This window comes from Dunckerocampus dactyliophorus, chromosome 6 (genome assembly GCF_027744805.1).
Source record: "Dunckerocampus dactyliophorus isolate RoL2022-P2 chromosome 6, RoL_Ddac_1.1, whole genome shotgun sequence".
Lineage (NCBI taxonomy): Eukaryota > Metazoa > Chordata > Actinopteri > Syngnathiformes > Syngnathidae > Dunckerocampus > Dunckerocampus dactyliophorus.
Window position 1 is genome coordinate 30952863 of NC_072824.1, and position 142268 is coordinate 31095130.

The 142268-nt window shown below is 41.3% G+C and overlaps 7 protein-coding genes and 1 long non-coding RNA gene across 23 annotated transcripts; 2 read left to right on the forward strand and 6 right to left on the reverse strand.

Moving 5' to 3' along the window:
- Positions 1-12995: 12995 nt before the first annotated feature.
- On the reverse strand, positions 12996-24137 carry unc93b1 (unc-93 homolog B1, TLR signaling regulator). 3 transcript variants are annotated; one of them, XM_054778058.1, is made up of 13 exons: positions 23991-24137; positions 20742-20858; positions 20484-20625; positions 20262-20415; positions 20014-20175; positions 18332-18461; positions 17986-18079; positions 17474-17598; positions 16651-16833; positions 16296-16569; positions 16092-16213; positions 14867-14989; positions 12996-14700 (listed from the first exon to the last, which is right to left on the reverse strand). In XM_054778058.1, exons 2-13 carry the CDS (start codon positions 20856-20858, stop codon positions 14440-14442), a joined length of 1887 nt encoding a protein of 628 aa, XP_054634033.1. In that variant the 5' UTR covers positions 23991-24137; the 3' UTR covers positions 12996-14439. The 3 variants fall into 3 exon arrangements, with proteins under 3 accessions (XP_054634033.1, XP_054634032.1, XP_054634031.1); XM_054778057.1 differs by lacking the exon at positions 23991-24137 and adding an exon at positions 23550-23682; XM_054778056.1 differs by lacking the exon at positions 23991-24137 and adding an exon at positions 22921-23477.
- timm10 (translocase of inner mitochondrial membrane 10 homolog (yeast)) lies at positions 20742-25687 on the reverse strand. 2 transcript variants are annotated; one of them, XR_008570596.1, is made up of 3 exons: positions 25464-25687; positions 23991-24248; positions 20742-20858 (listed from the first exon to the last, which is right to left on the reverse strand). XR_008570596.1 is itself a non-coding variant. In XM_054778059.1 (2 exons), the coding sequence occupies exons 1-2, from the start codon at positions 25532-25534 to the stop codon at positions 24053-24055; spliced, it is 267 nt and encodes an 88-aa protein (XP_054634034.1). In that variant the 5' UTR covers positions 25535-25687; the 3' UTR covers positions 23638-24052. The 2 variants fall into 2 exon arrangements, 1 of the variants encoding a protein (XP_054634034.1); XM_054778059.1 differs by lacking the exon at positions 20742-20858 and having other exon boundaries at positions 23638-24248.
- Positions 25688-26107: 420 nt separating this feature from the next.
- LOC129182227 (BTB/POZ domain-containing protein 18-like) lies at positions 26108-37612 on the reverse strand. 5 transcript variants are annotated; one of them, XM_054778052.1, is made up of 8 exons: positions 37274-37612; positions 37030-37075; positions 36819-36935; positions 36078-36748; positions 32361-32465; positions 29664-30057; positions 27882-29147; positions 26133-26696 (listed from the first exon to the last, which is right to left on the reverse strand). In XM_054778052.1, exons 3-8 carry the CDS (start codon positions 36919-36921, stop codon positions 26410-26412), a joined length of 2826 nt encoding a protein of 941 aa, XP_054634027.1. In that variant the 5' UTR covers positions 36922-36935; positions 37030-37075; positions 37274-37612; the 3' UTR covers positions 26133-26409. The 5 variants fall into 5 exon arrangements, with proteins under 5 accessions (XP_054634030.1, XP_054634027.1, XP_054634028.1 ...); XM_054778053.1 differs by lacking the exon at positions 37030-37075; XM_054778051.1 differs by having other exon boundaries at positions 26134-26696; positions 36819-37612.
- A 436-nt stretch (positions 37613-38048) lies between these two features.
- Positions 38049-75600, reverse strand: ctnnd1 (catenin (cadherin-associated protein), delta 1). Of its 8 annotated transcripts, none has more exons than XM_054778043.1 (23): positions 75499-75600; positions 65103-65250; positions 58849-58923; positions 58634-58759; positions 58005-58297; positions 57843-57933; positions 56487-56677; positions 56157-56409; positions 55960-56031; positions 55253-55403; positions 54963-55161; positions 52196-52313; positions 51923-52079; positions 50600-50617; positions 47563-47628; positions 47327-47454; positions 45671-45821; positions 45357-45552; positions 45069-45262; positions 43622-43669; positions 43397-43479; positions 41630-41684; positions 38049-39921 (listed from the first exon to the last, which is right to left on the reverse strand). In XM_054778043.1, exons 2-23 carry the CDS (start codon positions 65241-65243, stop codon positions 39863-39865), a joined length of 2865 nt encoding a protein of 954 aa, XP_054634018.1. In that variant the 5' UTR covers positions 65244-65250; positions 75499-75600; the 3' UTR covers positions 38049-39862. The 8 variants fall into 8 exon arrangements, with proteins under 8 accessions (XP_054634018.1, XP_054634017.1, XP_054634019.1 ...); XM_054778042.1 differs by lacking the exon at positions 75499-75600 and adding an exon at positions 75235-75492; XM_054778044.1 differs by lacking the exon at positions 75499-75600 and adding an exon at positions 75078-75100.
- A 7281-nt stretch (positions 75601-82881) lies between these two features.
- On the forward strand, positions 82882-96072 carry slc43a3a (solute carrier family 43 member 3a). The gene is made up of 13 exons (XM_054780094.1): positions 82882-82941; positions 84718-85050; positions 86580-86709; positions 87360-87406; positions 87544-87620; positions 89307-89399; positions 89513-89652; positions 89722-89849; positions 90594-90743; positions 90831-90938; positions 93113-93299; positions 93386-93509; positions 95827-96072. Exons 2-13 carry the CDS (start codon positions 84861-84863, stop codon positions 95941-95943), a joined length of 1491 nt encoding a protein of 496 aa, XP_054636069.1. The 5' UTR covers positions 82882-82941; positions 84718-84860; the 3' UTR covers positions 95944-96072.
- On the reverse strand, positions 92973-96533 carry LOC129183165 (uncharacterized). Its single transcript, XR_008570752.1, has 3 exons — positions 96411-96533; positions 93357-93488; positions 92973-93266 (listed from the first exon to the last, which is right to left on the reverse strand). It is a non-coding gene; the product is annotated as an uncharacterized LOC129183165 (long non-coding RNA).
- A 1352-nt stretch (positions 96534-97885) lies between these two features.
- Positions 97886-106026, reverse strand: LOC129183163 (uncharacterized). The gene is made up of 7 exons (XM_054780092.1): positions 105710-106026; positions 104986-105299; positions 104839-104903; positions 104302-104459; positions 102895-103113; positions 100156-101555; positions 97886-98722 (listed from the first exon to the last, which is right to left on the reverse strand). The coding sequence occupies exons 1-7, from the start codon at positions 105951-105953 to the stop codon at positions 98132-98134; spliced, it is 2991 nt and encodes a 996-aa protein (XP_054636067.1). The 5' UTR covers positions 105954-106026; the 3' UTR covers positions 97886-98131.
- A 4397-nt stretch (positions 106027-110423) lies between these two features.
- On the forward strand, positions 110424-130474 carry LOC129182701 (multidrug and toxin extrusion protein 1-like). Of its 2 annotated transcripts, XM_054779126.1 has the most exons (16): positions 110424-110680; positions 113175-113276; positions 114697-114765; positions 114978-115126; positions 117037-117079; positions 117147-117191; positions 117279-117376; positions 118934-119031; positions 121509-121690; positions 122370-122478; positions 123471-123546; positions 125282-125351; positions 125428-125560; positions 128709-128803; positions 128872-128935; positions 129006-130474. In XM_054779126.1, the coding sequence occupies exons 1-16, from the start codon at positions 110516-110518 to the stop codon at positions 129239-129241; spliced, it is 1734 nt and encodes a 577-aa protein (XP_054635101.1). In that variant the 5' UTR covers positions 110424-110515; the 3' UTR covers positions 129242-130474. The 2 variants fall into 2 exon arrangements, with proteins under 2 accessions (XP_054635101.1, XP_054635102.1); XM_054779127.1 differs by lacking the exon at positions 114697-114765.
- Positions 130475-142268: the final 11794 nt, after the last annotated feature.

A 142268-nucleotide genomic window follows, 5' to 3' on the forward strand; every position in this document is an offset into this window, starting at 1 on the left:
GAAAGAGGACATGAACGTAGTTGGTGCGAGAGACGAGGATGCAGAAGACGGGGTTAGATTGATTCACTGTGGCGACCCCTGAAGGGAAAAGCTGAAAGGAAAAGAAGAAGAAGGAGACTGGCTTCCACGGTAGCCAGCGAATTGGTATGCCACCCATCTGGACGGAGACAAAACGGGACAGGAGAAGAAGTCAAATTTTGGTCAACCTGTCGGCAGGCATGGAACCAAGAACATTTCTAAATTCCATCCTTTATTTCACTTGAGTAAATACATGCTAGACACACATGTCATTACAGCTGCAGCTACGAATCAATGATTCATCGATTGTTCAATTAATCGACAACTATTTGGGATTTGAAATGCAAATATGCTCCGATTTCAGCCTCTCAAATGGGAAGATTTTTAACTTTCTTCGTCAGCCATGAAAGCAGACCTACAGTCATCCCTCCTTTATGGTTAATTGGTTCCAGACTCGTCATAAGTGGATTTCCACAAAGTAGGATTCCTTCTGTATGAATGGGATACTTTCAAAGTTAGGGCATAGAAAACCTGTTTTTTTTTTTTTTACATTATTAGAGCTGCAAAAACTACATTTCAAAGAAAGTAAAAAAGCTTGATTTTAAGCAACCACTTCTTTTTTTTTCCTAAAAAGAAAAAATATCTTGCCTAGAAATTTTCACATGAGAAAAATAATCTTATATTAAGGAAGCATAGCTACCCAATTCTTATGAAGATATTTTTTGCCAGAAATTACTTATTTTTTCTGATAACAAGCTAAAAACCTGATTTTGATGAAGAATATTTGACCTAAATGAAGAATAAAACTGGTTTCTAAACGTTCTTAATTTAAGAACTCACACACAGAAAATAAATGTAAAGATTTGCTGTTTTCGGACCAAAGTGAAGGCTGCACAGCAAATTTCATAGAGCGTACCAGGATTTATGAAATAAAATCTGTGTAAATGTGTCAAATTGTTATACTTGATTCAACTCTCTTTTGGTTTAGTTTATAAATGGAAAAAGGAGTGAGTTTACATGCAAATCCTGCCAAACAAGACTTGTGATCGTGTTTATGACAAGAGGTTTTCCTAAATGAATTGAATCTTAAATACAATCACACTCTTCGTAAATAAAACAGCTCCATCCATATAACTTGCCTCCTGCTTGTTGAGAAGAAGTAACCAACATAACTAGCGTGCCGATAGGTGAATACATTCTATGGAACAAATGTGCCAAGGTGCTGAAACCGATGCACAGAGTGAACTCTCGTCCTGCCTGTTTGGAGGCGGGAGACGAGGAAAACAAACCCGCATGCACATGAGATGTATTGAGGCCGGCAAAATTCATTTTCATTAATTGTGTGATTAATTAATTATTTATTTTTTGTCCCTGGGTTGATGCCCACAAGATTGTAATCTTGTTTTGATCACGCGAGATCTTGTGACGCCCTACTTCACCTTGATTTGGTCCGTCTAACGCCTATTCGGTTGCTCGGTTCAAGCTTCCGATGAATCAGCTGAGAAAATAATGAATAGTTGCATCCCTAGTATCACGTAAATACATGTGAAGTAATCTCTTGTTTTCATTATTCTGAATATGTGTGCAAAACATGAATATTTTTCCATACTTGACTTTCCATTTTCCTTTTTTTTCCAGACTAGGAAATGTATAAAATGAAGTTGCATTACCCTGCAAGAAGTGGAATGCCCTTTGCTTCCTCCATGCAGCACAAAGCATGAACGACACGCTCACAACACCAACACGCCAGGTGCTGACGTTCTTCACGCCCTCAAATTCACCTCCAACACCTGATCGTGCATCGTGCAGCTGTGTTTCACACTCGGAGAATGACGTCGTCAAAGTTCTGAAGTATATTATGTGCACAAGGAGCACAAGGAACGTGATTATTTCATCCAGGCAGGCTGCTCAGACGTGTCCGTTGGAAGCGTATCAGACACAGTTGGACACCGTGGAAGGAATCATCATCATGTTGCAAGTCCACCAGCTAGAAACTGAAGTTGGCATACGTGGTTGACCACTTTGGTCGACATAAAATGTGATGTCCATGAAAAATGGTCTGTTTTTAGGGGTGTCACAAGATCTCGCGAGATTAAAAGTCGTAAAAAAATGTCTCACGGGCACTAGGCCTGAGATGATAATCAATAAATGAATCACACAATAAATGAAAACGAACTTGGCCATTTTGCCGGCCTCAATATATCGCCGTGTGCATGTGCATCTGTTTTCCTCGTTTCCCCCCTCCAAGCAGGCAGGACGAGAGTTCACTCTGTGCATCGGTTTCAGCACTCTGGTGCGTTTGTTCCATCGAACAACGGCATGAACGGAGTGAGCCCTTTTGTCAATCATACAGTCTTTTTGTCTCGGTGGGTGGAGGTGGGGCCGCTAGCAGGGTGCTAACAGTCGATTGCAATATATTCTCATTGCTACAGTGGAATATACCGTGTTTAGTAAATTGCTGGTAGAACTAATGTGTGACCGTAATGTGGGAGTTCCAGGAGACCAAATAGTCCAAGCCCTTCTCCAGAATAAACATCTCCCCACAGAGGTTCTTCTGCTCGAAGCTGAAGAGGAAAGTTCAAGTTTCAGAGAACACGGCATTCATTCATTTTCAAAAAGAATATTGCTTTAACCGGTGAATTCATGACAATATAAATGAGTGAATGAGTGAATGCGTGACCCTCACAGCGTCGTCTGGAAGTATAAATTCCATCTGACGCAAATAAAATGTCGTTAACGGTTGGTCGCAGGAAAGAGATGCTCTGTGTTCGGATAGACGAGTGTGCGTGAGGCTGGTCTTGAGTCCGTCTTGTTTGCTGCTTACGGTCCACTGTCGACTCGCAGGGAGCGCACCTTGTCCAGTCCCATACCCGTTACGTTTAAACACGCTCCGGTGATCTCACTTACACACCTGGATGGCAACCCTAATTACAGTCAGTCCATACTGTCGCGTGGGTCCATTATTGCCTTGGATTTTACTCATATTAGTACACATTCATGTCACACTAGAGTCCTCCACATGCTTATCACCTGATGCAAGTAGCCTTGGATGTCCAGGCATGTGAGTCTGCCTTCATCGTCTCTGTCCCGCACAGGCAGAGGAGATCACCCCTCCCCTCCCCACATACAGCATGTGGCTTCTGAATGTATGTACAGCACACGCTATAAACTCGATCTTGTTTTTCCGCTTTTGCATTTGGTATCGTTGCCAACTCAGTGAGCAATAAGGATGAGCAGGTTGTGATGCACAGAAGGTAAAGTGTTGAGGTGTGACACAGATAGCAACACTTTCTTTGGTGCTGTTGCATGCGTGTTAGCAGCGTACCTTCTAAGGCATCACGGTCGTCCCAGTCATGTTGCTCTGAGCCACCTTCCCGTCAGTGTGAGACTTGCATCGTCTCCAGACATGATCTGAGAGAGAGAGAAGATGAGAATAGATCGTTATGGTATCCACACAAAACATTCAAGCTAACATCAAAAGCTAAAAATGTAAAAACTATACATAGACATAAAACATAATGGGATTTTTTTTTCCCCTGTCCCTCTGCACTGTAATTGTAAAAGACAAGCCAATCCCCACCCTGAATGAATAATGATGTACATGCTGCTCTGGCTTGAGACACAATAATCACAATCACGCTTGGCAGTGCTTGGTGCACATTTTATTGACAGCAGTTTGAGTCACAGCAGGGTTTAAGTTCCGTGGACTGCCAGCGAATGGCCCATAAAAATGTGCATTTTTGACACACGGCTCACGCCTCCCCCTCCAAAACCCACCTGCTAGCTTGACGTTGACGCTCTCTTCCAATATGGGGTCAACATTTTCAATAAAAGGGACTGTAGTAATTATTAGATGAGATTCCGTTACCCTCTCTTCTCTCTGCAATTGTCACGATGCGTTCAAGGACCGCCGAACAAAGTGCAAAATACCCCCATCATCACAGCGGGGACAGAGGGGTGCGAGTGGGGGGATGTGATGTAACAGATGGAAACAAGAGCGTCAGATATGTTTTGTCTATTTTCATCTAACATTTACAACACGCGGCCATTCATAAATTCATTCATGTCATTAACTAATTATTTAATTACATTTATGTATTATTATCTTTTTTAATTTGATTATATTACCTAATGTAATGACTCGCCTGCATGTTAGTCGTGTTGCTTACTTCCTCTCAACAAGCAGGAAGCAAATTAAACTTTATCTAAAAAGAGTGTGGTTGTATTTAAGGTCCACTTCATTTAGGAAAACCTGTTGTCATAAACACGATCACAATTCTTTTTTGTCATGATTTTCATGTCAATTCACTCCTTTTTACATTTATAAACTAGATTTGAAAAAAGAGTAATATTTTCTTGAATCAAGAATGAAGTAATAATTTGACACATTCACACAGATTTCATGAGGAGATTTAATTGAATAAATCTTGCTACGCTCTATGAAATTTGCTGTGCAGCCTCCACATTGGTCCGAAATCAGCAAATCTTTGCATTTGTTTTCTGTGTGTGAGTCCATTCTTACATTTAGAAAGTTTTATTCTTAATTTTAGACAAACATTCTTCATTTGTTGTTGAAGAATAATCAAAATAAGGTTTTTAGCTTGTTATCAGGAAAAAGAACACATTTCTGGCAAAAAAAAAATATGTTTATAAGAATTGGCTAGCTATGCTTTCTTAATATAAGACTATTTTTCTCAAGTGAAAATTGCAGTGTTGTTCCGAAATCAGCAAATCTTTGGATATATTTTCTGTGTGTGAGTCCGTTCTTAAATTTTGAAAGTTAGGTAATCTGTTTTTGCTGTTAAATCAAGGCAAATAAATATTCATCTATTGCTGAAGAATAATCCAAATGAAGTTTTTAGCTTTTTATTAGAAAAAAGAAGTAATTTCTGGCAAAAATAAATCTTCATAAGAAGCTATACTTAATAGAAGATTATTTTTCTCAAGTGAAAATTGCTATACAAGATATTTTTTCTTTTTAGGAAAAAAATAAGAAATGGTTGCTTAAAATGGGACTTTTTTTTTTTTTGACTTTCTTGAAATGGAGTTTTTGCAGTGTGTAAATGCAGCAAAAGAGAGTTGTGATAGTCAGAATATCCACTTACTGCTTTTCTTTGTCTTTATTTAGACCACACTTACAGCACATGCATGATGGAGATGTGCCCCCGAATGCACCTGGCCGTCGTCTTGCGACAATGAGTGTCGTTCCGAGGACGACTGGAGACGTGTTTGTGAGTTGGAGATACGTAAGTGGCGTTGGAATGTGTTTGGGTCAGAATAAAGTTATAAAAGAGCGTCAGACTCTGTGGGCCGCCATTATGCAGAGCGTGAATTACACAGAAACATGTCATGAAATAAAGTAGTTACCAGTTCATGCGCTATTTATGAGCGTTATTTGAAATGTATTTCTTTCTACACGTGTCATTTAATACAAAAGTCGGCTGCACTTCATGTGTTTATTGTTGCGTGTGCAGCACTGCATAGAATCAGCCACAAAAATATCAGACTGGTCTTGGCACTGGCTCTCACTCGCTTGCCCCCACCGCTCATCACGTTGCGGCAGTTGCAATTTCAAACAATTACCTTCAGCCTCTCTTCAAACAGCCGATCGTGTAATTGCTCGCTCCTGCGGTTCTGGCTTCACCAGGACAAACATTGAGAGGAAAAGCAATAAGCTACGAGAAGCAATAACACGGCTGCTCCGCCCCGGGAGGTTGGGGTTGTTTGAAGGAATCAGACAGCCGTTACGTTCGAGTCATCCGTCATTGTCGGGTGAAACGCTGCGGTGGGCCTTGCATGCGAGGGAGAGAAGAGAAGAGCAGTACCGACACACGGACCTTCATGCCATGCAAAGGTCAGGTCACATTCTAGGAGAACACCAAACTCATGAATACTGTTGTGTTTTGGGGTACAGCGCTCCCTCGTTTATCGCGCACAATAGATTCCCAAAATAACTCGCAGGAACTGAAATCCGTGAAGTAACACTTTACACAAAAGGTAAGGTAAGGTACAAAAAATGACAGTAGTTAATGAGGAACGAACCTACCTAACCCGAAAACTAAATACTACTCATTAGTTCCTCATTAGTTCTTCATTAGTTCCTCAGCAACTACGATGAATGTATGTGTCTTAGTCATTAGTTCCTCATTAGTTCTTCATTTGTTTCTCAGTAACTAGTCTAAATGTATGTGTCATTAGTTCCTCAGCAACTACTCTGAATGTATGTGTCTTAGTCGTTAGTTCCTCATTAGTTCTTCATTAGTTTCTCAGCAACTAGTCTAAATTTATGTCTTAGTCATTAGTTCCTCATTAGTTCTTCATTTGTTTCTCAGTAACTAGTCTAAATGTATGTGTCTTAGTCATTATTTCCTCATTAGTTCTTCATTAGTTCCTCAGCAACTACTCTGAATGTATGTGTCTTAGTCATTAGTTCCTCATTAGTTTTTCATTAGTTTCTCAGCAACTAGTCTAAATTTATGTCTTAGTCATTAGTCCCTCATTAGTTTTTCATTTGTTTCTCAGTAACTATTCTAAATGTATGTGCCTTAGTCATTAGTTCCTCAGTAACTCGTCTAACTTTATGTGCCTTAGTCATTAGTTCCTCATTAGTTCTTCATTAGTTCCTCAGTAACTAGTCTAAATTTCTGTGCCTTAGTCATTACTTCCTCATTAGTTCTTCATTCGTTTCTCAGTAACTAGTCTAAATGTATGTGCCTTAGTCATTAGTTCCTCATTAGTACGTCATTAGTGCCTCAGTAACTAGTCTAAATTTATGTGCCTTAGTCATTAGTTCCTCCTTAGTTCTTCATTAGTTCATCAGTAACTAGTCTAAATGTATGTGCGTTAGTCATTAGTTCCTCATTAGTTCTTCATTCGTTTCTCAGTAACTAGTCTAAATGTATGTGCCTTAATCATTACTTCCTCATTAAGTCTTCATTAGTTCTTCAGTAACTAGTCTAAATTTGTGCCTTAGTCATTAGTTCATCATTAATTCCTCCTTAGTTCTTTATTAGTTCCTCAGTAACTAGTCTAAATGCATGTGCCTTAGTCATTAGTTCCTCATTAGTTCCTCAGCAACTTGTCTAAATTTATGTGCCTTAGTCATTAGTTCCTCATTAGTTCTTCATTAGTTCCTCAGTAACTGCTGTATTTTTGTGCACCTTGTTGTAAAGTGTGACCTAAAAAACACTGCCTGTGTACAGCCTGTGGAATGTCTTTAATGTAAATTTGACGTCATCATGAAAAGCCAGCACTCTCTACTAAGTCAATCATTTCCAGGCACCTCCTCATTGGTTTTATGAATGATGCTCAGCTCTTCCGAGCTTTGCGGCAACGCGTTTGATCCAAGTGGATTTGAAAACAAAATTGTCTCCATCACCGTCCGGACCAAACCCCCCATTAACACTGTTTGTCTTATTTTGTGTTTATTTGTGAAATCACAGTAATAGAAGCATCGTGTGTTCATTCATGACACAACATCGTGACACGATATTAGTCTCATTAGGGAAGCTGCTGCCGATATCGACCGGTAATGAAGTGGTGGACAGTGACGGGTGTCTGCAAGAGAGTCGATATCGAGCATCTCTCGACGTGAGTGACTTGGCTTTCATTTCTCATGAAAGCGTGAGCTGATAGATTTGCTCAACTTCCTCACCTGACAGCTGAACGTCACATGAATGAAGCAAAAAAGGGAAGTGGCAAAGAATAAGAGGAAGTGATGAAAAGCACCACAGGACTCTCATCGGTCACAGCAGCGTTCACATTCGCCCGTGGATCGCGACATCGACGCCATGTCATTCACCCCAGTTGATTTAAAGGACACAAGCGCAACCAAACGTGTGACAGCGTTCCAGCCGCTAGATCAGGCGAGTCCAAAGTGCGGCACGCAGCTGTTTTTTTATACGAACAGTAGAATTGAACAAAAACACAACAACAGCAAACATGGAAAAAGTCAAAATATTAAGAACAAACAGTTGGAACCAAACCAAAAAAAAAAGTCTAAATTTGTCAAGAAACTGAATATTATGAGGAAAAATATCAGCATTTTAGAAGCATAAAATTGAAATATTAAAAAAATCTGTTTTTAATTATGAAAGCAAAAGTACAAATACAGTTGTCATTTTTGGAAAATAATGTGATGGCAATAAAGTCAAAATCACAAGAAGAAAATTTCCAAAAAGAAAGTTTCAATATTTGGAAAATTAACACATAAAACAACAGCAGACATGAAAAAGGAGCTGTAATTTTACAAGAATAAAGTCAAAATATCAACAGAAAAAAATCGTATTCTAACAATAAAAAAGTCTAAATTTTATGATAATAATCTTGTAATGTTAAGAGGAAAAATTCATGTCATTTTATGACAACAAAACTACAAATACAGTTGTCATTTTTAGAAAATTATGTTTAAAAAAATTAAAATGTGATGGGAATAAAGTCATAATTACGAGAAGAAAATTTACATCAAAGAAAGTTGAAATATTTGGAAAACACAAAAAAACCCAGCAGACATGAAAAAACAGCTGTAATTTTACGAGAAGTCAAAATATTACCAAAAAAAATCGTATTCTAACAAGAAAAAAGTCGCAAATTTACGAGAATAAATACGTATTATTAAGACAAAAAATTAGGTAATTTTAGTAGCATGGAGTTGATATGTTAAAGGAAAGGGTGGGGCACACTCGTTTTTAAAGTCGTGAAATGACAAACAAAACAAAATAGAGTTGTAATTTTTGGAAAAAGAGGTTGGGGGGAAAGTTCTAATATTATGGGAATAAAGTCATAATAGTACAAGAAGAAAATGCACAAATATTACTTAGCAAGAAAGTTGAAATATTTGGAAGAAACGGCAAAAATGGGGGAAAACCGAGCAAAGACTGAGGTTGATACTAAAAATAGGCTACATCACAAAGCTTTTCAATATGTGGCCCTTGCTGGACACCCCTGCTCTGGATGGAATGAAAGAAGAAAGCTGCAGAAGCTTTTTAGTCATCATGGCTGCCGCACTTGAGAATTTGGGGAAAATGAGCCTCTGAGCACATAATGATGCAGCGACTGTGCAGCAGCCACAGACAAAGTGAACAGTGGGAAGGCGGTGCTTCTGAAACGATGTCGCTAACATCCCATTTCACAGTTCAAGCCCGTGTTCACATTAGCTTCTTCCAACGGGACTGGTCAACTCTCAGATCAAGCAAACACGCATGGTTTGGGCTGAACCCACGCAAGCACCGTGCTGAGCTGACACGGGACACACTTTAGCGTGCCAATCAAAGTGAAGCCAGCGTGTCAGATGCAGATCTTCAGCCTCCGTGGTGATTTTTTTAACACTAAAGTGAGACTTTGACTCTGTGAGGGGAGGCGGGGCCACTGGCATACACACAGCAAAAGAATGTTGTCTAAGCCATGACTTTTTTCACTGCCAAAGCTGCTTGCGGCTCCCTCCGGTGGACACAGGCCGTCACTGCAGCTGAATGGGAAGCAATTCATGATGGGAAGCAGTTAAGATAGTTGTTTTTTATTCCACACTCGTATTGGTACTTGTATCGTATATTTCTGACGTATACCTTTGTATACCTTAAGTTGTATACCGTAAGTTGCTGTGTGACGATTTTTGCTTTCTTTTCTTCGATGACGCCGTGAGTCGGACTGTTATGTTGAGTGTTGACCTCCTGCCATTTTCGATGGGTTGATAAGCTTGTTGTGAGTTTCTGCGTAGCTCATGATTGGCTCCTGGAGCTTCCTGGTCCTCACCGACTCGTGTGTGCCACAGTGTGCCAATTTATGATGTGGACATGGACATGTTTGTATATTATTCATATTTAATATTTCAACTCTATGCTACTAATATTACATCATTTTTCCTCACAATATTACAAGTTTATTCTTCTAAAATTTCATTTTTTTCTTGTTAGAATACGACTTTATTCTCATCAAATGACGGCTTTTTTTCATTTCTGCTGCTGTTGTTTGTTTTTTTTTTTTACATCCCAACCATTTCAACTTTCTTCTCGCAAATACGACTTCATTCTGGTCACATTGCAACTTTTTCCACAGCATAACTTTGCAAAAATGACAACTTTATTTGTAGTTTTGCGTGTTTTCCATAGTATTACCACTTTTTAAAAAGTCTTTCTTTAATATTTCAACTTGATGCTCCTAAAACAGCATCGTTTCCCTCACATTTCGAGTTTGTTCTCGTTAGAATGTGACTTTATTCTCATAAAATTATAGTTTTTTCATTTGTGCTGTTTTTGGGTTTTTTTTATTTCCAGCGATTTCAACTTTTTGTCAATTTTATTCTCGTAATTATGACTTTATTCCCGTAATATTTGCACTTTATTTTCTTACCATTATAGCTTGTTTGGCAACCTAATTTTCCAAAAATTGAAACTTTATTTGTAGTGTTGTTTTTCATAATGTCACAACTTCATCAACTCAAACGTTCTAAAAATAATGCAAAATTCTCCACATGTTAGGGTTAGGGTTGGGGGGGGGACTTGTGATCTGTCCCGTATTTATTTGTTATTTATTGTCCTCGTGTCTTGACTTGGTTGTTTTACTTTACTTTGTGATGACGTTCATTACGACGTCTTTGCAGAGCTGCTGGGAATGTGAACATCTCTTCCAGATCAATAAAGCATCGATCATTTCCATCGATGCGACTAAAATGACAACATTTGTCCTCATAACGTTACGCTTCTCGAAAGAATTGTGACTTTTTCTTGCTAATTTACAACCTTTTCTTTTATTTCTAATTTATTTTTGTAAAATGACTGCTGATTTTTCCACTTTTGCTGATGTTCTTTTCTTTTGAAATTATATTTTTGCCGGCCAATAAAAAAAAACAAGTGCGGGCTGCGAAAGGTCCCCGCCCCGCACTGTTTAGCTGCGGCCATTGTTGACCCACAGTACTCGTGTACGTTGGCACTGCTGGCTTATGCAACAACACAAGCCAGCAGTCGCTGTCCTGCACCTTAAATGACCTGCTGAGTCAACACAATGGCAGCGGCTCAACCACTGATACAATGCTGTGTGTGTGTGTGTGTGTGTGTGTGTGCGTGTGTGTGCGTGTGTGTGCGTGTGTGTCAGACACAGAGAGAGATTGTGCACCATATCATGTGGACCGCAAAGTAAAAGTCTGTGTCCTACGTCCTTGGTAAGTCTTTGGCAGCTGAAATTGACTCCTCAACTCCTCCTCAACTCCTCTGAGGTTCCTGCATGCCAGCGTTGCCAAATGACTTCTGACTTTGCGTGGATTTTACTGACCTAAGCTGAAAAAACACTTTCTTTTCAATACTTTCCAAGCGTTGTGTCACGAGCGGCTTTCTGTTCCGGCGCCCGTGTTTGGTCTTCCTGGGGGCGGAGCCCGATGGCACGCGAGAAGGACTTCCCTTTACGCGTGGAGCGGGTCTGGAACCATGCTTCTTACACTCGTACGCGCCTGGCAGTTGGTCCTCCAGAGAAACTGGAGTGTTCTAAAACTTTTGAGCGGTAGCGTACAAGCAAGCACTGGCTCTGTGGGGTGGCCATCTGCCACGAGCAGTTTGGCAGAGTGGAGGGGCAGAGGGTGGATAGAGAGGGGAAATAGAAGGGGTTTAGCGACCAGGGCAGGGATGAGAGAACGACGCAACGGCGAAAGCGGTTCACCAACAACAACGAGCAGATGAACGTGAAGGTGCAATGGTGCCCTTGTCGACTGCTTCTCCGGGGGCTGGGGGCACCAACCACTGGGGAGAGAGTCAAAGGGTTCGTCAGGTTGCCAGATTCACAGCAAAAGTCAACTTCACCAAACCGTACACGAGTAAAAACAACAGCACTTTAACTCTTCCACCCTCCGTACAAAAGAACATCTCAAAGACGCGTAAAACAGTCAAAAGGGATCATTTTAACTCCAGCAAAGCATGCTGGGAAATGCGTAACCTGCCCACTCCACAGCTGCAAACTCCTCCGGGTTCCACGGAAAGTAGAAATTTCAAGCAAGAATGAACGGACACGAAAAAAATGCACATTTCTGCCTCCTGGCTGAAAAAGAAAGACATAATTAAAAGAAATAGAGACGCCATATCTCTAAATCAAAAGAAATAATTATTGTTTTAAAAGATATAAAATTATCATTATGAGGAGAAAATTTACGAGAGGAAAGTTGAAATGAAATAGTTGAAAAAAAAAATGGGAAAAAAAATCATAATGGAATGAAGAACAAAAGTCGCAATTTTCCAAGAATAAACTCATATTATTATGGAAAAAAGTCGATTTTCGTAGCATTTCGGCCCGATTGCAAGGCTGGAATGCAGTTCTTTCTTGGGCTCCATATAGCGTCTTAGCTCAATATCACAGTGGCCCCTGCATCCTTTCATTTTTCAGTAGGTGGCCCTCGCTGGAAAAAGTTTGGACACCCCTGTGTGAGACTAATTGCCGAAACAGTTCTACCGATACTGTACTTATGTTAGGACGCCCAACAATAATTCAATCAACAGACATCACTTGTAACCGTTGCAAACTGTGTCTAACTGCAACCTTTAAAACGGAACCCGTGTGTGACGTGATCGAAATGACGGAAGCTAAGATATTTAACGCTGCCTGATTTATTCCATACTGACAATTTTGCTGAGCCCAAATTCAGGGCAGTTGAACGTCCGGTATTTGCATCCATCCAGCCGAGGTGACGGACAACATGCAAACAAAAAGACAAACACATTCCAAACCCATCCCTGGTGGGGTCATCAAGGATTATTAAGACCCCTTAACAAGCCACATTTAGGGACACGCTAGAACGCCATCCAGTTGTGGTGATGACACGAAGGTCAGTGACCTCCACGAATGCGGGCTAATGCATAAGTCGGACATGCACATGGCTTCACAAAAGAGCCCAATCGTTACATTGTTGGCAATTTGGAGTTGCTATGGCAACATGAGATTTAGCAATTTGGAATTTTGTACAGCTCCTCTTGAGATGAAGACACATTGACCCAACACTCTTATTCTTATTCTCTCTGACGCCTTTGTGACAGATACGTCATTTATTGCCAAGCTTGTACAAAATTCTAAAAACCCAATGCAACATGCCAAGAAACGGAAATCAGCTGTGGTCTGCAAGCGGCCCCTGAACCACACTTTGGACACCCCTGGTCCGAATCCCCAATCAGGCCAACTTTGGACTTTTCTTTAACGTGCCGCTTGGAACCGGATATCATCTTCTTACAAACGACGGCTCTGCCTCTCACATGCGAAACACGCATGATTTTGGATGTAAGGGTAACCCGAAGAGGACACACACGAGCCAAGTCACGTCTCACACACGCACGCACACACACGCACGCACACACACACGCACGCACACACACACGCACGCACACGAGAGTTCACATTTTTTACATAACCAAGATCTTAAAAGTCCAGCATGTAATGACAAACCTCTCTTCCAGTACCTGGACTGCATTTGAAAGCATTTTCCCACCATGTTGTCGTTAAATGCCAGCAGGATTCAATATTCCTGGCATCGCTCACCGTGTGTCATAGTCGCAATATAGCGCCGTGCCAACATTAGCACGTAGCATCGCGTCAAAGCTGCTAGTTCCATCAAAGCCACATGAGTGCATACTTTGGAACAGGGGTGTCTAAAATGTGGCCGAGGGGTCATTTGAGGCCCCCAGTCCATTTTTTTCTTGGCCTGCATGACACATTCTAAAAAAAAAAAATTGAGGGGGGGATGCGAAAATACAAAAAGTTGAAATGTCGATGCAAGTAGCATACAGTATATAGAACTTTGTGGTCACAAAATTAAAAACATCCAAATGGCCCCCTTAGCATCCTTTTTGTGGTGAAACTCTTTTGGACAGAACGACTCTGAGCCCAATCATGAAATGTGTTTGGAGACACTTTGTCATTCATTAACATGAGAAAGTGTCTCCAAACTTTTTAACGTGATCAGAAAGTGTCTCCAAACTTATGAATGACTCTTACTGCTGACAGTCAAAAGTTAGGAGACGCTTTCTCCTGTTAGTGAATGAAAAAGTGTCTCCAAATTTATGAATGACTCTTACTGCTCACAGTCAAAAGTTGGTAGACACTTTCTCACCACGTTCAAAAGTTTGGAGACGCTTTCTCATATTAGTGAATGACAAAGTGTCTCCAAACTTATGAATGTTACTGCTGACAGTCAAAGGTTTGGAGACACTTTCTCACGTTAGTGAGAAAGTGTCTCCAAACTCATGACTCTTACTGCTCACAGTCAAAAGTTCGTCCATTAAAATGCCCTCTTGATACAACAGCTGCCATATTTGGTGAATTCCCTGTCCCCTTTCATCTGAATCCCTGCTGTGAAGCTAATTTTGGCTTTAAAAACAGCCTAATTATGATCCCAAATTTTATGAAGGATGCAAGGCGATACTGTTCACCCGCTTTCTCTTATTTGAATTTCCGTCACCCTCTCTGGGCCTCCATCACGTGGTCGTCCTCCTCTCTGCGCTGCTGACCCTCTGCCCTCTTCCTCCTGGCCCTGAGTGAGTCAGCTCCTGCAGCCCCGCCATCCTGGCGCTCGTCCTCCATGTCCTCCGCTCCCATCTCGTTCGCCAACTGCTCCTCTTCCTCGATGTGCTCCACATCCTTTTCGTCATCCTCCTCGCTTTTCTCCGAGTCTGACTCATCCGAATTGCCTTCTTCCAGGTAGCGATAGCCTTTCACCTGCGGACACAAATGACATCATTCCTGCAGGGCGGGAAGGGACGTGGCGTATGATAACGTGCTACAACCTCAACCTGCAAAAAAAAAAAGCATTTTTTGACGCTTTGAACATTTAACAAGGCACCACAACCTCAATCACTCAGATGTTTCATGTCAGTCTGGTCACCTTGTGCCTCGGTCGAGGGATGCGGGGCAGTCTGTGGCGCACTTTCTTCGCCAGGCGGCGTTCCATCACCCAGTAGCAGTAGCAAGCTAGCAGTAAAGTTGCCAACAGGATGGCAAGTTTGGCCTTGGCATTTTTTTGAGAGAAGAAAGGAAAGATGGCTGTTTATTTACTACAGATCATGTATCTTTGTTCATCTATCTCGTGACAGCCACACGCAAAACAATTCGGTGCTCTTCCACTAGATGGCAGAAGTTGGACACCCTGATGGCAAGGCTCTGTTTGAAATGATCATTATTCGATTTTACAGCATTTGACGTCAATATCGCAGGTCACTATGAACAGGGGTTGTCGTCTGTGAAACAACGGAACATATTCTCTTAAGGGTGTTTGGTGGTGTAGGGGGCGGACCCGGACAGACCTGGGAGACCCAAACGTATGCTGTTTATTCACAGATGACGTGGTCCTGATGGCCTCATCAGCCTGTGACCTTCAGCGTTCACTGGGGAGGTTCACAGCTGAGTGTGAAGCATCTGGGAAGCATCAGACCTCCAAATCTGAGGCCATGGTTACGTTCCTACCCTCCCCTATGGTCATGAGCTTGGGTAGTGACTGAAAGAACGATATCGCGGGCACAAGCGGCGGAAGGGAGGCGCTCGGAGTAAAGCATCAAGAGGAGCCAGTTGAGGTGGCCCTGGCATCGAGTCCAGATGCCTACTAGACGCCTCCTTGGTGAGGTGTTTGGGCCATGCCCAGCTGGGAGGAGGTCCCCAGGTAGACCGAGGAGGGATCATGTCTCACACCTGCTCTTGGATTGCCTCAATGTCCCCTCGAAGGAACTGGAGTAGTTTGGGCTTCCCTGCTGCTGCCCTGCGACACGGACCCAGGTAAGAGGAAGGAAACGGATGTGTGGATGGATAATTAAAATTAATATTCATTTTTTTGTATTGTATTGTAATATCTATATTATTGCATATATTTTTATCAATGAATCAATAATTCAACTAAGCTTTTTGGTCTGTATTATATGTGTACATTATGCACACACTTTAGGGACATACTGTACATTTAGTATGAAATTCGGCAGCTTTCTTTCTCCAGATGTGCTACGTTTTTCGCATATTTCGTGTGGATTTAAGCCACACGCTTCCACTGTGTGACATTAAAAAAAGATATGGCGTCTCTAAACACTCAAGCACACAGCCGCACATACACCAGCGTCACGTACCCTCATCGGCAGCTCTGACCAGAGGTACACTATGAAGATGGCAATGGCCTGCAACCAGTGATAGATGGTGTAGACAAAGTCCAGGCGTTCTTTCTCCTCAGCATACAAAATACCAAGCACGACTGGCACAAAAAACACACACACATTAAAAAAAGTGACTACGGTGCTGCACAGCACATCCACACAATCTCATTTGCGACTTACTGCTGACTCCAGTCTTGTTCAGGGCAGTGCCGAGCCCCCACAGGATGGAGATCACCAGCAGAGGGCCCTCGTACATCAGGTTTTGAGGCGTTGGGGAAAAAACCATGAGGACCAGCAGCAGCACAAAATGCACGGCGGCGCCTGCCGTCAGACACGTCCATCGCGGGAGGCGCAGAAGGCTGAGGGAGAGGGACGAGAAAACGGAGCAAGAAAATCCATAGACGGCGATGAGGAGCCACAGCTTTTTTAGACCCAGGGTGCAGACGCCGTAGGACTGCAAGGCAGGAAATAAGGAATCCTAGTATGACTCTGACACGGTGGGAAATTCACATGGAATTTCGAAGACAGCACTCACCAAAGACAGTCCGGTGATGGCAAAGAGGATTTCGAGTCCGCTGTAGATGAAGAAAGGGCAGAGCAGCCGTAGGCGGTAGTCCCTGAGGTGCTTGAAAGGAAGCTGGAAGATATTTCCCCAGCCGATACTGCGGAGGTCAATCTCCTCTGTCGGGCGGTGGGCAGCGCCACACAGCACGAGGAACTGAATTAATGGCGGAAAAAAGGTGAAAAGCTAACACCTACGCTGCAATGCCCTCCGCTGGTACCAAGCTACATTATGTCAAATCAGCATCCTTGACTGGGGAAACATGGGTTCGTAATAGTTGACCTACAGGTTTTAGTCCAGTCCTCATGGGCTTCCATACTCTTTTGGATTGATTTGGAAGAATGGAATGATGATACAGTCATCCCTCCCACTGGAAGCAAATGTTATGTATTTTTGTCTAAATTAAGCATTTGTTGGAAATGTGCTACTATATCAATACATTTGACCTTGAACTTGACCTTGACATGATAGCTCATGATTGGCTCCTGTCAAATGAAAAGCTGACTGGTCGTCACGGACTCGTGCGCGCCGTAATACGCCATTTTATAACGTGGACACGTGGCTGATACGCCCGTGCAGCTCATGCACTGGAATTCACGCTATAGTGGCTGCTTCCTGGCGTTGGACACTTTCGGACACTCTGACATAAAAACCCTTACAGCTCTTCTCAACAAGCAACGGGTGCTGCTGTGAACCCCCTGCCTCTTAAAAATGACGTGCACGTGCGTCGCTGCCAGTTATGCCAATCAGACCACGGCGCCACAAGTAGAATGCAGGTCCGTGTCGGAGCACTTACAATGATCATGGAAAGGAAGGCGAAGCCCATGAGAACGCTCTCCACTTTGATCAGCAGCATGGAGCTTGGGAGATTTCTCAGCACGGTGGTATTAAATCCAGGAATCACACCTCGGATTGTGGCTCCTGGTGGGACACACAACACCACGTTCAATTCCAGCCTAGGCAGGCTAGAGAGCGACCACTGCTAGCACACCGTTATTCCTCTGAAAGTGTAACAATCTACTGTTAAGGTGGATACATAAGGATTTCCATAAGCGGCACCAGAACACGCCAGGCCGCAGGTCTACGATCCACTTGGTAGTCACATCGTTAGACCTTTCATGGACAAACAGGCGAAGGGTGTCAACTGACAAGTAGGCCTGGCAGACCCAAACCAATAGTGAGGGCGCGCTGGGGACGTCTGGCAGAGTCTCCCGTTCGGCATTTCTTATGTCATGTTTATCTCATTTTACAGCGAGGCTTCCATTGTGTCGGGTACGCCGTGTTTCAGAGGACCAAGGGTGACTTTACCACATTTATGGACGTTGCAGAGAACGTGGTCGCTGTCTTGCAGGTAGCCGTTGAGGGTGAAGCACATGGGGAACTCCGCAAAGATGAAGCTCAGCTGGTGGGAAAGACAGAAGAGCCACAGAAATAAAGAGTTTTTGTGTCTTGTCCATCAGTGACGGCATATTGTTCATGAATGTGGGGAATTAGCGCCCCCCTGTGGCACAGCCCACTTTATTATCACTCGACAGTCTTGTCTAATCAAACCAACAAAACAATGAATGTGGTATGCTCACAATGAGATCATTGAGGCCTTTCAAATTACTTGTTTTTGTCTGCTGTAAGAATATGTTGCATTTTTTTTACTCACATGGAAGATGAGACTGAAGACTGAGTGGAAGATGATGATGTATTTGTGGCACGCCCCTTTTGGGATCTTCTTCTGGTCCTGCACATGCTCTTCCTTGTAGTTGACGTATTCGTAGTACTGCTGTGCCATCCTGCGTGTGTGACGGCAGGACATGACTGCAGCAAACCTTACTGGCGAAGCGTCAGCATCATTCCAAAACAACGGAATTCTCGTCAAATTAAAGCTGTTTTTTCCCCAAATTATTTCAACATTTTCTTCTCGTAGTTATGACTTTGTTCCCATAATATTTTGACTTTATTCCTGTAATATTCTAACTTTTTCCCCAGCCAAATTTTTGCCAAAATTACAACTTTAAATAAATTAAAAAACACCTTTTTTCTTGAATATTTCAACCTCATGCTACTAAATTTATTACATTATTTTTCCTTGTAATCTTGTAAAATTATGACCTGTTTTCGTTAGATTTTTCTCTAAATATTCTCTTCATATTTAGACATTTTTTGGGGGGGAGGTTGTGTCTTTTTTTGCTTGTTTAATTTATTTTATTTAATAGCTCTTGACATTCCAATTATAATGTTAAATCCTCCTGAGATATTAAAGTTTATTGCTTTTGATATGATGTACTCGCATATAATTCATGAAAAAAGTGGTCTCAAAAATTTTGCCAATAATATCGATTATCAACAATAATTATACTTTGTAGGACAATTATAGTCCAGCAAAATGTGTTATCGTGACAGGCCTACTAAGACATTATACACAGTATAGTTCAAGAAAACACTGCATTTCAGCTTTGTGATTGGTGAAAGGCTACTAAATTACATATTATTTTTACCTATAGTATTACGGGTGTATTCTTGTAAAATTGTGACTTTTTTCTCATTCAATTAGTTGTTTTCTCTTAATATTTTGACTTTATTCTCTTAAAATTAAAGCTGTTTTTTTCCCCATTTTTTGCTGTTTTTTCCCAATTATTTAAACTTGCTATTTGTAAATTTTTATGACTTTATTCCGATAATATTTTGACTTTATTTCGGTTATAGTCCAACTTTTTCCCCAACCTTCTTTGTTTTGTTTGTTTCTCATAACATTATGACTCTAAATTTAAAAAAAATTATTGAATATTTCAACCTCATGCTACTAAATGTACTACTACATTATTTTTCCTTATATTATTGTAAAATTACAACTTTTTTCGTTAGATTTTTCTCTAAATATTCTCTTCATATTTAGACTTTTTTTTTTTAATTTAGCCATATTTTGACTTTTTTGGTGGTGGCTATAGGGGTGTTATTTCATGTCTCAAGGGCTCTAATAATGTTAAAAACCATATTTAAAAACAGGTTTTCTATGATCAAACTCGCAAACTATTCTATTTATAAATAAGGAATCCTACTTCCACTCATCACGATCGGGTCTGGAAGCAATTAATTACTATAATGGTGCACGGCATCGCCAATACAGGCTATATCATTATTTGGTATCGGATCCATAACAAAATTTTGCAGTATCGGCCGCCCCTGGGCGGAGACGTAAGCTCCTTGCAGATCCTCATGTAGCGAGCACACCTCGCTATATTCCACGTTCTGCTCGTCAGTCCTGAAAGTTTAACTCCAGTCTCGTGGAACTTCTCCCACAGCCCTCGAACGTCCAGGACGATGCCTGTTTTTCACCTTTCTCACCTCGTGATGTAGTTTCCGAGGGAGGCCCACAAAGGCACGATGGCCACACCGATGGCGACGGCGGAGGGAACCAAAGTGTAGTAGCGCTCCCAGTAATTGGTGGAGACGAAAAAGGCGTAGATTCCTGAAGCCAGGAACATCATCCACTTTGTTCCGAGAAACCTGAGATGAAGGTTTACACACATTAGCAGGGGTCTGACTTAAATGTGTGTGTGTGTGTGTGTGTGTGTGTGTGTGTGTGTGTGTACCTGATGAGAACAGGTGTATAAAGCAGGCCTACTACGGGTGTGACGTTGATGCCCCTCTGCATCATCCGATCAATGTTCTCCAGACCCAGGTTGCTGTACTTGACTTCCCGATAGGTCATGTCATAATGGAGGATCAGCTGCATCTGCAGCAACCCTGGAGGACGCACATCGCCGATGTGGAACGTGCACGCTCACCTCCCTCAAGCAAACACAAGTACTCACCCATGTACACGCTGTACACCATCATGGCTCCAATACTGGCTGCAACCACATTTTTGATGACTCCTAATCTCTTCCGTCTGTAGTATTTTCTCTCCTCCTCTTCCTCGTTGTATTCCGCCTGCGGGCCCAGAAACTCCTCCATCTTTGGCAAACAGAAACAGAATTTTTAAATATTATTAAAAGCAGCAAATGATATTTTAAAATGAATGACATTTTTTAAATCATTGGAAAGCGGAATGATCACATCAGAATTGTCACCTGGCCCTGCATGTTCTCTTCCTGCCCCACATCCAGCATTTCATTCAGGGGTCCATTGGGAAGCTCTATAATCTGATCAGCATCTTGAAACTCCTGCTGGACGTCCATTGCTGACATCTGGTGGACGAAAAGCAGTATTACACACACCGTGGAACCTTGGCTAGCGTCGTTAGAATTCGCTCCAGAAGGTTGGGCTCTAACCGAATCCATTTTCCCCATAAGAAATCTACGGCGGAGTATTAGGGCCACATTGAAAAAAAAAACAAAAAACTTTGAGCTTTCGGGAAAAAAGCCGTAAATTCACGAGAATAAAGTTGTCAATTTACAAGAATAAAGTTGGAAAATTACGAGGAAAAGAAGTCATACATTCACGAGAAAAAAGTTGTCAATTTACAAGACTGAAGTCGTAAATTTACAAGAATAAAATCATAAATTTACAAGAATAAAGTCATAAATTTACAAGAATAAAGACGGAAAATTATGAGGAAAAAAGTCATAAATTGACGAGAAAAAAGTTGTAAATTTACAAGAATAAAGTTATAAATTAGGACAGAAATAAGTACAATTTCCTTAAGTATGCATTTTTTATTTTACTAATAATAAAACTAATAATAAAACAGTGATAATTTAGTAATTCATTAATTTTTTGGGGGAAAAATGCAATATAGCGAGGGGTTACTGTACAGCAGTGATCACCAACATTTTTCAGACCAAGATCCCTGGTCTTGGCCGGCCGCAAACATGTGCAAGATCTATCTATCTATCTATCTATCTATCTATCTATCTGTCTATCTATCTATCTATATATACACAGTATATATATATATGCAGTATATATGTATATTGGTGCTGTCAAATGATTAATTGAAGTGATGTCTGAAATATGCCCATATTTTACTGTATTTTATTGAAAGAAAGATAAATTACATATTTGCATGTATTAACAGCTCCAAATGAACTGAAAATAGATAGAATGACAAAAGATACCACACGTCTTAAAAAATCCATTTACCTATCTAATTTAACACTAGTTTCTTTAATAGTAGCAGAACACTTGAACAACACTTTAACGTGTTTCCCCAATGTAGTGCTCTTTGCATTCCTCATCTTTACAGTGGATGGAATAGACCACATTGCTTTGTTTCTGGTTTGGAGCCTTGTCTTTAGGATGCACTAGTTTTTGTCTCAGGGTATTTACTGGTTTGAAATAGGTAGGAATTTTGTGTTGCCATAAGATCCTCTGGAGTTTTTCGGAGACCCACGCTACATAAGGGACTACCACTCTTCTCCTTTTTGCTTCTGTGGGCTTTTGGGTTTCTTTCCCTACGCTCTTCTTTTGACATTTGTTAAAATGTAAGGAACTAATAGAAGGAGGGTGTTGGCACACCAATTCTGCCCACTCTTACTGTATTTAAGGCCTAGGCTACCAGCACTTATTAGTTCGCTGACAAAGCTCTTCGGATGAGGAGCGAAACGTCCGACACCTTCTTCACAGAAGTACAGATGACGTCTCAAGAAGCCTTTTCCTCAGTGAGATGTGGCATTAATTAGGCTGACACCTGCGGTTGGCAGTTTTGGGGACTGGGCTCCTGAGCTTGCGGGTTGTGTGCCTGGAGGGCGGCGAGGCATACGGGCGTGTTGAGTGGTCAAAATGTGCCTGTTGGTCGCTCTCCGGGAGGGGAGGGCACAGATGCAACACATTTTCCCCCAATATTGAAAGTCCCAAAGCTCGACGGGTTGGTGACCCTTGCTGTACAGTAATCTGACAATGCGTTCAGGGAATGTGCTTTTACTGCCATCTAGTGTCTACTTGTCAGTTAGGTTTTGTTACTGTGTGAAACATGAATGTCCCTCATCTTCAGGTAAATTTCCACTTTTTTTCCTCAAATGCAAATACCGACAGATAAACAAACACGAACACTTGTGAAAAATAAACACTCTAGACCTGGAAAATTCGATCGTTTCCTCTTTAGTATCGATCCAATACTGATACAGCCACTGGTATCAATGAATAGTTGATGTAGATAGATTTAAATGAAATGATGAAATTGTGATCTCACACTAAAAGTTTATTTCCACCAATCATACTTTCCTACACACAGGTACTTTGTAACCTCCGTTAATGAAGAACGTTGAATCATCCATATTAGCAAATAAGGCTAGCGTTACAGCGACTTACCGTGTCCGTCGTGGGACAAACAGTGTCCTAGCTTGTCCACGTGAAATAAACAAGCAGTACTAAAACCCTGATTAACCAGACTTCCCTTTTCCATGTAGAAGAGCAGGTATCATTAAAGTACTTTCACGGGGAACCGAAAGTGACTTTTTTCACTTCCTCCCCATCTGCCGTTCGTGTTTGTCTTAAAGGTACACGGACACCTTTGTTATCGGCAACAACCGCTTTAATTTCCGCTACAGATTACGACTATCACTCATATTACATCTGGTGTGATGAAAATCTTTATTCGTTTAACACGGGAGCACTGCAGTCGAGTGCAGTTTGGCTAAAAGACACAAACAGTCCAAAAAACATGAGAACGACACAAGAATGACAAACGAGTAAAGTCGACGTTGAAGGAAATCATGTACTGTATAAACTCCTCACTTGTCTCATTGTGTACAACACAATACAACGTTATCTGCAGTGATGAGAAAATGACTTGTAAGAAGTAATTAGTAATAGTAACCTTCTCCTACAAGTAATAACGTAATTACTTTACAAAAAGTTCTTTTTTTTAAGAATAACCTTAAAATATCTTAAGTATACCTTGAGAGCTTACCATATCAGTGCATGTGCACGTCAAATACCTGCTCGTGTTTCCTGCTGTCCCTGAACGCATCTCACGTGTGATTGGTGGAGATTGAGGAAGCGTTGTGTGGGTGCGGAGAGCATGAAAAAAAAAAAAAAAAAAAAAATAGACCGTTAGACTCAATAATAAGCCGCCACATTTCACTGTCTGTAAAGGTAACGGCGCTGTAACGTTTGAAACAGTATTTCATTCGATTCCCACGTATGTTACTCCCAACAGTCGGTTATATGTCTCAAACTAATCATTCCTCATTTGGCTTTCAAAACCAGGCAATGTTTCACATTTCAAGTCCTCTGAAAGTCAAATGAAACGAGGACACGTCCCGTGCTCCCTCCTCCCCCACAGGATCGGGTCAAGTTTAATATGAGTCCACTTTCTGATGGGTTTGGAAGGTCTCCTTGCATGTGCAAGTGCAGCCTACAACCTTCTCCAGCATCACCTTCAACTAACTTGTAGGAAACCACACTTGCTACTATTCCCCATCCCATTCCAGTCTTGTCTTTAGCCGCTGCCCACAGCCGCTTTCCTCATCATTTCCTCGTCCTGGACGGAGAGCTCTGTCAGCTTGCGGCCCAGCCTCTCGTGGAGGTCCAGGTACTTGGCCACGCAGCGGTCCAAGCACACACACTCGCCCTTGGTCAGATCCGCCTCTTTGTAAAGTGGGGGAACACACTTCCTGTGGCAGGCATTGGTCATGCTGGAAAGAATGGAGTACACTTGTTACAACAGAATTCAAGATTCAAGAGTTTTCAAGAATGCATTCAAGCATTCAGCATTCAAGAATGCCAGATGGCTTATATTGTAGATGGAAACGCCCATAAGTTCCACCATAATATGCACGAGCTCTTTTGGGGGTTTTGAGACGCGCGAAAGGGGGGAATTATATTGTAGAATGAGTCTTTCTGTGAATTCCAACTGCACTAAAGAAGAGGTCAACTTGACCTGAGGTTGTTTAACAGGTATAAAACAACATGTTCATAATACAATACTCCACGAAAGCTCCAACAGTTTGTTACATTAAATATAACCTGTACAGCAATGAAATGTTTTGGGATGCAGTGTTTACCACAGGACTGCAATCTATTTGGCAGTGGAGCATTAGCAAAAAAAAAAAAAAATGTGTAGAAGTACGAATGTACTTTCCTCTTTTGGTTCTTTTTGGCTATTTTTACTGTCACAGACGGTGTTTTTACATGACGAGACACGAGATTGGGTCTACAAGAACGGGCGAGATTTTAACATTACTTTTAAGAAAAGGACAATGGAAAAAAAACATGACAATATATTGCAATCTACTAATTGCATTTCTATTATGTAACCTTGCATTGCTCCTCACAAGGCTCCTCTTCTGCACTCTGTGTGTGCATGCTAAAGGCCCCGCCTTCACCCACAGAGACAAAGAGACTGTATGACTGATAAAAGAGCTCATTCTGTTCATGCCGTTGTTCTATGGAACAAAGGCACCAAGGTGTTGAAACTAATGCACTTCTCCTGCCTGTTTGGGGGTGGGAGACGAAAACAGACACACATGCACATTATATATATTGAAGTACTGAGCAAAAAGTAGTACAGTACTTGGATAAAATACACCAGAGGTGTCCAAAGCGCGGCACCACAGTTCGTGTTTATTGCAAAAATCTAATAAATTCGTTATTTTTGAGCTATATTCTTAGATATTGCGCTAATTTGCTTTGTCAGCTTTAACAGAAAGCTAAGATGTGGATGTTGTGTTGACAGTATCAGTTCATTCATTATCCAGAGCCATCTAAACAGCTTGCATACACATTGGCATTGATCATTCGACTTAAAAATACAATGTGCACTCATGTAACAGAGTAGTTTTAGATGGTTAGCTACAGCTAGCCTAGCGTGACCACTAAACCTAGCTAACGTTAGCTCGTTGGTACCTTACCGGTTGTACATATCAGCCATCATCTCCACCTCCAGCTCTGCTGCTAGCTGCTGCGCTTTCATGGGATCCATGGCAGTGTTGCAGTCCAGGTGCTCTTCAACTACAAACACAATGTCGCGGGGACCTTCTACGCTGAAAAACGACGAGGTTTCTCCCAGGTGTTTGTCTATAACCTTCAAATAAAGCGCACACACGTGCAGTCTGTTACCCTGCTACTTCCGGTGTCAATAAAGTTGGATTCAAGTGAGGCTCGGAGACAGAGCGCCCTCTGCTGTAATGTATATGTCGTGTTCAATTGGTGCCAACAATTGCAAAATAACGTACAAAAACCAAACCTGTTACCAGGAAACTACCGTATCTTGCCCTTCTTCCCCGTAGTTTAGCTTTCATGGAAAAAAAAGAATCCTCTCCAGTTCTGCCGGAGGAGCACAGCTTCCGGCCTGCTCGGTGACACTCGGGCAACATCGGTGTAACACTTCAGCCGGTAAAGTCCGGCCTTCAAAAAAAAAAAAACAAGCAAACAAAAAACGATTGCACCAGTTGGGTCTTTACGCTTCAGTTTCCCTTATTTTTCCAGTACATTTCCCTTATTTTATAATGCAAATGCTGACCAACACATTGTAGCCTAACTGATAGTAAATTATATAATTTTTTTATACAGACTTCAAATAAGACTTATTTTAACTTTTAGGATGCAAACATGCTCGGAATAATTATAATTCCAACAGCCAACACTTGTATAGACAACATGAAATACATTAAAACAAGGAACAACAAACAAGGAACAATAGAAACTGGAGGGAAAAAACAGCAAGGTAGATAAAAGTCTGTTTTTACAAAGGTTAACATATCGCATATCTGTGAATATTAAACTAAAACCTGGACAACAGAGAGAACATTCCGAGTGGAAATTTGTCACGCAACATGGGAAAAGTATCACATCCCATTATCCCGTCACATCGATCTCATCTTCCTCCTCTTCAGAGGTGCGGTCGGTGTGATGGAGCCAGCTAGAATCTTCACACTGCCCGATGAGAGGGGCTTTATCCGGAGAGAACCGCAGAACATCTACCTCGATTTCCTCGTCGGTTTGTTTGCGGGCGGGGCTCTCTGCTGACTCAGTGGCAGCAGATGGGCATGTAGCAGGGTTCTGAACATTCAAGCTGGCCTCCAGAGGCATTTTGTTGTGTGGACGTCCCTTGCCGTCACTGGGAGAGGAACCTTGCTTGTTGCCTGTGGAGCATAAAAGAAGCCCTCAGGCAAAGAAAAAATACATACACTTGTTTATGTTACAGGTGCATCTTAAAGCATAATTTATTTTAAACATGGAGCAGATTTGTGGCTACGATCGCGATACTTAGTGATGGTGGGGGTTCTGAGTGGCGTGGGTTACGGTCACAACAGTAGTCCGAGCTTGGGATGATTGTGCCTGTTGTGACATCATTCAAACCTGCAATAAAAGCCTGCTGTTCCGCCGATCAACATTACATTACAATAACATTACTGACACCTAGTGGCCAGTGTAGAATACTACACATCACATCTTTAAATGCATCTTCTGAATGCCTTATATTCTATTTTACTTCATTTAGCCATTTTTATGCTTGAAAATGCTTCATTTAGGCAAAACATATGTAAAATTTGATTAAATATGCTTATTTTTTGACGATTAGGCCCTATTCAACCACGATAAAGCATCATTTACTCATTCATATATTTTTGAAAAACAATAGAACAAAGCCGCGAAATTCAACGCAAAGATTAGAGATTAGACGCAGCTCCTCAACCCTCCCCATCTCTCTTCAATTTCCATTGTTCACTCGCGACCCAATGCAATGTTAAGCCCTAAATATGCCTCACGCACGCATTAAACACATTTAAAGTACTAGAGAAGCACTCGCAGAGCGCAGACCTCTTCCAAGTGCCATAGTTGCCCCCATATTGTGATTCACAACAAAGTACTGTAATAATCCTACATTTTTTGGATCAGTCTTTGATCATTTGTAGAACCTGTTGGAAATTTGTCATGTATTCCCCCCCCCTTACAACGATAATGTAAGCTGATGCATGAACACATGGAATTGGTGTGACGGTGTAGAAGTTATATACAACTGTTGAATACAACGTTCAAGAACCGAACTCTCCAAGGCTTAAGAAAAAATCATCATCAGTGAAGCATAAAGACATAAACATGTAAAAATCTTACCTGTATTATCACATATTTCTAAATTATTACCCACTTATGGAGAATGAGGTGTGTTTTCTGTAGGAAAAAACTGCCTACTATCAGAGAACAAAATAAAAATAATTACTTTTTCTCACCATAAATCTGTGAATCTGCAAACGTGCGGGGATGCACTTCATTTCAATTTTCATGACTGCATTGACGAGCATATGTACAATAAAGACATGCAGTACCCTGGTGGTGATTGTCAGGCTGGGAATGATCAGCAATCGTCTCAGCATTCGCACTCTTCTCCCGTAGAACGGGCATCGCCGCCGACGTTCGGCGCTTGCTTTTCGGGCACTTTCGCTTCCTTACACTGTTGTCGGGCTCCATCTTTAGCGATGCGTTTGGCTTCTCGGTTTGGCTCTTTGAAATAACTAGAGGGGCGGTGGGGGTTTTTGGCGGCCGCCCGCGTTTCCGCTTGAAGAGAGGGACTTGGTTGAGTGCGGCAGTACGTCTGTTGACCGCGGCTTTTGGATCAGAGAAGCTATCTGTGCCTTTGCAGCCTGGCGGCTCTCGAGTTCTTCTTCTTCTTCTTCCGACCCCCCTGGTCTTGATGCGAGTTTGGCTTGAGTTGGACAATTTTGAATGTCCAAGGCTCCTGTTTTGTGCTCTTGGGGAGGATATGTTTCTTTCCTTTGCGAGGATATTGTTTCGTGACAAACTAACGGAACAAAACTTCATGTCTTTCTCAACTTTGATTCCGTAATCGACTGAACCAGTGGCATCTGGTACATGATCAGTGCGCACCTTTCTCTTTTTAGGAGCTCGAGGACCAGAGCTCGAGGACAAAGTGACACTTTGTTCCTGTACTGCAGTTCTCTTCATCGTGGGAGGGTAAGATTTCCTTTCAGCGGCAGTTTGGCGCACGCGGTTTGTAGTACAAGGTCTGCTTTGCTGATGGTCCAAGCATCGCATCGGCCAGTACGCTTGACTTGGGTTCCATAAAGGTGGCCTTTTATCTTCCCCGTGTGCAAGAGGAAAATGTAGAAGTCCAGATCGCTCCGTGAGCCATGGGTTCGTACACCAAGACAACTGCTGCTTGATGTTAGTGACGGGCTGGTCGACTGCGAACGAGGTGAACGGGTCTATCGGAGAGAGGCACGGAGGAAGTCGCAAATCATCCAAGCAAGGCAAGGAAAGCAAAGACCAGGGCTGTTTGTCATTTGGATTTGACACTTGAGTCGATAAGAACTGCGGGTTCTGCGCAGGAGGCTTGTCCTGCAATGGCGGGTAGTGTTGATACTGCGCCCCATGATTGGTGCCTGGGACTAAAGATGGGTCTACGGCGGTTGTGTCAGAAAACAAATGGCTTTGACTGCCCTTGAGATGGCTCGATCCATCGTTTTCCCGCACTGATTGCACAGCCGAGAGATCCCGAATAAATCCTTGCTGCTGGATCATCAGGCCATCGGGATCAACGCGTGGAACCCTTTCACAGTTGAGTTGGTCCTGAGCTACAGAAACAACACACGTTTAGAACAAGCCAGGATTTTTTGTTTCATGTATACTCATGTTTATTTTATTTAAAAGCTCTAGACATTACAATTACAATGTTAAAAACTCTTATTAAACGTAAAATTTAACGTTTATTGCTTTTGATACGATGTACTTGATGTAATCTCAAAATAACGTTGACAATAATATCGTTTAACGGCCTTCATTTGTAGGTTATCGTGACAGGCCTGACCCAAAGATGGCTTGCCAACAAAGTGACTTTGTCGCTCTATTCGGCGAGTAATCAGACCTATCGAGAAACATTCATTCATTAATCTTCGATGCAGCTTGTCCTTACTAGGGTGACGGGGGTATGCCGGAGCCTATCCCTGACTTTGGGCGAGAGGCGGGGCACACCCTGGACCGGTCGCATGTAGAAAAACAACCATTCGCACTCACATTCACACCTATGGACAATTTAGAGTCTCCAATTAAACTAACATGCATATATAATGCAAATAAATACATGAAATCACCTGCGTGTGTTGATGGCTGCTCACTTTGAATCCCAACATTCTGCTCACACGGGAGTTCAGATGCCGGGACAGCAGCAAGAATCTTCTGTTGTCCTGCGTCATCCTCTGGAAGCCCCACGTTGGGCAGGATGTTCAGGCCCTTCATGATGTCCTCCAACATCTTCGCTAACTGATCTTCGAATTCTTCTGCGGGGCCGTCACATGCAAGCTGTTCATGCTGGTGTGGCGGCGTGCGACGGCTGCGGCATGATGGGTGAGGAGTGTTGTAGGGGTGAGCTGGAGGTGTGGCGGACTTGCTGCTTTCAGATGATGTATTGTGGGGTGGGTGGGCCATGGAGGGTGGCGGCTGGATGTTGGGCGGCTCTTTCTGTGTTTTTTTGTGGCTAGAGCCTTCCTATGGAGAGATAGTCACCATTCTCATGAACTCTTTCAATACCAAAGATGTATTTATACGTTTGTATAATCGCGAACGCCGTATTCACACGTCTTTTAAGGTTGTTTTTTTTGCGTGCGAGGAAAAGAGGTGATGACGCAACTGCACACTAATAGATGTCACTTTTAGAGCAGTTTTAAGCCATAAAAACGGCCACAAGGTGGCAGAAGCGCATTTGATAAGAGCTCAACATGGGAATTTGAATGGAAAAAAAAAACATACATGACAAAAAGGAAGTGGAAAAGCGTGGAGGAGTGTAGCCAGCAGGAGACTACGCATCGTATGGAAATTTTAACACGTGCACACGCAGTTCAGTTCCACATGTGAAAATTGTAAATAGATATTTGAGCTGTCAGAAAAGCAAAAAAATGTGTGTAAATTGTGAAATTGCTTTTCACAAAAAGCTGGTCATCCTACCTTATCACTTTCCTATGTATTTTAAACTAGTAAAGACTACATTTGGAATACAAAAAGTGAAAAAATGTATTCCAATTGATGCGAAACGGGTGGGGAGTAAGATTAATTAAGCTTTGCTTCTTCCTACTCCTTTTTGGACATGCAAAACTGTGAATTGTACAATGTGAAGTCTTTCTTTGTACGTCACGTCCCTAAAGGTTATTAGGTAAGGACTGTGATGTGATGCATCAATGTTTTGTGGTTCATGTGCACTATAATTCATATTCCTGATGCAATACTGCTTCTATTATACATATTATATTACAGTGAGCTTCATCGCACTCAAGCAATTGAAGAATAGTGGAGCGCGGTACTTGGCAGCAACCAGCAGAGGGTGCTATTGAAATGAATTAAACAAATTCATTGGAATGAAACAAGCAGCAACACTCAAGACTTAAACACCCCAATACTGCAAGTACCTACAAGCACATACAGAGGGAACATCAAGTGGGCTTCCCCAGGTATCAAAGTTAGTCTGGAAGCTGGCATCACTCAGCATTTTATTTACTACTACTTTACTACTACTATTTTGTTAGACCAGGGGTTCTCAAACGGTCTCGACTCGGGACCCACGTTTTCCAGTGGTCATTAAGTCGCGACCCACTTTTATAAAAGTTTTTATTTATGATTTGTTTTTTTTTTTAGTCATCACTTGACACAATACACAAAATGATATGACCGAAGTGCATTTTAAATGAATTCATTAATAAATGAGGAGGGACATGATAACTGCATGCAGACAAATAATGCATAAATCTAAATTGCTGTCAATAAGACCAAAAAAACAGACATTTCATTTTTAACTGTGCAAAGAGTATATACTTAATAAAAATCCTATACTGGCTAAAATTTTACTTCAAAACTAAAACAAATTAAAAATAAAAAAAAAATAAAAAAATCAGGCATCGGTAATACAGTAATCCCTTCTTCATGGCGGTTAATTGGTTCCAGACCCGACCAAGTAAATAGGATTCACTACAAATAAATACAATATTGTCATAGTTAGGGCATAGAAAACCTGTTTACATTCTTCTGTGTTGTCATTGAATAATATTTAAATTTGCTTGATGATCTGAAACATTTAAGTGTGACAAACATGCAAAAAAAAAAATTCAGTAAGGGGGCAAACACTTTTTCAAACCACTGTATACACACACACACACACACACACACACACGCACGCACAGTATTAAATAAACGTTAACATGATATTGTTCTCCGTGGACGCTAGCATGAGCCAGCCTTTACACAGCAAGTCTACAAAATCGCCATACGTACAAACACAATAAAAAAAAAGGCTCCAAAGAGCCCTTTAGCTCATTAAAAATCTAATTTAAAACAATAATCGAAGGATAAGCAACGCCAAGGTCATTTACACTCACAATCATCTCCATGTCTGTCATCGGACACCTCAGCATCAGACATAAAGTTGGCTTAATTCCATGTTCTCCAAGGCCTGTATTTCATCTCCAGATGTTTCTTCCTCCTCGAGAACTAATGACACATGGCTCAAATCTTTGCTCTAAGGATTGTAAACTCCTTCTATCTCGCCCATTCTCTCATCTTTGTTTACTCTGCCTGAGATGAGAGCTGCGCCTTCGCAGACGTCACTTGGGAAACGCCTCTTTTCTGACGACTGCCCACTAACACGGCCGCTGCCACGTACAAAAAATGTCATTTTGACTAATTTAACGTTCACTTTCAAAAACGCAAACAACATAGAACATAATTACAAAAAATATAGGACATATTTAAGCAAAGTTGAAAAATCATGTCAGTGACCCTTTAAGTGTGTTGGTTTCTCTTACCTGAGACAAGGACGAAAATGACGACATTGTCTGCTCATCTTCTTGTATGGACACCACCTCCCACGCGTGTCCTTTTGTCTTCCTCCTGCTCCTCCTCAGCTTCACCTAACGGGGAAATCCGAGACGAGAGCGTGATTACATGAGTGATCCAAAAACAGCCGTCCCTCAGCACTTCAAATTTCGCAGCTTCACTTTCACGGTTTTTCAAAAATCCATCCATCCATCTTCTTCAGCCTATCCGAGGTCGAGTCGCGGGGGCAGCAGCCTAAGCAGAGAAGCCCAGACCTTCCCCCTCCTTGGCTACTTCATCCAGCTTCTCCCAGGCCACTTGAGAGACATAGTGTCTCCAACGTGTGCTGGGTCTTCCCCGAGGCCTCCTACCGGTCGGACGTGCCCTGAACACCTCCCCAGGGAGGTGTCCGGGAGGCATCCTGACCTCATCTGGCTCCTCTCAATGCGGAGGAGCAGCGGTTCTACTCAGTTTCTCCCGGATGTCAGTGCTTCTCAGCAAAAATGTAAAAATCAGAATAAAGTCAAACTATTAGGAGAAAAAAATTGTAATCGGAATTTTAAGAGAAGAGCATCATAATTTGTGAGGAAAAATAACATAATTTTAGTAGCATAGGGTTGAAATATTAAAAAAACTAATTTAAGTCTTAATATTATGTGAAACCAACAAATAAAGTTGTATTTTTGGAAAATCAGGTTGCGGAAAAAGTTATGTTACAAGATATAGGAGAATAAAATTGACATGAAGGAAGCTGAAAGAGAATTCTAACAAGGAAAAAAGCAACATTTTAGTCGTATAGAGTTTAAGCCTTAAAGGGGGGGAAAAAAAAACATGACGTGATTTTTTTTCCCCCCTCAAAGCCCGAAGACAAAAAACAAACAAAACAAAAAAAGTTGTAATTTTTTAACAATTTAGTTTGGGGAAAAAGTTCTACTATAGTGGTATTAAAGTCAAAACATTATGCAAATAGTCATAATATTACAAAAAGAAAGATTATTTAAGACCAAAGTGGAAATAGTTGCAAAATACAAATAAAAAAAAAAAAACAGCAAAAATTGTGGGAAAGAAAGTTGGCCTTTTCACCAACAGTATAGCACAAAGCTGAGATGCAGTTTTTTTCTTGAAATATATATCACGTCTTAGCGGATTTTACAAAACATCAAAGTGGCAAAGTTGCATCCTTTCATTTTTCACAATGTGAGCCTCGCTGGAAAAAGTTTGGACACCCCTGGGCTCAGTGTTTGTGTCTATATTTAGCGAGTATTCACACCCCTCTACAGCCTGTTTCTCAAAATGTAGCCACTTTTTCCTGCTCATATTGGACATTTTCAGAGACCCTAACACCGGCCCGTCACAGTAACAAATTTGGCTGGACAAAAATTGTTCTACAAATTATTGGCGATAAATGATATTATTTTGAGACCATTTTTTTCATGAATGTAATGTATGGCATAATGTGAGGACGACGTATCAAAAGCAATAAACTTTCATTTCTAAAGAATATTTAACAATGTAATTTGAAGATCAAAAGCTTTTAAATAATTTTTAAAAAAGACAAAAACAATGAAAATAAGTATCTTAGCAAAAATTGCTTTAAAAAAAAACATTGTCACACTATTTCTGAGTTTGAATCGGTGTCACTTTTATTATGTCTGAATATAAAAAAACAACTGAGAAATTACTGAAGTTCACATTGTGTGTCAATGTGTCAAAAAGTGTTTGTACCCTTCCTGATTTCTTGGTTTTTTTTTGCATGTTTATCACACTTAAATGTTTCAGATCGTCAAATAAATGTAAATATTAGCCAATGACAACACACCTGCACACAAAATGCAGTTTTTAACTTTTTATTATTCAGGGAGAAAAAAAAATCTATATGGCCCGGTTTGGAAAAGTGATTGCCCCCCCCCCCCCCCCCGTTAAAACATAACTCAGATTAGTTGAGATCTATCAGTCTGGAAAAGGTCATAAAGCCATTTCTAAAGCTTTGGGACTCCAGCCAACCACAGTGAGAGTCATTATCCACAAATGGCCAAAACATGGAACAGTGGTGAACCTTCCCAGGAGTGGCCAACCAACCAAAATGACCCCAAGAGCACAGCAACGACTCATCCAAGAGGTCATAAAAGACCCCACAACAACATCCAAAGAACTGCAGGCTTCACTTGCCTCAGTTAAGGTCAGTGTTCATGACTCCACCAGAACAAACACACTGGGCAAAAACGGCCTGCATGGCAGAGTTCCAAGACCAAAACCACTGCTGAACAAAAACAAGATTATCTTGATGATCCTCAAGATCTTTGGGAAAATACTCCGTGGTAGGACGAGACAAAAGTTTTCAAAAAAAGAACATCATACCAACAGTAAAATATGGTGGTGGTAGTGTGATAGTCTGGGGTTGTTTTGCTGCTTCAGGACTTGGAAGACTTGCTGTGATAAATGCAACCATGAATTCTGCTGTCTACCAACAAATCCTGAAGGAGAATGTCCGGACATCTGTTGGTGACCTCAAACTGAAACCAACTTGGGTTCTGCAGCAGGACAATGATCCAAAACACACCAGCAAGTCCACCTCTGAATGGATGAAGACTTTGGAGTGGCCTATTCAAGGTCCTGACCTGAATTCTATTGAGATGCTGTGGCCTGACCTTAAAAAGGCGCTTCATGCTGGAAAAGCCTCCAATGTGGCTGAATGACAACAATTCTGCAAAATTCCTCCCCAGCGCTGTAAGAGATTCATTGCAAGTTATCGCAAATGCTTGATTGCAGTTGTTGCTGCTAAGGGGGGCCCAACCAGTTATTAGGTTCAAGGAGCAACAAGTTTTTCCACACAGGAACATGTAGGTTTGGATTTTTTTTCTCCCTTAATAAAAGGTTTCATTTAAAAACTGCATTTTATGTTCAGTTGTGTTGTCATTGACTAATTAAATTTGTTTGATGATCTCATCATTTAAGTGCGTAAAAACATGCCAAAAAATAAGACATCGGGAAGGGGGAAAAAACTTTTTCACACCACTGTACAGCTCTGTGTGGACTACACTGTTTACGTTTAATGAGGTGTAACATTTTGTGGTCAAAGTAGATGTTTTGGATGCAGCAAAATGCGTTTGGTGCACAATGAGGTGTTATCCGTGGGGAATCACGGCAGCTGAAATGTAAGTTCCAGCGTTTTGTTTGATTTATTTCATTGCCTTTGTCACAAACTTTTTCATGTCACAAAACGACGACGTTCAAACGGGCTGACATTGACATCGGATGGTGTTTTATACACAACAGGCACCAAGAAAGTATTCCACACTGTTTCCTCTGTTTAATATGTTTGCAGTGTATTTCCACATGGCTATGGCTTCAAATCACTGGAGTCTGTGCGTCGTGACCCTCGAAAGTCACTGCACCCTCGCTAGTACGCCTGTGAATGCTCTCATTCGCTGGTAGCCCTTTCAAGAGAATCATCCATTTGCGTTTGCTTGCTTGTTACTCCTCACGACACGCGCTAGCGCCAACAAACACGCATGCACATACGTCAATTTATCACGATCGGCAAAATTATCAAGTTTGTTTTTATTTATCGTGCGGTTAATTGATGTATCGGTTATGGTGACAGGCCTACCCTAACACGCATCGCTCCTCTCAACGAGCGCTGCTGTAAAAATGGCCCCAAAGCCACACTTTGGACACCCCAGCTACTTTTTCTTTCCTTTCCTCACCTTGACAGAAATCTGCTTCGTGTTCACCTGCTTCATCTTCGCCATGTTCTTCTTTGCGATACTGCCAGTGGATGACTGCCTCTGCGCCGAGTTGGCATTTTCATCTTGCGGCATCTTCGTGCCACCCGTCCCTTGTCCATCTTGAGTCAGCACATGGCCGGAATCAGCGGGTGCATCATTGGAGATGTCTGTATTTGAGGTGGGATTTGTTGTAGACTCGCACAAGTCTGGCAGGTTGTTTTGGGATGGAACGGGGACACGCTCTGGGGTTAGAGGTTGATTTTCTAATTGGGTCTCTGTAGATACACGCCTCTTCTTTTCCACAACATCTCTCATGCCGGTCACGTGGGCCTGCACTTGTGCATCTCGCATTGCACTCTCTCTGCGACAACCCCGGGGTTCCACCTCCTTTCTGGTCCCCAGTCTTTCCACAAAGGGTGTCATCCCAAACTTGTGGATAGCAGCCATCACGTCATTCTCATCCCTTTCGCTCACCTGCACTTCCCCTGAGTAGAGAAGACCGACCAGCTTCAGGAGGGTGTGGGTGTTCAGACCGTGAAGAGGGAGCTGGCGCTTCTGTCCGAATGGAGGGGAGGGGGTGGCTGCTAACTGCTGAGAAAAGTACGGGCTGAGTGCTGCTAGGACACAGCTGTGGACGGGTACAGAGATACCTAACAAAAGACAGGGGAAAAAATGCTTTACACTTCAAAGTGTTTTTTGTTGTGGTTTTTATGGGCTCACCTTCAGTTTGCAAAAGTGCATCGCAGAACTGTGCACTATTTTGCTGTCGCTGGAGCTCTTCAAGAAGCTTCACCTCGAACTCCCGCAACTGGTAGAACTGCATGTCTGCGCTGCAATCTTCATTGAAGCAAATCACAAGGCCAACACCTTGTCACGTTTCCAAGTTAACGCTAGCATGAAACGCCATCAATAAGCAGGTGCAAACGCTTACACAACGGCGTTCACGTCTGCACCACGTGACCTTGGGCTTAAGTTGCCTACATCAATTGGAAACATTTTTCTTTTTAAGCGACTGTTGGCCGTAGATTGTATCCATCCCAACCTGTAGCAACTAGTTCCGACTCATAAATAGTCCAAAAAAAGTAAATAAATTGGCATACTTTACACTGACGAAAACTTTCCAACGGTACTGCGCGGTCAACAAGGTGCTAACAGCTAGCAAAAACATTACTTACCGATATTCTAGTCCTTGTTTTTTTATTACACAATTCTAAGTTTTTCCCCAAAACCTGTTATGAAATCGCCTCAATGATGCTAAACACCAATGATATCGTCGTTGATCCACTAACAGACGATGGCGCCATTGAGTCGGTAAGGGCGGAACGGAACAGGTGTCTATCTATCGATGTCAAGTCCGTGTCAGTATAGAGCGATATTTTTTAGTTCCGTTTCACAAACCTGTTTTCTCCATATTGTTAAAATGACTACTGATGTTTGTTTTGCATAACGTCTGTGTTTTATTGTGAAAAAATTCAATGCAAAAAAAAAAAAAAATCATACAATTCCATGTATTAGTATCAAACCGATACCATTGTTTCCAGTATCATCCAGCCGTACCACAGTGCCAAGTGGTGATGACGTCATACAGGACGCCTGCAAACACATAATTTCCCCTTCCCCAAATATCCCAACAAATACACAAAATATACGTGAAACAGCACAGGCTGAGGGAAAATATAATTTTCTTTTTTATTAAAAACAGTATTGCTAGTTACATAATTCATTCATAAATGAGAATGTGCAACTTTAAGAGCCAAGGCAGAGACTAGTGTTTTTTTGTTTTTTAACCTCGAGGTTCCAACAGATGTATAGTTGGATTTTTCTAATTAAGACACTAACATGAAAACTGATTGCATATGCGTTCACCCCAGCACCCTAAACAATGAAGCCCAAATCAATATTTAAAAAAACACATAAAGCCATTAAAATTAACAAATATTCTCTTGTATATAAAGTTTAAATGTGCTTTATTTTTATTCTTTTTCTCCTCTTCATCAAATCAGCGGTCTATGCCTCCTTAGACAAAACAATCCAAGCCCCGCGCTACACGGCCCATTATTGAAAGCAACGTGAAAATACGGCATGAAAAAGCATAAGCAAAGTGAAAGAAAACATCACCTAGTGCTTGTTCCAATCAAGTATGTACATCTTAGGTGGCACTAGAGTGTGTCGTCCTGGACAGAATACGGGCAAACAAACAAAAAGACATTTTCCTGCAGACATGAAGGCGGGTGTGTTTGAGACGCACGGATCCAGAAAATCCAAGAGTTTTGTTTTCGAAAGCGCCTTGTTTTTAAAAAGAACAGATTCAACTTGCCCGACTCAAAACTAAAGCATTCCACATCACGGCTCAGGTTTGACTGACACATCCAACATACCTGTCCTGAGTAAGCAAGGCACTCCAGTTGGCCCCCACAAACACCGTACTGTAGGACGACATTCAGATGATTAAGGACGTACGGGAAAGAGAAATCCGCTGATTCACTACGGTTTGTCGTAGATAGCAAGATATCTACATATCCACATCTGTCTTAACTAAAAGATGTAGTACAAATATGTATACAGTACACATATATACTGTATACCAAGTACACAGTAGATCCCGGCTATTCGCAGGGGTCGCACGAGTAATTGAGACGCCCATACAAGGCCTTCCTCACTTCCTCACGGTGCAACCAAAAATAAAACACGTGGAAGACACAAGGCAACAAATATAAATGCAAAACAAGACTATGTCATGCTAGTGTATAACCCCCAAGGCATGCCGGGTAACTTCCTGCGTGTGTGGGCTTCCCAGCATGCCTTGCGGGTTATAAATGAGCATAAAATAGTGGTTTTGCATGTACCTTGTCGCGTCGGCGCCTATTTCCGTGTTACTTTGGTTGCACCGTGAGCGAGGGGGTGTTGTAAATATCAAATCATGCTCAACAAAATGTTTTATTCAAAAATCTGCCCATTTGTGGGGGGCCGCGAATATGCTGGGATCCACAGTATATATACATACAGTATAGATATATACCTGTACATATACACATGCATCTTTTAGCAAACATATAGGTCGGTTTAGTACATCTAAAATTCCACCCTCCGCCCCTTAAACATTGATATCAACTATAGAAAGCGCAGCACGCCCAGGCATCCCAGCCGTGGAGTTTCACAGACAAACATTGTCCACAAAGCAAGTGACGGCGTCTTTATAGTGGTTAATAGAAGAGAACTCCGTAACGGCAGTTGTAGCGGCAGCATTGTCATTTGGCACACGTCATACAGCACAAAAGCAAAAACCAATATCAAAACAGGAATCCATGGATCAGAAATCTTTGTTGTTTTTTTTGTTTTTGTTTTGTGGAGTTGTCGAGAGAGGGGAATTACACAAGCACTGCATTATTCATGTCCAATTACACCCAAATGTGACGTCCGAGTATCTGCTCAAACCTGAATGAGTGCATTAGTGTTTTCCAGGCGAGCCTTAGTGTCGTAGTGGTGAAGGCTTTTTAGTCTTTTAGTCACAGTATCTAACTGACTCCTTCTCCTATTGTAGTTTTAGTTTTTTGGGAGGGGGGGATGGTCATTGTGTCACAATCTTGTTGTCGTTAGCCACGCCGTTTATCCAGTTTGTCATGGGGTTTCATTGGTCAGCGGCGAAAGGAGGAATGTAATAACGAGCAAAGAGACGCTCCAAAAGCATGAGGAGGAGGAGGATGGAGGAAGAAGAAGGGCGGTGGTTAGTCCCGTCGGTAGTGTTCAGGTCCCTCTTTGTCAGTTCAGCAGGGGCAGTGGGCAGGAGGAGGCTGTCGTCTCATGATGCACACCATCAGTTTTTCTGCATGGGGGGGAGTCACATAAACAATCAAATCATATGGAGGGGTGGAGAAAAGACTTGAGCGCGGTTCGGTTAGTGTTCACACTTTTGTTGGCCGAACAAATAAGATTGTCAGTCGCGCCTCCATTGGACCACATATTGGGGTGTGGGGGTTATCTCACAACGGAGGATTAGGGCCACATTGAGAAAAAAAAAATCTCATTTTGAGAATAAAGTCATAATTTCATAAGAATAAAGTCGTAAATTTACGAGAAGAACTCGTAATATTATGACAATAATGTCATAAATTTACAAGCAAAAACTCGTAATATGAGAATAAAGTCATAAATTTACGAGAAAAAAGTTGCAATATTACGAGTTTTTTTTATAATTATGAGAATAAAGTCGTAAATTTGAGGAGACTTGTAATATGACAAGAAAATTGTTGATTTACATGAAAAAACTCGTAATATGAGAATTAAGTTGTAAATTTACGGGAATTAGGTTGTAAATTTAAGAGAAAAAACCTTGGGCATGTAGAGGGGGCGGAGTAAGGAGGGTGGGAGTGAGAAGGGCTAGACATGCTAATCTGTGCTCTGTTTTGCTGCCACATTATAAATAAAAGCTTGCCTGAAGCACGAGAAAAGTTTCCTTCCATCCTGAAGTTAGTTGCCGAGCTGAGAGAAAATCCTATTCTTGTAATCCTTATTCTTTACCACTTTATTCCCGTAATATTTAAGTTTTTTCTCCTAAATTTACGACTATTCTCAAAATCTCTTTTTTTCCAAAAACGTGGCCCTAATACTGTTTTAATATCTGGTATCTGGTATGATATCAGCAACACAAAAAAAAACAAAACAGTACAGTACAGTGAGCCTTCATTCTATTGTGGTTTTTCAAAAATTTATTAATGAATAAATGATCGACACGAGCAAAACATGTTCGTTTTTGCTGGTGTCAGGTTTGGGCAAAATAATTTTTTTCATACTGTATGTCGCACTTGCGGACTCCCGTGTTGCACACCCCACATATACGGAATTAGTGCGGCCAACGTTGAGATATTTCGTATGCCTTCCATGCGTGTCGAGATCTCACCACAACTATGTTCTCCACGAACAAAAATCCACCAAAAATCGCACGCCCAAAAACATCGTACGTCCAATTGCATGACTCTCAGGGTATTGACTGGACCACCACTGGACTGTTCAGGTTGTCTTGGAAAAAGGATTCTCAAGTGGTGGGCCAAGACTCAGAAGTAGGCTTCGTCGGTGCATGCTCAAAGACTAGATAGGACAGCTCTGGTCTCTGAGCGTGCTCACTGAGCTCATGCAGAGAAACTAGGACAAACACGAGAGCTGAACTAATGAAGCCTGCTCGGACTGCGTAGGACAACTCTTGAGCTGTCCCATCATCTTTCTGATGAGAGACGAAACTTCCTCTGGGCCAATCTAAGCAGTCCAGTTACCGTCCATTCAACGAGCTGAGAATCCAATGACTCGAATGAGTGACAATATTCACAGACAGTCGACAAGTCAGACATTTGAGAAAACGGCAACCATAGTGGCAGTTGCAGGCGGTGACCAAAAGATAAACACACACTGTAGCTGCAGTACAACACAAGCTGACTGGTAATCCACAAAACAAGGCCATGCAGTGAGTGGAGCACAGCTGCCTGAGGGACACACATACCATGCACTGACATGCAGTTAGACAGTGGGTGTAGCCTAACCATCATAAGAATCCATTAGAGGCAAACAGGCCTGCCTCTCCCCAAACCTCCCTCCCTGGGACAGAGAAACAGGAGAGGAGGAATGAAATGAAGAGCAGAAAGGCAGCGATAGAAGACATGGAGACTCAGTATTAAGTGTCAGGTGAGGGGGCAGCGGGCAGGTTAAGAGATAAATCATTGAACAGTGTCAGAGACAAAGAAAAAGGCGTTATAAATGTTAGTCTGGTTTGAATTCACGTAGCAGGTTCAACAGCAGCAGTGAGAAATGTGCCAGACAAATGTAAACCAGGAGCTGGAAGAGGACGTGCAGTGACATGCTTTCCATGGGCGTGTCGTTTCACGCCGCAACGTTCACTGCTGGTAACCACGCTCTGTGAATCCTGCACAAAAGTATAACCCCACAGAGTGCCCATGGCACTGTCCCCGCCCCCACCCGCAGCTTTTCCATTTGTGCAACAGAATGTCAGAGGCAGTTTCGTGACGATAACAATCGCAACACAGTTGTGGAATATGACTGGAATTCACAGCTGACGATAGTTACAAGACAAGGTCTCGCTTTCCTATGAGAAAATGTCAATATGCTAAACCAGGGGTGTCCAAAGTGCAGGCCGGGGGCCATTTGTGGCCCTCTTGTGGCGGTTTTTATTGGCCCGCGGCACATTCTAAAAATATTTAACAAGAAAACTAAAAATAGCAACAGCAAAAATGGAAAAACCAGCATTAATTTTACAACAATGCCAAAGACATATTTAAAAGTTGTTTTTTTTTTTAACCCGAACGCTTGCTTGCATTTACACGTATTTATACGTCTTTTATGTTTTTTGGCGCAAGAGGAAAAGAAAGAGGCAAGTGCACAATAAAAGCGGTCACTTTTCTAGCAGTTTTAAGCCATAGAAACGGCCACAAGGTGGCAGAAGTGTATTTGATAAGAGCTCGGCATGGATCATTTGCATGTATGAACACGTTCGACAGCAAGGAGGAAGTGAGAGAGCGTGCAGGAGTGTAGTGTGCAGAAGGTTACGCGTTGTAGAGAAATTTTAAGAAAAATGGCTGGGATTGAGTGAGTTAAGAGACAAAAGGGTGTAATTAACAAGAAAAAGTCATAATATTATGCGGGAAAAATAATTTTAGACGAATATAGTACAAATATATTTTAAAAAAAAGTTGTAACGACAAACAAAAAACAACAATTAAAGTTCGGTTGCGGTAAAAGCTATAATGTTACGAGAATAAAGTTGAAATATTATGGGAATAAAGTCCTAATTACAAAAAGAAAATTTTAAAGTCAAATAGCTGAGGAAAAAAAACAGCAGTAATAGAAAAAAAATACTATAATTTTACGAGAATATGAAAATATTATGATAAAAAAAGTTTTATTGTAATGAGAAACATAATCAGATTGAATGAGGAAAAATAATCATATTTTTCAGAGAAAAAACTTCTAATACTATGAGAAAAAATAATGGCATTTTATTGTTTGGCTCCTGCCAAACAAAGAGTTCCCGTTTCCTCACTGCCACGCGAGCGGCACAGTATTTAAACTAGTAGAAGTAAATTGATATAAATAGATATGTCACAAGATTAGAATTTAGCTGTCGATCAGCCACACCGCTGTGTAAGTCGCAGGGTCCAAAGTTTAAGAAATAAGTGGCGGCTTATCTACCACAATTTACAGTATATGTGAAACGCCGGTGACCATTACTCTTGAAATAGAAAACAATTCTGACCAAAAAAAAAAAAAAGATGCTAAAGGTTAGGGACTGCTACCTGTACTGCATCTTTCTCATCAGGCTCAATTGTGTTGTCCAGAGTGTTCCTTCTCCCCCTCTGGTCCAGTGTGGAGTAGGCGTCTAATGAGAGGAGCACAGTCAGACCAGTGGTATGAGTGAGTTGTGATACCATAGTAAAACGCTGCTACGTTTAATCTCATGTATCAAATCACTGTAAGAGGGATACAAATTAGTTGCATGTGCTTATTTGGGGATTACTTGCCTGGTCCCATGTCATTCATTGGAATCATTTCTTGTTCACTTTTCCCTCCTGAACACAGAAAAGATAAAAACAGATGATATGCAATAATAAAGTGCGTCGTGACCACAGGAAAACGTGGGTCCCAGAGTAAGACCAGTTGAGAACCCCTCCTGGCGCTAAAGGTTCCCTATGCAGCACTCGGGTATCTCCATTCAAAAATATGAGGGCAAAAAGATGTGTAAGTACAGTAGTCCCTCAGTCGTCCTGGTTAACTGGTTCTAGACCCGACCGTGGTAAGTGTATTTCAGCCAAGTAGGATTCCTTAGAGTCAGAGCATAGAAAACCTGTTTACAACCTTCTAAATACGCTTTTTAACATTATTAGAGTCCTCTAAAGATGAAATAACATCCCTATAGTCACCTTACACTCCTATAATCCAATATAGTATTAATGTGTTCTGGACAGGAAGCGAGTCGAGTTTTGTCTGAATTACGCCCTCTATTATTATTAATTATTATGAATAATTATTATGATTATAATTATTATGCCTGTATGGAGACACTTAAAACCTGCAATAAAAGCCTGTTCCAGCAATCAATTCTGGCACTTGTGTCACCTACTGCCATCTAGTGACCAGTGTAGAACACGGCATATCCCAATTTGAATGCGTCTTAATGTCTTACATTTGTATTTTAGTTCATTTAGACATTTCTATGTTTGACATTGCTTCCTTTAGGCAAAAAATATTATATTCAACCACAAAACAGCATGATGTATTAATTCATATTTTATAAAAATCATGATGGTGTGAAGCCATGAAATTCGAACCGCCAAAGCGGTGTGGCACAACTGGTGTGACTATATTAACTCATTCAATACCAAAGTCGCATTTATTCGTTTTTATAAACTCGAACGCCCAATCCCAAAGACGTATTTATACGTCTTTCACGTTTTTTTGCACGAGAGGCAAAATGAGGTGATGATGCAACTGCACATTAATAGATATCCCTTTTAGAGCAGTTTAAAGCCGTAAAAACAGACATTTTTTTCCCTCTGATGAAATACGGGAGTCTAATCTTTCTTTTGGTAGGTTCCATGTTTATTGTAGAACACAATATTCTGTGTTCCTTGAAAGATCAGTCAAAATAGTCTAAAATGTCCGGTACTGAAGTGGTTGCCTTTTGAAAAATGGCTGGGATTGAATGAGTTAATGGGTGCTGGAATAGATGGGGAAAGTTATCATTTATTGAACCGCATTACAAGTACAGCAAGCACCCACAGAAATGAGGTGTTCAGACGTGCATTTTAAACTACAGGTTGCACGTCAGACAAAACATAATTTAATTGCAAATGTACACTAAGGGGGACTACAAATGAGAATTTTTTTTTTTAATTATTAAAATAAAAAATATATACAAAAAAAAAACAAAAAAAAACATAAGCTATAAGCATGTGAAATGAATCTGACCTTTGTCTATGAGTGGCATCGTGCTGTCCTCATATCCGCCGTTGGCCCTGGTGGTGTTGCTGGAAGGGTTTAGGTTGACCATGAAGTCTGTTTTCTTCCATCCATCCTTTTCTAAAGTGCGCCGCAGCTCCTTATAGCCCCACACCGTCTGCAGTACCAGACCAGCACCGCGCACTTCCCTCTCTGAACGATTCCTGGTGGTGTGGTGAGAGAAGACAGGGAACTTCTCAAACACTGACAAGATTTAAATCCCTGCATGCGTGCTGCAATTCTGTGAAAACCCCTTACCCGTCCTTGTTGATGAGGACTAGCCTCTCAATTCCCTGTGAGGCCCTGAGAGTCTTTGCTGCTTCCAGACTGGAGCCCAGCACCTCATGGAGCGTGCTCAAAACAGACACCACTGTTGCCTCCGACAGCGCTCGCACAGGCTGACTCTGACCGCCACCAGGCAGGTTGGCCACGAGGTGAGGCACTGCATGTTTGCCTGGCAACGCAGCACAGCAATAAAATGCTTTAACATTAGCGTTATATTATTGCAATTACTGGAATTTCTATCGGAAGGTATGACTTTATTCAAACACGTAGGGAGTCGCGAGCCTCACCAAGTAGGTCTCTGTTGCGAGCATCGATTGCCAGGTTGCGGAGGGCCCCGGACATCGCTCGAACAACTCTGTCATTGCCGTGGGCCAGTAACTCAGTCATCATGGGCAGGCCTTTCTCCTGGCGCAGCAGGGCACGAATGTATCTGCCATACTACACGAATAAAGAGATACAATTTAAAACAGGTTTATTAAACCCATGCGACCGGATATCCGGTTTGACAAGCGAGATATCGGCGGCAGCCTCCTGGATCGATAAGAATCAGCCATAAATCCATTGTAGAGACATGCACCCGGTATCGTAAGACCAGCAACGGGTTTGCAGTGAGTAAGGACTGCAATGTGAGAGTGTGGGCTGCCAGCAGAAGGATTGTCATGCATGCTCCGTAGCTTACCATGACTGAAGACGAGAATGGATGTAAATAGCATTAGCAGCGCGCTAGAGTTTCAACACATCAGCAAAACATATGTACAATATAGCAATCTAATGAATACAGAGCTACCATCCACCAGTACGAGCTTGGAATTTGGTCTTTCAGAGAGGTTGTGCACCACAAATATGCACATTAGCACTCAATAACGGCATTAAATCTAACCTTTATGCATTCCCACATGGTATCAGCATTTGGGAGCACACAAGTCACACACAAGTCCGCCAGGACCAGTCAGCTCTTGATTTGACAGGAGCCAATCATGAGCTATGGAAAAATTCACGACCAGCTTGTCAATCTTCTAGAAAATGCAGGAGGTCATTACTCATTACAGTCTCACGGTTTCATCTTACAAACAACATGAAACTCATCACACAGCAGCTTAACACTCAAACGTTATACCTCAGAAATATCCAAACATGTACCAATATGAGTTTAATATATCAGTTAAATATATAAAAAAACAACATTTTTAAGTTTTCCCATAATGCATTTCATTTCAGAAAACCATTTCATTGGAGGAGCATAGAAAGCTTAGCAAATGGTGGCTGGTACTGCAATGCAGCCAGAGGACCCAGAGGCCAAAGCCTAGAGGGAAGCTAACATCATTGCAGAGCCCCAATGAATGTGTTGCTTAGACGCAATGCCTTATGGGAAAACTTTAAAATGTGTTTTTTTCATTTTAAACTCATATTTGGACATGTTTGTATATGCACCTTTTGAGTGTTCAGTTGCTGTGTGATGAATTTAGTGTTAGTAAAGTGTTATTTGAAAGATGACACTGAGTCAGACTGTTATGTACAATGACCTCCAACGATGTGATTGGCTCCTGCCAAGGAAAGAGCTACTGTTTCCTGGGACAACTAAAACATGCAAAAAGTGTGAAGCGCTTTGGGTGCCTTTCACTATTATCTTATTATTACTATTATTATTGTTTTATATTATTATTATTGCACCTGTAAGAATGACACTTTTATAGAATTGGCTTCTTTATTTTATAATGTGAGATTCATGTCTATATCAACAAATGTAACCGTGGAGTCGTATTGAACAGAATCGTATTGTTTGTACATTGTATCAAATCGTTTTGCTTTTAAAATGTGTCCTTTTTTTAAAATCGTATCTTAACCCATGTATCTAGATGCTTATGGAATCGTCCCACCAACTGCTTCTCGTGGGTCCATGTTGGCAAAATAAAAAGGGCTGATCATGCAAAGAGGGTTCTTACTGTCCAACGTCCAGCGCATAGATTCTGCACAGCTCCAGCTGAGGCCTCTAGCACGGTGGGGTTCTTCGACTCCTTCAACAGAGAGGTGTAGATGCGGACCACCTCTGGCTGGAACAACAGCTCATAGCCTATGAGGGAGAGCGTGAGAAACGAGGTCAACGGTGGAAGAGAAGGTAAAGATGTTGCCATCGACAACAAGGCGTAGCCTGTTACAATGTTGATTAGACTCAGGTTACCTTTAGCAGGCGTGGTCCTCTTTGGGATGTCTACTGTGTCGGCAACTGCATCCTCATCTTTCTTTCCTGGAACAGACATCAAAACTACAGGTTACAGTACATGAAGTAAAACTAAATATGCTGCTGACCAACATTTGTTGTTCGTAAATTGGCCATGGTCTTTCAGAGACTATTTGCAGGTTAGTACAAAGACAACGCTCCAGCCCAGGGGTGTCCAAAGTGCAACCGGGGGGGACATTTTTTTTTATTTATCGTCCGGTGCCACATTCTAAAAATAGGCTATATAAAATATACAAATAAAAATATAAATAATAAAATATAACTAAAAAAACAACAGAAGCATAAATGGAGAAAATCTGTAAAGATTTTGCAAGAATAAAGTCAAAATATGAGGAAAAAATAACATTTTAGTAGCGTAAAGTTTAAATATTAAAGAAAAAACACTTTTTAAAAAAAAAAAAAAAGGTCATAATATTATGAGAAACAATGAATAAAGTTTTAATTTTTAGAAATTTATGTTGGGAAAAGTTATGCTGTTAGGAGAATAAAGTCATAATTACCAAAAGAAAATGAACAAGTACAAAGTTCATATAGTTGGAAAATTTAAAAAAACAGCAGAAATTGGAACAAAACGGCTGGAACTTTATGAAAATAAAGTCAAAATATGAAGAGAAAAAAAGTCACAATTTTACAAAAATAAACTATAATATTACAAGGAAAAAAAATATCATTTTAGCTGCATAAAGTTGAAATAGTAAAATATTTTTTTAAGACGCAAGATGAAAAAAAAATACAAATAAAGTTAAGTAATTTTTGGAAAACTATGTTGCAGAAAATGTTACAATGTTACTAGAATAAAGTCATATTTGCGAGAAAAAAATTACAAGACAAAGTTGGAAACTAAAAAAAAAAAGCAGAAATGAAATCAATCATTTTAATAGCTTAGTCAAAATAAAAATGTTACGTTTTAAAAGTTATGTTATGATAAACAATTCAAAATAAACTTGTCATTTTAGGAATATTAAGGTTATGGGGAAAAGTTATATTATGGGAATAAAGTCACAATATTACAAAAAGAAGATTTAAGAATAAAGTTGAAATATTTGGAAAATTAAAACAAAAACGCGGAAAAAAAGAGCAAAGACCCAAGTTCATTAGAATTAGATTTTTCACTTATATGACAAAGCTGAGATGCAGATTATTTCTGGAAATATATACAGTATGTAACTTCTTAGTACATCTACATGTGTTGTTTCACAAAATATCCAAGTGGCCCTTGCATTCTTTCATTTTTCATGTGGCCCTTGCTGGAAAAAGTTTGGACACCCCTGCTCTAGCCTGTTAGTTGTACTACTACGACTACTACTACTACTACTACTGCAGTGTTTCCCACACATTCATTTATACGTGGCAGCCTGCCACAAATACATTTGGACCGCTACAGTGTCGTCACATTTTTCATCCAGATATGCAGAGAACCTCCACAAGCCCGGAGAGTGGGCATTAGCACCGCCGTAAAAAGGCAAGGTGTGGAAGCCTGCAGCCAAGACTTGGACTAAATTGTGAATTATGAATGAGTACAGTAATCGCTCGCCACTTCGAATTTCGTGGTTTCACTCAGTTTTTCCACATACGTATAAATTAATACATTATGCTGTTTCATGATTGAATACAGCCCGTTAGTAGTCAAAAAAATATGCATGTTGAACCACATTTTGCTTATTTTTGGCCTAAATGAGGGCCGCATGGTGGTCTAGTGGTTAGCATGTTGGCCACACAGTCACAGTTTGGAGATCGGGAAGACCTCGATTCTCCCATGGGCATTTCTGTTCTCCCCGTGCGTGCGTGGGTTTTCTCGAAGTACCCGGTTTCCTCCCACATTCCAAAAACATGCATGTTAGGTTAATTGGCGACTCTAAATTGTCCATATGTGAGTGTGAATGGTTGTTTGTCTATATGTGCCCTGCTGGTGTCCAGTCCAGGGTGTACCCCGCCTGTCAGCCAAAGTCAGCTGGGATTGACTTCAGCATACCCCCGCGACGCTAATGAGGAGAAGCGGCATAGAAAATGGATGAATGCGTGGCCTAAATGAAGCATTCCCAAGCATAAAAATGGCTAAATAAGGCATTCATTCAATGTTACCGTAATGTTCAGTGAGACACACAAGCACCAGACTTGATCACCGGAACAACAGGCTTTTAGTGCAGGTTTGAATGACCTCCAGACAGAACAAAACTCTGTTAGTCTTTTAGTGCAGGTTTGAATGACCTCCGGACAGAACAATAATCCCAAACACGAGCTACTGTTGCAGCCGTTTGCCCTTACCAAATATCATGACATCAGATGACATCAGACATCAATTTTATATTACTAAATATAAAAAATAATAATTTTAAAAATAGCGGCAGCTCAGAAACAGTGGCTCCTAAGGGTTTACTAGCCGACAAAAGCCGGCGTCTTCACCGACGCTAAAGGGTTGGCCATTCAGCGCCATCACTTCCATGATGAAATCAAAGATGGTCTCTAAACGCCACAATGATAGAACAAGCCCAGGGATGCTGGCGTTTCAGGTGGCTGATAAGGTTGGATGTGTTGAAGCTTGACGTTTTTTTGTTTTTTTCCCCCCCCTCCCTCATCGCGGAATGTTTGCAGAGCATTTGGAGTACTTGGTTTCCTCTGAAACAGTGACAAGTCCCACACAATCCACGCCATGCTTGTTGACAAGTGAGCTCAGGGGAAGTTACAAGCAGCATGTCACAGGAAAGGAGCGCTTGACAACCCACCGACAGCACAGTACGGTTATCGATCGGCAATCAAAGCTTTTTTTTCCTCTTTCATTTCGTTCATTTGCTTTTCACCCTTTTTGTCTCTTCTGCAGCCTGATTCGTCTCTAATACATCACCCATTACAGTTACATGCACAAGCATCAGGGCCAATTATGCAAATTAAATGAAATAAACAGACTACTGTCCTGTGGGAAACACTGTACTACTACTACTACTACTACTACTACTACAGGAAGCAATAAGGAGCTTACCTTTGGAAAACCATTCATCTGTAGCCCAGTGCCAAAAAGGAAAGAGAAAAGTAGAAGATCAGAGGAGAAAGAGAAAGGAGCGAAGAACAGGCAGCATTTAAGCAAAATGAAAAGCGCCATCAGTGAAGCAATCAGGTGACCCCTGTTCAAGCGCCAACACCGCTGATTCACCCCCAAGAACCAGGAGGAGGAGGAAAGAAAGCACCCCCTCCCACACTATTTTACACATACCTAATGATAATGTAACATTCCGCGTGTGTAAGTTAACACAGAAAAAATTATGTTTCATGTTTTGAATAACAATTTATGGTAGCCATAAATGTTGTCTTAGCCGATAAACTGAACGATAGCTGAACGATTCATTGCATTAGCAATAATATCACGATATGATAAAACGGAAATATTTTCAGGTCAAAACGGCAAAGTCTTTTATCATTTCAGCCTCTCATCCTCGGTGTTCTGGCTGCACTGAAACGTGGCAAAATGCTGAAAATAAATGCCGGCTCGTCGTTTCCGTATAGACGAGCAATCCACTGCGTTTCTTTTTAAACGATGGCGTCACCGACCCGTCATGTGACCAGAAGTGAGCTTTGATGACAATCCAACATAATATCTGAATACAAGTATTTCAACTAGTGTGACTCCACCAGGGCTGCCCTTGGTCACCGATTCTGTTCAATACTTTTATGGACAGACTTTCTCGGCGCAGCCAGGGAGTTCAAGGGTCCCGGTTTGGTGGCTGCAGGACTTAATTCATTAATTTATCGATGATCGTGTCAGGCCTACCCAGGAAGGTTCCCATCCACGTTGTGTGTTAAAAGGACAACGATCTCCACAGATGCAAGAGGCTCCCATGGGCCTTCAAAATAAGAGGGGCGCACATCCTGTCTAATTGTGGTAACAAATATAAAACCAGCTTACAATAATAAAGCGATTGCAATTGTATCTGATTCTGATATAAATCTGGTATTGTTTATTATAATAAAGACTGAGTTATTGCTTGTGTTTGTTGAAAAATATATGAGAAGGACGTTGAAAAAAAATAATTGTGTATTAAATTAGATTATCTTCAAAAAGCCCCAGCAGTTGCACAAGCAAAGCTTCTGAAAAATAACCGACAGGCGACACCAACAGAGAGCAGCTGGAGGGGATGAGCTTTCTCTCACATTCCTAACATTCCAGTACAAACTTGTAGTTTTGTTTGAGTGGGAATGCGTCCCTGTAAGCTGAGACTCAATAGGTCAACCAGCGACCAAATTAAAAGAGATGCCTTGTTATCTGTCCGATTATCTGTCCGCATGGATTTCTCTCTGGTGAACAGACCTTTACTCTTTCGGGAGCTGAAACAGCCGCCCTTCTGGCTGGACGGGGCTGGACCCTGGTTGACGGGTGCAGCTTCTTGGTAGCGCTCACAACCCGGGATTTCACGGTGGACTTGATAGGATAGGTTCCTCAGCAGACACACGCTGTTCTCTATCAGCTGTATGCAAAGGGAGGGTGAAAAAAAAACACAAAAAGGCAACCAAGGCAACAACACTGCAAAGACACCAAAAGGCATGCTCTAGATGTGAATTTAAACGGTTTACTTGCACATGCCTTATTGTCCACGTCTTTACAGTCAATCTGGGACTGGACGATGTACATGAGAGAATCCACCAATCCTGTGCACTCCCTCAGCTTCCGCCGCGCTTCGCTTCGCTCGGAACTCACATTTCTTTCATGGAGTAGAAAGTTGAGAAGAGAAACACGTCAACGTCATCGAAAAGCTAAATAAAGCAGGAAGCAGGGAAGCTGAAGACTAGCGATGTGCAAAACCACTGATGTGTTTCCGGTTCGATACAGGGTAAAATCCCGGCTGGCATCGGCGATACCGTGCCGATACTGGTACTAAATTCACCTCATACGTTTAGTAACTTTGAAAAAGTAGTGTATTTAATATCATAGTATAAAGAATATATGACAATGAATTCATAAATTTATTATTATTTATTAATTATTAATATATATCAATTATTATACAGTAACTATTCTAATAATTTAACTAATTTATCTATTTTAAACCCTGAAATATATTGAGGTAGCGGGGTGATTTACAATATCGGCAAGCTAATATCTAACAACAGAAAAAAGTAAATCATATTAAATATGCAGTCTTTTAAACAATAAAAAAACAACAAAACCATTAAAATAAATGATTAATTAGTAAAAACAATTATAACAATGAAAACTTTGTTCACGATTCACTTGGGTTGTCCCAAGATTAAAGATTAAAATGTTTCTCGGTCGGGTCAGAAAAAAAATCTCATGGTCACTAGGCCTGGGACGATAATAAATGAATTAGGGATGCTCCGATCGATCAGCCATTGATTAGTATCGGCCGATTTCTGTGAAAAATCATATGCCGATAAATGCCTTTCAATGCTGATCACCTGTGGCTCGTACCGTTACGGATCAGAGCACCCCTAAAATGAATGAATTCATCACAATAAATGAAAATGAACTAGATCATTTTGCCGGCCTCAATATATCGCCATGTGCATGCGTGTCTGTTTTCCTCGTCTCTTGCCTCAAACAGGCATGAAGAGTTTTTCCTCTGTGCATTGGTTTCAGCACCTTGGCGCATTTGCTCCATAGAACAACGGCATGAACAGAGTGAGCCCTTTGTCAGTCACACAGTCTCTTTGTCTCGGTGGGTGGGGTGTGGCCGCTAGCATACACACACAGTGCCAAAGAGTGTAACGTTGCAGAAATTAAATTAGTACATTGCAATATATTTTTATGTATTTTTTTATTTTGTCATTGTAGTATTCTTAAAAGTAATTTTTAAAATCTCTCTCATCTTGTTCTCATAGACCCAATTTCGTGTTTCATCTCGTCTCGTGACACCCCTACAATTCACACATGGATCATCATATCACCAGACAAACGTTACCTCAGTGTCAAAAGTATTGATATTTTCATTTAAGTATCAATTTTAGAGCATGAAGAGCTGGTATCAGAATAGGGGCGGAAGGATTCATCGTCTACATCCAATCCAACATGTGTATGGCAAGTTGCCATTCCGGATCAATCTAACATCGTTTAAAAGGTAATCAATCGATTGCATTGATACTAGGAAATAATAAATTGGATTTAAGCACGACAGGCTTTATTTGGATTTTGTTTTGTTTTTTTAGCACTTTTAATGATAAAGATGTTAAACGTTACTCAATTCAGTCTGCCTGTCTGTGATGTCATCACCACGTGCCAGCAGACAACAAAACGTACCATGGCGGCCGGCAGAGGACAAGCCAACGAGCGATAAACAATAAAGCCACCATAGAGGTCGAGTGTGTGGAAACACTTTGGCTTTTGCAAATAGGGAGAAGATCTAAATAAGTTGTCCTGTTTGTAGGATATGTAAACGTCACGTAAAATACCACGGCAACACGACAAATCTCTCCAACCACCTCCTAAGGCGCCATGGGATTTCACACAATGCTGACCGTCCAGGCACCTCTTTCAGCGTTCCTGCATTTTATGTGGAAAAACAACAGCAAAAGTATAAAGTAAACCTACTGTTAACTCAACCTGAAGAGATGTTGGTTGTACTTTATTTTGTTATTATTATATATTATTTTATGTTGAAAAACGAAAGCAGAAGTAGAAGTAGCAGAAGTGCTGCTGAAATGTTGGTTGCACTTACTGTACTTTTATTGAATATGTATTAAACATTGAAAATGAGGGCAGAAAAGGTTAACCTCCTGTTAATTCAACTTGAAGTGTTGGTTGCACTTCATTCAAATAAAATGTGTTTGCATTTGCCATTAACTTGTTTGTTTCTATCCATAATTCATGTATACTGGATTCCCTTACAAACAACAACGGGAATCTAGGAAACTTCACCTGCACTGTCCAGTATCCAGGTATCACAGTCACAGTGGTTGAATTTTTGGCTAAAAAGTTACTGAATTGATTTAAAGTTACTGAATTGTTTTGGATCGCATCATTCCAAATGATCGACCAATATCGTCCTTGAATCGTGAATCCTGATACGAATCGAATCGTTACACCCCTATATCGGATGTATTGATATTTCAGTATCGAGACGCACATCACTACTGAAGACATCTTTTTTTTCCAAATTCAGGGGCACACCGGTGTTTGAGGCGGCCCGCCACATATAAAAATACGCATTGCATACAATGCTTGAAACAGCCCCGATGATCTCTGGAAAAAGTCTGGACACCCCTGACGTGCAGACTTCTTACGACTTTCCAGTCAATGAGATTACCACATAAACATCACAAAGAGCAGATTTCATGTGGCCTTTCATTTGCTCAGTGAAACAGCTGATGTTAATATTCTGACCATGCGCTCGTACCTCAGGCAGCCGGCTGTGTTAGTGAGGGCCGTCTCCCATTCCAGGTGTCTCGGCTTGCAGTTCTCCTCGCCTCCGCCACCGTTGCTCCCGCGCTCCCAGCCCGAACGGGGCACCATCACTTCATCGGAGAGAGCGTGCAACGCGTGGTCCACAATCTCCATTTTGACAGAGTCGTGGGAAGACAAGTTCCAAAGTGTCCCTGCAACATTTATGCAATTTGGTCAGCACTTTTTGATGAAAACGCACAAAAACACTGGGCTCACATCTTAAGTTGACAGTGTCCATCTTACCTGTGATAATGTCGGTGAGATCCTGGTCACGGGTCTTCCTGAGAAGCCTAATCAGAGCTGGCACGCCATCACAGTTCTTGATGGCAATTTTGTTGTCTGGGTCTTTACCATACGAAATGTTCTTCAGTGCTCCACAGGCTGCGTAGTGAACCTATGAAGAGGTATGCTCAGTTAAGGCAGGCAGTACTATTCACTTTTAAATCTTGGCATTGTGAAATTATTTTTGACCACACACACCAGCTACTGTCTGACAATAACAATAATATAAACTTTTTCATTGTTCTTTTCTTAAAAGTAATTAAAATCTTGTCTTGTTGTCATAGACCCAATCTTATTTATTGTCTCATCTCGTGCCACCCATACTAACAGCCATTCCGCTGTGTTAGGATATATCCTGCCTCAACAATGTGATGCAATTAGTGAGTCTAGTTACACTCATAATGACATCAGAAGTTGAAAGGTTTTGCTGGATCTACATTTTAGACTAAGTATGTGCAACTATATTTGGAGCAAATGCTGACATGCCAGATTGGACCAGGAATGCTACATGCAACGTCTATTCCTCCCCTTCTTCCAGTCACTATTTGTCTTTGCAGCGTTCATTGTTCCAGAACTAAAAATAACCATGTAATCCTAACACTTTATCCAAGTACAAACATAATCATCATTTCAAAGACTTTACGACCACGGAGAAACGGTCAGCAAACCTCTTTGTTTGGGTTGTCAAGCATAGAAACCAGCGCTGGGATGCCTTTCAGACGACGAACCTCAGACTTGACCTAAAAAGCCAAAGGTTTTATGTAAGTGCTGATACACTATCATAGTAAACGTATGTTACGTGGCGGCCTGCAAAGTGAGCCATTTCCCTTCATTTGAAACAAAAGGGAATACACACTGATCTTACTTTGTCATTCTTGTAAGTAAGATGTTGCAGGTATGCGGCAGCATTGCTCCGAACTGGATCTAAGCGGTAGTTGAGCATTGCGATAACCTCTGGCAGCTCTGGCTGGCGCCATCCACCCGGGCCTGGGCCTTTCCTCAGAGTGCTGTCCAGTGAAGCCATGCTTCCTCTTTCACCCTGTGCCAAAGGAGCACCTCCCCAATAGTACATGTCCCCTGGACCACTCATACTGGCATCCAGCGTGCCCTCGTAACTCCTGGGGTGGAGGGAGGAGAAGCATTGAAACGTAAGGTAAAACAATAAACAATAAATCAGCATTATACGCGCACTCACCCAGTCCTACGTGGTGGCCCTTGGGGGAAGCCATGGTGATTGCGGGGCACTGTGCTGTAGTGCACTGGATGCCCCATGCCGTAGTCAGAATCATCATAACCCATGCTGCGGCTGTCATCCTCCAGACCGTATGGCTCTGGGACGAACCTTGGGATGGAGGAGAGCTCCACTGCACTTCCCATGCGCCCAACCTATAAAGGATATTACAGCATTGGACTGCAATGCATCGCATACTGCATATATAGATGGTTGAGAATTGCTTGAGCGTGACAGTACATCCATTTTAAAATATTAAAAGACAAATGAAGAAGGAAGACAATTACATATACAGTGGTACCTCGGTTAACATCCGCCCCGGTGAGCGTGTTTATCGCTTAACATACAACATTTTTGCTACAATTTTGGCTTAGCTTGCGTCCGTCCGGTTTGTTTACACCGCCACCTTGGATCACGCAGCCAAGCCAAAATCTGTTGATACTTGCACGTGATCACACAATGCATTGCGGGCCTCGGGCGCCATTTTAGGACAACTTGGACCGTATCGAGACAAGAGTGCAAGACGCCTTAAAGATAAGACCGTCGTCATTCAAGAGGTACGTAAATGTGACAGGAGCAGCTCAGTCATCAGCTGCAGTGCAGTCACATCTGCTCCGGTTCTTGCAAAACAGTCTATCAACCCGGCGGCACATCGAGGGTGACACTGTGTTTCTGCCTGTCTCATTTTACCTCCATAACGCTCACTTCTGCTTCCAACAACAAAACATAAGCATTCACACTTACTGTAGCATGTTTACGGCAGCCGCAGTCAAACATGGCACACATCACCAGACACCTTATGAGGCTTCCTCGCCGGTGCACTTCCACGACATCACTGCCACCAGCGGATGTTTGTTGTTTTTTTTTTTCATTTTCTATTTCAAACAGCAAGGTAGATGTTCATTGGTTCTAGAAAGTTGATATTTAGTTTGATATTTTCTTTTTTACATTTTGCAGCAGAACGACGTGTTTATTTTATGTTATTTTGTTAATTGGTGGTTTTGTGGTGGGCTTTTTTTCCCAACAAAACTAGGTAAAAGGGATGTTAAAAGTTCAGTTGTCCATTCATTTGTCATTTGCAATTATTTTTAACTGTTTTCTGCTTGTAAAACTATAATTATTGTCTATAAAATGTGTTTTGTGTCAACATTTTTGGGTGTCTGGAACGTATTAATTGGATTTACATTATTTTCTAGACGGACATTTGCTTTGGTTAGAGGGCATTTTGGTTTGAGTCGGACCTTCTGGAACAGATTAATGCACCAATGGAAATGTGATGGAAAGAATGTAAGACAGTCATTTTAAAGATGCTAATTCTACCTGAGGCTGAGCAGCATAGGGGTCCAGCTGGTTCCTGCTGGGGGCTCTGTAGCTTGGATCCAAAGTTCTGTAACCGTCTGGATGGACTGGTCTGGATTATAAAAAAAAAGGGTCTGATTTGAGCTGAAAAGCTTTGTTTTAATAAATAATGACTGCCATTACCTGTAGTGATCATCCATGCGAGCGCCCCTGTTGAGGCTTGCGTATGTTTCAGAGGGGGGTCCACCGCGATAGTCCTCATAGCCACCCGGAGGTCCATAGTGGTAGTTTCGGGGCACAGTCTGGGTGGGGTATTCCATGGGCACACCTACTCCAGGGGCATGCCTGTAGCCCCCGGCTATGGGCGGGATGTAGGCTCCCATACCCGTCGCTGATCCCCCACCATCCATGGAAAGTGTGTCTGATACTGAGGGAATGACGGTGCGAGTCGTAGTGGTCTTTATTACTTTTTTTACCTGGAAGGGCGACAGAGGAGAGGAATGACGCAAGACGTGTGTTTAATATATACATTCATATACATTATACATTCTTTCACATTAAAAGCACCCCCCCCCTCCATTCAACTCAAAATCTCTTAGCAAATTGTATTTTAGAAATATGCTGGTAATATAGATAGAACACAATTAATATGTGTGCGATGCTTTATTGATGTTCTGCTGTCATTATAGTCATACAGCTGTGTTTCTGTGGTAAATAGCATCTGACAGCCAAACCAATTGGCTATTACAGCTGACACATACTGCATTACGTGCAAGTATATTTGCTGCCATTGTGGATAAAGTCAGTTTTACCGTGGTTTCTGTGCGTCGCGTGGTGCCGTCATCATTGGTCTCCACAGAGACAACAGGGCTGGACTCCTGGGGCACTTCCTCCATGGTGTACGTCTCCTGTACCATCGGACCAGGCTCCATCCTGAACTACACAAACCGTTACAGGATTTAAGTGAAAAAAAAATTACGCTAGCTAATTAAAAATAGCTGAATTAGGGGGTTGAAAAGGTGCTTACATGATGTGTCCCGTTGACGTAACCCTCGTTAAGTGTCAGCCTTTCTATGTCCGCATCACAAGGAAGGCGGCCGTTCTACGAAGAGGAGGAGGAAATATACATCAACGCTTTAATGCATTAATGCACACGCATTCGAAGCAGCACTAAAGTGCAACAAACATACTGTTTCCATGTCTATCGGACTTACGATTGCATTGGCACTTGATTCATTCAATACAAAAGACGTATTTACACATTTTTAACGTTTTTTGCGCGAGGCAAAAAGAGGTGATGACGCAAGTGCACAACGAAAGAGGTGACATTTCATGCAGTTTTAAGCCATAAAAACGGCCACAAGGTGGCAGAAGTGCATTTGATAAGAAGTCAGCATGCATCTTTCGCATGTATGAACAAGGAGGTAAGTGAGCATGGAGGGATGAAAGCATGCAGAAGGTTACGCATTGAAGAGAAATCTTAACACACGCACACACAGTTTAGTTCAAAATGTGAAAACTGTAAATAGCTCATGGTGTTATATTTGTAAATAAATTGTTAATTGCTGTCTTAATGGAAAACAAAAATTTTTTGTGTTGTTTGTTTTGGTATAGTTGAGATATTTGAGCCGTCACAAAAGCAAAAAATGTGTGTCAAAGTGAAAGCTGTGCTTGAAATGTATCTCTTCACAGAAAGCTGGTTTGTTCCCTTTCCTTGTGGGGAACTGTTATTTTCCTGGACCTTACTTACGTTCTACTGCTGATTACTAAAGAACGGAAAAAGGTCGAAAACTTTTCTTTCTGATGAAAAACAAAAGTCTTGTCTTTCTTTTGGTAGAGTCCATGTTTATATAACCATCAAACACAACATTCTGTATGCCTTGAAAAATCACTCAAAATTGTCTAAAAATGGCCGGTTATGAAGGGGTTGAAATTTTAAAAATGGCTGGGATTGAATGAGTTAAGACAGATAATGCCTTTTTTTGTCCATTGACTGAAAGCCATAAGAAGCTCGTGCATGCTGTTATTTGATCATAAGTTATTAAAACACACCCTGAAATTCTAGGCACACAACAGGCAGACAGCGGCAAACAAATGGAGCTCCAAGTTAAATTCATCAACTGTAAGGGTACGAAGGACCACAGACACGGCTGGACTAGATGTGATGATAACCACGTGATCCAGAGGCTGTGCAATCAGCATATGGGAGGGGTAGATCTCATGGATCGATGTGTCGCCATGCATCCCCCCAGACGTAAAAACAAAAGATGGTACGTCCGAGTGTTCTTCCGCGTCTTGGACGTGACCACCGTGAATGCCAGGCTCATCCACAGAATGCGTGGGTTGGAAAAGAAGAATCTTCTGCATTTCAAGGCGTCTGTGGCTTGTGCGCTAATAAATGCAACTTCCATCCAGGCACCTAGACAAGGAAGAGCCAGTGCCACCCGCCTCCTTTGAAGCGCAGAGGAGTGTCCAAGGTCAACCCTGAGATAAAAGTTTGGTCCTGGAGACCACTGGCCCTAACTCACCGAAGCAAAACATGCAAACAGATGCCATGACTGCCTGTACTGTATACGAAAAACAAAATACATCTACATGCACCTGTGGCTTTGTGCCCTGGATGCTTTGCCAATTTCCATACAAGATAACCTTATTCCACTGGAGACAAAACTGTTTTGATATACTAAAGTACATTTGAAAGAAAGAAAGTGTGTCATAGCAGTAGGCTGATATGTAGTAGTAGTAGTAGAAGACCTGTTCATTTTTATGGTCAGAGTTACTTAGACTGTACTATGTTTTTGCAATACATTTAACAGTTTTGGAATGTGTTAAAAATATGTGAACACAATTTTAAAAATCAAACAAAAACAGGTTTTATCGTCTTTACGGTATTTTTTTGGTTATTAATCGTTTTCTTACAAACATATTTCATTGGTTTTCAAATGCACATTGTCCAACCTCGTGGACATGTCACCAACTCCCTGAAAAAGGAATGTTTCAAAAAATTTAAATAAAAAATGGTGATTTTTTTTTCCATGCCCAAAGAGTAATATCATAATTCGTGCATTCGTGCAAGAGCAGTTGAAAAATTGCAAGAATTTACATTTAGCACTGTTGGATCTTGAAGAAATGAGAGTGAGACCAATTATTATTTTAATTTTTTTTTATTAAGCAATTTATTGCAAGCAAGCATTGGAGTGAAATAAGCCGTTCATCAGCTGATCAGTTTAAGACCATAGCTTTAAAAAGAAAAAAAAAAAAAAAAAAACCTCCCTAAAATAGAAGTAAAATGCTCTAAAAAAGAAGTCATTATTGAGTAGCTGCGCCATTCTTGTTAACCACCTCCAAAATGAGTTTGGGCATGCTTGATGCCAGTGTTTACTGCAGTCTAGTAGGAATGTTGCTCCAGGTGGTGAAGATGACTTCACGGAGGGCATCCACTGTCTGGAACTGATGTCCATTTTTGTAAAACTCCCTTGCCATCCATCCCCAAATGTTCTAGGTTGGATGTAGATCAGGGGAACACGCACAATGGTCCAAAAGAATGAGTTTATTCCTGTGGAAGAAGTCCTTTGTGAAGTGCAGCGTTGTCCTGTTGGAAAAGCCAGTCATTACCACGCAGACGAGGGCCTTCAGTCATGAGGGATGCCACCCTGCAACATCTCCACATAGCCAGGTGCCGTTTGACGCCCCTGAACAACCTGAAGCTCCATTGTTCCATTGAAGGATCATGATGGCACCCCCTCCACTGTGCCGTGTGAAAAACTTCTCAGGTTGGATCTCTTTGTCATGCCAGTAACGTTGGAAGCCATCAGGACCGTCAAGAAAAATAAAACTTTCTTCCACCTTTCAATGTCCCGTGTTTGGTGGTCTCGTGCAAATTCCAGACGGACAATTTTGTGGCCTTGAAAAATACAAGGCCTTCGCCATTGAGGATGGGCCTGTGCCTTGACGAACAGCCAATCGGATCATCTGGCTTAGGGCCTGTAGTGATCTTTGAAGAAGCTTCAAATGACTGTCTTACTGCGTCCAACCTCAGCAGCAATGGTGCGCTGCGAGAGGCCTTGCTTCTGCAGCTCAAAATTCCCACCGTGTTCAATGACGGAAAGACATCACGACAGTGTAAATACTTGGCAGAAAATGACACTCAATCCACATTTTTGCAAAGATTTTGGCTTCTCAAGACTCTGGCCTAAAAGCTTTGATCATCTGATGAACAGCCCATTTCACTTTAAGGCTTGTGTGCAATAAATTGCTCACTCAATATAATTTTTTGGTTCACTACCACTTCTTTTTAGAACCTCCTTACGACCCAACAGTGCAAAATGCTCTTAAATTTTGATCAAGAGTGATCAAGAGTGCTCTCTACTGTTTGTATAATAGTAGAGAACAAATGAGCATGTAGGAACCCATCAGTCATGTTGCATAACATGGAAGGAAGGCAGAGAAAGCCTTCGGGAAACGCACGGAAGCAAAGATAAGAACCAGCAACAAGTTACAATTGTGTCTTGACATCACACAACAACTGTCTTCGATTTATAATCCACCTCCATGTATGAGCGCACAAGGGTGCTTATAAATTGTACTGGGATCCAGAAAGCAGTGTGTACTGATCCATATTAATCAACATCAAAACTCCCTCTCAAAAGGCAGAGTAATCAGTCCAACATGTCGTATGCATGTGTGAAAATACTGTAAGTGGTAAAGATCTGTGTTCCCCTTTATTTATTCAATACATTTGGATAGCCAAAAATAGGTTTGACTCTACCGGTTTGCATTCGTTCATAAACACATTAAAAAGCACCTGTTCCGCCGTTCTTCTCAATGAGTCCAGGAAGATAGCTCTAAAATATGCTTGTTTTTCCTTTCATGCATTTACTCACTTTTTGCAAATGTGTCTTGGCCAATTATACAAATTTGACACACCCCTCCACTGGCATAAATAGATTGCAGTCCTGTAGAGGACACTGGATCTTACGCTAAGACATTGTTGTCCAGTACTGGAAGTTGTTTTCTTCTACCAGTAACAAATTCAACCTTCTCCGACTAAAAGCTTGATGGTGCCGTCTGGAAAGTTCAATAATAAAGGGAGTGGAACCCTCCAGCGAGAAAACATTTCCAACATGATGGGCTGTATTGGTGGAGATGTAGGAGGATGAAAGACAGTCTCTTACTGGGTCATGAATGAAGGATGGAAAGCGGCAGTGCAGACGAGGCTCTAAATTAGGGGTGCCCATTATGTCGATTGTGAGCTACCGGTCGATCGCATACGTCACTGCCACGGAGATGCAACTTTCATCTTGATTATTCCGATTATGGATAAACTCACTCAGCAGTTATGTAGAAAAAAAGTGAATTGTTTCATGGCTTTGCTTCGCGTCCTGAAACTCCACTATAGAAATGCCTGTTTTCTGCACTTCCGTTTCTTAAACTATTATCTCATGATGAATCGGAAATTGTGCCCATTGCTGAAACCTTTTTAATATTTTGCATTGACTTCAGCTGCATGGTCTTTTGCATAATCATTTTTGTTTGTTGTATATCTGTAATGTTTGATAGCAAATGCTAACTGGACGTAATAAATGAACTGTGTGTCGAATGAACGCTACATAGCTATTCTGACTGACATATTACCGGTACTCAGGTTGTGCAATTCCCTTTATTGCCATATTGAATTGAATTGTGATTTATTGAATCATAAACTATTTTGATGACCTGTAAACTTGGAAACTGAATGTAAAATCCTTATCTTTTTAGTATAGTAGTTTCAAAGTTTACCGATTAGACTTTACACACACACACACACACACACACACACACACACACAGTGGTGTGAAAAAGTGTCCCATTCCTGGTTTCTTACTATTTTGCATGTTTGTCACACTTAAATGCAACAACTGAACAACTGAACACAAAATGTCGTTTTTAAATGAAACTTTTTATTATTAGGGTGGGAAAAAAATCCAAAGCTACATGGCCCTGTGTGAAAAAGTGATTTCCCCCTAAACCTAATAAGTGGTTCGGCCCCCGTTAGCAGCAACGACTACAATCAAGCATTTGCCATAACTTGCAATGAGTCTCTTACAGTGCTGGGAAGGAATTTTGTCCCACCCATCTTTGCAGAATTGTTGTCATTCAGCCTCATTGGAGGCTTTTCCAGCATGAAGCGCCTTTTTAAGGTCATGCCACAGCATCTCAATAGGATTCAGGCCAGGACTTTGACTAGGCCACTCCAAAGTCTTCAGCCATTCAGAGGTGGACTTGCTGGTGTGTTTTGGATCACTGTTCTGCTGCAGAACCCGAGTTGGTTTCAGATCCCAAGTTGGTTTCGGATCGGATGCCAAAAAATGTGGATCGAGACATCCCTATTCACCAGTGTTCCATGTTTTCCCCATTTGTGGATAATGGCTCTCACTGTGGTTCGCTCGAGTCCCAAAGCTTTAGAATAGGCTTTATAACCTTTTCCAGACTGGTGGGGGTGAGGGGAGAGCAGTTTTTCCACACAGGGCCATGTAGGTTTGGATTTTTTTTTTCCTCCCTTCATAATAAAAGGTTTTATTTAAAACTGCATTTTGTGTTCAGTTGTGTTGTCATTGACTCGATGTCAAACATTTAAGTGTGACAAACATGCAAAAAAGAAAGCAGGAAGGGGGTAGACACTTTTTATATTATATTATGTTTTCTAGTAAGAGATCGATCATGTCGACTTGTAACTTGCAAGCTGAAAAAGTGCGTGCACCCCTGATGTAGAATGTACATAAATACTCATATTTATAAATATAGTAAATATATCTATTTTCTATGTTTATAGTAGGAGGTAGATTTTGGGAAATAGTCATTTAGGGACTTGGTCGAGTCGCTCAGGCTGAAAAAGTGGGAGGTCTAAATGAGGAAGACCTCTCTTTGGTTCTTTGCATTTGCTACGTGTGACTTTCCCACCACCAACAATGGTGGCTAAATGATTAGACAGTTTTATCTAGTGGCAGAGCGTTTGTGGATGCTGCCTTGGTTCTGGCCAACTTTACTGGAACAGGACCTTCGGTGTCAATGCACCTAGCAGGTGTACCCCCTACTACATCACTGTTCGTGAACTATCCATGTTAAAGCACAAATGGAGAGTCTTGCCAAGGGAATCATGAGAAGTTTTTTTCTCCCAGGTTAGTAGTAGGTTCTGTTCATTCAAGCAGTCCACACTGGCATCATGCAGGTGAGGGGTGACGCTAAGGGGCTTTTGGCCGCACGATGGTGGATGGGAAGAGGGTGAGAAATCCGCAACGTTACCTGTATGTTGGGGAGTGGGCGGGGCAGGGTGCCGGCGCACGACCTCCGCTCCTCCTCTAGAGCTCGGCTCAGCATCTCAAACTGTCTCTCCTGCTCCCGCACGGAGGCCAGCAGGGAGGCCGTACTCGCACACTGCTCCATTCACACGCTGAGAGCAGAGCAGAGGAAAGGAAAGGACAGGGTCAACACCACAGAGCCAGAAAGGATTTCACCAGCACCAAAGTACCAAAAGAGCAGAACCAAAACCACCCAGGTACAAAAAGGTATGAGGTGTATGGACATTGATTTCCCGATTAAACAGGAGTCGACAGTCAAGGCCAGAGAAGATAAATAGTGGTTAAGTGCAAGAAAATGAAAAGACGCATTACCAAGACGCTTGTTACCTGACAACCAGAATTAAATGCAATCTCAGGGTCAAGCATCAGCTATACAGATAAGGAGGAACTGTTGTCGATGCGCTACAGTTCTGCTCTGCAGGGCGGGTTGAAAATAGGAAGTGTGATACATGTGAGAGATTACAGAATGTTTTAAGCTGCAGCATGAGCAGCTCGTTAGCGCTCCTTCATTCCAAGAATGCGGTGAAAGTGAGAAGGAGCAAAAGTGTGAGAGCAACACGTCCTCACTCAAAAGGAGACAGCATCGTACCATGTTACAGCAAATTTACTTCAAAGAAAACTTCTTTTGGGATTTTGCCCATCAGCCCCCTCATTACAGTATGTGAAACATGAGCACACATCTTTCCCTTTTCTGTGCATTCTCAAGAGAGAAAAACAGCATAACAATGCACGTGAAGGGACACACCTATTTTGACTATAAAAGCCCTGTCTAAAAAAACTGCAACAAGGTTTTATGGTTTCATATACATGCTGTGACCATGCAGTAACAGGTACATTCATGATAATATGTAATACTTACAGTATTTTGCCATATTTTGATGATTTTCAACATTGATTTCACCTGGCAACATGGACAGCAACTAGTGCGACTTCCCTCAGGAACAGCAGCGTGTCAAGCGCTTGTCTGTTTGCTGCTACTAATCATGGCAGACTTTGTGAGAGCCCCCTCCAACTAATACTTCTGAGACAAATGAGGGTCCAGAACTTTGTCTTTTTGAGCCTCAATATACAGAGGGTGAGCTGCAGGTTTTAGAAGCCGAGCCCGCAAGGAGCAGATGGAGGGCAAATCATTACACCGGCGTGACTTGGTGGTGCAAATGTGGAGCTTGCCAAGCCATGCAGACAGAAATGGAGTGTTTCTGTGCACTGAGTAGCATACAGTGTTACCATGCATGGAAAGGCTTTGTGTGTATGGCGAGGGGGACATTGCATCACACCGAATGAAGAATTGTTAGCGCGAACAAACAATCCAGTGATAGAAACTTTTTTCCACCCTCCCAAAATAACCAGAGAAAAGACACCCCAGACCAGCTGGACCAGACAGACAACCATCCATGGAGTAAGTCACCATGATATTGATTGTGATACATGGAGCACATTGCACATGATATCACACCACCATCCATCTAACCGTGTATAAACAAAACATGAAATGTGGGCTCATACTTTACAGATAATGTGGTTGTCTATTTGTAGTTGTTCATATGCCTTTTTCTTGTTTCCCAGTCAGTACAGATTGGTGTCCTATCAGATTGTTTTGGAGTAGGCTCGCTACCTCTCGGTAGTGCCGTGAGGCGCTGTGTCACTACGGCAGAAAAGTAGTTCTTTGTGTTTGCTATGACCATAACACTGTCCTGTAGCTGGGTTTGTATACAGCTCAGTTCTGTAACTAAGGATGGGGAGGGGTTTATAGTCGAAGTAGATGTGTCCCGTTACGTGCATTGTTAGCTCCCACATGCTAGCTGGTTTTTTAGCATTTTTTCTCTCTTTAGAACATGCAGAAAAGAGAAAGACGTGTGTTCATGTCTCACGTGATGATGTGTGGATAATGGCCAAAATTCCAAAAAAAGTGCAGTTTTCCTTTCGGACCGGATTAAAGCTTGATGCACGAGGTGCAGGGAATTTCTGACAAGTTTTGAGTTTAATGCCAACTCCTGAGTAGCTACTGTTTCACTAACTTATTCGGTCAGCTTTGAAGTCATGTCATGTCTTCTTATATTAATACAAAAAAATTAAAAACGCAGTGGAACTACAGTCCAACACAATTTTTTTGTGTGTTTTTCGTCACGACACCATTTGTCACTGCAGTATTTATAAATAAAATTGGACCACCACTTACAGACTTGGCTCTACCTGTTGGCCCTCGCTCCCAAACACAAAACGGTACTGTGTGTCGCTCATCGCTGCAACTCCGTAGAGGTTTTTTTTAAGTCACCTTCTTACCACCCCTCATACGCACATACCAAGAACTGACTTGGCTGTGCCTTACGACGCCTCTCTTCATCAACATAGTGAGATATTAGCTGTTCAGTGACGTGTAACTGAAGCCAAAGATACACCGTGAGTGTTTTTTCACACCCACCCGTCTTCCGCTGCACCGACATCCGCAAGTCAATGACTTCTTCTGTTGTTAAATCAGAAAATGTCACACATTTCTGATGACACAAACCAAAAAGCTAGGTGTAGTTACGTTTTCATATGACCGCACCGATATCGAGTGAACATGATGAAATGAAACCATGTCACTTCCTAGCTATGAGACTTCTATCATCAATAAAAGTATTGGGCACATTGCACGAACAGTCTCTTCAAAGAAACCTGAAGCAATCACGAGCCCCAGCAGAGCGCAGTAAATCAGTCTTAAATTGAGCTTCACATCACAACCACCACACACCTTTGTATCATGCAGGTGTACAAACTGACTAGAACATTACGTTAACCTCGACTTACTAAATTGTCAGTATTGTCTTTTTAATGAATACCTGTGATACCGTACCACAGGCCCTGGGAGGATCTCACACAAATTGTCCACCAGATGCTCCTCAATCCACCGGCGGTGTAACTGCAACTTTGCAAACCAGACGAACAATGGATTTCTAGTTGTAAGATAGACATGCAAACCAATGGCCATAAACAAGTCGTTTCTATAGTATAGTACGTTCTATATCGATCACAACAGAAGTAATTTGAACATCACTTTCCTGTAGACCTGGTCTATACCTTGTCAAGCTCAATATTAGACGAGATTTTAACATTACTTTTAAAACAAGTACAGTGTTCCCTCGTTTATAGGGATAGGTTCCCAAAATAGCCCGCAATAAGTGAAATCCAAAAAGTAGCCAATTTTTTTTTCCAATTACTTTATATGTTTTAAGGCTGTAAAACCCCTACCCATACACTTTATACACTTTTCTCAGAGGGCAATAACATTTTCTCACATTTCTCTCGTTTAAACACTCAAAGAAAGTTCAAACCTTCGTTTGAATTTTAATGATTAACCTACGAGTTTGACAAGAAATTATTAAGTGACCCGCGTGTATTTCACCCCTCTGACCGTGCCTCTTCGTTGTCCTGGCGCCACTGTACTGTAGCGTTTTTGTATCCTTGTTGCTCCCGTTGCCGTATTTTCTTCCTCCTCCTGTAATGGCGCCCTACAGCCATAACTTCTTGTTCCTCCTCTGCATTTTGTGAGCAACCGCAGGTGCCTTCGATGGTGCAGAATGTTTTGTCGGATCAGCCCAAACTCGTGGCAGAAGCCGATATTATCCGATCTTTAAAATACAGCAGATCTTGAAGATCAAATTGGATCGGGATATCCCTACTCTAAACCACCTCCCATGAAAAATATATTGGTCCCAGTGGAGCACTACGGTAATTTTTTTTAAAGTATTAAATACTCCATAGATATCAAGTTGTGTACAGGGTAAATCTGCATTCTTCTCCTCTTGGTTGAAGCCCTCGGATTCCACAGCCTGCTCCACTGACCACGCCCACACTCTGTTGCAGTTGGTCAGGATTGGCGGTAAAAGCCTGCTCTGGCTGTGACTGGGTGTTAAGGACTTCACTTATGATTGCATCACTCAGGTGTAAAACAGGTCCAAAGTGAATCAAATGGTTCTCACAGCTCACTCCCCAGTGGGAGGAAAGCGGAACCTGGAAGAGCTCGCTCCAACTGTCTAGGAATGATGACACGAGCGTGGCTGCAAACCAGGGCAACAATCTTCCTGTCCAATTCAATTCACTGACTCATACCAATGAAATACTCTGTCTGGGCTGACTGAGTAACGATGGCTATGTGAAGTTTGCGTGCGTGTATCAGCGACGGCCAGAAAACTCTTTTTTTCGCCCACTCAAACACTTTTATTCAAATATTGCTTGTGAGCACCTTCTTTTCCAAAGCACAGCAACAGGAAATGCGCCAGTGCAGTTTTGTCATAGGAAACCACAAAGGATGAGTGCTATGAAACCTGACAGCACAGATAAACTTTTCAAGTCCTGACATGACACATCAGGTAAGCCCTCGTACCAGTCTGAGCTTTTTGTTTGTCACGCTGTCCCACGTGTCAACACTTTTTATGAGCACGGCGGAGGACAACCGCTTCAGCGCTCCAAACACATCAACAACCTCTGCGGCAGTGCGCGTCCCACCACTGACATTCTTGTGGTAGGGAGGAGTTTCTTCTATAAATGGCTTCAGCTAGTAAAAGCAGCGGTATTGCTCATGAAATTACTATTAGGTCGTTAGCAGCAATGCTAATGGGTTAGGTTGGGGGTGCACACCGCAAAAGCCACTCGCCAGCCTACACAAAACAGACAATTTTGGATACTTTGCAGATGTCAACTGGGAAAACACACAACAATGCGCTGGATAGTTCTCCAGTGAGTCCCATAGGTTTGTAGCTTTGAGGGGCGAGTTGTGTGAGGTCATTTTTGACAAGCACATGCACGCATAGCAGAGTCATCAAATGGCTGTCATGTGATCACTCCTTCGCAGTGGCATACTGTATATACACCTGTCTTCTTCTTCCTCCTCCTCCTCCTGCGAACTACTCTAAAACCACTCAAGTTGTCTTCTTCAGAGTCACAATTGAACAGCCTCATAATTCTTTTGTCACACACTTTCAGTCACTCTCTCCCTCTTTCGTTGTTGCTCTTTGTATCACTTTTGTCTCAAAGCCAGTTAACTCTTTATCACGCACTAGCCTGTTGGTGATAATGGACGGCTGGTGGTTGGAGTAGCTCAAACAGAAGCTGTAGTAATTCTACTTACTTAAGATGTGTCAGAGATTGCTGCATAAGACTTTAAAACCGTGACATTAGCTTCCACTTCACTCGTCTACGCCACTACTTCCAGAAGCGACACTAAGAATCATGGAAAATGTCCTTTTTAGCCATAAATTAAATAGCAGGAGGGATCAACTTGCCAACTTATGTTTAGCAAGTATTTAGACCCATCTAGATTAGAGCTGCAACAGCTAACTGATGAATCAATGTTTCATCAATTATCCAATTCATTGACAACTATTTTGGTATTCAAGTAATCCTGATTTAAAAATATAGGCAAATGAGGCAAAATTTGTTATGCTCCTCTAATTTTTTCAACAGGGAAGTTGTGCGATTCTCCATGCTAGGAGCTAACAGGCACAAGGCCAAGTGGTTCAATGGTTAACCTGACAGGCCTGTGCAACTCATACGTGCAGCCTGTAACTTATTCACACGTGTATAAAAGGAGATGTAGTATAATGCCGCACATGGAGGTCACCCAGCTGAAGCGGTATCGTCTGCAAGCATTTGTCGTTGACGGCGCCGCATTGCCAAAACAATCACAGCACAGAAAGTCGAAACAAGGACAAGTCACAGAAGAGCAAAAGAATCAGTCCTCAGTTGAACTTGACAGCACACAAAAAAGGAGGGAACGGTGCTTGAAATTGGCCAAAGCGATCCTGTCACACGAGGAGAGAATGCCAGCAATCACCATTGCATTTGATGGCTGCGGCTGAGCTTCCGATAACACATGGAATGCCACTTTGCCAGACTGGAATGCTGGAAATGCAGAGATGTCTAACCTTGACTTGCAAGGACATTACCACAACCAGAAAGTACTGTACTTACAGGAAAGTACTTACAGGAAAGTAATAAAACTTTGACGCGTTCAATTCATTCACTGATTTATGGCGGCCTGCCACGAATAAACACATTATAACGGGACTGTCCGTGTAGCTTGTCATTCCAACTCCATACACCAGATGGCATCGTAACGCTGCTTCTTTACACGACTTGTTTGCGCATTATGAACGCATCTGTTCATCAATATAGACGAATACCAAAATAGGTGACGATTAACTGAATAATGGATTAATCGTCCATTAATTGTTGTAGCTCTACCTAAAACACAAAGATGATCATCTGCTTTCATGGAGGACTACAGAAATTGAAAAATATTCACATTTGAGAGCCTGAAATCAGACGATATTTATATTTTTAAACCAAAAACCAATAAATCGAATCCCAAACTAGTCGTCGATGAATTAGATAATTAATCATCGCTTCATCAATTCATTGTTGAAGCACTACATAGAAACACAAAAATAATAGGTCTGCTGTCATGGATGACGACAGAAATTTAAAAATGTTCTCATTTCAGAGGCAAAAATCAGAGTATATTTACATTTTTAAGCCCAAAATACATTTGAATGCCAAAATGGGTCTTGATTAATTGTATAAATCGATTAATCATTAACTCTTGACGTTCTGCCTAAACACAAAAATAAATCTGTCTGCTTTCATGGACAACGATGGAAATTAAAAAAAAGTCACATCTGAGAGACTGACATCAGAGGATATTTACATTTTTAAACCAATACACTAATCGAATCCATAGTCGGTGGTTAATTGAATAATCGATGAATCTTTCTTTTAGAAAGAAGTGTTCTTGCACAGATGCAGCCTTTTTTAGATGAAAATGGGATTTTAGACACCTTCCAGTCAGGTTACAGGGTCTTTCATAGCACTGAGTCTGCACTTTTAAAGGTTTTTAATGACTGATACTGGTGGTTCAGCCATTTTAGTGCTTTTAGACCTGACTGCTGCCTTTGACACAGTGGACCACACTATTCTTTTATCTGGCTTGGAAAACTGTGTGGGTGTCAGGGGGACTGCCCTTGATTGGTTTAGGTCTTACTTGTCAGGGAGATGCCTTACTGTGGGACTTGGTGACTCCACCTCATCTACTGCCCCTCTTGAATGTGGAGACCCCCAGGGATCAATCCTGGGGCCCATCCTATTTGTTCTGTACCTAATCCCACTTAGCACAATTTTTAGAAAGCATGGCATCTCCTATCACTTTTATGCAGATGACTGCCAGATCTATTTACCAATTACAAGAAATGACCATGCCCCCCTGACTCCCCTTCTTGAGTGCTTTAGTGACGTCAAGGTCTGGTTGGCTTAAAATTTTTTAAAGCTCAATGAGGGGAAGACAGAAGTTATCATCATTAATAATAATGACCCCCACTTGGACTTGGGTCCCATGAAAAACCATGTCAGTCCCACAGCCACCAGCCTTGGCGTCATCATTGATAGTGATTTTAAACTTAACAAACAAATCAATGCCGTTGTAAAATCTTGTTTTTATCATCTTCGGCTTTTATCCAAAGTCAAATCATTTTTATCATTACAACATTTCGAACAAGCCATGCACGCTTTTATTTGGTCACGTCTGGACTACTGTAATGCCCTTTGCTCTGGAATAAGCCATAAATTACTCTCTCGCTTACAGTTAGTCCAGAACTCTGCAGCACGGCTTTTAACAGCAACCAAAAAGAGGGAGCATATTACCCCAATTTTAGCTTCCATGCACTGGTTGCCTGTGCGTTTTAGAATTGATTTTAAGATTTTATTGTTTGTTTTTAAGGCTTTGAATGGGCTGGCCCCTCAGTACATCTCGGACCTCATCCAAATTTACACTCCAGCGCGCATTTTGAGGTCCGAAGGCCAGCTCCAACTGGTGGTGCCTAAGACCAGACTTAAGACCAGGGGAGACCGGGCCTTTTCTGTTGTCGGCCCAAAGCTGTGGAACACTCTCCCCTCTCATGTAAAAACGGCCCCCACAATTGAAAGCTTTAAGTCTCGTCTTAAAACCCACTTTTATTCTCTGGCTTTTAACTCTGCGTGAGTCGTGTTGTCCTCTGTGTCTTTTATTATTTTTTAAGTTTTTATTGGCTCTATTTATTTTAGTTTTTTAAATTAAATTGACTTATTTATTTTTTACCTACTTCTTGGACTTTTGGCTTTTATTGTTTCGATTTCTTGTTTTAAATATTTTATTGTAGTACGTTTCTTTGTTTCTATTTGATCTTTTAGTTTTTATTGTCGTAATTTTTACTTATTATTTACATTTACATTCCTTTATTTACTTATTATTTATGGTTTTGCTAGTCTGTGCAGCACTTTGGAAACAGTGTTTATAAAATGTGCTATATAAACAAAATGGATTGGATTGGATTGAATCATCAAGTAATTGCTGCTCTCCCTAAAACACAAAAATAATACGTCTGCCGTCATGGATGATGACGGAAATTAAAAAATATTCTCATTTGAGAGGCTAAAATCATAGGATATTTACATTTTTAAACCAAAAATACATTTGAATGCCAAAATGGGTCACAATTTATTGTATAATCGATTAATCATTGTTTAACCGTTGAACTTCTACCTAAACACAAAAATAATACGTCTGCAGTCGTGGATGATGACGGAAATTTTAAATTATTCTCATTTGAGAGGCTGAAATCAGAGGATACTTACATTTTTAATTAACTCTAAAACCAAAATGGTCTATTAATTATATAAGTGATTAATCAACGATTCTGCGATTAATTGTTGCAGCATGACAAAAAAAAATGTCAAGAGACTTCATGACCAAAACAAATACATAAACCAGCATTTACAAAAACGGTGACTACAAAACTGCAATCAAGGCTCGGTGTGGATCGTCACATCTGCCTCAGGGAGCGACATGACGTGATCACGGTTCAAATAAAACAACAACACACTACAACCGTCGGGCGGTAAAGAGCGAGAGACTGGGAGGAGTGTGACTAGAAGAAAGCGCCAGCTTCTGGGAGTGACACACCCATGGTTTGCTCCGAAAGCCCGTCATTACGCAGGTTTACAAATGATAGCCCTGGCTAAAACAACGCACTTCAGGACTTTTTCGGTCCTTACAGACAACATGGCCGCTGATACTGAACACTAAGAGAAACTTTTGAAACCTCTTGCAGAAATGAAAGAGAATGGCCATAACTGCACAAAGGGCATGTTCAGACCGGTCCCTTATCTTACATCTCTGCTCCGGCAGGTAAATTCAGTCACACCTGCGGGCCATTTCAAAGAAAATGCAAGGCATGTCCTTAACACTTAACCAATCAGCAAGCTGATGTACGTGCACGCGGGCTCCGCAGTCGGACACCACAAGCAGATCTCTGCCGACCCCACTGTAAGTCGAGAAGTGGTGTGGCGCAAGCCTCTACAAAGGACACCGGAAAATGAAACGAAGCACGCTTGTTATCACGCCACACCCCACACATCCAGACCCACACAACAGGTTCTTGCTTTTGTGTGCACCACTGCAGCCACTCCCGTCCTCCGCCTTTCCAACTTTGAGCAAAAACATTTTTTAAAACTCTCAAGTCGGGCATAAATGGTGAGAGAAGGCGCCAAATAGCAGGAACAATTCATCATGACACCACTGATAAGAAACCCAGACTGGACTTTGACCTCATGCAGTCTGGCTAGTCACTTCCGCGTCCTCTTGTCACGCATATCACTCGTATTAAAAGTACATATTCTCTGTTAAAAAGCATAAAAAATAATGGGTTTTGAACAATCAACCAGTAATATGCAATATTTTAAACAGTGAACATCAGCCATAAAATATTACGGGTATTGAAACTGGCATAAACTTTGTATTAAAAAGTTTTTTTTGTTTAACACAAAGATGCATCCACAAATTTCTGCGACACAAACTGAGAGAAACATTTGCCATAAACCAGTCGAGCAAACAAATGCAGAAACTTACCGCAGTGGTGGTTTTAGCTGCTGTTTCGCTACCATGCTAACGTTGCGCTTCAAGAGCAAACAACTTTGCAAAATTAAAATTCATGTGTTCTCTGTGCGGCGACAACACATTCCAAACAAGCGCAGCGAGCACACATCACACCAAGACAGCACATTACCGTTTCTGGAGAATGTTACGTTCGCTTTTCTTCCAGTTTATAAGTGTTGCCGATGTGGTTTCGGGCCTAGCCTAGCATAGCATAGCCCGATTGCACGTACGTTCAACCCCAATCTCAAGCCGCAGTGCCGGAGCGAGTTCAGACGCGTTTGGTGCGGACAAAAAAACAACCAAAAGGTGTGTTCGAACAAACACCTTAAAATGTAACAAATACACTATCCGCTACGGTAGTAGCGCTGAAAACAAGGTCAGAGAAAACACCCACCTATGCAATTTCCTCTGTCAGGCTTGTTGTTCACTTGACTCTTCCTTCTCCGCCGGGAGAGGAGGAGTAGGAGGCGGGGGGAAAGGAAAGCAAGGAAACAGGGATTTACGGAGACATGTTTAATACACATATAGACACAAAGAGTAATAGATGCAAAGGGTACATAGAGATGTAAAGTTTCCAGAAGTTCATAACTTGGCTTGAGTGGTGTTACCTTCAAATCACTTAACTGGTCTTATTTCCTGGCGGAAAATACTTCTTAAATAGGTCTCAATTTCAAAGTAACGTACAACTCTCCGTTATCGATGGTTCATTTAAAACAAGTATATGTATTTTAATGTAGGGCATAGAATGCAAAGTTGAAGTGACATGCTATATGTTGACTCGCGTTCTAATACTGCCCTCATGCGGCAGCTCCTCTAAACACAGCAGAGTCATTGTTGAAGTCAGATGTTTTATTTTGACATTACACCGGAAGTAGCGCGGAAATTCATTGAGGCACATTAAGAAATATGGCAAATACAATACGATACGTTTTACTTGAAAATGTTCAAATACTGATTGACTTTACCGGGGACATGATGTGTTAAAAGTAGGGCTGTCAAATGATTACAATTTTTAATCAGATTAATCATGGTTTTCAAATTAATTAATCATGATTAATCACCATGTCACACTGTGTTACCTTATATTACCTTATCACATTACCCTATCATTTTCATATGCATGTTAAATTAGCAAAGAGTACATTTTGAATACAGGAAGTGAACTAATGTATTGCAATTGATGTGAAACGGATAAAGGGTAATATTAAATAAGGTTTTATTCTTCCTACTCCTTGTTGGACATGTGGAACAGTGAGTTGTACTATGTGATGTATTCCAACATAACTTGTATGCATGTTCAAACAAAATTATGTCTGAAATATGCCAATTTTTACTTTATTTTATTGAAAGATAAATGACAGTGCAGGATTATATTTATATATATTTGTAGGTATTAACAGCACCAAATTAACTTAAAATTTAAATCAAATTAAGAGATCGTACAAATGTCTGAACATCTATTTACCTAAAACTGGTTTCTTTAATAGAATATTTGAATCAGACTTCTAACTGCCTTATTATGAGCAGTGAGGAGTGGCCTTCAAAGACATCACGTCATTTAAAGTAAAATCACCTGTTTAGAGTGAATTTTCTGGGATTTCCGAGCACACTTAATGCAGCAAATTGCACTTCCGCATTAAGAGTTACAAAGTGAGAAATAAGAATATTCACTTATTGATTTTCATTGGATTTCTGTTGATTTAGACCACCCATACGCGCATAATAAAGACGTTGTTGTGATGATGTTCGGAGTGTCCATGAACGCATCTCGCGGTCTGTCTCAAATGAGGAAGTATTGTTGCAATGCATGGACTAGAGACGTGTTTGTTTGGAGTAGGAGAAACATATATGGTGTTGGATTGCACTGCTGTTGATGTGATCAGGTAAGAATAAAATTATAAAAGAGCGTCAGAAACCGTGAGACTCTGCAAGGAGCTATACTGTGGCTTGCCGTGACGCATGTGTGTTAATTCCACTAAGAAAATGAACGTAATTAATGAAATATATTAGTTACCGCCGTTAACGAGCTATTTTTGACAGCCCAAGTTAAAAGGCGTAAAACTATTCATTACTATTCAAACGAGAGGGCGCTGGTAAAGAAGGGCAAAACACTGGAGTTTCCAGGGGAAAGTGGGCGTGTTGGCAGGTGTTAAAGTGATGTGTTCGTGTGTAGTTTTCTATGGCTGCTGGGTGGAGCAGTGTTTTATTTTGGAGAGCAGGAAGTGTTGCTTCAGTGCTTTATGGTAACTTTAAACAATAAGCATGTGAATTTGCAATCGTTGTAAGTTAGGTTTGGCCTACAGCCCCTATTAAAAGCCCGTAAAATGCAAATTTTTGATACTCTAATCTAAACCCTAAAATATGCTTCTCACAACCATTAAACACATAATTTAAATTCAGTTAACAATTACAGGCACACAGTTCACAGTACTGTACCTACAAAACTTGTCAAAGCATCGTCCTGCTGGAGAATGTGGAGTGAATTGACTTGCCATACAGCGCCCTCTGCTGGATTCATGGCTGCAGCACTGTTTTTTTTCCACTGCAGATAGCGTCATCAAACCACTTTCTTTAAGCTGTTTTGTGGTTGAATATTAGTAAAAAAGAAAAAAAACATTTCTTTAAGCACTTTTTAATGTATTTGTTGCCTAAATTTAGCATTTTCAAGCATAAACTGGGATAAATGAAGTAAAATACAAATATAAGGCATTCAGAAGACGCATTTAAAGATGTTGTGATGGTATGTAGTACTCTACACTGGTCACTAAGTGTCAGTAATGTTACATTGATGAGACACTGGCACTGTACAGAACAGGAAGTAAGAAAAAGAACAATGAAATCTCCTAATGCTAACATGGGTGAGATTATATTATGTCTTATTTACTCTTATGTCTACTATATTGGGTGATACGAGTGAAAAGGCAACTATGGGGTGTTATTTCGGGTCCAGAGGGCTCTTATAATGTTAGAACCTGTATTAAAAAGGTTGTACACAGGTTTTCTATGCTCTAACTACAACACTATTCCATTTATAAATAAGGATTCCTATTCACATTTCATGATTGGGTCTGGAACCAATTAACCGCGATAAACGAGGGACTACTGCATGCGGCACTGGCCGAGTGATTATGGTAAGTATACGGTTCCTCTGCCACAATGAAAAACATGCAGATTATGAGACAAGTAGCGTGTATGTTATGTTCATTTTGATTCATGGTATTATCACTGCAGTTTTAAATTCATACATTAATTTATCTGCGATGGTCCGCCCCAAACAAATATGGACTATCATATAAATATTTGGCAGCATGTTTGCCATGATTCTGTTCTTTTTCTTCTTTTTTTAACTCTGTGGAAAAACGGGACCATGGCAGACATCCTATCAGGATGTAACATTGCTCTGTCCCAAGGCAGAGTGATGGACCCTAGGAAGACGTGTTGATGCTCTGGTAGTATTGAAAGAATCGTTGTCTTGTTTACAGTTCGACAACACTGATTTCTTTCTTTGTCCTGACCACAAGCATCTTCTTCCTTCCTTCTAGTGCCTTCTTCCTTTTAGTGATGGATTAGATCCAGGATATAAAGCCTGAGCATGCAGGATTGGTAAAACTGCGAGTTTAGGTGGAGAACTCCTGAAGGCAAAATGTTTCAGGAAATGCTGTCCAGAGGTGAACATCGGGTAAGGTGAGTCTTTCTGAATCCACGGCACAAGGATGCATTTGTCCTCGACTTGTCCACTGCTTCAAGTCGAACTTGAACCCCAGCAAGTTAGAAAGACAAGTTTGCCTGCAGGCAGCATTTCTACGCTTGTAAAGATTGCAGCGGATCCACGCAACGCTTCATCATGAGGCCTCATCATCTGACACAAACTGTAACCACGCTAAACGGCGCGCAGTATTTTTCAATCACTTTGACAGTAAAATAGAAATTAAAAAATAGAATACAAGCAGCAGCAGTATGCTCAGAATAAGTGAGAACTTGTGGGGCATCCTCAAGCGGAAGGAAGGTGGAGGAGTGCAGGGTGTGAAACATCCACCAGTGATGCCATAATGGAGGAGTGGAAGAGGATTCCAGTAACAACCTGTGCTGCTCTGCTGAATTCAATGCCAAAGAGGATTAAGGCAGGAGCACCCATCTATTATACAGTAATTGCTGTAAGGCACTCATGTTTGGCCCGCTGGTTCCAAAGTCTAAGGTGGAGAGGCGTTCTCCCACAGAATGGTCTGTTGAATTGAGTGGTGAATTTGTGATTGAGTCCACCAGGCGTGTCGGCTTGTGACTGGTGGACCTCAGCTACGTGAAACATGTGACTATTTCTACACTAAACGGCCTCCATCACTTTGATCTTTGTTAAGTGAAACTGTGTTTTGATATACAGTAGTGTAACGCACGTTCAGTAAAGTCTTTTAGTAATGAAAGATCAACTAAGTAGGCGAGGAGGGACAGCTAGCGGCTAAACTCACTGTGGAAAGTGGAAACACGAATGCGCCCAAGCAGGAGAATAAGCTTATAATGGTAGATTATAAGGAACGGCTAATGAAGATGCAACAAAATATGTCCAACGCACAGGCACTGTAACAAGAGTCTCAGGAAGAGTAAAACAGAAAGTGCAGAAACAACAAGCCGGAGACTAGCAGAAGCCCCAGCTCACCTAAATAGCACTCCATTGTCTTAAAACTTCTCCTCTGGTGCGATCATGCAGGTTTGCTTCGGGTGAAATGCAATGTAATCGAAACAGCCCTGGTGTGCACCAGTCAAGTGGACTGAGACCACTTGCAAGTGCGGTTTCCCCAAGCTCAAATCTGACCAAAGACACACGTCTGCGTTAAAATGACAGCAGAGAGGACACAGAAATTACAAACATACCGTCAAAGGTCGATTTCCGTACACCCCACTGTTTGTATGATTTGATTTTCGATAAAAATGAGTCCCAGTTTTTGTATGGCCAAAAATTGCACATAACAAACTAGTTTGTTAGCATACCGCGCGTTGGTGGCTCAGTCTTGGGTCAATACGGTAGTTTCTGTACGCCTTTTTCTACCATTTTAACACTGGTCTGTGTCTTTGGTCTGTGTAGCGTTCAACGCAACCGGCTTCACTTGTGGCCCACTTTTTTGGTAGATTGTGTTCACACTTGACCAAATGAACCAAACTAGCAGAACATGCGCATCAGAGTTTGTTTTAATCGAACCAAACATGACAAGTATGAACGCACTCTTTGAGGAGGAGTTACAGTATAATGCTTATTTTGAGACAATGTTGATCAATGAAGCATCAAACGACTGTCAAGCAGCTATGAAATATGAATAATTAATCAATTCAAATGAACTGATGTTGAAAACATGACTAAAAAGGCATTCATTTTGTCATGAAAGATGTTTTTGTCATAATTTGGTGTTACCCCCGGGTTACCCCCGGATGCAAGGACATGGTGGCAGGTTGGATCAATACAGCCTTTCATTAACACACAAAAGGCAAAGTACCAAAATAACGAGGTAAATTCAGGCAAACTCACCATGGGAGGTGGAAAACGGGAACGTGCAAGAGAAGTAGAACAATCTGATCTTTTCACCGTGCCCTCATTTGGCAGAAGAACCGTTTTAGGAATGTTCGTATTTCGTTCGTTCTGCTTTGTCACATTTTCCACTCAACTAAACTCAAGTATTTGCCATCTGTTCATGTGTTCATCGACACTAGAATTGAGAAACACACACAAAGAAACGCATTCAACATGTAGTTGCTATTTTTTAACCAGCAGACTTTAGAGAGGAAAGACCGGGGGTTGTGATACATTTAATAATGTACGATAATGTATGTATAATAATAATAATAATCAATGACAGGATTCTCATTCAACTGGTAGCCCGCGGGCCCAATGCGGCACGTGAATGACACCAGACCGGTCCGCAACGTCACAGATTCAATGTTAATAAATGGAATACTTTCGTAGTTAGAGCATAGAAAATCTGTTTAGGACTTTCTAAATGTTTTTTTTTAACATTATTAGAGCCCTGTAGACGTGAAATAACACACCTATAGTCACCGTTATTCATTGTTTACACATTGCAACTTCTGTGCTGCAGGGACTCGAGATGGCCACTAGCTAGCAAGCTAGCGTGCTAACAAGTTTGCCTCGAATTTATTTCTTCTAAACTTAAGAAGCCAAAAACTTACCGCTTCCACACAGAATGGGAGGATAACTTTTTTCCATTCTATCATGTGGGACCTTTTAAAGCCGATCACTAAAACCAATCGGCGTGCGGCAGCGACATGACAATTCATGTCATGACAACACAAACATGACATGAATGTGCATGTGTGCTGTGTTGCGTAGGGTGGCCAACACCCGTATTGGGCCGACAGGGAACGCATTTTGTCCCGGATTGCCACGAGCTCAACACTAGCCTGTAAAACCTCGATGGTTTCAGTTAGACAGCTTGCCACAGGCTACACCGATCCATGCCAGTGTGTTTGATCACACCCTTAGCAAACCTTCGGTATCGGTCGATCTCACTCATGGACGATCGGAATCAGCAGCATAAAACTCTGATCGGAGCATCCCTAACTTTCCAAAAATGAATACTTTATTTTGTTTAGTTTTTTGCTTAATATTACGACGTAAAAAAAAAAATGTAATTTTTCTTAAATATTTCAACGCTGTGCTATGAAAATGACGTTATTTTTCCTCATAATATTGAGGATTTATTCCTGTAAAAGTGCACCTTTTTTGTCATTTCTGTTGTTTGTTTGTTTTTCCAACTCTTTACTGTAAACTTTCTCTTTGTCATTGTGACTTCAATCCCATTTTGCCTTTATTCTCATGGCATTATAAGTTTTCATGGAACCTCATTTTCCAAATAGTACAACTTCATTTGTTGTTTTTTTTGTTTTTCATAATTTTATGGCTTTAAAAAAATTATCTTCAATATTTCAACTTGATGGTATTGCTTTCGTGTTCAACTATATTTTTAGAATGTGGCACGGGCCGCAAATGGCCCCCGGGCTGCACTTTGGACACCTCTGATTAACGGCAAAATTTTGCCCCGTTTGCGTACATTTTTCCGGTTAGCGTACAATATGGCGCGCGTCGTGTCGTGTTATTAATACACTGCGTGAGTCCTACTGTGTTCTGAAAGTATATTTTATCACAAAGCGTCCTTGTTAGCAGCTTGCTAACACATGGAAACAGGAAGCGGAAGTCAGGTCCGTAGCGAGTCTATTATGTCATCAGCGGTTGACTGTAGCTCTTTAACAAAGTTATGCCCTTAAAAATGTTCACACAAAACACGTTTTTATAACTGCAAATGCATAAATTCCATTCTAAATGCATATGAACGAGGAATGAAAGGGATAAATGAACATATAAGGTTACTTTTACCTTCACGTTTCATAGTATGACACTAACCTAGGTTCCACTCTAATAGCCATCCATCCATCCATCTTCTATACCGCTTCTCCTCTTTTAGGGTCGCGGGGGCATGCTGGAGCCTAACCCAGCTGACTCCAAGCGACAGGCGGGGTACACCCTGGACTGGTCGACTCTAATAGCCATTCGCTGAAGTCAAAGTGTAAAGTGAATATGGCATGCATGCAAAAGATATATGCAAAAGTGCGTCGTTAGTTTTCTGGAAATGTGCCAAATGTGCCACAGAACAACTGAAACGCACGTGCAGTATTTCTAAAGCCATAAGAGAGTTGTCGGCGCGGAAGTCATGGCTCGTGCAGAATGACGTCACCGTCGACTCGCCGATTGCGTGCACACACACGCACAGATCGAGTCAGGAGAAGCAGCACTCAAGCGACGGTAAGAATGTTTGGACCTGCAGGAGATGATAAGGTAATCACCCTTACTTCTGTTTACTAAAAATAATAACACTGGCGCGTGTGGCGATGTGCACGGATGAACGGAGAAGTAAATGTACACTTTACAATATTTCAGACTCAAGAGTGACTGGGATGTGAGGCTTTTTTTTTCAACAACACAGCAAAAATGGACTTTTGCTGATATTTTACCAAACAAACTTCACGTTTTACACAATTTTTAGTCTTTAACTGACAAAATACTGAGGTGGAATAAGTCCAGAAATACGGAATTCCTATTTTTTGTGTGAGTAGTACTTTTATAGTAGTACTAGTATACACGTGCACCACGAGCCAACTCACACAAAAACTTGTGAATTGATGTCTTTATGTGTCCGTCTTGTGACTGCCGTTCTCTGGCAGGAGATATGCTACAAAAATACAAAGTGTAACGCCATCGTCATATATATACGGTATATATATCATTTTTGCATTATAAGTGTGTGTACATTTTTTAACAGTATTTTCTGTCACGAAATTATGGAAGCCCTTTTCCGCCACTGAAAAAAATACCGAAATGATAATGAAGTCATAATTATGAGCTAAAAAGTCGAAATGATGAGAAGTCATAATAATGAAAGAAGAAAGTCATAATTATGAGATAAAAAAAGTCTTAATTGTGAGATTAAAAGACAAAATTATGAGACAAAATCATAACTATGAGATAAAGTCATAATTATGAGATGAACAGTCGGAATTATGAGATCAATACTCAAAATTATGAGATAAAAAGTCATAATTATGATATAAGGTCTTAATTATCAGATAAACAGTTGAAAATTTGAGATAAGAAAGTCAGAATTATGAGATAAAAAATCAAAATGATGGGATAAGAAAGTCAATTATGAGATGAACAGTCAAAATTATGAGATCAAAAGTTTAAATTATGCGAGAAAAAGTCATAATTATGAGATTTAAAAAAGTTGGAATTATGAGATAAAAAAAAGTCCAAATTATGAGAAAAGAAAGTCAATTATGAGATTAAAAAAGTCAAAATTATGAGATAAAAAGTCATAATTATGAGATAAGGTCTTAATTATGAGATAAACAGTTGAAAATATGAGATAAAGTCTTAATTATGAGATTAAAAAGTGGGATAAAATGGGATAAGTAAGTCAATTATGAGATTAAAAATCGAAATTATGATAAGAAATCACAATTAGGAGATAAATAGAATTTGTATCTCATAGTTTTGACCAAATGATGAGACAGAAACTCATAACTATGAAATAAAGTCATAATTATGAGATGAATGGTCAAAATTATGAGATCAAAAGTCAAAATTCTGCGATAAAAAGTCAATATTATGAGATTTAAAAAGATCAAAAATATGAGATAAAAAAGTCCAAATGATTAGAAAAGAAAGTCATAATCATGACATAAAAAGTCAAAGTTATTAACAATAATTAATTAACTTTTTTTTTTTCCTGGTGTAATCAATAAAGTGTTTTAGTGAACAAAAGAGCACGTTGGCCACACAGTCACAGTCTGGAAATCAGGAAGACCTGGGTTCGATTCTCCCCTGGGGCATTTATATGTCCATAGGTCCATAGGTGTGAATGGTTGTTTGTCTATATGTGCCCTGCGATTGGCTGGTGACCAGTCCAGGGTGTACCCCGCCTCTCTACCCGAAGTCAGCTGAGATAGGCTCCAGCATACCCCCGCGACCCCAAACAGGATTGGATAAACAATCTTTGCTCCAATATTTTCATTGTTTAAGGGACACTAAACAACTCTCTCGTCTGCTTTGCAGAATCTTGTACTTACTATGTAAGTATTCCAAGTCACCTGGTGAAGAAAAAGCCCAAAAAACAAACGGATCCAAAGGCAAAGAGACTTTGTCATAGGGAGTGCCTTCGTCTTGGTGGATCATTTGAATGCTGGAAGACGTGAAGCATGGAACGTTGCAAGAGAAGCACGAAGGTGCTCTATGTCATGACCCTGTTGTCGGGGTTGCTGGAGTGTATGTTCTTTGCAGGCATCGTCTTTGGTTTTGCCTCCTTGGTGTTTGTGTTGAAGGAGGAAGGATACTTCAGTCAGCTGTGTAGTAGTTCTCCAGGGACCAACTGGACAGACATTGTTCAAGGTAAGACGCAACTGTAGACTTGGACGGTTGGAAGACATGGACGTAGGGGAGAATCAGGGGCGAAGCCAGTGAAGCAGCTGCTTTCTTTGTAATCACCAGCAGAGGGCGACATTGTCCAGTCGTTCTCGAGGACTTTGGTTCAGACTATATGTCTAGTCGGAATTTCACAACCTCTGGCTCCTTCCCAACCAGGGAGCTGACATTCCATGTCCCAAGAACCAGATTTGGCCACCAAAGACCAGGTCGTCCAAGCGCCCTTCCTCGAACACACATTGCACAGGACCCATACGTTTGTCTCCACAGATGGTGGGTCTACGTCAGGAGATGCCTGATGGCTGAGATGACTAAGGCCCGACCACCAGGCACTTGACTGCGTTCCCCTGCCTTAGGCCTGGCTCCAGGGTGAGGCCATCAGGTCTTCTGAATCACTCTTCACCTGGACCGTCACCTAGGACCTGTTTACCTTGGGAGAGCCTTTCATAGGCATATAGCCCCGGACAACATAGCTCCTAGGATCACTCTGGCACTCAAACCCCTCCACCAAGATAAGGTGGTGATTCGCAGAGGAGCAGAATTTTTATGGGCAGAATTTCTGGGCTTAGCCAAGGCATTGAGGGGGTCCAGTTTGGGGGCCTTAGGATGTCACCTCTGTTAGTTGCAGATGATGTGGTCCTGATGTCCTCAGACTGTGACCTTCCGCATTTAATGGGGCAGTTTGTAGCAGTGTGTGAAGCTTCTGGGATGAGACTCAGCACCTCCAAATCTGAGCGTGAGTCTCAGCCAGAAAAGGATGGATTGCCCCTTCAGGTTGGGAGTGAGGTCTTGAACCAGGTGGAGGAGTTCAAAGTATTTTGGAGTCTTGTTCATGAGTAAGGGAAGGCTGCCGTGTGACTGCCCTGGAATCGTTGCAGCATCTGTAGTAATGCAGTCGCTGTACCAGACTGTTGAGCGCTGAGCCAGAGGGCAAAGCTCTCAATTTACCAGTCTATCTACGTTCCTACCGTCACCTGCGGTCACAGGCCTTGCATAGTGATCGAGAGAGCAAGATAAAATGAGTTTACAGCCAAAATGAGTTTCCTCCGTATGGTGGCTGGACTCACCCTAAGCGATAGGGTGAGGAGCTGCTGCTCCTTCACATCAAGAGGAGTCAGGTGAGGTGGCCTGGGCATCTAGTCCGGATGCCTCCATGATAAGGTGTTCCGGGCATGCCCAGAGGGAGGATGAGAAGCTGGGGGGTTATGTCTCACAGCTGGCCGTGGATGGCCTCGGTGGAACTGGAAGAGTTGGCCAGAGACCGGGAAGAATAAAGTGATGTTTTCTAATGTTAACTTGCAAAGCTTGTCTTGAACAAATAAACCATACCACAACACACTATGAGCGTCTGGAAGACCGGGAGAGGACATTGGTTTGTGGTCTAAAGTCCTTTTTTTTAAACATTTCTTACTTCAATTTTGAAAACTTGCTCCTCGATGATGCAGACATGGTGATTGATTTTGTGCTTTCATTCTCTCCCCTTGTCCTGTTTTCAGACTGCAGTGGTCAGGATGAGAAGTTCGCACTGGTCTTCACCATTGCGTCTTTCCTCAACAACTTCATGGTCCTGTTTAGCGGCATCGTCTTTGATCGTTTTGGCACGCTGGTGACCAGACTGCTGGCAATGTGAGAACCAACACCACATCATGCCCAGCTTTAGTTTCTCAGTCAGCTTTTTCACCGAAAACCAACAGGGAGGCCTGAAATCAGGGGGCTGCTGTCCAAAGTGCGGCATCTTTAATGTACTCTACAAACGTATCAAAGTGGCCCCTTAGTCATTGCTCACTTGGTATGTGTTTGTACATATTTGCATGTTACTGTTTTCATAGCTACAGTATATATGATTTCAAAAGTTGATACCCTATTGGTCAGCAGTGGCTCAGGAGGTAGAGCAGGTCATCCAGAAACCGGAAGGTTGGCGGTTTGATCCTCGCTCCCTCCACCCAGTCACTGTTGTTATGTCCCTGACAATTTACCCACACTGGTGTATGAATGTTTGGTGGTGGTGTGAGAGGCCGTAGGCGCAAATTGGCAGCCACGTTTCTGTCTGACTACCCCAAGGCAGATGTATCTACAGATGTAGATTACCACCAGCGGTGTGTCAATGATTAATGGGTTCACTTCATTGTGAAACACTTTGGGTGCCTTGAAAAGTGCTATATAAAATGTAATCCATTATTATTATTACCCTCACAACAAGAAGGTATAGGGCTTCATTGTTTCTAAAAAATGTTTGATATTTGATCCATTAAAAGTCAATTTGCATTTCTCTCTAGAAACATTTACTGCATTGGAACTGTTCTTGTGGCCGTTTCTAATGCAAGTAGGTGCACACACACACACACGGCGTGCTGTAATTGTTGGCTCCCTGCACTGTTTACATGTGACCCAATTACTGGGAATTCTCACTGACACGTGTAACACTACAAAAAGTCTACATGATGGGAATAATCCATGCAGAACTTTCAGTCCTGCTGTTTCCTGCGCTGTCCTGCATTGCTGTTGGAGGAATGCTGCTCATGATGACAAACTTGCAGGTATGCACTGAATACCTGATTTACGACTTGCATTAAACATCAGTGGACCGTCACAGACACATTTGGCGCTGCCTGTTTGCCCTGGCTCATCAACACACATCTGGTCTGCCAGAGAATAAGTGTTGCCAACTTTGCAACTTTGTTGCTGAGTTATACAGTCGTTTTCAGAAATTAATTGAATAAGAAATGATGGCTGTTCTGTGGTAGACTATGGTCTATTATTAGTCAAAACATATTGAAATACAAGTGATATGTAGCATTCTGGCCACTAGGCAGCAATAATGACACAAAATATTGAGACATTACCTTACATTACATTACCTTAACACTGCATGAAGTCTGCCAGTGAGTGAAAAAAAGTTCTCCTTCTATCCCGTGTGGAAGTGGAACAGTTTTGCCTTAAGTTTAGAAGAAGTAAATTCTGGTTTAACAGGTTAGCTCACTAGCTTGTCAGCTCGCTAGCTAGCGGCCGTCTCGAGTCCCTGCAGCATAAGAGTTGCACAATGTGATGTAAACAATGAATAGTGTAAAGGTGACTATCGGGGTGTTTTTTCATGTCTACAGGGCTCTAATAATGTTTAGAACCATATTTAGAAGGTCAAAGACAGGTTATCTATGCTCTAACTACAAAAATATTCGATTTATTAACATTGCATCCTATACCGTGGAAATTCCTGAATTGTGTTTGGGTCTGGAACCAATTAAAAACGAGGGACCTCTGCAGATTCCTGCTTCCCCCCACCAAATTGTGAAAAATGCCTATTTTTTGATACCCTATAACATGCCTCTCACAGTTATTAAATGCATGCAAAAGTTTAACACAAAGAATACAAAACCAAAACGTGCAGGTACACAACATAACATATTGTCAAAGCATCTTCCTGCTGGAAGATGTGGCATGAATTGACTAGCGAGCACACTCGCGACCCTAGTGAGGATAAGCGGCATAGAACATGGCTGGATGGAGTGTAAAGGCGACTATAGGGGTGTTATTTTATGTCTAGAGGGCTCTAATAATGTTTAAAACCATATTTACAAGGTCATGAACAGGTTTTCTATTCTCTAACTACCAAAATATTCCATTTATAAATAAGGAAACCTACTTTGCGGAAATTCACTTATCTGGAACCAATTAACTGTGATAAACAAAGGATTTCTGTACATTGAATCCTCGCACACTGGCGATTCAGCATTCACGCCCTGACAAATTTACAGATGTTTAGTCACAAAACAAAATGACGATTCTCTTTTTTTCTCTGCAAAAAGACTTTTTTTCCTGCAGAAAACACATTCACCATAATATGTGATAATTCAGGTCAAATGTACAGCATACATGTACCACTGTTAAAACAGTTTCTATGCTTCACTTCAATGATTTTTCCTCAAGCGTTGCGATTTCCCAGTCCTTGAACACACCATAGACGCCAAAGTTTGCTGGCTACGGAAGCACTAGCTTATACAGTACCTGGATTGTTGTGGAGCTGAAACTAATCCTGTAATCACAACATTATTATTGCAAATGTTGATCCGAAATTGGGGAACAACAACATCAAACTTGCTGGGTGAGCCGTGTGTCAAAAATAGGCATTTTTGTTTTTTGTGAACCTGGAAGATAACCCCCGTGAAAAGCGGGGATGTACTGTACAATAACTGTATCAGCTGTGTGTGTGTGTGTGTTTTGGAAAGGTTGGCAACCTGTTTGCTGCTCATCGCTCCACCATCATCACCCTCTACAGTGGCGCCTTTGACTCCTCTGCAGCGGTGTTTCTCATCATCAAGGTAAAGTGATGCAGCCACGTGATAGAGAGCATCTGAAATGTACCGGAAGTGCAAGGTCACACAGCTGTCACATCAAACCAAAAAGTGCTTAAAGTCCACCTTTTGCTGTGCAGGTTTTGCACCAACATGGCATCACTCTGCGCCGCTCCTTTGTCTTTTTGTCCTTCTGCTCCATCATACACATTGTGCGCACCGCCTTGCTGCTGCCCCACACACGCATCCCCTACCCCGTGCCGCCGTGCTACACCTATGGGTGAGAACGGCGTTGTTTGCATTTGGACTGTGTAAGAAGATGCTACACATTGTGTGACTGATTTCACAGGCTGAGTTTGGGGAAAAACAAGTACAACGTGGAGCAGAGGATGAGGGATGTACTGCCAATGTCAAATGTGTCAAGTGGGAGGAGCAACGCACCTGAGGATGAGACAGAAGTGAAAGAGTCTGGAAAAGGTATTTAGCCCTCATTGAATTATATTACTGACTGATGATATGTGAGTGTAGATCATTCTGGGAGCTCACGTAGCTAAATAAGATGGCAAAATATTGGAATCAGGTCTCAGTATATGCAGTGCAAATCTAAATCAATACTAGCACAATAATAAACGTTGCTAAATGCCTCTCTCACAGAGTCAAAGTCCTGACCTGAATCCTATTGTGATGCTGTCCCTAAAAAGGGACCTTAAAAAGGCGCTTCATGCTGAAAAAACCTCCAGTGAGGCTGAATTACAACAATTCTGCAAAGATGAGTGGGCCAAAATTCCTCCCCAGCACTGTAAGACTCATTGCAAGTTAATGCAAACGCTTGATTGCAGTTGTTGCTGCTAAGGGGTGCCCAACCAGTTCTCCCTTATTAAAAAAACGTTTCATTTAAAAACTGCATTTTGTGTTCAGTTGTGTTTTCATTGACTAATATCTAATTTTGTTTGACAAATATGCAACAAAAAAAAGAAATCAGGAAGTAGGCAAACACTTTTCCACATCACTGTATATATTTATGCTCTGTCTTTATTCCTATTTCATTATTTGTATTTTTGCTTTCATCCTTATTTCAAACATTTTATGTCAGCCTTTTTTATTAACTGGTATCGGCATCGGCTGATATCACTCAAGGATGATCGGTATCGGAATCTGCAAAACCCTGATCAGAGCATCCCTAGTCGAAGTGAATAAAAACAATCTTTGTGTGTCCTGGAGATTTAGTGAAGAGTTTCCAGAGCTGCGTGCTGTCCTGGTTCTTCGTGTGGAACCTGTTGTGGTTGTCCATCATGCAGCTGAGACACTTCATCTTCATCGGCACCCTCAACCCCAAGCTGGTCCGACTGGCCAACAATGACAACCACCTGGGTGAATCTGTTTGTCCCACAAGCTTGCAGTGCAAATTCTTTGCTTTGCTCGCTGGCTGATGTGGTGGTGATCCTACGCCCCTCACAGTGAGTCACTACACCAACGTCTTCTCCATAACTCAGCTTTGTGCGGTGCTGTGTGCACCCTGGAACGGACTCTTGCTGGACAGACACAAGGGGAAGCCTCGCGCGCCTGGTAAGTCTACTCTAATATGGAGCCGGAATGCTGACAGTGAGTTTTGGTACTGAAAAAAAAAAAGTTGGCAGGGCTTTTGACGTGGAGGGCAGGGGGTGAGGGTGTTGGGGGCGGGGCTTGGAGTGTGAGAACTTGCTTCCGGGTTTTGAGGACAGAGTAGAGCAGCCTCTCAAATTACAATCACAAACCGGAAAAGGGGGGGAATGGAGGCCAATAACGATGCATGTCGTTCAAACATGCGAGTGTGCATGCTGTGTTGCATAAAGACATGACATAGTTGAAAACAAGCCGATCAAACAGCCGCGTCTGCATTTTTACCTTTGTGTCCTTCATCGTTTCACTATGCTGTTATTATTAGTAGCGAAAGATGTGTTCCCTTCTAGTCTAGTGGTTAATGATGTTAATGATGGCAATGATGTTAATCGTGTTTATCGTGGTTAATTGGTTCCAGACCTGACTGGGATGAGTGAATTTCCGCCAAGTATGATTATAAATCAAATGTTTTTGTATTTAGAGTATAGAAACTCTGTTTACAACCTTCTAAATACGATTTTTATTTACTTTACACTCGTATTAATAATAATAGGACATAGTCAACCACGAAACAGTGATTTATGCATTCATATATTTAGAAAAAAACGTGATAAGAGTGAAGTCGTGAAATTGGAAGCGCAAAGTGGCGAGGGATTACAGTGCAGTTATCCCTGACATGATTCATCAACTTTGCTTAAATATGTTATATGTTGTTTGTAATTATGTTCCACACTGTTCAATTTTTGAAAGCGAACTGTAAATTAGCAAAAATCCCATTTATAGTTCCTGGCGGTAGCCATGATGACTTAGCTCTCGCTCTTTAGCCTCAATTCCGGAAGTGATGTCATCGGGGGGAACCCTCTCAGCCGCAAAAACATAGCGGTGTACAAGACAGAGGATGTTTACAATGATTACAGCAAAGATTTGAACGATGTGACTATAGTTTTTGGAGGAAGAAACATTTGGAGATTGAATAGAGAACTTGCAGAACATGGACTTAAGCCTGAAGATATGAAGATTGGTCACCTTCAAAACACAGAATGGTAAGTGTAAATTACTTTACTAGTTGCTTATCCTTCAATTATTCTTTTAGAGCGGCGTCTTCATTAGCTTTAAGGGGTATTTATAGCCTGATTTATTTCACAAAGCCCCCACAGTAAACATACATATCGCTGTGAAAAGATGTTATACAACATGTATCATGCTTTACAGTCTTGTCGCTATAGTGGACTTGTGTTTAGGATACAATATGTAAACAAGACATGACTTAACCTGTTCTGTGGCAACTTTGACGTCATTCTTCTTGGCATTTTTTTCCTGTCCACCGGTGGAATAGCATCCTTTTTTACAATGTGTTTATACCGTACTTGCAAGTCAAATGCTTCTTGTAAAGGTGTTCCTTTGTAGCAGTCATCAGTGAAATGATCACTGCAAAGAACAGAACTCGAGGTGGGCGTCCAATTGTCTCTCGTTCGCTGCACTTGCTTCGTCCATCCTTCAAAAACAAACTTACAGTGTCACTCAGATACTATAAACATCCAGCAGCAACACAACATTTTGGCATGACTACTATTTTGAAGAAAATTTTGTTTCTTTACTCTGCTTTAGCTGATGACGTCACTTCCGGAAATTACGCGAGTTTATCACGGCTGCCGCCATCAACTATAAATGTAATTTTTGCTAATTTCGCTTTCAAAAATTGAGGAATGTAGAGCACAATTACAAATAATATATACCATATTTAAGCAAAGTTGATAAATCATGTCAGGGACCCTTTAAAACAAGCGTTGTTTTCATCTGCTATATTCATCAAGTCTGACCCAGAATATAAGCGTTCATCGCTTTTTGCTGGCCTCGTTTTCAACTATTTCATGTTGTCATTCAACACACCATGCACACTCGCACGTTTAAAGCTAATGATTTGAATGGCAAGCACCGTTATTGGCCTCCATTCCTCTCAATATTCCCTTTGCGGTTTGCGTGATTGCAATTTGCGTCGTCTTTTGGGTTTCTTGAATTGTTAATTTGCTGTAAGTCTGTCAGTGTACATTACCAGCCGCAGGGAGGACAACAACGGCCGCTCTCTACTGGAAGCGCCTTCTCAGAGTCCCAGGGCTCCCTAACGACTTGTCATCGTGTAGGAGCAACAGAGCAGGAGGCTGACCTGCGCTCCTCCATTCTGTCGCTGTTCCTGACCTCCCTGCAGTGTCTGCTCTTCTCCGTGTGCGCCTCAGTTCCTTCTCTGCCCGTGCAGTTCTTAACCTTTGCTCTGGAAGTCATTAATCGCTCCTTCATCTACGGGGGAAATGCAGCCTTCATTAACATTGCGTGAGTAAAGAACATCATGTTTGCACCCCAGCACGAAGCAAAGTGCGTATTATTTACCCAGTTGTCAATGAGTCTCTTTTCCTCAGCTTTCCAATTTGTCACTTTGGGAAGCTGTATGGTCTCACCATGTCTTTGTCAGCAGTCATCTCTCTGCTTCAGTACCCCTGCTTAGCTCTGTTCAAAGGAGCTCTGGATGGGGACAATATTTATGTAAGTGTTGCTCACAGTTGCTCAATATTTTTGGTGAAACTTTACATTTGTGTGGATGGAAATAACCAGACTGGTGCCCTAAACAGCCAGTTGTTGTAATACAGCAGATCCCCGCACATGGTGAAATACTGCAACTTATGGGCGCACCCACGAAAAGCCCTAAAAATGCCTATTTTTCATACGCTAAAGTTTGAACCAAGGGCGTTTCACAGTCATGAAACACATCCACTTAAGGCAGGGGTGTCCAAACTGTTCCCAGCGAGGGCCGCATATGGTAAAATTAAAGGATACGGGGGCCACTATGATATTTTACATTTTGTAAGCCAGCCCATGTAGATATGCTAACAAGTTATATATACTTAAAGGGTCCCTGACATGATTCATCAACTTTGCTTAAATATGTTACATATTGTTTGCAATGATGTTCTCAACAGGTTCAGCCTCATTTCCGTAAGTGATGTCATCGGGGTACTATCGCTCAGGTAAACAAACACGGCGGTGTACGAGACAGAGGATGTTTACAGTGATTATAGTGAAGATTTGAGCGATGTGTCAATAGTTTTAAGAAGGGAGAAATGTTTGGAGATGAAATAGAGAACTTGCAAAACATGGAATTAAGTGGAGATGAAGATTGGCCGCCTTCAAAACACAGAATGGTAAGTGTAAATTACTCTGGAGTTGCTTATCCTACAATAATTGTTTTAAATTGGCTTCTGTCTCTCATTCCCTGCACTAGCTTCGTCCATTGTTATCTTAAACCTTCCCCTCTTTTGGAAAAGAAAACAAACTTACAGTATCACTCGGATACTGTGAACATCCAGCAGCAACACAATATTTTGGTATGACAACTACTTTGATGAAAAATATACTGAACCAAGTCGACGATATACCTCGAGAAGCTTTCGTTTACTCTGCTTTAGCTGAGAGGTGTCACCTCGATGACGCCACTTCCGGAAATGAGTCTGAGCTGCGAGCTAGTTCATCATGGGCGGCGCCATGAACTATAAATGTCAAGATTGGGTCTAGGAGAACAAGACGAGACTTTAAAATTACTTTTCAGAAATGTATAATGAAAAGATAGAAATAATATATGACGAAATATACAGTATTGCAATCTACGATACTGTATAATTTGTACTACGTTACACTTTTCTGCACTCTGTGTGTATGCTAGCAGCCCCACCTTCGCCCACTAAGACAAAGAGACTGCATTACTGACAAAAGGGCTCACTCCGTTAATGCTGTTGTTCTATGGAACAAACTCGCCAAGGTGCTGAAAGCAATGCACAGAGTGAACTCTCTTCCTGTCTGTTTGGAGGTGGGAGACGGGGAAAACAGACACACATGCACATGGCAATATATTGAGGCCGGCAAAATTGTCAAATTCATTTTCATTTATTGTGTGATTAATTAATTTATTATCGTCCAAGGCCTTGTGCCCACAAACTTTTTTTTCTGAACGAGAAATCTTTCTTTCCGCATTTTAATCTCGTGAGCTCATGTGACACCCCTAGTAAGAGGTTAGGTGACAAAGTGTATTATTACTTTTTCTCCACTGCCTGTTTTTCCATTGTTGCTGTTTTTCAATTTTACAAATATGTCAGCTGTCTTCTTGTCATTTTTTCATAACACTGGGACTTTATTCCCGTAATATCACAAATTTTCAACCTGATTTTGTAAAAATTGCAACTTTCTTCTTTGTTTTGTTACTACTACTGGAAAAACTATTGCGGAAATTCTTGTGAAAATTATTTGTGTCATAATGTTAACATTTTTTTATATCAATATTGTGACTTTATTGTAATATTTCTGCTTAAAATTAAGTAAAATTGCTGCTCTTTTTAAAATTGTTTTCATTTTTTGTTGTCTTTAAAAAAAAAATCTAACTATTTCAACTTTCTTCTTATAAATTCCCTTTTTGTAATTATGACTTTATTCTGGTAAAATGATAACTTTTTCCGCAACGCAGTTTTCAAAAAATGACAACCTTATTTGTTTGGATTGGTTTGTTTCTCACAATATTACAACTGAATTTTTTTTTTTTTTTTCTTGAATGTTTCAACTTCATGCTACTAAAATTATTTTTCGTTTTTTATTTTATATTACAACTTTTTCTAGTTAGCCATGGGCCGTACTTTAGGCACCCCTGACTTAAGTTGTAATTTTATATATTAAAAACAACTAATTATTTTATATCACGAAATCAGTGAATAGGCAGGCGAGGATGTGCTGGACTTCATGTAAACATGAAGCAGTGATATGATTTGTGTATGCACACGTCCAGCTGAGATAACTGAAGTGTTGTGATGTGTTGCAGGCGGACATGACTCTGAGTCTGGTGACGATGCTGGGTTTTATCCATCCATTGTACGTCTTCGTGCACTGCTGGAAATTAGCCCAGGCCAGGAAGAACAGGCAGCCTGTGGCACTGTAACGGCTAGTGATGTGCGGGGAGATACTAACGATACCAGGTCTTCATGTTCTAAAATTGACTCTCAAATCAAAATGGCCGTACTTTCAGTGCTTCACTCATTTGTTGCAACGATTACCGATGGGGAACGGAGTCGTGTGTATTGTCAATAAAATTTCCATTCTTACAGTTCTTTATAATTAATCATTTCCTTTAATGGTTTTATTATTTTACTTGTTTTCTATTTTTATTGTTTAAAATACCATTTTCACATGTTTTATGTGATCCTGTCCTGTTTTTTTCTGTTGTTGTATATTAGCTTGGCTACATTGTAAATCACTCCAGATGACCAACTGCATGGACGAAAGGGGGTGTGGTACACGCGCACACAGGTACAGACTCGAATGTTCTTTTAAATGTAACCGCTGATATTAAATCCGTCTGGCTGACGTGATCAAGCAGAACAATCGCCAAATATGTTCCCGACTTACAGTGGCAGATGAACACAAACTCCTGTCCTGGTAACAACACTGGTGGTCATTCAAGGCTCTGATTCCCGGCGCTCATGGGGTGACAGCAGGGACGGCCAATCACACGTTAGCAACCCCCCCCCCAAAAAAACACGGCTGAGCCCATCGGTGAGGCGGTCTACAGGCAAACAGGCTCCAGGTTGAGCGGCCGTTTAACGCTTGGTCCTAGTGCCCGACCTTGCTCTTTTCATGTACTGTGACGTAACATTTTGGTAAAAACAGGGAACCAAAACTGCCTTTTGAAGAAGTGCACGGTGGCATATCCCGGGCCGACGTAAGGGATTTATGACGTCATACCGATAAATCTGCCAACATTAAAAAATATTTTTTAAAATAAATTTAAAAAACACTCCAATGAGGCGACATTATCTGTGCAGTACGGTTGAGCAAATCATGTACTCCTTTTTTTCCTCCTGCCGATCGTAACTTCCCATGAGCTCACTTTAAAAAACATTGACTGTTTCCGAGACATTTCACGTGCTAGTTGTAATAAAAAAAACATTGAGCACACAGAAAACCTTACCAGTCACCTGAAAAGCCAGCATCACTACCACGCCTGGGGAATGTTTACAGACCTCCGCGGCATCACACCGGCTGCTCGGAGCATGTGTCCGAATATAGTGCACTTTGCTAGGTCACAGCACCTAGCTCCGTCCACTCTATACAGTACTCTGGTTGTCCTGATAGTAGTTATGTGTCAGTAATGTCATATTTGATTAGAACAAATCAACAGGTACAGTTGGTCAAATCCTAATTTGTTCCAGTTCTTTTTACCTCCAGGTGTGCACAAACTACTGTTAAATCTAAATTTTAAAGTAGATATTAAAAAAAAAGTGATTGGGGGGGGGAAAAAAAAAAAGATAACGTGCATCTCAAGTTGGCACGTGTGCATCATAGTTCAGGTAAAAGAACTAATTAGGTCGGTGCCTCCAAAGTGTACCAACGCATCAGTAAAATTAAACAAAAAAAACACAAAAGTTGTCAAAACAGCAAAACGGTGTAATGTAACATGAAAACGCTGCTTCATGCTTGAATAAGTCAATGAAAAACTTAACAAAAGACCCTCTGGAGAACTACTGTATATGCGCCAAGCGTAGCACAACAATGCAGTGCCGAAGAATACAGTGTGTGCCTGCTCAGTCACTGAGGAAGGATAACATCGCTTCTTAACTTTCCTGTTTCCCAAGCAGCAGTGGACCAAAGAAAAGGAAAGCCATCACCATGGAAGTGGAAGCTCACACAGCACCAACTGCATGACTGTCCCAACCATCATCAAAGATAGACGATTGAATGCTAATGAATGCTGGAGGAGTCATGGAGTCTGTGTGCTGTTACAAGGAGATCTTTCTCCCAGTCTAGCTTGGGACAACATTTTAAGACGGTAGAAAGGCCTGCAAGACAACCACAGGAATAAAATGAAGTTTTTGCGACTTAGGTTAAGGTACAGTGAGATTTTATTCAGTATTAATCATTTCCTTCTTGATCAGGATGGAGCTACACGTGCTTATGGTTTTCTGAAATACCAAACACACCATGATCATTTACAATGTGTCGCAGAACTAAGTAAAGCACAAGTCTTGGGTCAGAAGACAACTAGGACTTTTAGCTGCCATGTTTGAGGGTGTGTCTTTTCAACAGGCAACGGGTTTGAAGCTGAACTTTGAATCAGGAAAGTAAGGAATTCATGTTTTATTTTTATGCCTGATCATGTGGTTGTGGTGCAGAAACAAGATTGGGTCCAAACTTTCCGGTGGGATGCTGTCTCTTTTCCTGTTGGTTGCACCCGCTCTGTCCTGAACAAAGTCTTGCGCCATGTTGCCTGCCACTGCTGGGGCAGCCAAGTACGCCTCTGCCACTTTAGCCAGCATTGGGAATTGCACCGCCTTTGTCCTCCACCAATGGAGGGGCTCCACTCCCATTGAAGCTCCCTTGTCAGCTCTGAAGACTGATATCTCCAAGTCTACCGACTCCTCCACGGAATCCTGCCTGCTCCGCGGCGTGGAGAACAAGTCTCCGAGCAAGAACTCCATACCAGACACTTCACCCAGCGAGCCAAGCTCTGGCAGATCCAGCTCTTCTTCATCCTCCATGTCTCTGAAGTCCACCTCACCCAGTTTGCTTCTCTTCAAGAAATGAGTCTCTGATTCTGGTCTTTCAGGAGAGATGAACCTCTTACTTGAGTTTGAGTATGTCTTCTTCATTTTGTGTGTCTTCCTGTCTTCAGCTATCCTGATGGTGTCTTTCTTCAACCAATCAAAAGTCTCCGCTTGCTCCTAAAAGTAACACCACATTAATGTATACAATGACTGCACAACATTCTTAGGAAAAACAGTCAAATATTGGTTGTCTTAGGCCACATTTCGCCTGTCATCCTAAACAGGGCAGCTCTAATCTGAGGGCAGTGAGACCTCTGCTCCACTCCATCTTAACTCATTCAATACCAAGGACGTATTTATACGTTTTTATAAACCCGAACGCCAGATACCAAAAACGTATTTATACGTCTTTTACGTTTTTTTTCCGCTAGAGGCAAAAAGAGGTAATGACGCAACTGCACAGTAAAAGATGTGCCTTTTAAAAGCAGATGTAAAACATAAAAACGGCAGAAGTGCATTTGATAAAAGCTCGGCATGGCTCCTTTGCATGTAGAAACGCACTCGACAGCCAGGAGGAAGTGCACAGTTCAGTTCCAAATGTGAAATTGTAAATAGTTCACGATGTTATGTTTGTAAATAAATTATTTTGATGTAAAACACTTATTTGTGTTGTTTATGTTTGTGTTGATATTTTCCTGAAACTTACCTATGTTCTACTGCTGATTACTAAAGAACGGAAAAAGGTAGAAACAATCTTCTAGAGGTAGACGGTCGACTTGGTTCAGCATATTTTTCATCAAAACAGTAGTCATGCCAAAATGTTGTGTTGCTGCTGGATGTTCACAGTATTCGACTGATAATGTAAATTTATTTTCCAAATGAGGAAGCTTTAAGACAAAAATGGGCAAAGCAAGCGCAGAGAACGAGAAACAGGTGGACGCCCACCTCGAGTTCTGGCCTTTGTCGTGATCATTTCACTGATGACTGCTATGAAGGAACACCTTTACAAGAAGTATAAAAAAAGCAGCAAAATGCAAATAAATGCAAATCAAGTGACCCAAGTAGGTCACAACATATGATTTTTTTTCAAACTCGTAATGTTACGTTATTTGCTAGCGGCAGGTCACACTTTTCCACAAACTTCCGTTTCCAGGTCATGTGATTATTGTTAGCAACTGAGATGTTAAATACTGAGTGATTGTTGCTTGTTGTTCAGTGGAGAGTAAACCCTTTATACCACCTGTCCTTCATGCCTGTCTCCTTCCAAATCACGTCTCCACATGAGCAATATGTGCTAACCAAGCAGCTAACAATGCTTGTGCTAGCTATGCCTGACGTACAGCAACACAGCACACGCCTGTGGTTTCAACACATGGAAGCCCAGTTCCGACTGCGAGGAACAGCACAGGACGTGATGCGATGATGATCATAGAAACGGTATGACGCACAATTTTAGTGCTTTCGAAAGCGCGACTTGAAAAAGTGTGCAAATTTCACATAGAAAGGCCCCAAAGTGACATGCGTGACCACCATGTAGCACTCATTCACACACACTGGTAAGAAAGAATGCAGAATGTTGTCAACTTGACAGTGCTAGAACATGGACTCACCGTCTCGCTCATGAAGCCCAGCCCGTGAAACTGGGGGTCGAGGGAACAGGCCACACTTAAAATCCTGTTGACTTCAGGGTTGTTGTAATGCCTCGCCAACATCTGCCTCACCATCTGCTTCATGTCATTCAAGATGCTGGAGTCCCCTGGCCGGCATACGAGGTGGCGGGAAAGCAGGCCAGTGAGGATGGGCTTAATGAGAGACAAGCGCGGGAAAGCGTCCTTGGCCAGTGTCTGACATGCCACGTCCAATGGCTTGAGCACTAAACATAACTCCTCCAAGATTTTCCACTCGGAGTGCAATGGTGCCGTGTTTGATGCATCTGCAGTGGATGAGGGGTTTGCATAGCAGCAGCTACGCACGCCGGACTCTGAGGCGACGTCTTCATCCGTCAGGTTCTCATATTTGACCGGCTTTACCAAACTAGCGATAAGGCTTTCATGTTTGAGGAGTGTGCTCAGCAGAGGATAAAGTCTGTCCCACGTTGGCCGACAGTTGCTGGCCCATGACTTCAGCTCCGCCTGCTCCCGTTTGGTCAACGTTTCCAACACGCTCTGGTGATAACTTGACGGCCTCCGACAAGAGTCTCTGCGTTGACAAGGTGCCGGGAAGAGGTTAAAAAGAGCACCCTGGAATTGGAAGACGGTCTTGGAGATGACAGGGTGTGACATCAATTCGTCAACGCAGCCATGTACCACACTGAAGAAACACGGGACAAACAGAGGCCCTTCACTTGGATGACCCGGTTCCATGGGTGACACAGATTTGCCCTTCTCCCGAAAGGAGTTTGAGTGCAGGGCTTTTTCTGCATTATTAATCATCAGTAGTCTCATCTTGTTATTGCTTTTACCTCCCAGCAAGGCCAGATTAAATTGGGATATGCCCCACTCTTGGGCCATCATCTTTACTTGGGCTTCCAAGCTCTGGAGGTAGTTGTTTGTCACGTCACTCTCTCTGAGTCTTTGCGTTGCCAGGGTGACATTCTGACATTTCATGTTTGAGTCTATGTAATGTGCCCAGAGGGTGAGATATCCCTCATTATGTCCCTCCCAGCTGTGGACCCAAACGTCCACGCTTAATGTAACAAAATAGGGAACCTCCTCCCACTCGCTGGGCGGCCGCGCAAGTCTCCCGCATTCATACTCGATAGGCGCGGTGTAATCGGCTACGGTTTCATTTTCTTTGTCGCTGGACGTCTTCAGCATCTGAGCGAGGAGCTTTTTGTCTCTGCTGTGGTGTTCATTCAGGAGCTTCTCCAGCAGGCACGGTGAAGGAAGTTTGTAGGCTGGAAGCAGGGAGCGGATCAGCTCTGTGAAGCCTTTTCCACCTACCAGAGCTGGAGGCTGGAGATCCATGATGAGAAAATTAGCGATGGCGTCCGTCAATTGAGCAGATGAGCCTAGAAAAGGCGTACAGAACAGACCCCCGTTATCCATCACTGACAGGCGGCGTGGAAAACATCACTACATTTGGGAGACAAACTTTAAAGGGTCCCTGACATGATTAATCAACAAAACATTTTATATATCGTTTGTAATTGTAGCCTACATTGTTTGATTTTTGAAAGCGAATGGTAAATTCCCAAAAATGACATTTACAGTTCATGGCGCCACCCATGGCGAGCTCGCTCTCGCTGTTCAGTCTTGTTTCCGAAAGTGACGTCATCGGGGTGACACCACTCCGCTAAAGCAGAGCAAACAAACGCTTCTCGAGGTACATTGTCGACTTGGTTCACTATATTTTTCACCAAAATAGAATTCATGCAAAGATGTTGTGCTGCTGCTGCTGGATGTTCAAAGTATCCCAGTGATACTGGAAGTTTGTTTTGTTTTCCAAATGAGGAAGGTTTAAGACAAAAACAGACAAAGCAAGTGCAGAGAACTAGAGACAGATTGACGCCCACCTCAGGTTCTGTTCTTTGCAGTGATCGTTTCACTAATGACTGCTATGAAGGAACACTTTTACAAGAAGCATTTGGCTTGAAAATACGGTATCAACACATTTTGAAAAAGGATGCTATTCCACCGGTACAAGACATCAAAGTTGCCACAGAACAGAGCAAGGCAACTCTTCTTTACATAATGTCTTCTAAACACTATTCCATGATAGCGACATGGCTGTAAAGCATTATACATGTTATATAAATATCTTTTCACAGCAATATGTTGACAGTGGGGGTGGGGGCGGGGAATAAAATATGAAATAAATCGAACTATAAAAACTCATTTATGCTAATAAGTCGACTTACAGTATAAGAATAATTGAAGGATGAGCAACTCTAGAGTAATTCCGTATTTTTAAGGCGACAAATCATCTCCATGTCTTAAGGCCATGTTCTGCAAGTTTTCTATTTCATCTCCTAATGTTTCTCCCTTCTTTTCCCCTCAAAAACTATTGACACGCTCAAATACTCACTGTCATCACTGTAAAAATCCTCTGTCTTGTACAATGCCATGTTTGTTTACCTGAGCGATACTACGCCAATGGCATCAGTTCCGGAAATGAGACTGAACAGCGAGCACGGGCTCATCATGGGTGGCACCATTAACTATAAAGGTAATTTTTGCAAATTCCCCATTCAATTTAAAAAAATGTAACAATGTAGATCATAATTACAAACAATATAAAACATATTTAAGCAAAGTTGATGAATCATGTCAGGGACCCTCTAAGCAGTGCAGTACTGGCTGGAGGTTATGGTTAATGTATCACAAACAAAAGCAGCACAGAAAAGTTACCTGGGATTGGGGAAGTAAAGGCGGCGTGAGAGATCTGTCCTGAATCACTATTTCCATCTGGATTTGACAAGGTGGTCACGTCACTGATGACGGGCAGTGATTGGCTGTGGTCTCCAGTCTGGAAGGAGCTGCTGGTCTCCGGGAGGGTCACCAACTGAATGTCCGGCAGAAGTTGCAGAACTGTCTCCTTATCGCCGAGTTCACATTTCACATTCTCACCTGCACACAGCAAAACACAGGTTAGTGATGAAGCACAGCGGAGCTTCGTTTTCAACAAAAATGACTGCCACGGCTAGGTCTCGGTTATCGTACGGCCAAACAAAACAGCCACACGCTGATCCTATTGGCTCATATTTCTGCGTGGAACAGATTTATTGGATTTACAGTAAAGGATTTCTCATGGCAGCCGATTTTGTACTTTTTGGTTTTTGTCTGACATTTTGGAACAAATTAACAAATTCAATCCCAGCCATTTTTCAAAATTCAACCTCTTCAGTACCGGCCATTTTACACAATTTTAACTGATCTTTCAAGGCACACAGAATATTGTGTTCTATGGCTATATAAACATGGAACCTACCAAAAAAAGGTTAGACTCTCGTCTTTCATCAGAAAAAAAGTTTCTTTCTATCTTTTTCTGTTCTTTAGTAATCAGCAGTAGAACATAGTTAAGTTTCAGGAAAATATCAGCTCCCGACTAAAACAGGGAGTGCATGGGTGCATCATGCCAACCCATAATGCACGTCAAACATTTTATTATTTTTTTTAAATATGTATGTATTTTTGAGAAAAAAAAAATATATATATATTATATATACACTGTATTCTTTTCTTCTTTCTTGCTAAATGTATTTGTTGTCAATTTTGAAAGAAAATATTTTTTTTGTTGTCAAATTCAATTCAAAATTATTGTTTATTTACAGTATTAATGAAGAATTAATACACTAATTGTTCATTTTTTTATCAAATTAATACTAGAATTACACAATAGTTTGCAGGCGACACCTTGACTTCTTTCAATGCAAGTTTGTTGGTAAAACAATACAATGTGAAAATGATAATCAAATGTGTCATAATATCATGAGGCGATTGTACACGACTATGTTGTCACAGTTACAGGTTTGCCCTCTGAGGGTAACCATAACTGATGTGGCCAACAGTGAAAACAAGTTTGAGCCCCCTGTTCTAGGGGGTAGACCATTACCCGTCGATATACGTTTCAGTACTGGTATCACACGTGAAAACGTGGTATCGGGCCATCCCTAGTATGTGGACAGAACAGCACTTGCTTCGTTTCTTTGAAACACCAAAGCAAAAATTCATTTCACAATCCTTGAGTCTCTTTTCCGTACACTACGGAGGTAAATGGACGTGGCAGTCCGCGTCAACCGGCCTTCCAAAACTCACCCATCCTGAGGCCCAGCAGTTTGGCATAATCCCTGCCGATCCAGACCCTGAGCTCATCGCCCTCTGGGATGGGCTGTGAAACCTTGTAGTAGATGTTACGGTAGAACTGGAAAACAACCATATTGTGTTGAGCCTCACTGCTGCTGTACGTTACATACCTGAAACACACACACACACACACACAAATGAGTCACACAAAATCTACATACGTGGTCGAACGACAGCAAGCATTGCTGGTTTTAAAGTGAAAGTAATTGTGCTTTACCTATTTCGTATTGCTAAGTATAAACAAATAAATAAATAAATAAATTAGATAGATAGATAGCTTTTTTGGACAATGTTAAAAGGAAATGTGCACTTTTTGGGGGAATTTTGCCCATCATCCACAATCCTAGACGGCTCTTTTTATCTTTAGAATGCACAGAAAAGAGAAAGACGTGTGTGTTCATGTCTCACGTAAGGATTGCAGATGACCAGCAAAAATCCCCCCCCCCCCCCCCCCCCAAAAAGTGCAGTTTTCCTTTAAAAGCACCCCACCTCATCCAGTTAGATCTGTTTTCATCAAAGGCATCGACATAGACAAAATCAGCATCATTCCTGATCTGCAAAGTACAAAAAGGACATTGTTTTTAAGTTCCAAAATACTCCCAATGCAGTGTTACTGTGAAACATGCAGTGACTTACTGCCCAGGCATATTTGAGGTTTGTTGGCATGTGGCCTTTGGACACTTCTCCAACATAAGGTCCAAAGATGATGCCCTGCTGAAGGTGGCACTTGGCATACACCTTCCACTGGTCCGTACGTTCATCACCAGAAGATCCAGGATCAGGAGAATCGTGGAGGCACAGACAGGACGGCAGGGAAAGCACTGCTCGCGATGGTCCGCCTTGAAGCCATGTCTCGCCAGGTGGCAGAGCAGCGTCGGGGATGTAGTTGTGGTTTGAGCGAGTCTGGATCAATGACATACCCTCATAAGATTCTTGTCTTTCGTCCACCCCTGGATGAAAAAAAAAAAATACTGACTGTCAATTATAATTTTAAATCCGGTTAATCACCATCATGACCATTATTCCAATGGCCAATACCACAAATTGAACATGGCGTCATCTAGTACCGCCCCTGCAAACACAAACGCCACAGATGCATTGCAGTCCCACGGCGAACTATTTTCCACATTCTAAACCCCCCACACTTTCCCGTCATTTTACATTTTCAGTCCAGCATTTCAGTTCAGCTTCAGGTATTCGACAAATGGCCTCCTCTAGTTAATTGTGTTGTTTTAACCTGACTCATGATTGTGCCTCCCGACAGCGCCTTGTACAATGCGTAGTGTCTTTGTTCACCTTACAACAGCACACGTCCTCGAACATTTGACTCTGTTGTCAGTTGTGTAAGTGGAAGACTTACTGAGGCCCCGGCGTTTCGTTAGGGTGTTTTGGCGAAAGACGGCCGAAGAAATACTTGCAGAGGAATCCCCGGCGAATGTATGCTTGGCGTTGATGTGGTACTTTAAGCTGGAGGTGCTTCGGTGAAACGAAAACTCCTTCCTGCATAGTGTGCATACTACTTTTTGTCGGTCGATTGATCCGTCCTGGTGTTTTTTGTACTCAAACTTCCCATTGAGAGGGCCAATGTGTTTAGGGTCGTCCATCTTGATCCAGTTGCTTCTGCCTCCAGATGAGCGCCAATTTGGGACGCTTCTTCTTCTTCTTTGGCTGCTGCGTTCTTCTTCTTCTTCGGTTTAATGGCGAGTTGCAACCATGACTGCAAATGTGCATACCGCCACCTGCTGTAGTGATGGAAATTCCGGCTCTTTTTAGAAAGACGGTTCTTTTGGCTCGGCAGCCAAAAACAGCCGACTCTTTCGGATCCCAAGGGGCTCCTGCGATTTTTTTGTTGTCTTAAATTAGTTTATTACCAAATAATGTGTATTGTGTAAAATAAATTACCAATGTAAAAATACATTATATGAAATGTTTATTATTTCAATGGATTTATTTACATTCTCAATGAAGAGCTACAAAAAAATATAATAATATATTGTAAAATGCAAGAACAAAGACCCATCAGAAGAAAAATCAAATCTCTTTGTGCAAATTTTTAACTATTTACAATCAAACACAACAACAACAAAACACCACATGACAGAACGTAAGTTTAAAAAGTGGAAAACAAAAAGAAAAAGCAGCATCCAGGTGTGTCTTTACTGAAGATTGGCATTCAAAAACTCCTTTGTCTGTCACTCACTTATATTTTTGCTTTCCCTTTCTAGGGCATTTGTCTCAGCAACCTCTGTCTTCCTCCCTCCTATCCGTGTGCTGTATGTGTTTAACCCCACCCCTTCCCATGCGCAGTGTGGATACAGGGACGCCGCCACACATCTTGCTCTTAGAGACGATTCGTTCACGACCGACACATCACTAACCTACTGTATCAGAAAATGTAACATGCTCAAATGAACTTAATTTACATGACCTGTTTTTTTAAAAAAAACACCTAAATTCCATAAAATAATCCTGTGTCCCTTAAATGTTCTCGAAAAAATGAAAAATCTACAACAGCACGTGACGTCACAAAAGCGATGTTGTAAAATTTGCGAAAGGAGGAAGCGACCTAGGTCTCGCGCATGTGCAGAACCGATCGCATTTTCGGTACGGATCGCTTAGTGACAATTACATCAACATATTTATTAACTAATTCAATCCCAGCCATGTACCGTCCATTTTGGACAATTTTGACTGATCTTTCAAGGCACACGGAATACTGTGTTCTATGGCTATAAAACCATGTAACCTACCAAAAGAATGATTAGACTGTCATCTTTCATCTGAAAAAAAGGCTGTTTCTACCTTTTTCCGTTCTTTAGAAATCAGTAGTAGAGCACAGCTAAGTTTCACAAAAATATCCGTTCCCAACTAAAAAAAGAAAACCAGCTTTTTGTGAAAAAATACATTTCAAGCATAACTTTCACTTTGACACAAATATTTTTTGCTTTTGTGACAGTTCTAATATCTAAACAACTATACCACAACACAAACAACACAAAAAAGGGTTGTTTTACATCAAAATAACAATTTATTTACAAATATAACATCATGGACTATTTACAGTTTTCACATTTGGAACTGAGCTATGTGTGTGAATGTGTGTGCAGCTTCTCTACTTCTAGCTAAAGCCCGGGTCCCCATCATGACAGCGTCCTATCCCATGGGATACAACACCGGACCACCCCCTCGCCCCACGATCCTCACAATTCACACAAACAAACCCCCAACAATGTCAGTGAGAACGTCATTGTCAAGCTGGCAGGAGGGTTTTCAGTGTGTCAAAAATAGACATTTTTAAGGGCCTATCAATTACTCATTTTCTCGCATTTTTTTGTCATTCGCTGGTGGTCCTGGAGAGTGACAGGGATATACTGTAATACATCTCTCTTCTGACGTCGACACAAGTTTAACAGTCGAGACAGTTACTGTCTTTTGTGTTATAGACTCACGTTTTCCGCAGGTGGGCCGCACGCTGTTCTTCATTTCACATTAACCACAATGATCTTTCTCATGCTGACTCATTGGATCGTTATTGTTTGATGAGCTTCAGTGATGGTTAACAGGCAGACGGACGTGTCAAATACTAATTCACTTCACTGTATTTGTCATGTCATCTTGAAGGAATGCATGTAATGCAGTACATGCTACAAGCTGGCTGGTAAAAATACAGATGTTGTCCAATAATACATTCAGGAATGCTCTCGATAGCCGAGAGATATGGACGGATGGAGAATAACAAAGCAGCTTAAGATGTCCACATGCACTCCTGTTCAAAATTTGAAGATCAGTTGAAAGAATTTCCATTTTGCACAGTTGGATCTGAAGGAGGTTCTAAGTAGAGCTTCAAAATGCAAAAAGAAGAAATGGGAATGAGCCAAAAATGTTTGAGTAAGCAATTTATTACAAAAAAGCCATCCATCCATCCATCCATCCATCCATTCATCTATCCATCCATCCATTTTCTTCCGCTTCGGGTTGCGGGGGCAGCAGTCTAAGCAGGGAAGCCCAAAATTCCCTCTTTTGTCCAGCTCCTCCCGGCAACTTCCGAGGCGTTCCCAGGCCATTTGCGAGACATAGTCTCTCCAACGTGTCCCGGGTCTTCCCCGAGGCCTCCTATCAGTCGGTGCCCTGGACACCTCTCCAGGGAGCCCGAGCCACCTCATGTGACTCCTCTCAATGCGGAGCAGCGGTTGTACTTGGAGTTTCTCCCGAACGACAGTGCTTCTCACCTTATCTCTTCGGGAGCGCCCAGCCACCATACGGAGAAAACTCATTTTGTCCGCTTGTACCCGCGATCTTGTCCTTTCGGTCACTACCAAAAGCTGATGACAATACGTGAGGTTAGGAACGTAGATGGATTGGTAAACTGAGAGCTTTGCTTTTTGGCTGAGCTCCCTCTTCACCACAGCGGACAGCTGATCAAAAGTTTAAGACCACAGCTCAAAAAACCCTGAAACCCCCCTCAATAGAAATAAAATGTGCCATTCTTGTTAATCACCTCAAACACTGGTTTAGGTGGGCTTGATGCCAGTGTTTCCAGGAGGCTAGTGGGAATGTTGCTCCAGGTGGTGAAGATAGCTTCACGGAGGGCATCCAATGTCTGGAACTGATGTCCATTTTTGTCAACTTCCTTTGCCATCCATCCCCAAATGTGTTCAGGGGAACACACAGGATGGTCCCAAAGAGTGAGCTTGTTCCTCTGGAAGCAGACCAAGTGCAGCTTTGTCCTGTTGGAAAAGCCAGTCATTACCACGCAGACGAGGGCCTTCAGTCATGAGGGATGCACCCTGCAACATCTCCACATAGCCAACTGCCGTTTGACGCTCCTGCACAACCTGAAGCTCCATTGTTCCACTAAAGGATCATGATGGCGCCCCCTCCACTGTGCCGTGTGGAAAACATCTCAGGTGGGATCTCCTTGTCATGCCAGTAACGTTGGAAGCCATCAGGACCGTCAAGGGAGAATAAAACTTTCTTCCACCTGTCAATGTCCCATGTTTGGTGCCCTCGTGCAAATTCGAGATGAGGCCTTTGAAGATGTTTTTTCTTCTTAAAAAGACTTCTATCGCAGACGCCGTCTGATGGTTTTCAGACTGCACTCATTAACATTTAGGCCGAGGATGGTCCCGTGTCACATTTTTTGGGTCTACCGCTTGACTTTTTTATTCCATAACCCTGAGGATGTTTAAATCTTACTGCGTCCAACCTCAGCAGCAAAGGTGCGCTGCAAGAGGCCTTGCTTATGCAGCTCAACAATCTGACCGCATTCAAAGAGAGCTATTTTGCCTTTTTTGCAATAGATCACGACAGTGTCAATACCCGACAGAAAATGACATTGAATCCACATTTTTGCATAAATCCAAATTTGATAATAAATTGTGTACAGAAAACATTTTCTTTTGTCTCACGCCCATTTCTCCTTTTTGCAATTTGAAGCTCTACTTAGAACCTCCTTGAGATCCAACAGTGCAAAACGTAAACATTCTTGCCATTTTTCAACTGGTCTTGTACCGTCTATGCTAACCAGGGGTGGTCGGATCGATCCAAATATTGATAGTATCAATACCAAGGATGGAATCAGTATTGATATTTTGGTTTTTACAAATATGTGTGTGTTTTTGTCGTGTTACTGATATTGTTTGCAAAATGAGGGAGTATTTTTGCTCCAACAATGAAATAAAAAGGAATAATTGTATGATTTTGTTGATACTGTAATACTGGTATGTAGTGTTTATATTTATACATATTGTTTAATTGCTTGTTTGTTGATAAAAAATATTTATTTTCTTCTCCTTTGTATTTTTAATCTGATTAAAATCATGATCGACAATTCAAAACGGTGAGCTTGAAGAATTTCAAGTTTAAAAGGTGTCGGTATCAGTGTCTGTATCGGCCTTATAAACCCTTAATATCACATTGATGCCAACATTTCCAGTATCACCCACCCCGCATTTACTTGATATCGCATTGACACTAACATTTTCAGTATCGCCCACCCCCGTTCCGCTGCTCGGAATGCAAGGGATGTGTATGTGTACGAGGGTCTCTAAATGCACCATCAGTGTGCATCAAGCCACAGGTGACGTACCGCCACACGTTACTTGCATCAAATTACTGTGGCAGAAGTTAGCCTCCATCAAGTACTCCCACTTTGTACGCTAGCAATATGGACGGCGATAACAAGACACTGAAGTATTCGGAGGGAGTGAGGGAAGCTTCGGAGGCGAATGGAGCAGCTTCTCCGAGTTTCTGCTCGGGACGTGTTGGATTGTGTATCCCGCTCAGCTACCGCAATGAACTGATTCAACTCTTCAAACTAGCAGGGCCAGTGGTAAGTGAACGCACCACAATTTGTTTCAATGGAAATGCGTTAAACATACCAGCGCATTTTAATTCGTTAGATTGTGGTGAAAAATGGGTTTGAATTCAGGATAATTAAAGGCTCAATATTGACGTTTTGTCAAGTTTTAAAATGGTATGAGATAGTGAACTGTTTTTTATTAGCTGTAAGCTGTAATAATTAAGGAAGACATAGAAATATTTCCCTCTTTGTAGTGAATCCAATGAAATATTATCAGTCTATATGTATGAATACAACATATGACTTTAGAATATAAGACAAATAAATTAGCTTTAAAAAAAAATTCAAATTTATTGAGGTACGTTAGTACAGAGAACTCTAAAAAGCATACAAAATATTTTTTTTTTGTCCTATGCTATATAAATTGGTCAGGAAGGGTTGATATTTCTTACCAATATCGTTCAGCACTATATTACTGCTACCAATATCAATCGATACCAATATAGCAGGGGTGTCCAAAGTGCAGCCCATGGTCATTTTTTTATTGGCCAGCGGCACATTCTAAAAATCTAATTTAACAAGAAAGCCAATAAAAAAAAACAACAGCAAAAATGAAACATTCAGCAGTAATTTTGCAAGAATAAATTCAAAATATCTTTAAAAATGGAGCAATCTAACGAGAAAAAGTTGTAACATTGCACTATTATAAAAATAACCAGAATAACATCGCAATATTATTAGGAAAAAATAACGTCATTTTTGTAGCATAAAGTTGAAATCTGAAAAGAAAAAAGATGTTCTCTTTTTACAAAGTAATATTATGAGAAACAATCAAAACAACGAATAAAGTTGTAATTCTTGGAAAATAAAGGTTGCGGAAAAAGTTTCATGTTATGAGAATAAAGTCAAAGTATTATGTGAATAAAGTCATGATGTTAAGAGAAGACTGAGAATATAATATATACTTAACTTGTTAGCACATCTACATGTGTTGCTTTACAAAATGCCAAAGAGGCAAAGTTGCATCCTTTCATTTTTCACTATGTCACCCTCGCTGGAAAAAGTTTGGACGCCCCTGCAATATACTGTAGGTAGCAGTTGTTCCTTCAAACTAATGCCACCTCACATCTTGGGTACTTAACTCTTTCAATCCCAGCCATTTTTCAAAATTCAACCCCTTCAGTCCCGCCTATTTTAGATGATTTTCACTGATTTTTCAAGGCACACGGAGTATTGTGTTCTACGGCTGTTTAAACATGGACCCCACCAAAAGAAAGGTTAGAAAGTTTGTTTCTACCTTTTTCCGTTCTGTAGTAATCAGCGGTAGAACATAGGTAAGTTTTAGGAAAATATCCGTTCCCAACTAGAAAACGGACATAACCAGCTTTTTGTGAAAGGATACATTTCAAGCCTAACTTTCACTTTGACACAAATTTTTAGCGCACTTGCGTCATCACCTCTTTTTGCCTCTCACGTAAACCCCCCCCGTAAAAGACGTATGAATATGTCTTCGGGAGCGAGCGTTCGGGTTTAAAAAAAGTCGTATAAATACGCCTACGTATTGGATGAGTTATGCATTTTGACTGTGATGCCACTGGATGCGTTTGACCAACAAACACTGCTTTTGCAAAAGAAGACAAACGCAGTTCTTGAAAAAGTGCCATATTTATTCCAGACATTTTGTCATGGTGTGAAACAATAGTTTACAAATACACAATGGCAACATTGATCTAACAGTGTAGCAGATACACCACAAACGTACATAACAGGTCATAGCAGCATTTATCTATGCCTGTTTGAGACAATGCCATTAAAAGGCGGGGTTATAAAAAGACTGCGATTGGCTGGTGACCGGTCCAGGGTGTACCCCGCCTCTCGCCAAAGTCATCTGGTATAGGCTCCAGCATACCCCCGCGACCCTAAGTGAAGACAAGCGGCATAGATGGATGGATGGATGGATGGATGGATTATTAAAAAGGCCCAAGTTCAACACTTGGAGACTGTGACCGTTAAATAGCAAAAGGTTTATCCATTGCATCGTTGAGCATGTGAGCAAATGAGTACACCAGCAGGTTAGACATTTACAGTACCTTGTTTGGACAGTCGGAACAAACATCCAGTAGCCCATCTACACAACAACTACACACAGCAGACAGAGACACACACACACCATACACAACGCAGAACTATATTTTGCTGTCAATCCAATCTTTAAATGATTTGGGGATTTTTTTCCCCTGTAATTTGTTGATAACGATTAGAATCAGAATAAAACAAAATTGGAACAAAATTTTGTGAATGTTTGTGAACATCCATCCGTCCCTTAGCCAGGTTCGGGCCACAGGGACATCCCGGTCTCCGGCCACCACTTCCAGTGCTGCCGCTGATGTAAGATCATCCGGCCGGCAAAATAACTCAAACCCGGTCACGATGATAGCGGTATCATTTGTGACACGATAGAAATATGTCTCGTAGTGTGTTATTCAGTGGACACTAAAACAAACTGTTTATTTTTCTACTCCAGGTCATTTCCCAGATGATGGTTTTCATGATCAGTCTCGTCAGCACGGTGTTCTGTGGCCATCTGGGGAAAACGGAGCTTGCAGCTGTATCACTATCCATAGCAGTAAGGATGTTTGGCACGTTTGAAGTGCAGTCTGTGTTCAGTTCAGCTTATGACCACACAACAGCACAAGCAGGCTGATACTGATACTTTGTTGTAAAAGTCTGATCACCTCCTGGTGAGCATGGGTATATAATCCTCCATCAATAGACAAATATTCATATTTGTTACTGCACGTCAGTGTCCGCATGACAAGGTCTGACATTAGTTTTGGTTTTCCTTCGTTTTCACATCACCTTTTCTGCTTTGCGCTCTTATTTTGGTTTTCTGTTTCCTGCTTGCCGCCATGTGCAAGGTCTCGCTGGAAAGCGTGCGCATGGCTGTACCCGTTCCTCATTAGCAATCAGCCGCGTTACACACAACATGCGAAAGGTAACACACTTTGTTGCAAACAACTGCACCTTGGCTAGTAATCCCCAATAATCCGTCCCAGGAGTTACGAATCGAACCGACACGTACTCTAACCAAATCAGTTTTTCCCATAAGAAATCATGTAAATCCAATTAATCCGTTCTAGAAAGCCAAACATGTTTTACAAATACAGTCAATCCATCCATTTTCGCGCCAGAAAATTAGTTCTTGCTACTTCGTGTTAGCTGCTACAATAACAATGTTGCCTGTTTTTTAGGGCTTTATAGTCAAAATAGGTGTGTCCTGTTACATTGTCCATTGTTAGCACCCACATGCTAGCTGTTTTCCTCTCTTAAAAATGCACAGAAAAGAGAAAGACGTGTGGTCATGTTTCACATAAAGATTGTGGATGATGGGCACATTTCTTTTTTAAAGTGCATGTTTCCTTTCAGTATTTATTTCTCCTTTTCATTGGTGATTTATATGTATTATATTCATTTTGAATTGTTTTCTGCATGTAAGTAGTAGTAGTAGTAGCAGTAGTAGTAGTACTTTATTAATCCCACAGCAGGGAAATTCACTTGTTACAGCAGCAAGCAAGATACACAAGTAAAGGATGCATAGTGACATAGTGAATACAACATGGTTCAGGTGGTGCAGGTGTTGTGGAGCCTGACAGCGGTCGGTATGAAGGACCTGCGGAACCTCTCCTTCTTACACCGTGGGTGTAACAGTCTGCTGCTGTAAAACTGTAATTGTAAAACCATGAAAATGTGTTTAGTGTTAACATTTTGGAGACTTGTGGCGTAACTGTGTTCGAACTACAGAGGCAACCGCTGATGACATCATAGCTGATTCTCGGTTCCGGTTTCCATGTATTAGCAAGCTAATAGGCTGCTAACACACAGTGTATTAACAGCACGACAAGACGCACAGCACACGCTAACCAAAAAAATGTACGCAAACTAAGGGAAAATTCGAAGTGAACTGAAAAACACGCCAACCGTGGAGTATGCTCACCGAGGTTCCGCTGTATATGCATTTTTCCTGGACAATGTCTCTTTAATTGCAGGTGGTTAATGTCACGGGTATTTCCATCGGCACTGGTTTGGCGATGACTTGCGATACCCTCATATCTCAGGTAGTGTCCTCACCAAAGGCTGCTCTTTCACTTTATTTATCTTACTGAAACAGAACCACTTTGAGTGGGCCCTCAGGGTGTCCTGGGGTCCACTTGCAAACATTTCAACAATGAACTTTTGTATCAAGTTAGTTTTGATATAGCGAAACAGTAATTACTGGCATGCTTGTGGTGTTTCCTCACGTTGCTTCTCTGCGTATGTCTCTGTGTAGACGTATGGGAGCGGTAACCTGAAGCGGGTGGGTGTGATTCTCCAGAGGGGCATTCTGATTCTGCTGCTGGCTTGTTTCCCATGCTGGGCTGTCCTCATACAAACTGAACCTCTTCTACTGGCTGTTAAACAGAGCCCCGATGTGGCCAGGTCAGTCATTACTCAATATGCAAAATAACTTCAGCCTGTAAGTACTCTTAGGGACTCAAATGAACCCAAATGTAAGACACATCTGCTAGTGGCAATGCAGAGCAAGTCATTATTTTCCCAGAGGTGTTCAGAAAAGGCACCTGGAAGGGGAGGTAGGACCTTGTGAAGAATGACACCCACGTCTCTGAGGTAGTGGAGATCGAGGGTATGACAGTACCTTCCCCTCCCCTCTTCCAAGAGACTGCAAGTGTCGCTGATTCAGAAGAATCCATTATGAGGAGATGGGGGATCTGGTCCAAATCCCTCACAGTCCACCAAGTATTGCTGGCCACGATGGAAAACGGCAAACAGTGACACTGGGTGGTCATCAACAAACCGAGTGGGTGGGGGGAAGGTACAAGCGGACACATGACAGGGCTGGAAGAAATAGGCATGACCTGGGGGAAACATGGTGCGTCTGGGTGTGAACAGTCCAGAAGCTTGATCACTGAGTACGTTTCCATGCGCTAAATTAGTCAGATTACTGAAATCATTTGGTTTCTCCATTTTTCACACCTCAGTGTGACGCCCCAGTTTACATGCACGACCTCCAACGAGATTATGGGCCATACGCCGTGTGCCTCCCAAGCACCCGATGACAGAGCAACTTTTTATCTCATAATTGTGACTTTCTTAGCTCATAATTTCAACTTTTTATGTCATAATTCCGATTTCCCTATCTCATAATTTCAACTTTTATCTCATGACTTTCTTATCTCATAATTTCATAATTCTCATAATTTCCACTTTTAATCTCAGAATTCCAGCATTTGATCTCAGAATTCCAACATTTGATCTCATAATTATGACTTTATCTCATAATTTCGACTTTTACCTCATAATTTCAACTTTTTATTTCGAAATTATTACTTCCTCATAATTTTGATTTATCTCATAATTTCCACTTTTTTTTATCCCATAATTCCAACTTTTTATCTCATAATTATGACTTTATCTCATAATTTCGACTTTTAGCTCATGATATCAACTTTTATTTCATGATTTTAACTTTTTATCTAATAATTTTGACTTTTATCTCAGAATTGCAACTTTTTATTTGATTACTTTATCTCAGAATGTCAACATTTTATCTCATAATTATGAATTCTTCATCTCATAATTTGGACTTTTGTCTCGTAATTTTGATTTTTATCTCAGAATTTCAACATTTTATTTCATAATTATTACGTCCTTATCTCATATTTTCGACTTTTTTCTCATAATTTGGACTTTTATCTCAGAATTTCAACATTTTATCTCATAATTATGACTTTCTTATCTCATATTTTCAACTTTTGTCTCATAATTTCCACTTTGTATCTCATAATTTCAACCTTTATTTCAAAATTATGATTTTCACATCTGATAATTTTGATTGTCATCTCATAATCCTGACTTTATCTCACATTTTCGACTTTTCATATCATAATTGCAACTTTTTATCTAATAATTTCGACTTTCTATCTCATAATTATGACTTTCTTATTTCATAATAACTTTTTTAAGGTCTCATAATTACAATTTATCATTGGGATATTTTTTTTCTTTCAGTGGCCGAAAAGGGTTTCCATTGAAGTCAATGTTGGAATGTAAAAATGGAGAATGATTGTTGAACTGTATCAGTATGTTTGCGATTACACGAGGACTGAGGATCGAACCAGCAACCATCGGGTTGGGAGACGACCAATCCACCCCCTAAGCCGTGTCACCCTGTAGAATAAGCACAATTTTACAGTGATGGAAATGATTTTCCACCAGTAGGGGGTGCCACATAAAGTGCCCATTCCTTTTCAATGGGAAAATCGTGAATAAAGTGTTTTTCCTCATGAATAAAATCGTAGACATGCATTTCACATTTTTCTGTTGTACAGACTGTCCCAACTCTACGTGAAGATCTTCATGCCTGCTCTGCCAGTAAGTTCATTCTCAGTGTGCATGAAGGTTTGCTTCCATAGTGTGAGATGATGCTTTTGCACTGCAGGCGGCGTTTATGTACCAGCTACAAGGGAGATACCTTCAAAACCAGGTGAAGCGTAACCTTGATATGAAGCGTATTGTGGGCATCACATAACAGGTCAGTAAATAACAATTTTTTTTTTCTGTCACATTTTAGGGAATCATTTGGCCTCAGGTCATAACTGGTGTGATTGGAAACATCTTAAATGCGGTCAACAATTACGTCTTCCTCTATCCACTTGATCTGGGAGTTGCGTGAGTTTTCCTACATCATACAGAAGTTAGAGAATAAGAAGTTTGTCTAGAAAAATGAACATACTCAAACAATGTGTTGCCTGTACGGCGAAGGTACACCTGAAATTCGTGTCAGAGTTTGTAGTATTTTATAACTTGTGGTATATTTAATAGTTTTAAAATGAAACCTGCATAGCTACCCTCCTTTTTTGTGAGCGCCTTGTAGAGACTTTATGCTGTTACCTGTCATTTTTAAAGTACAGGTGGTCCTCGGGTTCCCTTTTTTTTTGCATGTTTGTCACACTTAAATGTTTCAGATCATCAAACAAATTTAAATATTAGTCAATGATTCAGTTTTTAAATGAAACTTTGTATTATTAAGGGAGGAAAAAAAATCCAAATCTACATGGCCCTGTGTGAAAAAGTGATTGCCCCCTCGTTGCCCCTACCAGAAAGAAAGTAATTGAGATCTATCAGTCTGGAAAAGGTTATAAAGCCATTTCTAAAGCTTTGGTACTCCAGCCAACCACAGTGAGAGCCATTATCCACAAATGGCGAAAACATGGGACAATGGTGAACCTTCCCAAGAGTGGCCGGCCAACCGAAATGACCCCAAGAGCGCAGCGACGGCTCATCCAAGAGGTCACAAAAGACCCGACAGCAACACCCAAAGAACTGCAGGCTTCACTTGCCTCAGTTAAGGTCAGTGTTCATGACTCCATCATAAGAAAGACACTGGGCAAAAACAGCCTGCATGGCAGAGTTCCAAGACCGAAACCACTGCTGAACAAATACAACATTAAGGCTTGTCTCAATTTTGCCAGAAAACATCTTGAATTCAATGAAAAAAACATGAATTCTGCTGTCTACCAACAAATCCTGAAGGAGAATGTCCGGCCATCTGTTGGTGACCTCAAGCTGAAACCAACTCGTGTCCTGTAGCAGGACAATGATCCAAAACACACCAGCAAGTCCCCCTGAATGAAGACTTTGGAGTGGTCTAGTCAAAGTCCTGACCTGAATCCTATTAAGATGCTGTGGCATGACCTTAAAAAGGCGCTTCATGCTGTACCAGACGCCTCCCTGGTGAGGTGTTCAGGGCACGTCCGACCGGTAGGATTTCTCGGGGGAGACCCAGGACACGTTGTAGAGACTGTGTGGCCTCGGGATCCACCAGGAGGAGCTGGACAAAGTCACTGGGGAGAGGGAAGTCTGGGCTTCCCTGCTTAGGCTGCTGCCCCCGCTACCTGACCTCGGCTAAGCAGAAGAAGCTGGATTGGTGGATGCTTTCCTTTTCTTTGGCGCACAGTTGCTTGGGTGCAAAAAGTGAACTAATCAGCAATGTTATTCTTCCTCAGTGTGGCCGCACAAGGACACTCGATCCAGAACGCTTAAACTAGTCTTCATTTAATTTATGGGAGCGCGCTCGTAAACATGAAACGTTGCAAACTGAGGACCACGTTAGAAAAATTCACTTCTATTTAGACCTTTTTAGTTTAACGCCACATGTTAGACAAAGAATATGTTTTCAAGTTTTTCCCTGTGTTTCAAAACATGTTGTGTTTTGTCATCTTCAAGTGGATCCGCAGCAGCCAACGCAATCTCACAGTACCTGCTGGCCGTCGTCTTATTTGTGTATATTTGCTGGAGAGGTTTGCACAAAGCCACGTGGGAAGGTCAGTCGCCCTTTCATTCACTTTGGGAGCCTTAAGGAATGTTTATGACGGTACAGCAAGAGTGCAGGCCGAGGGACATTTGGGGCTGCGACTTTTTTTTTTTATTGGCCAGCGAAACATTCTAAAACAATAATTTTACAGGAACACTCGAAGAAAAAAACAACAACAGGATTTCAGAAGTTGTAATCTCATGAGAAAAAGTTGTAATTTTTTACAAGAATAAACTCATATTGTGAGGAAAAATAACAACATTTTAGTCCCATTAAGTTGAAATATTTAAAAACAATTTTAAAGTTGTAATATTCTGAGACACAAAACAACAAATAAAGAATAAAATCATAATTACGAGAAAATCTGCGAGCAAGAAAGTTGAATGTTTGGAAAATTTTAAATGGAAAAATCTGCTGTAATTTATGAGAATAAAGTCAAAATATGAAGAGAAAGAAGCTTGTAATCTAATGAGGAAAAAGTACCGTAATTATACGAGAATAAACTTGCAATATTAAAATTAATATTAAAGTTGTAATATCATGAGACAAAAGAAACAACAAATAAAATTGTAATTTTTGGAAAATTTGTTTGCAGAAGAATTATAATGTTACGAGAATAAAGTCTAAATATCATGGGAATAAAATCCTAATTATGAGAGGAAAGCCAGCAAGAAGAAAGTTGAAGTGGTTAGAAAATTTTTAAAAAACCACAACAGAAATGTAAAAATCTGCTGTCAAAACATTAAGAGAAAGAAGTTGTAATCAAATGAGAATAAACTTGTATTATTATGAGGAAAAATAACCTAATTTTAGTCGCATAAAGTTGAAATATAAAAAAAGGCATTATTTTTCAAAGTTGTAATATTATGAGAAACAAAACAATGAATAAACAATGAAGAAAATCTGCAAGAAGAAAGTTGGAGTAGTTGGACAATAAAAAATCAGCAGAAAAGGAAATGGGGGGGGGGTGATCTTTGGTTGACCTTTTAAAAAATGTGTCATATTTCAAAAACAAAAGCAGCACAAATGTTCATTTTAATTGCACAAATGAAGAGGGACAAAAATGAGACTATTTTGGTTTAATTCTGAGCAAGTCGGGGGGGGGGCTGCTGATTATGTAATAGCTCAAAACTTAAATCGTTTAAATATCTAAGAAAAACCAAAGCAGCACAAACGTTCATTTTGACTGCACAAAACAGCACAAACACAGCACAAAAGAATGGGATTATTTTGGTTTCATCTGGAGCAAATGGGGGGCTGGGTGAACTTTGGTTGAGCTATAAAACAAACTGTAATAGCTCAAAAACAAAAGCAGCACAAATGTTCATTTTAATTGCACAAAACAGCACAAACGAAGAGGGAAAAAAATGAGACTATTTTGCTTTCATTCTGAGCACGTTGGAGGGCTGATTACGTAACAGCACAAAACCTAAATTGTTAATATCTCAAAAACGAAAGCAGCACAAATGTTCATTTTGACTTCACAAAACAGCACAAAACAATGGGACTATTTAGGTTTCATCTGGACCAAATGGGGGCTGGGTGAACTTTGGCTGGCCTATAAAATAAATTGTGATAACCCAAAAAGCAGCACAAAGAAAAGAGACTATTTGACCAGAGTTTTGCGTGAGGTGGCGGGCCAACTTCACGTAGAAAGTACAAAAGTAGAAAAAAGTCATAATTCTACGAGAGTAAACTTGCAATATTATGAGGAAAAGTAATATCATTTTAGTAGCACAGAGTTCAAATTTTAAAGAAAGAATACTTGTATTACGTCAATAGATATCTATTTCATATAGAATATTATGAGATTACAGTAGAACCTTAGTTAGTGTCACAAATTCATTCCACAAGGGTTGACTCTAACCAAAATGGACTTTAACCGAATCAATTATGTAAATCCAATTAATCTGTTCCAGAAAGCCAAAAGACGTTTTTATACTTTTACAACTACAGTTTGACATGCAGAAAACATTTGCAAATTCATATTAATGATGAATGAAAGGTATAGATGAACATTTTAGCTTACTGTTACCTTCATTGACGTGTCTTTGGGAACAATCACATCTTCAGTGAAGGTGAAAGTAGCCTAAAATGTTCATTTATTCCTTTCATTCGTCATTTATATGCATTTAGAATTGTTTTAAAAACGTGTTTTGTGTCAACATTTTTGAATCGACGGGGCGACGTAACTTTCGGCCATTTTGTTTTGCTAGCTAATAGGACGCTAACAAGGAAGGATGTTGTGTGATTAAAAAATCCATTGAGAACACAGTTGTACTCACGCGGTGTCGACGTGCGGCATATTGTACGCTAACCGGATAATGCACACAAACCGAGGCATGGCGTGAATATTTGACGTTAACCGAAAGACACGCGAACCGGGGCGGACGCTAACCAAGGTTCCACTGTACTAAAAGCTGTGAGATGAAATGTCAAAGTTGCGTGCTTGAAACGTTTTTTGACGGACAGATGTTTGACCCACAGGCTGGTCACTGGACTGTCTACAGGAGTGGGGGCCCTTTGTCAAGCTGGCCGTACCGAGCATGCTCATGCTTTGTCTTGAGTGGTGGATGTTTGAGGTGGGAGGGGTCCTTGCTGGCCTCATTAGTGAGGCTGAGCTGGGAGCTCAAGCCGTAGCATATCAGCTGACAGCTGTAGCTTACATGGTAATTCCTCCTTAAAGGAAAAATGCACTTTAAAAAAAAATAAATTGCCCATCATCCGCAATCCTTATGTGACACACGTCTTTCTCTTTTCTGTGCACTCTCAAGGTCTAAAAACAGATAAAAAGAGGTTTTATGGTTTTATGTCAATGCTGTGAGCATGTACTAACAGGTACATTCATGATAACATGTAATACTTATAGTATTTTGCCATATTTTGGTCATTTTTAAGCGTTTGCGGAACTTCCTTCCTGGGCGTATTGCTTTCACATGCTTTAACTTCTCCAAACTCAAAAATAAAAACACAGCAGCAGCAGTGTGGCGAGGTGTCACTACGCCTGTAAAGTAGTTCTTTGGCATAAAAATGGTAATAACAGTAATAACAAAGTCGCTGTAGCTAGGTTAATATGCAAGTCATATTACGTAAATGGAGCGTTGTTGCCGTTTTTTGGAGGTTTTTTCAGAAGGCTTATAGGCGGGATAGGTGCGTCCCATTACGTGTATTCTTAGCTGCCTCCATTTCGCTGTTTTTATATTTTCAGAACGCACAGAAAAGAGAAAAACGTGTGTGTTCATGTCTCACATGAGGATTGAGGATGATGGGCAAAATTTGACAGTAATCTACAGGACAGCAAATGCTTCCGTTTCACTGAATCCTGAATGACTCCTGTTGTATTTGCAGTTCCCACTTGGATTTTCAGCCGCTGCCAGTGTGCGAGTGGGGAATGCTCTTGGTGCAGGAAACATGAAGCAGGCCTGGCTGGCGTGCAAAGTTCCCATCATTTGTGCATGTAGGAGACCTTTTTTTCTCTTTTAAAGTACACCTCCAAAATTGAAAGCTTTTCAAGTGTTGGGCTCAATCGATTTTGCCCTTTTTGTCAGTAAATCCTGGTATAATACTTTCAGCATGCAGTAATGCAAAACAACCTGAAGATGTTGAAAGTACTCCTGGAAAAAGAGACCTAAGCAAATAGAGCAGAGTATATGACACTTTTAGAGCTAAAAATAAGACAAAAAAAATTCCAGGTGGGTTGTTACAATTATACGCAATTAGAAGAGGTCAGGGGGTCATGAGATGAGAGGGCATTTGTGTGCGTCTTAAAGAGGCAGAGCCTGGGATGTGACGTGTGTAATGTCAGCTGGCTATAGTTGAATGTCAGCTGAGTGCTAGCAGCAGGTTAGCAATGGAGAGCGTGGTCGACAGCAGCTCCTGTGTGAAGACAGCTCCTGAAGTGCATCGTGCGTCTGCCCTTAAACAGCGGCAGTGAAGTTGTATTCTAAACAGGTCACAGGTCTCTAGGTGTCAGTAACTTTACATTGATGAGATAATAGCCACCAGGAAGTATCTTATTTATGTCTAAGATGGCTTGTTTTCTATTATTATGTCTACTATATTGGGTAATACAAGTGTAAAGATGATTAAAGGGGTGTCATTTTATGTTTATAGGGATCTAATAATGGTAAAACCCGTATTTAGAAGGTTATAAAAACGTTTTCTAAGCTCTAATTGTGAAAATATTCAATTTATTAATATTAAATTCTACTTCACGGTAATTCACTTATCGCGGTCAGAACCGGAACCAATTAACTGCAATAAACGAGGGATGACTGCAGTTTGTGTAGCAGTTTGTCGGTGAGGAGCTTTTCACAACTTCACTGCACGGCCATTTGCCCCCATGCCAACGTTGATCCATGTGACAATGTGAATTGAATTGCCACAATCGTCGTTGAGATGCAGACCACATTTGCTCTTTTTAGTAACCGTTTGTGTCTCTTTTTGCAGTCATAACATCCTGTTTTATTGGAGCTAGCTTCAGCCTTAGCAGGAAAGTAGTTGGATACATTTTCACCACAGAACAGTAAGTGACAGCTTGTCAAAATGATCTTTCAATATGTGCCTTTTTGTGTATTGTATGTTGTGTATCTTCATGACTGGGAGTCTATCTAGTCTAGTGTTGCATATGCACGGTCCTCTGCAGGTATCACCATACATTTACAGTAACTGGGTTTGGGCCTCAGGGACAGCAGTCTAACCAAGGATGCTCAGAGTCCAAAAGAACTCGTTTCGCCACTGTAGAAGAAATCAATGGTTCGGTTCGCAGCCGAGTGAGAAGCGGCTGGGAGGAGAATCGGCACCTCAGAGTACGAGCCCATGGTGCGTCTCTGGGCCTGCTGGTATGTGGCCCCCAGTGCCCGTCTGCCCTTGTGGGGTCTGATCTCTCGCCGGTCTCTAGGGTTGGCGCCCTGTTTCTGGTTGGGATTGCCTCTCTGCCGCCCCTTGCTGGTCTTCCCAGCGGGGAGGGCTCTGTGGGCTGGTCTTGGTGCTGCCCACCCCTGTGGGCCTGGTGGCTTTCTGGTGGTGGGGGCTCGGCCTGGCTGTGTGGGGCGGGGTGGGAGGCAGTCCCTCTCCTTTCATGCATTTTTAGTGACAATCACACATTCGCGCACATTTACAGTATATACATGATGACTTGCACACATACATACCTGTACACACGTACACATGCACAATCACAGTACTTACATACGTACTTCCCCACTTAACTCACCAAGGTAACCAGGGTGTTTTTATGTTGTTGGTTTTATTACAGTGACGGTGATGTTTGCAATATGATTCTAGTTTTTACAATGATGTGCATTACAGTTCTTGTCATTCTGATCACTATCATAGTTCATCATTTCATCACTACTATTACTACTAATATGTGTGACTGTTTCAATGCAGTATTATCATCGTGGTTGTTAATATTATTTTGTCCTTTCCATCATGGTCTTAATAGCCATCACAGATATTTGCTGATGTAGTCCCGTTGTTTTTGTCGCAGTTTTTGTTGCTGTTGTCCTTGTCTCTCTCTTCATTGTCCCCCTCTTGTCCCCGCTGTCCCTCCTCTGTTTTCTTCTCTCTTCTTCTCTATCCCCTCCTGCTTCGGTCCGGCCGCTCCAAATTTGCATAACCATAAAACATCAAAGTTAAATAAATTCTGTAAAACAGGGGAAGTGTATCTGCCCTAAGGGCTGGACAGGACAAAAAAAAAAAAAACGAAAAAAAAAGAAAAGAACCCCTTGGTTCCCTTAGAAATGAAGCTTTAGAGTAGTCAGTGTATAGCTCATATTGAAAGTGTTCAATAGAAATGCTCCTGAGAGTATTTGCATTGTTAGTCGTCTTCAGCATACATTGAAATTAGTTTTAGTCTTACGGGAATACAGGTGTACTTTGAATAAAGTCTTTTTTGCACATTTTTGTGTGCTATGTTGGTAAGATGCTTTTCTCAGTCTTTTTCTTCCTTTCATTTGTTAATTAATTAATGACTTACTCTTTAACGAATTTAAATATTATTATTATTATTATTATTACACAGAGGTGAATGAACCTGATTAATTGCAACTTTCACTTTCTCATGAAATTTTCTTGCAACGAACATCTAAAAAACACAGCGACGTGCTTTGCAATTTTGGAGAAAATCTACCGTGAAATCAGGCATTTGCATCTGCATCAGTCTTCAAAAAAGGCCCGCAAAATCTACTAGCTGTATTCGTAATATTCTATGTTTTGATGTTGTTATTGCATGATTTCATGTTCTATTTGTTTTCCAGAGACATTTTGAAACGGGTTGCTGATGTCATGGTTGTTTTTGGCTTCATGCATGTTGCCGATGCTGTTGCGGTGAGAAAAAAAATTCATGCGAGACACTTGAGATGCTGGAAATGAGCACGGAGTGAACCTGCACTGATCACTACAGGGCGTGAGTGGAGGTGTCATTCGAGGAGCGGGAAAACAAAAGATTGGCGCTGTGTGTAATCTGGTGGGATACTACTTCATCGGCTTTCCCATTGGTGCGTCCTTGATGTTTGCAGCAGGAATGGGCATCGTAGGTAAGTAGTAACCATTCCAATGAATGTACAGCAGATCCCAGCCTTTCGTGGGGCTTATCATCCGGGACAACCGGCGAATGGTGAAAATCCGCAAGTAATTGGTGCATCCATAAAAATTTGGACACATGGCTCGCTCCTCTCCCTTCAAATCCTACTGCTAGCTTGATATTGGCATGCTCCTCTTAAATAATAAGCTTTTGTTACAAACATGAATTTGTGGGATTGATTATGGTTAGTAAAGTAGCTCTTCAAAGCATTAGAAATAATGCAACCAAAGTATTGCTGAATTTACTTTTTTTATTACACAGCATGACAACAATATTGTTTGGCTTTTGTAACAAACCTCTGTGAATCAGGTCCCTAATCCAATAAAAGCCCATCCAATAAAAGATAAAATTAGAAAAAATGGGCATGTGAAATACTTTTAGGGTAGGACTCTTCATTTGACATGGTTATAGATCAATTTGTGGTGTGATTTAGAATATATTACATTTTTTTAACAAACTCTCTTCAGGCCCTATGAAATCCGTTTTATTTTTTCCCAAATTTTGTTTTCTCGTTTTAGTTTTGTTTTAGAATTCAGTTTTATACCTTTTCTAATTATTTTACCAGCATAGAGTGTGTCTATTTGGGTTAGTGAATAAAATGCAAAAATCCTTACATTTATTGATGCAATACATCATTGGCCCACTTTGTCCAGTAATTGAGAAATGGATGTAAATTAGCTTGCTTTTCTAATGGGATGTCAGCCTCAGCACATATTGCTACAAAATCTTCCACAAACTGTAATGCGCCGTGCTTGTGATTAAGGAAGATGTAGTCACAGATGTAATTCCAAACGCTTTATTAATGTAAGATATTTTAATGATTAAGGAAGATGTAGTCACAGATGTAATTCCAAACGCTTTATTAATGTAAGATATTTTAATGGCGCCATTGTTTTTTTTTACACACACATTATCACATTATCACCGCCCAGAGGATTATTGTGCCTCTGTAAGAATGGTTTTGGCCGGCTTCAGTCCCTTTCTTCAATCACCCGCTGACGATAAGCACAATGTCATCTGGAGGGACCCTTTGTGATTAGAGGCTTCCTTCACCAAGACGAGCTGGTGACTTGAAGCGGTATGTCTGGGAGCTGAAGTCCACAAACAGGATTGTGGCATATGTCCTTGCAGAGTCGAGGTGTTGCAAGATGTAGTGCAGCCCCATGTTCACTGCATCCTCGACGCACACGTTTGGCTGGTAAGCAAACTGCAGGGAGTCCAGCAGCGATAATGTACCTGTAATGCCTTTCAGGTTGTCCAACTCCAGTCTCTCGAAAGATTTCATGACCACAGACGTTAGGGTCTGCAGTCGTTCAGTGCTGTGATGGAGGGTTTTTTGGGGACCGGGGCAATGGTGTGGAGTTTTAGGAAAGAGGGGACGTCGCACAGCTCCAGTGAGTTTTTTTTTAAGATCTGAGTGAAAACCCTGTTAGATGCGTGCTCAACTGTTGACATATTTACCCTTTTTAATTTTTTTTTTTTTTATTTTCGACACTAAAACCAGTCTTCTTCCAGAGACTGGAGAAGAAGGAGGAAGTGACTTTACCTCAAGAACCCTTCCACCTGGAATTACCAATGAAACAACATGAAATAGAATGCATTTTTTGTTGCCTCAGATAAAGAAAAGTTAGGGACTGAATGTGTATTTCCGGAGGGTGCTTCTATCATCAGCTGTCCCGACTATCTTTCTTAGACCCAGACCAGGGAAAGCACAAGCAGTGATGCAGACGGAAATAAACAAAAAGTCAAAAACCAAGAAGATGACTGTGGAAAAGCGTGCCAAGGTGGCAGTTAGTAAATTGAAGGACAGCCCGAATTTTTTGATTGAACGGCTCCAAAAAAATCAGGCAAAGTTAGGTGTTTTAATAAGTTTATTGAAAAAAAATGACACACAAAATTTTGACAGTGCGATCTCTTTGGCAAGGTGAGCCTTGACCATTAGGCTTTTATAGAGGGAGTCTATAATTCAGAATGATTGTCTAGTTATTCTGACTGGCTTGGACCAGATGGTACCAGCCAAGGGGTTTTCCCTCTCTGGGGTCAATGACCTCTAGTTAGAGGGCTCCATCTGGGGTCAATCAATCAAAGCTGTCAGGGGTTTGCTAAGATGTAAGGTTTGGGGGAGATGAGCAAAGTGTATGAGTGTTGTGCGAGGATGTATCGCTAATCACACGCGGTCAGCTCGCCATTATTGGAATTCCTTAGCTAGTTCCAGGAACTCCCTTACCCAGAATGAACTCTTACTGGTTCTGGAATTTTGCTGTACAGGAACCCCCCGTCTAGTAAACAACCTGGTACTACTCACAACATTCTACATTGAATATGGAAATGATGAACAGAGCAATCATGAATGTATAAATGATAAATATTGCAAGTACGAATATAGAAAAGACTCACAAACCAGTACACACACACTTCTTGAGTATACGGGTTCTCAGACTCATTCTTCTTTTCTACTAGATTTATTCTACGAATCTTAGAATAATATGGGTTTGATTTTCATGTCCAATTTCAAGGCTAGCTAAAAAGCATTCACTGCTCACTCTTCTTGTAGCTTGCATGTTTATGCTAAAAGAACTACAGGTCCCATGATGCTTAGACTGCCGAACCAGAATTTAGGTCCAAATTAGACTCTACGTCACGTTTTGATAGAAGTCGTATGCAGCGAACGTGTTTTGATCTGACAAACCTTAAGTAAGTTTGATCCTAACATGGAATATGATAGCTTTTCTCTCAACAAGAAATATGGTCACGTTAGTCTCGTGACACCTCGACTAATGTATTGGTAATGTAAGATCCACGAACCGAAGCAAACGGAGAACAGCCGAACAAACCCTTGACGAAAAAACATTATCAGTGAAGCATAAATATAAAAAAAAAAATTTACAGCGGGACATGCATGTTGTACATTTTACCGGTATCGTCACGGATTTATAAATGACTACCAACTTATGGTGAATGAGATGTGTTTTCTGCGGAAGAAAAATTGACCAAACATCTGCGTATTTGCGGAATGTGAAATCAGTATGTGCGGGGGTCCACTGGACAGTGAATGTTTTGCTGTCACAATTTAAAGAAATCTTCTGTCATTTCTTGAACAGGACTTTGGACAGGACTGACTGTTTGTGTCTTGGCGCAGTCTATTTTCTTCATCACATATTTGCACAAGCTTGATTGGCAAAAGGCTGCTGAGGAGGTGTGTCATGTCATCTCCAGAAACATGTGACATGTCATTGAAATGATCCCACTGATGTCTCTGAGCAGGCACGCTTCAGAGCTGGAGTCCAGGTCAAGGTTGATAAGGACGTGGACACAGTGGAAGATCTAGGCAAGTACGGCTGCGCAAACTTTGGCCATCAAGTTCAAATAACCAAAAGCTTTTCTGATTGAATGTCTAGACTCTGTCCCCAAACTGGGTAAGGGTACTGCTGGTGCGTCCAGCTGTGAGAGTGCTGCGGAGGACCACGCTCCCCAAGAGATTCCTGACCAGCGTAACGTTGCAGCCACCATCGTTGGAGATGTTCTCTCAGGAACACAGCTGCTTTTGCGCCGCGGCTTGACTTTACTCATCATGGTTGTCATCCTCGTGGTCGGAATCCTAACCAGTGACTTCCTCACTGGATTGTTGAAGTGATTATTTGGCTGCTTTGATAGTCAAACTAAAAACTGTTGGACTTGGTCGCGCTAATATGCCTTAAAGGGCCCCTGTCCTTCGCTTGTCAGACTGCTGTGTTTTTGTTTTTGAGTTTGGAAAAGTTAACGCTAGGTGTAGCGTTCCTTTCTATGTTGCTATGTGAAATCAATGCGCCCAGGAAGGAAGTTGCACTAATGCTTAAAATGACCAAAATACAGCAAAATACTGTAAGTGTTACGTTATCACAAATGTGCCTGTTGGATATGAAACCATAAAACCTGGTAGGAGGTTTTTGGAGGTGTTTTAATTGCGGGCCTTGTAGGCGGCATAGGTGTGTCGCTTTACGTGCAGTAATTAGCTGCCTCTTTTTAGCTATTTTTATATCTTTGGAACGCACAGAAAAGAGAAAGCTGTGTGTTCATGTCTCACATAAGGATCGGGGATGATGGGCGAAATTCCAAAAAACGTGCACTTTTCCTTAAAGTAGACTGAGGGTCCTAAATAAGACGACAACTCATGACCACCAGAAGACTATGTCATTGTGTTCACTATATCGTCATAAATTGTGTTACTTTTGCAACATATTTTTACAGTAGAGCCATGCTTTTCGCCGGGGTTACGATCCGGGGACAATTATTTCCGTGTTTATAAATTACAGTGGAACCTCGTTTAGCATACGACCCGGTTAGAGCGTTTTTCGGTTTACGTCAGATATTTACAACCAAATTTGACCTCCGTTTGCATTCATTTTGCAGTTAGCGTACAATATGGCACGCGTCTTGTGGCGTTACCAATACACTGCGTGAGTCCAACTGTGTGCTTCATGTATTTTCAATCACACAACGTACTTGCGAGCAGCCTACTAGCTCGCTCATGCATGGGAAAGGGAACCGGACGTCAGCTCTATGATGTCGTCAGCGGTTGACTCTGTTGTTCTATGCTAGCTAACGCAGTTCCGCCACAGCTCTCCATAAATGTCAACACAAAACACGTTCTTATAGTTTTACAATTCCAGTTTTACATGCACAGAACAATTCTAAATGCACATAAATGATGAGTCAAATGCACATTTAAGGTCACTTTTACCGTCATTGAAGACGTGATTGCTGACAAAGACACGAAGTGGCAGCGATATCACAACACGGACACTGCCTTTGTTTTTTTGCTTTTTGCTTTGTTGAGTTATTTCTTGCATTCAGTAGTGTTTCTACGACAGATGTCGTGGATCAGCAATAAACAAGCAATAAAAATGGCTGTTGTGATTATTACGTTAGGTTCAGCTCCAGATCCAGGTTTAAAACCTAACAGGCTTTAAGCACAAGAATTGTAGCAAGAGCACAATACAGTCGTCCCTCGTTTATTGCCGTTAATTGGTTCCAGTCCCTACCGCGATAAATGAATTCAATGTTAACTAGAGAAGCACTCGGAGAGCACAGTTCCCCCCCATATTGTGCAGGGTTTCTGCTACATGTAATTGATCGTGGCAGCCGCCACTGAAACATAAAAGCCGCCACACCTTAAAAATGTGTTTTTTTTTGTTTTTTTTTACTTTTTAACTTTTTTTTTGCATCAGCCTTTCATATTTTGTAGAACCTGGAAATTTGTCCTGTATTTTTTTTTTTTTTGCCCAAGTGCTCGGACCATTTTTTGCGGAGCTATATGCACAAATGCTGAAAATGGTCCGATCTCGCAATGTTAAAGAATCCTTGAAAAAACTTCCTGGATCCAGACGGTGATCCCGATCACCCCCAAAATTTAATCAGGTTTTCCATATTCTATTTCCGACAATTCATGAAAATGTCATCCAAATCAATTCAGAACTTTCCAAGTCATTTTGAGCACAAATAAACAGATAAACGCTGGCAAAAACATGACCTCCGCGCTGCGCCATGCGCTGCGCTTGGCGGAGGTAATAAATGGAATATTTTCGTAGTTAGAGTATAGAAAACCTGTCTGTGACTTTCTAAATATGTTTTTTTACATTATTAGAGCCCTCTAGACATGAAATAGCAAGCCTAGAGTCACCTTTACACTACTGTTATTCATTGTTTACATCACATTGCTCAATTTTTATGCTGCAGGGCCTCGAGACGGCCGCTCGCCAGCAAGCTAGAGAGCTGACAAGCAAGCACGCGATCGGTCCTACACAGAATGCATCTTCATCCAGTTTTTCATCAGTCACCTGTTTGGCAAGAAGATTTGTACTGTACTTTTACGGCAGTGAAGTGGATAAGTGGCAAATGGATAAATGAGTTTAGAGGGATGGTATTTCCCCATTTACAAAAAAATGTAACTGCACTGCAATATCACTGTTTTTTTCCTTTTTAGTGAGGAGATGTGCTGGATTTGCGTATTTCAACAAGGGAAAATCATGTCAAGTGGAAACACTTTTAATTTGCCACCTTCCTATTCCCATTCTGAGCGCGTGTGTTTTCAGACCTGCCACCAGAGGGCGCTGTCTGTCCTCCATTCTCTAAGGCTGGAGCGCCATTCTTTTTTTTTTTTTAGCTGGTACTGCATCATAAAACAGAGCACTGACTTAAATGATGCGTTCAAAAACAGGTGAGGGCGTATGTTTTAAAGAATATATCTAATTTTTACGTCCTAAAAGCACATTTTCTGTGTTCTAAATTTAATTTATCAACATCAAATGTCATTGTAGGTGTTACAGGTGAAAATATAAGTCAAATGAAGAGGACTGATTTAAAAATGAGGATTACAAAATACAAACTGACCTCCAAGTCCATCCATACACCAACCAGGAAACGAGATGTGCTAATGCTAAATGCTAACAGCCGACTGCCGCTGTGAAAACATGCACAATTAGCAGAGAGCTACACAAATTATGCTAGCTTGACAACACAACGCAATTAAACAGTCGCCCAGCGTAGTGAGTTAGACGGATCACTCGCACTCTGTAAACACCCGGGGTCCAAATATCGATAGTGTCGATACCAAGGTTAGTATCAGTATTTTATTTTGCCAAATATTCACGGTGTAGCCATTCACAGCACACAACTATGGTGCATTCAAGGTCCGCTGAACAAAGTGCGAAATCTCAACACCAGTGCAGCACGGCGGTAACTAGTTTATTTCATTAATTAGGTTAATTTTTTGTGTGTAATGATCACATAAGCGTCACAGCATCCGAACGACACTTCCTCATTGTCACTCGGCCGCGAGATGCATTCAGGGACACTCCAACCATCACAATAACGACTTCATAATGCGTTTGACAGAATTCGAATGAGAGCCAATAGTCTTTTTCTTTTCTTTGGTTATTTTGCTTTATTGAATATATTTTTGTAATAAAATGTAATAATTGTATTATTTTGTTGATATTGTTACATTGTCTTTGATTATTGTATTTATGGACAGTAATCCCTCCCCACTTTATCACGCTTTTTTAATACATCACGCTATTTCGTGGTTAAATACGGCCTATTATTAGTCCAAAAATATGCACAATTAAGCAAATTTGATGGGTATTTTTGGCCTAAATGAAGCATTTTTAAGCATAAAAATGGTGAAATAAAGTAAAATACAAATAGAGGGCATTCAGAAGATGCATTCAAAGATGTTGTGATGATGTTGCATTGAGGAGACAATGGCTCCGCAGGAAGTACTGTACAGAACAGGAAGTTTAAAAAACAGAACAACAACAAGGAACTCTCCCAATGCTAACATGTGTGAGTCTATATAATGTCTTATTTATGTTATATATGTCCTATTTTCTCTTATTATGTCTACTATATTGATAATTCAAGTGTAAAGGTGACTATAGGGGTGTTATTTCTTGTCTAGAGAGCTCTAAAAATGTTAAAACATGTATTTAGAAGGTTGTAAACAGGTTTTCTATGGTCTTGGCTAGAAAATATTTGTTTTATAAATAAGAAACCCTTACTTATCACGGAATCAATTAACCGTGATCAAGGAGCGACGACTGTAAATTGTTGACAAATAAGTTTGTTGATAAAAACATGTTTTGTTTGCCTTTTTTATTCTGATGTCAATCAGCAGCTGATTAAAGGCAAAATCACAAACGCATTCAACAATCTTGAAGAATTTCAAGTAAAATGTATCGATATCTCCAATACTGGCCCTGCATTCGCTTGGTAGTGGACCGATACCAAAATTCGCAGTGTCGGATACCCCTCTGAATCACAACGTAGCCCACAACAGAAGTATCGACAGAGAGTCTTTGAGCCTAAAAAGGTTCTTGAGCAAAGATATGGGTCACTCTATTTTAAACGCCATTCACTTACATCATAAATTTGAACTTGATACCGTGACACGCATTCTTCTCCGTGCGTGGTGTAGAATGATGCCGAAACAACCACGTAACCCAAGCTGCCGCTATGCCTCGGGAAAAGAAATACATTCTGCTGCATGTTAACCTTTTGACGCATGGCTTACATGAGATGCGGCTTATGTAATTCTACGTAGAAGTTCAACATGGCTTCCAGCAGGGACAGTGGATCCGCAGACACTCACGGGGGGTCTGAGAAGGCAACCCCCGCGAATAGCGAGCAGTTAAAACATCCATAAAAATGTCCGTTTCGACACTTTTAACACAAACCAACAGCAGGTCATCAAACCAAGCGCCACGGTGCAAAAAAACCCCCAAACATCTGAGGGTGGGGGGGATGAGATCCTGCCCCGAGTGGAGGAGTTTAAGTACCTTGGGGTCTTGTTCGCGAGTGAGGGACGGACGGAGCATATGATGGACAGGCGGATTAGTGATTAGTGAGACAAGAAATGACTTTTCTGTCTGAGGCGGCTCGGGCATCTGGTCAGGACGCCTCCCGGACGCCACCCTGGAGAGGTGTTCAGGAGCTGGGAGAGGGGAGGGAAGTCTGGGCTTCCCTGCTTATGCTTTTGCCCCCGTGACCCCACCTCGGATAAGAGAAAGAAGATGGATGGATAAATAATGCATAATAAAGATGTTCTGATATTCGTGTTGTGAGAATGAGAAAGTGAGATATACAGGACTTAGTCGTCCCCCGTTACTCGCTGTGAATTCGTATTAGTGACACCTAGTGGCCAGTGTAGACTACACTTCATTGATGTCTTGTATTGCCGTAAGCTGTGTTTGTCCATCCTCTTTTTGCGCAAAAGGCAAAAAGAGCTGATGACGCAAGCGCACAAGGAAAGAGGTGACGTTTCATGCAGTCTTAAGCCATAAAAGTGCATTTGATAAGCGCTCGGCATGCATCTTTTGTATGCGTTAACGCGCTCGACAGCAAGGAGGAAGTGAGAGAGCGTGGAGGAGTGTAGCCTTTCTAGGGAAATTTGAACACATGCACACGAACACACAACTGCATGCACACACACACAGTTCAGCATAGAAAACAAATATTTTTTTTCTTTTGGTAGATTCCACGTGTATATAGCCATAAAACATTCTGTGTGCCTTGAAAAATCAGTCAAAATCCTCAAAAATTGGCCCGTACTGAAAGGGTTGAATTTTGAAAAACAGCTGGGATTGAATGAGTTAATAAATGGCCGCTGTTTCATGGTAGACTACGGTCTATTATTCATCAAAACATATTGAAACACAAGTGATATGTAGCATTCTGGCCACTAGGCGGCAGTACTGACACAAAACATTGAGACATTACCTTACATGACATTACCTTAACACTGCATGGAGTCAGCCATGGCATGTCCGACATGATAGAGTGAAAAAAGGTTCTCCTCCCATCACGTGTGGAAGTGGTACGTTTTTGGCTTCTTATTTTTAGAACAAATTTGAGGCTAACTGGTTAGCTCGCTCGCTCGCAGCCGTCTCAAGTCCCTGCTGCATAAGAGTTGCGCAATGTGTTGTAAACCATGAATAATATGTAAAAGTTAATCATGTTAAAAACCGTGTTTAGAAAGTCAGAAACAGGTTTTCTATGCTCTAAATACAAAAATATTCAATTTCTTAACGTATATCGCAGAAATTCATTTCTCTGGAACCAATGAACCGCTATGAACGAGGGACGACTGTAACTGAACACTCATATATTAATGTTCCTACTTGGGCAACGCAAGCAAAAGGAAAAAAATGAAAAGATTAAGTGTGATTATTATGATGTCAACCAAAATAAAAGGGTTGTTCTTGGTCCATGTTACTACATGGACCAAGAACAACCCTTTCACTACACCCAACTACACCAACCACGTCATTTCACTTTTGAATTTTGCCTGAAAATTTGTGTAACTTGTGTGTTGTCATCCGAGCTCTGGTCCTCTTTTCAGTTCTTCGCCCGTGTTTGCGTTTTTCATTCGTTTCTCAATTTTGTGCTTTTTTCCCAGGCTTGTTTGGTTTTCCAGTTCCTGTTGAGTCTGATCAGACTTGTTTCCTCGTCTTTAGCCAACTCTGTTTGCACGTGTCCAGTCTAGTCTGTGGCCTTGCGCAGGGAGTGGCATCCTTTCATGTCTCCTGTTGTTTGTTTGTCTGTGCTGCACGCAGCCTCTGTGGCCTGATGAATCGAGTAGAAGCTTCAGAGTCAATAGCTTGAAAACTGCCACCTTCCAAACCTGCTGACCCTGAGCCAGTCCATGATGATTGACACACTTAAATGTTTCAGATCATCAAAAAATTTAAATATTAGTCAATGTCAACACAACTGAACACAAAATGCAGTTTTTAAATGAAACTTTCTATTATTACGGGAGAAAAAAAATCCAAACCTACCTGGCCCTGTGTGCCCTCACTGTTCCCCTCCACAAAGAAAGTAATTGAGATCTATCAGTGTGGAAAAAGTAATAAAGCCATTTCTAAAGCTTTGGGACTCCAGCCAATCACAGTGAGAGGCATTATCCACAAATTGCAAAAATATGGAACAGTGGTGAACCTTCCCAGGAGTGGCCAGCCAGCCAAAATGACCCCAAGAGGGCAGCGACAACTCATCCAAGAAGTCACAAAAGACCCCACAACAACATCCAAAGAAGTGCAGGCCTCACTTGCCTCAGTTAAGGTCAGTGTTCATGACTCCACCATAAGAAAGACACTGGGCAAAAACAGCTTTCATGGCAGAGTTCCAAGCCCAAAACCACTGCTGAAGAAAAACATTCAGGCTTGTCTCAATTTTGCCAGAAAACATCTTGATGATCCCCAAGACCTTTGGGAAAATACTCTGCGGTCTGACGAGACAAAAGTTGAACTTTTTGGAAGGTGTGTGTCCCATTACATCTGGCTTAAAAGTAACGGCGCATTTCAGAAAAAGAGCATCATACCAACAGTAAAATATGGTGGTGGTAGTGTGATGGTCTGGGGATGTTTTTCTGCTTCAGAACCTGGAAGACTTGCTGTGATAAATGGGCCGATGAATTCTGCTGTCTACCAAAAAATGCTGCAGGAGAATGTCCGGCCATCTGTTGGTGACCTCAAGCTGAAACCAACTTGGGTTCTGCAGCAGGACAATGATCCAAAACACACCAGCAAGTCCACCTCTGAATGGATGAAGAAAACAAAATGAAGACTTTGGAGTGGCCTAGTCAAAGTCCTGACCTGAATCCTATTGAGATGCTGTGGCATGACCTTAAAAAGGTGCTTCATGCTGGAAAAGCCTCCAATGTGGCTGAATGACAACAATTCTGCAAAGATGAGTTGTCCAAAATTCCTCCCCAGCGCTGTAAGAGACTCATTGCAAGTTATCACAAACGCTTGATTGCAGTTGTTGCTGCTAAGGGGGGCCCAACCAGTTATTAGGTTTCAGGGGGCAATCACTTTTTCACACAGGGCCATGTAGCTTTGGATTTTTTTCTCTCCTAATAATAAAAACTTTCATTTTGTGTTCAGTTGTGTTGTCATTAACTAATATTTAAATTTGTTTGATGATCTGAAATATTTAAGTGTGCAAAAAAATAAGAAATCAGGAAGGGGGCAACCACCCTTTCACAGCACTGTAGAATGAACTGATCCGGTCTACTTAAATACATGAGAAGAACCTGGACCGCTTCATACAGTACACTGTACTTATACCCTCAAACGCTTTTTAAACATTTTGATATTTACAAAAGTTCTTCAGCTGATTTGAGACGTACTCATCTTACGTCAGTGACCAGACGCCAGCTTTGTTTTATCACTCACCAGGTGGTGCGTAATACAGTTAATTATCAATCGGTAACAAACAATTTCAAATTCCTGCTCTTACGCTGTATTTTTCTTGATTTACAGGTGTGACAAACAAAAACCGGTTTGGGCTGGAAAGGGGAGCGTTTTCTACGTCAAGGAATGACTAACTGTTCTGGTACAGTGGCTTCATTTCAGTGAGATTCAGTAAGGCTGGATGAGGGATGCCGTGCAGAGTCATGAATCGGTCATTCTTTGAACCCACGTTACATGTTGGACGTTTGTAATGAAGGGTTGGTACAACGTGTCTTTCCCTTAGAGTTTTCACCTCTGTCAATCATCAACACAGAGACAGGACAGCAGTACAGATAAATAATAATGACGTTCAAACAGCTGACCAGAGCTGTCCTATCTAGTCTTCGGGCATGAACTGATGAAGACTGCTCGGATGAGAGGCGAAGCAGCTGTTAAAGCCTGGGTCGTAACCGGACATATGATTTTTTTGACGTTCCCCAAATCGCTGTGGCTTGTGGTGACCATGAGGCCGTACAAAATATCTGAACGTGCGTTGGCCACACTGATTCCGTATGTGCGGTGCACGTGTGGCGAACGACACGCATAGGAGTCGGTAAGTGCAAAGTACACAAAAATTGACATTTTGCCCAAACCTGACACCAGCAAAACGTACAAAAGACTAACGTTGGCCGTACGGACGACGCATGAAGACGTACAAAGATTCATAAGCGCCCGTAGAGTTTGTTTGTCACGGTAAAGAACCTCTGTAGCCTGTCTGCGGCCAGTCTACGTCTTGAAAGTCAGCATGTCACATCTGCCCCCTTTGTGCGTTTCTTGCGTTTTTTTGCATGTAGACCGGCCGTAGGAGCCTGTACGACTGGTTGTGACCTCGGCTTAAGGCAGCCAGTTGCGAGCGTTCAGTGCCCTGAGAATACAATAATGACCTGCATGAATGAGAATATTCACAGGCAGCACACTGAAAGAGTGGAACAAGAGCAGTCGAACATGTACGTCAACATCGACTTTATTACTTTTTAGCAAAGATGTGGACTCGTGTCACAATTTTGATGTCTTTGGACCCGACTTGACTTGACTCGACTTGGACTTTGACATCAATGACTTTGGATTTGACTTGGCCTTTAGACCTTTAGTGGTGCCTCGGTTAACGTCCGCCTCGGTTAGGGCATTTCTTGGTTAACATCCAAATTTGCGCAAATATTTTGCCTTGGTTTGCGTTCGCCCGCTCGTTTAGCATCCGGTTTGTTTACACGGCAATGTTGGATCACGTGCCCAACAAACACATGGACCGCACAAAAAAGAAAGGCGATGGACCGTACCAAGACATGGACGCAAGGTACAAGTTTATTGATTCTAGAACGTTAATATTTAGTTTGATATATTTTTTATATTTTTGCAAGCAAAATAATGTGTTTATTTTGTGAATTGATGGTTTTGTGGGGGGGTTTTCCCCCCAGAAAAATTCTCGGTTATTTATGAAGTGTGGCAATTTGACAATCATATGTCATGTTTGTGGGATTTTTATTTGAATGTAAAATTGTGCATGTTAAAAAGCCTTTAACAGAACTCTCTGCATAGATGTTTCTGTGGCATGAGTGCAGAAACAGTAAAAAAACTGTCTACTGTATTGGGTATTGGTGCAAAGGGGACTGTAGTGGTGTTATTTCATGTCTAAATGTCGTATTTAGGAAGTCGTAAACTGGTTTTCTATGCTTTAACTACAAAAAAATTTGGTGTGTGCATTGAAATTCACTTATCGTGACCGTGTCTGGAACCAATTAGCCGGAAAGTACAGCCCTGACACATGAACAATTGAAAACGAATTTGCATGACAATCCGGAATCCAAACATTCATCTTCCAGTTGTTTGATTAGGGTGTGTTTGTGGTATTGAAAAACAACAAGCAAGGTTATGGTTGGACTGCCCATATTATCCTGCTTTTTATGTTTATAGAGTTGGTAAGATCTATCGCAGGCATAATCACTTCACGAGGGCTGGGACAAGCCCCGCTCATGAGCTTTTGAACGTTTTCATCAGCAGTCGTTCATCAGCAATATAAGATTCTTCCAACAACCAGATGCAGATTTGAAAACGTCTCGGGCCCCAGTGACCACACATCACTGGTTGTCAGTTTATTCACTTCATAAGCAGGATTTATTAGGCAAAAAGACATATTTAGCACCGTAGAGCTGTGCTGTTTCTAGTGCATAGGTTGTGATACAAACAGACGTCAGCCTGATGCTGAGCTTGATGGCATATATCTTGGTTGACAAGCAGGGTGTAGCTGACACATTCATTCTAATATTTTTTTTTCAAATGTAGGTGATAGGATCCTTAGGAAAGTTGTTTAGGTTCAGCAAATGAGCTGTGAATATCTCATGGTCAAACCCAACGCTGATAAGTTGACAAGCAATGGGCAAAAAGTGACACCCTGTCACTGCAAGGACAGCACATGCGCTCAGTGGGAAAACAAGCGCAGTAAAATTCCACAAAGCAGACACAGTTCGTAATGGAGCAGTCGTCCCTCGTAGTATAGCGGTTCGATTATCGCTCCCTCGAAATATTGCATTTTTTTAGAAATTAATGAATAAATGATGGCTGTTTCGTTCGACATTAGCTTACATTACATTACCTTGACACTACATGAAGTCATGAAGTCAGTGGCATGTCCAACGTGATAGAGTGGGATGGCCTCCCATTCCGTGTGGAAGTGGTACATTTTTGGCTTCTTGGTTTTAGAGGGTTTTTTTTTTAATTTTGACATTACTATATCAAAAGTTTGTAGATTGAAAATGGTTAGACATAAAGGCATACTGTAAATGAGAAAAATCATCAGTGTGACCCAAAGTTTGTAATGGGAGTAAATTTACTCATCTAATTTGCATATTACGACTGTAGTTGCTATGTCCTCTGTCAAAAACCAGTCTTTGCCGTTGCCCGACTATGATGTCATCAGCAATTGGCTTTCTAGTTCTTTGTTAACTAACACAGTTGCGCCACAAGTCTCAAAAACGTCAACAAAAAACACACCTTCCGGAATGGATGAATGACACTAACCAAGGTTCCGCTCTAGCTGACAAACATTTACGACAAAATGAACAAACATTTCCAGAAAACACAAAACCGTCCAACTAACAGCAGGGGTTGTCAGTTGACGCTATGCGACAGAGATACACATGCATAACTGGAAGAACCGCAGCTAAAAACTCAACCAAACCACTTTTATAAAAACCGAAGATAATCCGATGTGCACTTGTATGGGCAACAGCAAAAATGGAAAACTCGGCATCAACTTTAGGTGAATAAAGTCCAAATTTTAAGAGAAAAAAAAGTCTTAATTTTATGAGAATAACGTTACATTTTGAGGAAGAATAATGTCGTTTTAGTTGCATAAAGTTTAAATATGAAAAAAGGTGTTATTTAAAAAAAACGTTGGAATACAGTATAGGTTGGTGGAAAAGTTATAATGTTATGAGAATAAAGTTAAAATATTATGGGAATAAAGCCATAATTACGTGTATAAGAAGAAAGCTAAAACTGTTAAAAATTTTAAACCAAAAAACAGCAGAAATGAAGAAACTGTCCACTAACATTTTTGTCCAGTCTTGTCTTGTCAACGAAAACTCACATATGACTCGTCATGTTTTAGACATCAAAGAGCCATAAGTCCGTCATCGTTGACGAAAACAACATTGAACCCATTCATGTGAATGAACGTGAAAGGGTGAATGTGCGTTCTAGTTCACTAGTTCACAAAAATTATGCGTGCCAGAAATACAGCTCGGCAAGGTTTACGCATACTTCACACCTGTTTACGACAAATGTACTCATCGGCACGCAAAATTGTGTACCACTGCGGGGACAAAATGACTTGTATTCCGTGGACTGCTACCGTCAAATCCACTCTGTTTGTGCATCTCTTGTGTCCACTCACATAAGGCTGGCTAAGTCCGTAAATGAGGCCACAGACCAGCCAAAAGAACCGCTGCAAGCATGGAAATTATTGGTCAGCATCAAGCGCAAGATGTAACACATAACACAGTGCATCGTAAAACTGCCCCTGCTAATAATGTTTTTTATGCATTGGGCCCGTTAACCCAACGCGAGGTCATGTTGTGCAAAGTAAAGTTATGACAAACAACCCGCCAAAGAATGGAATACAAGCGCCTGTGGTTGTACCCATACAAGAGGTGTCTCAAGGACCACATTTTGCCATGATGACACGCACCCACGAAATCAGAAGGTGTTAACAATACAAGTCACACACTGACGATGCTGGCAACAATAATAGTTGCACTGACCTTATGGGAGCTATTTTAATTGCGCAACAACAAGCCAAACATATGAGGTCTAGGCACATGGAGTGGGGGGGGGACTCCGAACACACCTGCTGCTGGAGAGGTGAGACTGTGAAGGTTAAGAAAGACACGTCTACGTAAACATGGCAGCGTGACACAACCAAGGTCGTTTGGTGACAAACGTGTAAGCATCAAACTACTGCCACTACTGCCTTCCTGTCCATTCATCCCAAGATGAAAGCAGGCCCAAAGGCCAGGAATCATTGAAGTCGAACACAGGACCAGACTTCACAGGACCAGTGTTTCACTCGGTCCTTCATTTTCTATACCTCTCCTTTGTCCTCATTCGGGTCACAGCATCAGTGTTTCTCATTTCAGAACACTTAATCAATGAATTAATTATATTGATCATTATTTTAATTCATTTATTGATTATGTCATAATATATATAAAGTATACTGACCTACATTAGATTGGTTTTAGCATTTTTAATGCACAAAATGTATCAAAGTGACCCCCGCATCCTTCAATATTTCTGTATGTGGAAAAGGTTTGGCCAACCCTGTGAAAGTACTTTAGAATGTGAACGATCCAGCAGTCAATTTGGAAGTTACCCCAAGTTACCCCAAAATTC

What these genes read in the sequence shown, in the direction of transcription:
- unc93b1 (XM_054778058.1), bottom strand. Translation starts at nt 20,858, where the DNA reads ATGTCAGCAATGGACGTCCAGCAGGAGTTTCAAGATGCTGATCAGATT. An exon ending in CTCGGAAACTACATCACGAG is followed by an intron (nt 18,462 to 20,013) that starts GTGAGAAAGGTG and finishes TCACACACGCAG; the next exon opens with GATGGCACAGCAGTACTACG. An exon ending in GGTCAGAGCTGCCGATGAGG is followed by an intron (nt 14,990 to 16,091) that starts GTACGTGACGCT and finishes AAAAATGCCAAG; the next exon opens with GCCAAACTTGCCATCCTGTT.
- LOC129183163 (XM_054780092.1), bottom strand. Translation starts at nt 105,953, where the DNA reads ATGGACGACCCTAAACACATTGGCCCTCTCAATGGGAAGTTTGAGTAC. An exon ending in ACTGCTGGGCCTCAGGATGG is followed by an intron (nt 103,114 to 104,301) that starts GTGAGTTTTGGA and finishes TGCTGTGTGCAG; the next exon opens with GTGAGAATGTGAAATGTGAA. An exon ending in CTTTACTTCCCCAATCCCAG is followed by an intron (nt 101,556 to 102,894) that starts GTAACTTTTCTG and finishes CGCCTTTTCTAG; the next exon opens with GCTCATCTGCTCAATTGACG.
- timm10 (XM_054778059.1), bottom strand. Translation starts at nt 25,534, where the DNA reads ATGGATCCCATGAAAGCGCAGCAGCTAGCAGCAGAGCTGGAGGTGGAG. An exon ending in ATGGCTGATATGTACAACCG is followed by an intron (nt 24,249 to 25,463) that starts GTAAGGTACCAA and finishes CATTCTTTCCAG; the next exon opens with CATGACCAATGCCTGCCACA.
- LOC129182227 (XM_054778053.1), bottom strand. Translation starts at nt 36,921, where the DNA reads ATGCAGTTCTACCAGTTGCGGGAGTTCGAGGTGAAGCTTCTTGAAGAG. An exon ending in TGCACTTTTGCAAACTGAAG is followed by an intron (nt 36,749 to 36,818) that starts GTGAGCCCATAA and finishes GTCTTTTGTTAG; the next exon opens with GTATCTCTGTACCCGTCCAC. An exon ending in CGAAGCAGATTTCTGTCAAG is followed by an intron (nt 32,466 to 36,077) that starts GTGAGGAAAGGA and finishes TTTCCCCGTTAG; the next exon opens with GTGAAGCTGAGGAGGAGCAG.
- slc43a3a (XM_054780094.1), top strand. Translation starts at nt 84,861, where the DNA reads ATGGAACGTTGCAAGAGAAGCACGAAGGTGCTCTATGTCATGACCCTG. An exon ending in GTGACCAGACTGCTGGCAAT is followed by an intron (nt 86,710 to 87,359) that starts GTGAGAACCAAC and finishes ATTTCTCTCTAG; the next exon opens with AAACATTTACTGCATTGGAA. An exon ending in CGGTGTTTCTCATCATCAAG is followed by an intron (nt 89,400 to 89,512) that starts GTAAAGTGATGC and finishes TTTGCTGTGCAG; the next exon opens with GTTTTGCACCAACATGGCAT.
- ctnnd1 (XM_054778043.1), bottom strand. Translation starts at nt 65,243, where the DNA reads ATGGAGCAGTGTGCGAGTACGGCCTCCCTGCTGGCCTCCGTGCGGGAG. An exon ending in CCTATGCTGCTCAGCCTCAG is followed by an intron (nt 56,678 to 57,842) that starts GTAGAATTAGCA and finishes TATCCTTTATAG; the next exon opens with GTTGGGCGCATGGGAAGTGC. An exon ending in TTACTTACAAGAATGACAAA is followed by an intron (nt 56,032 to 56,156) that starts GTAAGATCAGTG and finishes TTGGCTTTTTAG; the next exon opens with GTCAAGTCTGAGGTTCGTCG.
- LOC129182701 (XM_054779126.1), top strand. Translation starts at nt 110,516, where the DNA reads ATGGACGGCGATAACAAGACACTGAAGTATTCGGAGGGAGTGAGGGAA. An exon ending in TCAAACTAGCAGGGCCAGTG is followed by an intron (nt 110,681 to 113,174) that starts GTAAGTGAACGC and finishes TTTCTACTCCAG; the next exon opens with GTCATTTCCCAGATGATGGT. An exon ending in TGACAGCTGTAGCTTACATG is followed by an intron (nt 121,691 to 122,369) that starts GTAATTCCTCCT and finishes TTGTATTTGCAG; the next exon opens with TTCCCACTTGGATTTTCAGC.